The 142,532-nt window shown below is 41.0% G+C and overlaps 8 protein-coding genes across 13 annotated transcripts in view; 5 read left to right on the forward strand and 3 right to left on the reverse strand.

Moving 5' to 3' along the window:
* Positions 1–22,066: 22,066 nt before the first annotated feature.
* LOC146520633 (prostaglandin E2 receptor EP1 subtype-like) lies at positions 22,067–26,195 on the forward strand. Its single transcript, XM_085156901.1, has 3 exons — positions 22,067–22,415; positions 23,692–24,614; positions 25,342–26,195. The coding sequence occupies exons 2-3, from the start codon at positions 23,739–23,741 to the stop codon at positions 25,618–25,620; spliced, it is 1,155 nt and encodes a 384-aa protein (XP_085013027.1). The 5' UTR covers positions 22,067–22,415; positions 23,692–23,738; the 3' UTR covers positions 25,621–26,195.
* A 1,911-nt stretch (positions 26,196–28,106) lies between these two features.
* LOC146520634 (interleukin enhancer-binding factor 3 homolog) lies at positions 28,107–42,328 on the forward strand. 2 transcript variants are annotated; one of them, XM_085156892.1, is made up of 18 exons: positions 28,107–28,217; positions 29,476–29,572; positions 30,264–30,484; positions 30,591–30,765; positions 32,102–32,249; positions 33,682–33,773; positions 34,946–35,041; positions 35,307–35,418; positions 35,535–35,632; positions 36,216–36,327; positions 36,461–36,574; positions 36,834–37,039; positions 37,194–37,373; positions 37,456–37,737; positions 39,150–39,282; positions 39,386–39,433; positions 40,965–41,360; positions 41,469–42,328. In XM_085156892.1, the coding sequence occupies exons 2-18, from the start codon at positions 29,570–29,572 to the stop codon at positions 41,597–41,599; spliced, it is 2,547 nt and encodes an 848-aa protein (XP_085013018.1). In that variant the 5' UTR covers positions 28,107–28,217; positions 29,476–29,569; the 3' UTR covers positions 41,600–42,328. The 2 variants fall into 2 exon arrangements, with proteins under 2 accessions (XP_085013018.1, XP_085013019.1); XM_085156893.1 differs by lacking the exons at positions 40,965–41,360; positions 41,469–42,328 and adding an exon at positions 39,956–40,805.
* Positions 42,329–44,212: 1,884 nt separating this feature from the next.
* On the forward strand, positions 44,213–51,641 carry farsa (phenylalanyl-tRNA synthetase subunit alpha). The gene is made up of 13 exons (XM_085156899.1): positions 44,213–44,412; positions 44,518–44,655; positions 44,962–45,060; positions 45,135–45,253; positions 47,839–47,931; positions 48,424–48,552; positions 48,629–48,744; positions 48,832–48,916; positions 49,003–49,102; positions 49,533–49,701; positions 49,878–49,955; positions 50,379–50,493; positions 51,115–51,641. Exons 1-13 carry the CDS (start codon positions 44,266–44,268, stop codon positions 51,218–51,220), a joined length of 1,494 nt encoding a protein of 497 aa, XP_085013025.1. The 5' UTR covers positions 44,213–44,265; the 3' UTR covers positions 51,221–51,641.
* Positions 51,642–54,003: 2,362 nt separating this feature from the next.
* On the reverse strand, positions 54,004–56,637 carry LOC146520636 (uncharacterized). The gene is made up of 2 exons (XM_085156902.1): positions 55,966–56,637; positions 54,004–54,969 (listed from the first exon to the last, which is right to left on the reverse strand). Exons 1-2 carry the CDS (start codon positions 56,192–56,194, stop codon positions 54,674–54,676), a joined length of 525 nt encoding a protein of 174 aa, XP_085013028.1. The 5' UTR covers positions 56,195–56,637; the 3' UTR covers positions 54,004–54,673.
* A 6,922-nt stretch (positions 56,638–63,559) lies between these two features.
* LOC146520637 (glutaryl-CoA dehydrogenase, mitochondrial-like) lies at positions 63,560–68,965 on the reverse strand. The gene is made up of 12 exons (XM_085156900.1): positions 68,783–68,965; positions 68,443–68,558; positions 68,053–68,085; positions 67,799–67,939; positions 67,612–67,674; positions 67,063–67,233; positions 66,798–66,927; positions 65,640–65,856; positions 65,417–65,520; positions 65,162–65,287; positions 64,614–64,774; positions 63,560–64,398 (listed from the first exon to the last, which is right to left on the reverse strand). Exons 2-12 carry the CDS (start codon positions 68,543–68,545, stop codon positions 64,325–64,327), a joined length of 1,323 nt encoding a protein of 440 aa, XP_085013026.1. The 5' UTR covers positions 68,546–68,558; positions 68,783–68,965; the 3' UTR covers positions 63,560–64,324.
* A 3,918-nt stretch (positions 68,966–72,883) lies between these two features.
* On the forward strand, positions 72,884–91,493 carry LOC146520638 (choline transporter-like protein 2). 4 transcript variants are annotated; one of them, XM_085156896.1, is made up of 22 exons: positions 72,884–73,045; positions 79,788–79,836; positions 79,917–79,990; positions 80,081–80,165; positions 81,290–81,374; positions 82,193–82,306; positions 82,407–82,467; positions 83,314–83,434; positions 83,579–83,662; positions 83,751–83,863; positions 84,994–85,125; positions 85,231–85,330; positions 85,532–85,624; positions 86,064–86,148; positions 86,282–86,544; positions 86,650–86,744; positions 86,883–86,986; positions 87,097–87,170; positions 87,268–87,338; positions 87,694–87,782; positions 87,874–87,958; positions 88,423–91,493. In XM_085156896.1, exons 1-22 carry the CDS (start codon positions 73,018–73,020, stop codon positions 88,599–88,601), a joined length of 2,184 nt encoding a protein of 727 aa, XP_085013022.1. In that variant the 5' UTR covers positions 72,884–73,017; the 3' UTR covers positions 88,602–91,493. The 4 variants fall into 4 exon arrangements, with proteins under 4 accessions (XP_085013022.1, XP_085013024.1, XP_085013020.1 ...); XM_085156898.1 differs by having other exon boundaries at positions 72,885–73,045; positions 90,711–91,493; XM_085156894.1 differs by lacking the exon at positions 72,884–73,045 and adding an exon at positions 76,279–77,511.
* A 7,626-nt stretch (positions 91,494–99,119) lies between these two features.
* On the forward strand, positions 99,120–111,095 carry rgl3b (ral guanine nucleotide dissociation stimulator-like 3b). The gene is made up of 17 exons (XM_085157183.1): positions 99,120–99,548; positions 101,250–101,539; positions 101,805–101,849; positions 101,955–102,154; positions 102,265–102,422; positions 102,510–102,752; positions 102,890–102,993; positions 103,335–103,419; positions 104,727–104,795; positions 105,351–105,437; positions 105,946–105,978; positions 106,298–106,419; positions 107,331–107,420; positions 107,698–107,827; positions 108,390–108,692; positions 109,400–109,514; positions 109,625–111,095. Exons 1-17 carry the CDS (start codon positions 99,525–99,527, stop codon positions 109,762–109,764), a joined length of 2,238 nt encoding a protein of 745 aa, XP_085013309.1. The 5' UTR covers positions 99,120–99,524; the 3' UTR covers positions 109,765–111,095.
* Positions 111,096–139,461: 28,366 nt separating this feature from the next.
* The window catches only part of LOC146520640 (uncharacterized), an 11,273-nt gene continuing 8,202 nt past the window's right edge, over positions 139,462–142,532 (reverse strand). For both annotated transcript variants that reach the window (XM_085157184.1, XM_085157185.1), the window contains exon 2: positions 139,462–142,532. This exon is cut by the window's right edge and continues 1,514 nt beyond it. In XM_085157184.1, the coding sequence (XP_085013310.1) occupies positions 141,642–142,532 (891 nt within the window). In that variant the 3' untranslated portion in view covers positions 139,462–141,641.

A 142,532-nucleotide genomic window follows, 5' to 3' on the forward strand; every position in this document is an offset into this window, starting at 1 on the left:
TCATCAGATTTGAGGTGTTACCTCCTTTGCACAGTATCACCTTAAAGCACTTGTTGCAGGCTGCTGAGTTTGTATCTTTTGCTGTGAAGTACAGCCAGACTTTTGACCGCTTCGCCTTGGGCATTTTTAATCTGTCGCTCTGCTCTAAAAGAACGTACGTACCTGGGCCAGCCTACTGTCCTCGGAAACGTAAAGTGATTGGCTAGAATCCAAAGTGTATGACATTTCAGGAAAAAAAGCACCAAAATAAAGCACCGAAATGTTTACTGCTTTTTGGTCTGGCTACTACCGTTTAGGTCAGAACTGGTGCCATAATGGCACCGGATACCGGTACCCATCCCTAGGTACTAAGAGGCCAAAGTTCAATAACATTTAATTTCCTGATTTCTGTCTGTGTCTGGGTTGTGAGGACAGCAGACAGCAGAGATGCCCTGACCCCGCCTCTCTGGGCCACCTCCTCCAGCTCATCCTGGGGGGACGAAGAGATGTTCTCAAGCCAACTAAGAGAGAGATGTTTGCCAGCATATCCTGGGTCCACTAGGGGAGAAATTCCTGGGAACCTTTCCTTTTAACATCTGTGGCATCAATATTTAAGGGGGTGTTGGATTAGCGTAATGTATAGCCTGCACAAACTGAAATTATAATGTTCTATTTACCTTCAAATACTTATAGGTAGGTACACAGGAATACGGGGGTAACGTCAGGTTTATACAGGAAACAAAGAAATAATGATTCTGTCAGTAGATTTAAGTCATTTGAAAGTAATTGCAAGTAATGTCTAATTTTACATAGTGCATGAGTAATTTTAAGTAATGCATAACTTTGGTTATTTTATAGGAAAAGAGAAATAAATAATTCTGTAGGTAAATTTAAGTACTATAAGTTATTTTAAGTACTGCATACCTTCATGTATTTTACATGTGTAAATTCTTATTGCTCTGATTTTTTATTTAATATTCATTAAATTAATAAGCTTGATTGATGTTCTATTATTCAGTATTTGTTTTTTATCATGCAACATTTCTGTCTGCTTTGCTGTAAAATACATGAAAGTTATGCAATACTTAAGATTACTCATGTACTATGTAAAATTGCTTCCACATTATTTACGTTTACTTACAGCATAATTATCTAAGGAATATAATTAATCATTAACCATTATAATGAATGACAATAGCTATTTGTAGTAAATATAATCACATTGTAATTTCAAATAAAATACACTGAAATTCCATTTAATTACAGGGAGATTAGAACTTTTGCACAGTCCATATTATAAAGTATTATCAAAATTTCAAGTGACATGCAATAGGTCAGGATGCTGAAATTACAATAACTGAACTAAGCAGAGCAGAAATGGACTCTTTCTTTTCAAAGATCATCACTAAAGAAAAACAAATTAATATTTCAGGCAGGAGGAAAAAGCTTCAGTTGGATGTTGTTTATGTGCACCAAACACAATGGATGGAAATCGTCCCTTCCGCAATCCTTGAATGTGCAGGATTCCAGCACAGCGTCACTTTCAAGTCGAGTCTGTGTGTATGTGTATGCTTTTAGGTGGACGGTAATTTATTGATTTGCTAGATTTTTGTCGACTCTTTCAACGAGTGCCTCTTGATTCTGAAACAAAAATCTATCAACAGCAGAAAGCCGCTCTTCTAATTTGATTCTTATACAGCATTACTGCAGCAGCTGTTTCTAAATAGACTTTGATCAATAAAAGATCCTAGTGATGGTAGGGCAGATTAAATCACTGAGTATTACCTTATCTAAAAGGCATCTGGCAAACGAGCTGCTGCTACATGAGCTGATGTGCTTATTTGCCAGTAAAAGACAAAGCATCTGCAGGCGCTTGCCAGTTTCCCTTTCGAGGCCAGAGGAGACAAAACGATGACAAGCATTTCTTTGATTAGGTTTGTTTCTGAAAAAGAACCATTTAACATTTACTACAACTTTATTTTCACCACAAAATGGAAAATGAAACATCATCAGATACAATAAAAATACATATTTATTCCCAAAATGCTGACTGACATGTAAATTTTGTTATGTTGTGTTCAGTTCATACCAAGCACATTTTCCTTAATGATTAATTATATGAATAAATAAATCTTTGATTTTGCTTCATGTTTATTAAGGTTGACAAATAATTTGAGTGATGCCTATGAAGACTCAGAATATAAAATATAAAAAAACACTAGCTCTTAGAAATAATGTATTGTTACATCATTTCAGACTTAGTTGGTCCACACTACATCTCTTATGAAGGAGGATGAACAACAATTGATTTGACTGACTTGGCGTGTGTTTGACAGCTCCCAGCAGTTTATTATTGTAATTGGTCTTTAGTGAATGATCAGATTTGCTCTGACATAAAAGCTTTGGTCATTACTTCAATTGTCCCCTCGGTCCATTAGCAGATCAACATTTCTGTTGTCCTCAGCTATAGCTCATTAATCATTCTTAGCACTCTTAGATACACATATCATCTAAAGCTCAAAGTACAGATTTAGGCTTGGCATGGACTTTTCTTTAAGATCGAGCTCAGCGGTGCTGTTCAGGAGCACTAGATCCTAATCCCAGGGTCTCTGCTCAGGCATCTTATTCAGTGACTCTGAGGTCAGTCAGCATTCCTTATTTTGATTTGTGACCTCGCTGTTTAGACTAAAGGCAAAAAGGCTGTCTTCACCGTATTGGAAAAGCAGCATGGGCATGTCCAGAGGGATGCCATGAAGAGTCATATTACTGCTTTATTACGGGATACTCATTAAGTGGTATTCCTGCTTGAGCGTAAACCTGGTCTCAAAGGGATTTCCAAATCAAGATTGAGGACCATTAAGCGCCATTTCATATTTTATTTTTCTGTCTAACTCTTTAAGTCATGAGAAGCACAGACTGCACTTGCAGCCCATCAGCTGATGTGGACAGCAGTATGCACAGAGCGGATGCTGAATGGTTGAAAACTTGGTTTAGTCAGGAAAGTGCACCAAAGGATTTTATCCCCAAAAACAGTCATTACAGCGAGAGGTTTGAATTATTTTAAACATGACTGCAAAGAAGTTATTTAAATAGTGACATTCCCATCAGAATGTTTGGCTTTTCTGATAATGACTTCCATACAGTAAGTCAGACACAGATTTATTTATCTGTGCTTTATTGTTTTGTCATCCACTTCTGCGCCGCACAGTTAGAGGGCTTAATGCTGTAGATCACAGATGACACATAAACTTCCTGCAGCTGCATCCTAAACTGGAACTATCAGCGCTCAGTCAGTGAGCTTTGACCAGGGTGATATTCCTGTGGCTGCTTTATTAGCTCACCCAACAGCTAGTACCAGAAGCAGTGGGCTGGAGTAAAGAGGTTCAAGACAAAGATGAACTTAGGTGAAGATGTGCAGAACATATTCACTGAGTTAGCATGCAAATATAACACAAAACGCTGCCCTAAATAACTAACCAAAATATGAAATCATTATTATTATATTAATCTCTGATGTTCTTGTACTTTTTCAGCTAATGATTGCTAATTTCTAGAGTGGTCTGCCCTCCTTCATTATGAAGTGAAGAAGGGGATAGTCTGTAACATGTCCATAAAGGTGTCACGGCCTGGGGGATCGGCGAGACGCTGATCGGCCTTTTCTTCCTTTTCTCTCTCGCGCTCTCTCTCCTCCTCTCCCCCGCCCTCGGCCCACGCCCACGGAAAAGAACACACCTGATGCCCATCAAGGTGAACGGCATTTAAGCCAGGAGGTGACTGCTGGTCTTCACTGGATCGTTGTCTACCACGCGTCAGTGCGAGCCAAGCTACAGCTCAAGATAAGTCGAGTGTCTTTGTGAATATCGTACTCATTCCTGTTTCCTCTTCTACAGACCCCCTGGATTACCTTTCCCGTGTGAATCTGTGTGTCAAGTGTGATGAAAGGAACTGCAGTCGTGTATGTGGAGAGTTGGAGAGCGAGTGATTCCCCCCTTTGGATTTCTCCGGAGTCCCATCCCTCACATTGTTGTATATAGCACTGCCCTGCACTTCCTGTATATACACCTGGTGAACTCTGTAAATAAACCCTTGTGTTCAGCTAATTCAGGAGTCCTGCGTTTGAGTCCCCTGCATTGAACCTTAACAAAAGGACCTGTAGGTACTTTCAAATCCCTTCTCTTTAGTGCTTTCTGTTATACCTGCCTGTCCAAACTCTCAGCAAAATCTTACCTACAGATCAGGGTTTGGGTTTCCATGGCCAAGCAGCTGCATCCAAGCCTTGTATCGCTAAGTGCAATGCAAAGTGTCTGATGCAGTGGTGTAAAGCATGTTGCCATGGACTCTCAAGCAGTGGAGATGTATTCTCTGGAGTGATGAATCATGCGTCCCAGTCTGGCAATCTGTGTGTGGGTTTGGTGTTTGCCAGGACAGCAATACTTGTCTGACTGCATTGTGCCAAGTGTAAAGTTTGGTGGCGGGGGGATTATTGTGTAGAGCTGTTTTTTGGGAGTTGGGCCCAGCCTGTTAGTTCCAGTAAACTCTTAAATCTTCAGCATACCGAGACATGTTGGACAGTTTTATACCACAAACCTTATGGAAACAGTTTTGGGGATGGTCCCTTTCTGTTCCAACATGACTGCGCACCAGTGCACAAAGCAAGGTCCATAAAGATGGATGAGCGAGTTGGGTGTAGAAGAACTTGACTGGCCTGCACAGAGTCCTGACCTCAACCTGACAGAACCCCTTTGGGATGCATTAGAGCAGAGGGTGCTAAGAGCAGGCTGACACCATATTAAACCCTACAGGTTAAGTTCGGATGCCACTTAAGCTTATGTGCATGTGAAGGCAGATGAGCAAATACTTTTTGGCAAAATAGTGTATCAATTATACCGGTAAATAATTAGAAGCATCACTGAAACCTTCCTCTAACTCTAAAGACGCTATCTAACCTAAGCAAGCATCTGGGTGCTGTTATTGTTTGGCGGGCGCATTAGTCATTTTCCAGATAATATAGTTGAATGACATACTTGCAAATTAGCTGATTTTCTAACTAAGTAATTACACATTTTGGTAAATGGTACCTGCATATGCACTGTAGTGTAGACAAATAGGTTTTGCTCTCTGCCTTCTCCAGGAAGTTTCCCCAATTGTATTTGGATCACGGCACTATGGGAAACAAGCTCGAGGTCAAGAGGAAACTGCAGCAGGAGATTCGATGGCTGATACAGAAATGAAAAGGGACTGCAAGTCAAACAGTTTGACAGCTCAAGGAAGGCAAAAGGAAAAACGAGAGATAGAATCTTTCAATGGTGTTATTGTCTCAGTTTGTGTACAGACTCTCTGGCAATATGAGAAAGAATGTCCACTTCAAAGGGCGCCGCAGATGTTTGTCAGGGGTTTCTACATCCCTGACCCTAACCCTTCACATTTCACCCAAATATGCCATTTAACGATGTGATAAATGGCATTAGCTACAGTGTTTATAAGTATTTATTTATTTAATGTATTTAATGTTTTATGTATTGAGTCAGAATTTTTTTTTAAATATTCAAATTATAAAAATAAAACATTTCCTGGTAAATTTTCTGTAAAATTAGATTTTGCAAGAAGCAACACAAACACACACACACACACACACACACACACACACACACACACACACACACACACACACACACACACACACACACACAATGATACCAAAGAGTAAAATACTATTCACAAGATACACTAAATGAACTCTTGAAACTTCAGAATCGCAAACTTCAAAACTTAAAATAAATCAACAAATAAAAAGACAAAACTTTAAAATAATAAACTGTCACAGTCACTGCGGGTCAAGCAGTCAGATTTGTCTGCATTTAATTTACTTAGACGAAGCCGCCTCCCTAAAATTCCCGGGATTTTGCTGTATATTTAAACTGCTCTTTGAATGAGCTGGTGGTTTACATGTTTTCTTGGTAAGCAAAAGGTTTGCTGGTTCAATTCCGAGACACAAATCCCCTTTGGGTTTTCCTCAGGAAGAACATCTGCTCTGAAGCTCTGCCAGATCAAACATGCGGAGCGACCCTTTGTGACAAGCAAGCAGCTGAAAGTAACAGCTTCTTTAGTACGTGCTGGTCCTATGACATCTTTTTAATGTTACTCCAGGACCGTCACTGCAACTCAAAGAACATTATAGTTTAATTGAATATGTTGTGAAAGCCAAGAAAGCTACTTCCCATACGTTTCTGAACAATGTAGGCACCCAAGTTAGGGTGGAGTTGAGGAGGGGGGCCGGGTTAAAATGAAGGCTGACTCTAAAACAATCTGAGCTGAGCATGATCCGAGCAGCTGAGCGGTGATGGGTAAGACCTCAATGACAGACAGCATCCAGTTTGTGTAAACATTACAAAGAGAAAAAAAATGCATACAAAATAATAATAATGTCAACTTTAGTATATATTTCACCCACTCCTGTAACAAACACAATCTGCCTGCCTAATACTGTATTAGGCAGGCGGTTTTAGGGTTGTGAGTGTGTTAGGTCGTAACCCAGCATCAGTTCTAAAAATAAGTACATATACAGTGTGTGCCAAGGCCACATGGTGAAAGTCGCCTTCTTTGATGTCTCAAGTGCATTTAAAACAATTCAGCCACTGCTGTTGAGCGAGCTATAACAGATGTCAGTGAACACCGTCTCATGGACTACTGACTAACTGACTCCATTGCTGTGCACCTTGTTCACCTCTGACAACTCCAGGTCATGCCATCTGCAGAAATACTCTGATGATTCTGCAGTAGATAGATGTATTCAGTGCTTCTGAATGTGAATAGAGATGGGGATTGACTTCAGAAGGAAAAGGAGGGCTACACAACCCACGTCTTATCCCGAAACACAATGCTGATGAAAGGTAAAAGTACCCGGGCATCCACATTTTCATCTGGCTGAACTGGAAGACCAACACAGGCTGTAAGGCTGGATGCAACCTGCACACTTTTTTTTACACTTAAATAACTGTTATCCTGAATATAATAAGTCAGGTCAGGATAATCCTGACCACCCTCTGCAACACTTACCGGACTGGCAGCAGAACAACTCTAACAGACTGATGCAGTTGCACTGTCACGATGACAGATATAACAAATCTTTCATAGTTTATTATTATTTGATCATTATTTCATCAGCTTTAAAAATAATTTCCCAAATATCTTATATTTGTTCAAATGTTTCTCATCTCATCTCATTTTCTAACTCTTTTCTAATGCTATCAGATACTGTGAATTTTAGAGTCCTGTTAGCCTGAACCGTTAGACATTTATACACCAGTCAGCCCAGTAGACATATTTAAGATAATATTACTGTTTGCAATCATGTAACCATATCGTAACCTGCCTATAAGACTGCGTCAGGCTACAGACAGCAGAGCTAATCCAATGTAGCTCAAAGCAGCTTGAGGATCAGACTGTGGGCAGTTTGAGGTTTGACAGTGTCTGCTCTGTTCCTATAAAATTCTGGATAGCTCTCAGATAAAATTAGCTGTTATATTACTTAAGCCAATTTATTCTTTCATAGATATGAAATAATAATCACAATGTTCATTTTGCAGGCGACACTTGTGGTAACAATCACAGGAATACTATTAAGAACTCGAGCTGTAGCTGGAAACAGTGTTTTCAGCAAACCGGTGGAGCGCTCAGCTAAACGAATGAGACAGCAACATTTGTCATTTCCACCAACAAAATCAAACATCGCTGGCTTGAAATTTAATGGCACTGTTTTGAACTCACTGGAAAGTGTGCAAGGGTGGAACATTTGCATTTCCAGTAAGCAAAGCCATTAAAGAAGCCACAGATTGAGCCGTCAGAGTTAGCGCTGAATGACAGCTATTTAATGACTTCACATCTTTTGAGAGATTAAATGTAAATGCTTATCCAGGTGTTCAACTGACAGCACGGGGGCAGATGGAGGGCTGCGTATGGGTGATGTGCTGCAGAGGGAGGACTGCTTCATATGGTCTCAATCAAGAAGGGTGCAGGCAGGGGAGCCCATTACACTCAAGCTGGCACGCTGTGAATGAGGCCTTTATGAGGAGTTTGGATGTGAGTCTGTAAACCAGATTCAGCCAATTTAAACCACACTTTGACATTTAAATTAGTTTTTGTCAAAGACCTTATTATTCTACTATATATATATATATATATATATATATATATATATATATATATATATATATATACACACAAACATTTTGATAGGTGAGAGAGAGTGACTTAGTAAACAAAGTTAAAGAGCTTTGTCATTTTTGCCTCAGGAGCACCACTTGCATAAAAACAATATTTTTGCAGCATTTTTGCACCAATATGGCAAGGCCATGATGATCCACTTGGTAAAATAAATCTGCTTGGCATCTTTCTTGGCCTTAAGACAACAATTCTGATGGCTAAAGATCAAAGAAAAAGACAAAAAAACAAACAAAAAAACCCAAAACAATATTGAGCCAGCCATTGTCAGAGGTCATGTGGTCAGATTTTGATTTTACAGGGAAGCTTCCAGGTTTGAGCACGAGAGTTTTAAAGTCCCAACTGATTCAAAGCCACGAAACATAGCGGTTTTGTTGGGTTTTAAGAGTGGAACAGAACAAATTAAGAGACAGTTCAACACGAACCTCCATTTGTCATTCAGCGAGCATGCCTCGGGGCTGCTGAAAACAAGCTCGCACAGGCCTTTTAAAATATTCTTGTAGTCACACACAGCTTGATGGCAACTTTACAAGAGTGTTTATCACACCCATGGTGCTTCCTGGCAAATCCTTTGCCCTCCAGGAGTTTCCTTTTTTAACCAAAGAAAAACAGCTACCTGTCACAGTGCCAGTCAAATCAATCAGCTTAACAGAGCTGAATCGCCTGATGAGGTCAAACTTTAGACTCAAACTCAAAAAAGATTCAAAGATTTAAAGATTCATTTAAAATTCTGATATATTTGATAATTTTTTATTTTGAGTTCTGAGGTCAGCTTTTTAAAATCACACTCACTATCAACAAAGCAATAGATTTCATGTTATGTGTCATCGCTGCAGCTTTAAAGTGTCTAAACTTGTTATCTCAAATTAATTTAGCAAGAAAGTGATTTTTAACTTTTTAACTGACAGTAGGTTGATTCACTAGAAGTTCTCTCTTATAGTTTTCGATGAAACAATGCAAGTAAACCTATTTATGAAGTCATCCGTACCTCTGTGGAAGTTCTTGACTCATGTGCATGCATGTATAGCTGCATGTTTGAGTTTACTGGATTGACTCTAAGGAAGGGAGATTAGTAATTTGTTAATTTGAATGGGAGACACCAACGCTGCACAGTGCATTAGAAAAACACTTATTTTTTTTGCTTTCTATCTCTGGGGAGATATGTTGAACTCACATGGTAGTTTATGTGTAATAGGTGGGGGATGGGGAGCTATAAACATCATTTAATTAAATGGAATTTATAGATCCGCTGTTAATTACACAGAACTGACGTCATTAGCTTAACTTAGAGCAAATCATGGACAAGGAGAATTAGCAGAAAAAGACTTTTCCTGTATCTCCAAAGGAAAGCTGATACTGAATGAACAAAGAATGAACAACCTTAAATGATCAGTTTTCATTTCTGCAGATCTTTCTCTTTCTCCTCTTTGCATGCTTCCATTTATCCCATATGAGACGTGTTTAATCCAAATGGTGCTGGACATGAAATTTTGGAAAAATGTATTTCAGCAAAATCGTTTAGTTTGTTTACAGCTAATTGCATCATGCTGCGGCTGTCTTATCTTATCTGTCTTGAGCGTGCTGCGTGAGTCTGATGATGATCTTCACAAGTTGGTTTTTCTAACACGCTCAGCTGACTGGAAACCAAACACAACCTTGGAGGTGAGGCAGGAAAAGTTTCAAGGGTCCAAAACACTGAGGCTAAAAATGGTTAACTGGATCGTTCTGTTTGAGCTTCATGGACACTGGACTATAAACTGGGAGAAAACCACTGGCAATATCCTTGAAATAAGCAGAAGGTTTTGTCATTAGCAAACTGAGGCCTCTCTCAAGCAGATCATTTCAGCTGACACGTTTTGTTACCAGAATGAATTCATGCCTCTGTCCTCTCTGTGATATCTGATGTTTATTCAGGGCAAAGTGTTTAAGATAAAAAAAAAAGAATAAACAAAGTGATTCTTTGAGAAAAGCTCTGGCACTTACAACTCTGCAGTGACCCGCTCTGCTGGGTGAGGTCTACAGCCAAGCGCATTCCCATCAAATGTTAAAAGCTGGATTGATTTTAGGGCCAGATTATGAACAAATAAACCTTTATCTTAATGCTTACTGTCACTGGGAATCTGATATACACTTATATTTGTAAATAAGTTACTGAGAGATTTGATGACAGGTTTTTTTAAAGGTACAAGATCATAAACTGGCTTTTTTACCCCCTAGATCAGGGGTCGGCAACCCTAGGCACGCGTGCCACGGCTGGCACGCGAAGGGTTAACTGATGGGACGACCATAGCTGGACTGGTCATCGGGTATACCGGGCATTTGCTCAGTGGGCCGATGGTGATTTTCCGTTTTTATGGGTCGATGATTTTTTATTTTTATTTTTTGTAACGGTATAAATAATGAAAGGTGGTGGATTGGCCAGATGCTGGCCGGTGTGTAAAATTAACTCAGTTGTTTGGTGGTGGCTATGGCGGAGCTTCCACAGATTCAGTTACATTAGCAAGTGTTGAAGGCCAGTAGGTGGATGAGGGAGGCAGAAGGAGCAGAGACCCAAGGCGGTCCGAGTGTCAGGTGAACTGAACTTCAGGTAAGAAGTTATGACCTGCAGTCTATCTGGGTCAGATATAAACCAAGTTTAGCTGGAGTTTATTTTCGTTGTGCTGACTTTTTACAGTCAGTTACAATAACTCGTACTGCGTACTAGCTAGCATGACGGAGTTTATACAGCTGGGTGGGTGCTTTGATGTTACTGATAGTGAACTTTATTTTATTCATAAGGTTAGTTAGTAGAGTTGCCAACCGTCCTGTAAAAAGACGAATCGTCCCGCATTCAGAGAAAATATTATGCGTTTTGTATTGAGCTGAAAAGGAACACAGTTTGTCCCGAACTTCAGCTACAATGAAAAAAAAAAACCACACAAAGCTGGAGTTATTCTGTGTCTTTGCTGCACAGCTGCCTCTTCTTCTCTCATTCTCCCCCCTCCCTCTCCTGTTGCTACTTTAATCATGAAACTGATCAATGATCAGCTGATCGGCTTTTCTCTCTTGTTTGTTTATCGCCCACTTTGCACCAGAAAGAGGAAACCAGCGGAGGTCGCGTTAAACAACAGCAGCACGTTTAAGCTTGATCAGCTGTTGTTAGAATTTATTTAATATTAATTTCCAGTATCAGCTGATGTTTGCTGGAGCCACAGCTGTAAAAGCTGCTGGCCATGATTACCTTAGTTTACCTTTTAGGTGACATGAATGAGTTGAAGGGAAGTTATAAGGGAAGGAAGAAATACACGGATACATCCGTAGATTCAAGACAGGATTCAAAATGCGTTTTTGGGATTTTCAGGTGTATGGACCAATGTTTTATTTTTTGATCAAACCAGAAAGCTTTAATGAGCAGCTAGACTTGTCTCGCATTAACTGGCTGAGTTAATGCCAGTTAATGCAACATCAAAGCAGCTGGAATCCACAGCTGTGCGTGTTCATGGAGCTTGCATTTTCACCTGCTGGACATCACTGACAAGTTTAACTGTCTTCAGAACATTGCAGAGGCCTTATTGACAGTATTTAGCTCTACATATCTGTGTGAGCAGATTTTCTCTCACATGAAGAGTGTCCTCAGGTAGCCGTCTGAATGCTGGACGCTGGGAGACAGGTGTCTGAGTGGGAGACCAGAGATCAGAGTGTATTAACAAACATGCCATATTGGCTCAGTTTACTTTTCTTATCATTGGTGTGAGGAGACCATAAATAGCATTTGCATTTTCTGTTGTACAGTTCATTTGCTGTTATGGATAAAAAGTGTCTTTTTATTTTTTTCGTTTCAAAATAGCTGATAACTATTTGCTGATAGCTGCCAACATCTGCGAACAAATATAATTCTATAAAGTGGTTCTATATAGTATGTAACTGTTAATATAGAGCGTTATTAAATTTATTGCTAATACAATCATATGACACACTGACTTCTGAGGACATTTTAGATGGTACTCATCATTAGAAAGGTTGCCTACCCCTGTCCTAGATGAAGAAAAAAATGTACTAAAAGTTATCCTGTAGTATTGATGAGGATCTATGGAGTGGTTGGGAAATTTAATTCAAAGCTAGAAGTCTCATTATTAAACTAGAGGAGCAGGGGGTCACCGATCTGTCAGTTTTATGGAACCAACCATCAACCAAGTGTTGCTAACTTTAGCACCATTTTATGACCTTGGATAAAGATTTGTTGTACCCCAAGTTATTTTCTTACTTTATTATATTAAAGGCAAAGTTTATATAGATGACTGATAAATGAACATAAGAACCAGAGAGCACATTCAGAGCTTACATAACTATCACCTGATTCTTAAAGTTTCCACAGGTTCTTTGCAGTTAGCCGTCTTTGCTCTGCTAGCGCACTTTGATTCATGTTGACAGTACGGCTCACGCAAGTGACTTGACTTGTGCTGTGGAAAAACTGAGGACAGAGAAAAAAAACCACAAATAATTGCAGGGGACAGAGCTGGATATCCCTTGATTTTCTAAAGGTCATTTTTACATGGGGTCTAATGAGAAATGGCAGCATAGTCAAAGGACCTGAAGTAGAGATGTGTAACTGTCATTCTTTGGTCATTTTTTCCCCTTTTTTATGTAACTTATGGAAAAGTAATATTTTTACCAGGAAGACATTTCAAATTTGGATAAAACAGAACAAAAAAAGCGTTATTTTGAAAGCAGCTTAATAGCTAACAATTCTTCATTCAGCAGCCTTTTAAAACACAACAAACTGAGCTTTTTGGTGTCTTTCAGCTCAGTGTTTTTTTAAATGCAGGGTTTGATTTATTTAAAGTACTGTGGCTTCATAAAGGCGATAAAAACCTGCAATAAACCCAGTGTGTGATACTAAATAGCAAGCTAGAAACCAGCTAGTGCGGGTTGATAAATTTCTCAGCTGCTAAACAGGCATGTATTTTTCTGCAGAGTTGGCAGAGAGTAAAATTAGATGGTTAGAAAGCCCGAAAAAGAATGATGCTTAAAGGTGAAACAAATGACTAAGGTAAGGAGATGGAGACGAGCTACTGGACAGAGCCAAAGCTTTGGCTCCAGTGTTCCATCGGCATCAGTCCTGTTCATATCTCGCACTTGGCATTCAAAAAAAAAAAATTAGTCCTCTTAGCAACGACTGTCTCAGCTACATCAGGCTCATCACTAATGGTGCAAACAGCAGCAAACTGCTGGCCGCAGACCTCAGTGTGTCCCTTGCACGAGTCATTTAAGCAGTCCCCCTAAATTTAGCACTTTCAAAGCAAGAACTCGTGCAAATATACAGGCAATAAAACTGAGATTCAAAAATAATTCTTGACACAGTGGCTCTTTATAAGGAGAGCGGCTTATACTTTGCACAGGCTAGTGTTTTTACAGCTTGTTGCACTTGTCAAATTATCAGCTAATGCAGCCGTAATGATGTTAAAGGAATAGCAGGGAATCAGTTTGACATCACAGCAGTTTGTTAAATAGTCACACAATCTGATTTATCCATGTGTGGTTATAAGGGGAGTAGACAGCTCCGAATTAAAACTTCCTGCAGTGTCACCATGATTGAAGTGACAGGACTCAAAAGCAGACTCAGAGAGAGAGTGAGTGAGTTTACTGTGGCTTTTACAGAGCTGGACCTCCAAGGCAGGTAAGGTGAACAGCAGGTAAGTGAGATTGGAATGGTGAAGGAAATGTGCCGGAGAGGTGAACACAGGTCTGTGTATGGTGGGGATTTTGGAAGTAAATTTTTCCTATGCAGTATTTTTAGTTTTTACTCTTGCTCAGTCACTTCTTAGAAGGTTGCAAGAGAAAACAAGTAGATGCTCAGAGGATTTCAGATGAGCAGGTGAGAATGTGATGGAGAGTGTGCGGGCAGGTTAGTGGAATCTTTTTCTTTTCCAAATGCAAGGTCAGGTGAATAGTTGCAGGTAGAGGTGAAGGAAAGGCTTACTTCCTTGTGAAAGTGTTGTAGGTTTTCGGGAGAGATTCAATTCAATTTGGTTTCTATAGTACCAAATCACCACAACCCTTTATGTAGTAAGGTAAAGACCCTACAGTAACACAGGAAGAAACGTTCAGTGCATCATGGGAAGCCCTCCAGCAGCCCAGGCCTATTGCAGTGTAACTAAGGCAGGATTCAGGGTCAACTGATCCAACCCTAACTATAAGATTTATCAAAAACGATGGTTTGAAGTCTAATCTTAAAAGTAGAGAGTGCGTATGTTTACCAAATCCAAACTGGGAGCTGGTTGCACAGAAGAGGGGCCTGAAAGCTGAAGGCTCTGCCTCCCATTCTACTTTTAAATACTCTAGAAACCATAAGTAAGCAGTCTGAGAGCAAAGTGCTCTATTGGGGTGATATAGGACTATGAGGTCTTTAAGACACGATGGGGCCCAATTACTCAAACCCGGTATGTGAGGAGAAGGATCAAATGCCTCTTTCGCTGGAGGCTGATTACCATCACCAGGGCAACATCGATCTGCCAGAGAATAGCTGCTCAAGCCAGTCAGTGCACAAAGCAGCAACAGGTGTGATGGCTGGAGCTCGGAAACATGAGGAGAACACCTGCAGGTGCAGCTCAACTCTCCACCTGAGAGAGAGACAGAGACAAAGGAAACAAACCCCAGGCCTGCCTGGACCACGACATGCAGTCACCAAACTACATTCAAGCAAAACACCATTCATCACTGTGTATTCTCTGCAATGTGAGGACATTAAGGAGCAAAGGCAAGCTGAAACAAGCTTAATGTCACCGCCTGGAGCTGAGGCTGAGGATGACCAGCAGTCAAGGTTAAAATAGCTCAGACTTGTCACAGAGTTTTAACTTATCGCCCTACTCCAGTGACACTAATGGACATAGTCAATAATCATGAGGGAATTTGTATTTTGAAGGCCAGTAAGGATAAACTGCTAAAATGTCAAAACCACTTAAAGGGAATATTTTAAAAGCGTTGACCAGGGGGCTCAGTCAGTGAACTGCAACTGTCTATGGAGGACTTTGAGGAGTCACTGCAACAGCCACAGCGACCAGGCCCAGATGATGCAATGTATCCTGCAGGCCCTCCATTATATAATCACAAATCACGTGAGTCTCGTGAACCAACGTTTTGCCTCATAACTGCAGCAGGCCTGCTCTGAAACAAGACAGACGTATGCATTAAATAGAGTTATGCATTGAGGTCGTCTGCAGGGGTGACTCATCTCTTTCTGTGTCTGACCTTTTCAGGATGATTCAGCCTCTCGCTGGATAGAGCCTGATTTTTTCACATTCATTTTCACTAATGGAGTTTTCATTTGATTTATACAGAAAGCGAATGATAAGTGGTGTCCGCCCTTGTGCCGCCGCTATTTTGAAATTCTCTTAGTACGGGAAGTGGCCGTTCATTAAGTCCGCTTGATGAAAGACATGAATGATGATGTGAGCAGTTCAAGTGACTACAGTACACCTAGATTTTATAGGAAGGAGCCAAGCAGTCGCAGCGATCAGAAGGTGGACCAGAAGTGTTTGACGTGTTTGAATATGTGCAACGCTAATGCCGTTTTTGCACGTCGGGGGTTGACTGCAGAGATTTAATTGTGCAGTGGCTGTGGCAGGAGTGACATGTGGCGACCCCGGGGGAGGTCAGCTGGGAGAGGGAGAGGATCCTTGTCATGTTAGAAGCAAACAAATCCGCATTAGTTTCCCTTTTTGACCAGCTAGAGACTAAAAAAGACATTAGTGGACGACAGTGGATAAGTTATGTGAATTTGTGCGGCTGAAAGGAAACAGCACAAAAACATAAGTGGCTTTCAGGCAGTATTAACTGCTTTCATGGTCACTTGATAGGGGTCGAGCTCGCTTTACACATAACATTAATGTATCGCCTTACACACGATGCATAATTACACATCAGGCGTACACAGTATAGATCCACATTGCATCCATCTATTGCTTTATCTATTTATTTATAATACAAGGTAAATTCTTACAACAGGTAGCTTTGAGTCCTCTTGGCATTTGCAAACTTTGCACACCTCGGGTCTCATTTATAAAACTTAGTGTTGGATCAATACTGCACAAACGTCTCTAATGGCCCCATATCTTTAGTAACCCACGAACACCTGCAGGCAATGTTCCTTTTATAGATCGCATTCAAACTGGAAATGCGTGCCTCCTATCCCACCCTCTACGCACCCAAATCCAACCATAAACCACTCACCCATAAGCAGTCGATGGAAAGCATGTTGATGCATAGAAATGAGCCTGCAAAAGAAATGGATTTTCCAGTACCTAGCAGTGCTGCTGAATCCAGTGAGCGTCCAGTGTCACTGCAGCATTTATGTGTTTGCAGTAATGCAGCTGATTGATTGTCAGTGCGTCCCTGCTCTTACAGTGTCATTTGAAAGCTTTGATAATAAAGCGATATGTGCATGTAACCCATGTTTTGGTTCATGAGTTCATTGCTATCTTCTAGCCTTATTTTAATATTTCAGTCGTGGATGCCTGTTTATGATTTACTGCCGTAGCAGCACTTGAATTCTTGGTCTTAAATTCGCTTCAGCCGCTATTTTAAGTTTGTTATTCCTCATGTTCAGATGAGGAACATGAGGAATTGTTCTCATTGTTCTGTTTCCTTCTGTTTGGTTTCCACTGTTGCCTTGTCTGACTTTCTGTTAACGTGAGTCTCTTGTCTCTGTTTAGTATTTAGTTACTTCCTGAGGCCCGTACTACAAAGCAGGGTTTTATCTTACTCTGGATTAAATTCAGGATTAACCTTGAAGGTGGTTCACTTCTTACTGGTAACTGTGACCCTCAAGATTAGAGATCAGCAAGTCTTAAATCAACACCCATCAGTTTTCTGGAAGAAATACCATCACTGTTCCGGGAAAGTCTTGGACATCTGTACAGTAGGAGGGTCGAAAGTTTCTCAGCAGCGTCAGATATCTTTGTGTTTCCGTGGTGACCGTCAGCAACAAATGTTAGATCTTGGACACAGCTTTATTCCTTGATTTCTTTTTTTTCTGTTGGCTGCAAATTTGACAACAATGTCATTATTTTATAAGCAGCGTCAGATATCTTTGTGTTTCCGTGGTGACCGTCAGCAACAAATGTTAGATCTTGGACACAGCTTTATTCCTTGATTTCTTTTTTTTCTGTTGGCTGCAAATTTGACAACAATGTCATTATTTTATAAGCACCCATTTGTACGTGTGGACCTTACATCATCACTATATTTGCATGTACTCAAAGTCTATGTTTGAGTTGTATTCTAATTTCATAAAACTGATTATGATCCATTAGAGTCTCCCGTTTCTTAATGAAAGAGCCTTGATAAGTCTGTTCACTTACATTAAGGAACAGTGTGGTTTGCTGGTCGCTTGTTGAAGGTGTGTTTAACTCAACATGCGAGGATCTTTAGGGAGACCTTTGATATTTCGATGTTTTCTCTCGAGCTTGCGGCCTCCTGGATGAAACGCTGTGCTTCTGATCAGGTTGTCACGCCTTTCAGAGGGATTCTGTGATCATTGTTTGGCTCTGCTGCGTGCAGGGAAGAGGAGAAGCTGAACAGTTTTATGATCAAAGCGATCAATAAAGCAACAAACCTCAAAACAATTAAGGAAGTGTGTGGCAGTGTTCTTTGACTTGGCTGATCTGCTGCCCCTGCATTGTTTTGATTACGGTGGATTATCAGCATTACAGCTCATATGAATGTAAACTCCAATGTCATTATTAGTTTTTATGTCAAAATGGACGAAAACGTTTGGAATATTTAATATTTTGTTTATTGCTTTTTGTGGTGGCTGCAGTTATAGTCACACAGTAGAAATATCCACCAAATATCAGTGTAGAGGCTTACACATAACACTACACTCACATTTTTCTTTCTTTAAATATAAGATTTTATTTACAGGATAATAAATAACTGGTTTTGGTTTAGAATTAATTTACATACTCACATAATACTGTATTCTAAAATAAGTGTGCGCATTTTAGTTTACACTGTTATGTGTGTATGATTTAATTTCCTTGTTTTCTGAGTTATGTCCGTGGCAGCTACTCCAGTCCCTTGATTGATGAGCCAAGAGGTGGAAAAGGGGCGGAGCAAGCCTGCCAATTGGGTCATACCACAATTCTGGACCATGGGGGGGAATAGAATTTGTTATGTTAGTTTTAGTTAGGTTTTGTGGTTTTACTCCTTTTGAGTTTTTGTGGGCTGATCAGCCACTATTTAAGTTTCTCCTGTATCTTGGTTAGGTAGGTCAGTTTTTTTAGTTAGCAGTATCGTTTGTTGCCAGTTTTTGAGTAGAATTCTGTTATTTTGACCTCTTTTATGGGTCCAAGTTTAAAAATGTTCTGTATAGTTTAACCAATTTTGTTTTGGGGTTAAATAAAAAAACCTTTAATGGACTTTAACCTGTGTCCGACTTTCCTTCACTGCTTGGTCCATCACAGGTTTTTTCAGTTACATAGCATATGGGTGGCTAATTGGTGACTCCATTGGTGTCTTTTGGGTATGTAATTCTAAACTTGAATAAAAAGAAGTTGGATAAAACACCACGAAAGTAGAAAAAAAAAAACCAAAATCTCATGGAGTACTGTGGAAGTGTAGTGTGTAAGGGACAGAAACTAAAATCAAAATCATTTGAATCATGAGGAGAAAAACATGCAGGTAATGTGTGTTTTAGTTACACGAGTCATACAGTGCTGTAGATATATGTTTGCTATTGTCTGCTAGCTGTTAGCTTGTCACTTCTGCTGCTGGTTCATCGTGTTATTGTCTCCCCTGTAACTGTTTTTGTTCTGTGAGCTTTATGTGTGTGTGTGTGTGTGTGTGTGTGTGTGTGCCTGTCTATGGACATGGACAACAAATAAACAAAAAAAAACACAAAAAATGAAATCCTCTTCTCAGCCCAGTATTTTTTGTATACTTCCTTTTAACTTAATATTTTGCCATTAGTTGAGCTTCACCTCTTTAAACACTGACAGCATTTAAAGGCTTTTTACCAAAAAAGGAGCAGAAGAAGAGAAGAAGAAGAACCAAGAGACTTGTGAAGATTAATAGGGGCTAGTTCCACAGAAATGGCCACCCACACTATTGTTTTGCAGAGTTTTCTCTGTTTTTTCACTTTCAAGAAAAAAATGTTCCTCAGAAACATAAAAGCTCAAAGGCGTCGCAACCACACAGCTCAGAAGAAACGACAGCGAGCAACGATATCAGGATGCTGCTGTCTGTGTAATCGTACATACACTGCACACTGCATTCATTTATGTACTGAAACTGTTACAGTAAAGTTGGAGGAAGTCTTCAGAGCCTTAAAGCAAAGTGAAAGTCAAAATTTCTCCAAACTTTCTAGTCTCTGTTTTCAACAAACGCACTTTCACTGAGTTAGACCAAACCAAACAGCAAAACATGTGCAATTATGCAAAAATGTTGTTTCTAAAACATGGCAATTATGAGGTTTCCTACTAAATAAATTCCAGATATCAGTCTGCCAAACAAGCAGCATTTAAACCTCATCATACTTGAAACTGTCACAAAATGATCCTCATTGTAGACAGACCACGATGAAGGGGCACTGACTTTTTCAGTAGACGTCCAAACAAGGAGTAAATACAGGAAAACATGGGTCTTCCTGCAAAGGTCAGTGTTTCTGATGAACTCTTGTTATTTATATTCGGCCACGGGCAACGCCATTCAGCCTAGAAGATTCCTGTGCAATGAGGCGAGGCGTTCAAGGTCCAAAACATGACCGCTGGCATGGGTGGGCCTTCTGGTATTTAAGGTATCAGGTAGAGTTTGTTTTAAAAATAGTAAGAATTATTGCTTAGCTGACGTCTGTTGTTCACTGTGACACAAAATCACATGAAAGGCGTACTTACAGCTGTTTTTGTCGTGCAGTTTTCTGTACACAGCCCAGCACACATCCAGAGATGGAAAAGATGTTTTTAAAGCCACCTTTTTTGGGGTTTTTTTGTTAGCTTTTACTTTGATCTCGTGTTGCATCTTCAAGGAAACATTCTCCCTAAAGTATGTTTTGGCATGCGATCTGGAATTAAATGTTTACGGCTAAATAAAACACATTTTTGTGTAGCACTGTAATTGGACTCGGTTGCTCATAAAGCCTAAAAAGAAGAAAAATAAACATCTTTTTGGCATATTTGATCACAGCATGAGTGCACGTGTTGTTACAGACCTTTAACAGCCTGTTTTTTTGCTACTAAAGAAAAAAGGGGGAAAGAAAACGACGTCCTGTTAGGTCACAGTTATGGCTCATTGTGGCGTAGCTCTGTAGATGGAAAACGGTCCATAGTTGGCAACCTTTCCTTTTTTGTTCCCCACAGCAAACTTCCTGTCCAACCATCCTAACAGCCTCCCTCATCAGTGGATCACTCATCTGCACCTCCGTCTCTCCACCCAAGCTCTTTCCCATTCGTGAAAACTGAACTCATCCATTTAGTTATACATGTGCAAGGTTTTAAAACCGGACAGGACTGCATTAACCCAAGCTAATGGTGCTTTAGCTGCACCTATCTCTAATGGCATGCTGTGTCATTCAGTGGGACACTTACACATGCAGTTCACAAGCTTAGATGTGAAACAGCACTTGGGTTTTTTTGATTGAACTGATCTGGTATACGTGCACACTCCTCACTTCATTTCCTTGCCAGTCAAAGCGGATTTTCCACACACACAGCAGCAGCATTGTGTCTAGGAACATAGAGGTGTATTGTGTACATTAGCCTTATCATTTGACAGCAGATTCCTCATGCTGTTTTGATATAAGGTAACAGTATAATAACACGTCCTCTTGCTCGAAGAGGAATTTCATTAGTTTCTTAAGTGCAGAGATCGGCCGATTGGCGATGTTGGAAATCCGAGTAGCTCCGGATACCTTCTTTTCATCAACTGAGTGCAGTCTTAGCAGTTTATTATCAGCAGTCTGTCTGGTCCTCTGGCGAACTGGAAAATCACGGTGTTGCAGCTGTGGGCCCCAGAGGTTGAAGCAGACATGTTTGTATCGGTGGGAGCACAGCTGGTTTACATTGATGAGAGCTGACCACAGAGCTGCTGATGTTGTTCAGATGAATCTCTGGAGAACGGAGTGCATGTTTTAATTTCTAAAGGATCAACAGACACGGACACGTCTCTTTAGCAGCAAAAGCAAATATGGAATGCAGATTAAAGTAAATCAAAGGAGGCATTTTAATCGTTTCTAACTTAATGTTTTGCGTCTTGAACTTGAGTAATGCAAAATAAGCCTTTATGCTGCAAGCCCCTCAGTTCACCCGTAGTGTGAAACAAGCTGTTTTCACTCGCTTTCGCCCTGCCATTAAGCCAACTTTCATGTGATTGACTTGCCCCTCACAAAAATATAAGGTTTAAACAGCAAGTTAGTGGCACTTCTGTCCTCACAGTTGAGGTCTAGCCCTTCTCTGTGGCATCATAAAGAGTCAAGGGAAGAAAAAAGTGTCTGAAATGGGGAATTTAGGGGGTTCATATTGAATTTCTCATGCAAACTTTGGGTTTGTTCTTTGACACTTTGGTTTAATATGTTTAATATAAAGAGTCATCTTTCTAGCGGTGACAGAAAATATAATTTGAAACATCCTTAGAAGACTGCTGCCATACAAAGTCAGATTTATTTCAATCAGCAGCTTCATCACTGCACATTAAAAGAGACACTCTAAAGAAGCTTTTTGTATTCCTGCAGAATTGTGCAGGTCTGTCCATGTAGATTTCAGAATCTATACATAGTTGTAGGCTTAACATTTGAGCCCCTGTATTGTTTGGTGAGGTGGAGCCCGAGACAGCCGGATTTTAAAATATTCATATGTGGGACATGGGATTTCTAGCCCGTTCATTCCTTGCACTCATGAAAGTCTATCTGTCTGCAGGAAATAAGTGATTTTCAATGACTAAGACTCCCAGAGGCGGTGTGTGCACGGTGCAGCTCTTTAGTATAAAAGCAGCCAGTCGCACTCGCGCCTCACAGAGAACATGCTTGTGCAATGCAACAGAGAGGCTGCTTGTTCTGAGAGAGAAGCTCCTTACGTAGTTTTCTAATGAGGAAACACTCCAGGTGAAGGAGTCATCGTTCTCCTTTTGTGAACAAGACAAAATAAAAAAACCCAGCTTGGATTAACGTGCTTTCACATGCATCGAAGTTGACTGAGCGTCAAAATCAAAGCGATCCCGATCATTCCCATGGATTTTACATTGCACAGGTAAGCAGAGTAGCTTTTAAAATGTTAACTTTACATGAAAAAAATGTGTGTGTGTTTTGTTCTTCTTTTATATCAGAAGATAGAAAACCTATGACTGACAACTTCAAAGCAAACTCTTTAAAAATGTAAAAGAAACGACTAAACTAAACTTCTGTGTGTCCTTATGGGCTTTCAGCATTTTTTAATAGTTATTTTTTTACTCATGTTTCTGATGATATGTTAGCAGGCACAGAATAATATGGGGTTCATATAAAGAAACAAACCACAACTAAATCTTTAAATGTCTTTTGATGGACAGATGGACTCTCAAAGTGTTTAGATTAGAAGACATATTTTTTCTCCCCTGTGTATAGATTGCTGTCTCTGCAGCATGCGCGAGTCTGCATGTATGATTTCCTCTGTTTTGATTTAACCTAGTGATAGTTGTGTTGCTGCCTCTGCTGTACTGTAACTACACTTTAAAGGAATGTGTGTAGCAGTGTCTTGATGGCTGTCAGAACTTGTTCAGACTTCTCTTCTCGACTGGTATGAAAAGATAAGGGAGGCTATTTGCTCCGAGCCGTCTGAGGGTGCCCAGAACAAATTTGTGGCTCTCGAATTGTAAATCACGTTATTCTGAGCACCTTTCGCCTGCTCTAACTGAGAAGACGGTAAATAAAAAGTTGTTGTTATTTTAACGCTGTTCCCATGTACACACACCTGCTGGTCCTCCAGGGGTACGTGGTGATTAAACACGTGAAAGAGCTGTTTGAATGTTCTCAGAGAGCAAGTAGAGGGCGGACTGGGTGTGGATCTTGAGGATTAGGGTGTTTGTTTGGGTTTTTTTGATTTAAACTATTGGCCAGCTGTGATGCTTACCAGTGGTATAAATAGTTGCAACGAGTTTATGCTGCTCGGTCATAGTGGATTTATGTGGCGGTGGACAGTCATGCATAACGATTTGCATAATTTAGACAAGTTGGAGCATCGTTCAGGTCATATGTATTCTTCAGATGTTCAGTCTGGGTGGGATAGAAATGTTACAGCTGAAAAAAATCCTAAAATTATCAACTGGATTGAAAGTAAAAATCAGAACTTGTTTAAGGGGTTTCTTTTTTCTTCCCCTCATGAATTGGTCAGTTTTGAGACACTGGTTAGATATCTGGTGGTTTGTGCAGTTACAGTTGTTATTCCTCAAAAATGAATTAAATTAGGAAGCTTTTGAGTCTCACGTTGATGATTGTAAGTCAGAGGGAAGACCCTAAGAACATGCTAACAATCCTTTTTCCCCTCTCAGTGTGTCCACAGCTAAAAGACCCACATCAGTTCGAGAGTCCGGTGGTGATGCTGGCAATGCAGCACTCCAACTCCTCAGGCATTAGTGCCTTACTTCCCCTCTCTAACCACACCGCCGTGGCAAAAGAGCCTAAGATGGAGGCCGTAGTAACAAAAAACACCACCCAACCCCGAAGCAACCCCACAGCTGCTGGCCTAACTATGACACTGGGCATCATTTTCAATGTGGTAGCCCTCATCATTCTTGTCAAGGCTTACAACCGCTTCCGTCGGCGGACAAAGGCGTCGTTTCTGCTCTTTGCAAGCTCCCTGGTTGCCACAGATCTGGCTGGACATGTTATCCCCGGATCCCTGGTGTTGAGTAGATACTCTACAAGCACAGAAGCAGAAGCTGGCCTGGGCTCTAGTTTTCAAGATAATTCTACAGATCAAGACGCCTCCTGCTTGTTTCTGGGGGGCTGCATGGTGTTTTTTGGCCTGTGCCCACTCTTCCTAGGCTGTGCCATGGCCGCCGAGCGCTGCCTGGGCATCACCAGTCCTTTGCTGCACGCTCGTCTGGTGACCACAACTCGGACAAAGATGGCGCTAATACTGATCTGGCTCCTAGCTTTGTGTGTAGCACTTCTACCTTTCATCAGTCTTGGTGATTATACATCCCAGTTCCCAGGGACTTGGTGCTTTATCAGGGTGATGGAGGGCACTAAAGCCACAGATCTGGCCTTTATGATATTATTCTCTGGACTGGCTTTGAGCTCGCTGGGCCTGGCCTTTGTGTGCAACACCATCAGCGGGATCACACTGGTGAGAGCCCGGCTAAAGAGGTCCTGCTCCCAGCGGTACACGACCAGGTCTCATGACACGGAGATGGTGGTCCAGCTGGTCGGAATCATGGTCACTTCCAGCATCTGCTGGAGCCCTCTGCTGGTGAGTGTGCGGACCTTTGATTACGTTTGACAGAGCTAGAGTCAATACTGATGCAGTATATGATAAATGGTAAATGGCCTGTATTTGTATAGCGCTTTTACTAGTCCCCAAAGCGTTTTACACATCCACCCATTCACACACACATTCACACACTGGTGGAGGCAAGCTACAGTTGTAGCCACAGCTGCCCTGGGGCAGACTGACAGAAGCGAGGCTGCCATATCGCGCCATCGGCCCTTCTGGCCATCACCAGTAGGCGGTAGGTGAAGTGTCTTGTCCAAGGACACAACGCCCGAGACTGTCCGAGCCGGGGCTCGAACCGGCAACCTTCAGATTACAAGGCGAACTCCCAACTCTTGAGCTGTGAATGTGTGTGGTGTGAAAGGTGTGAATTTTCAAATCACAGAGTTTCAAGTTTAATGAGTTTTTAAAACTTGTATTTTTCTCTTATATTGTCATTTAAAGGCACCATTATGTTAAAGAACAAAGTATATATATATATATATATATATAGAGAGAGACAGAGAGAGAGAGAGGGGGGGGGGGGAGAGAGAGAGAACAAAGTCGATTTTTTTAATTGGACTCTACACTAGACTGTTTGATGAAAGTTGTGATGTTGGCTTAAATATTGCTTTATGCTTGTTCGAAGATAAATGAGCTCACATTACTTTGCATGTATTTGTTATGAGCCTAAAGGTTCTTCTTCTTTTTCTCTTCTTTTTTTTAGATCTTTGGATTCATATCAGCTGTACGGTCCTACACCAGCTCCACATTTAGTGACAAAGAGACTTACAAACATCTCATGATAACAGGTGTCCGAATGGCCACCTGCAATCAGATCCTGGACCCGTGGGTTTATATCCTGCTGAGACGTGCCATCCTCAGAAAAATCTACCGCATCACTAAAAAGCAGGCCAGCTTCAGGGGAAGCACTCTCCGGCGCTGGGATTTCGGCTCCTTTCAGAACTCAGAGAAAACAAAAGTTGATCCCAAAAGTTTTAAATAAAAAGAGCATAAGCTGCCCCGGTTTAAATAAAACTGTTATTGTGAGTGGGGATGTCAAATGTTCTGAGCTGGACGATCACCTACTGCCTAAGGAGAACCTCTTGTGGTTTTACAAGGGAAAAAACGCTGACTACGGTAAAGAGAAGAGTTTGTCCTGCTTGAAAGCAGATGTAAAAAAAAAAAAAAAGACACTATGAGCAGGACTCTTCCGTGTTCCCATTTCCTAAAGTAAAGACTATTTAGTCTTAAAGAAAACATCTCAACTAAAAAGTTTGGCATTTGATGTTGTCTTTTTCTTTTACTTCTCTGAGGTAATGTAAATGACTTGTGTAAATGCTTAGGCAACAGCAAAAAGATGTGAAAAACTCCACGTATGTGCACAGTGGAGGGTTGTGACATGAATGTGAATAAGCGTCTTTACTGTGTATTTGTTAATGTATCAGTAGTGTATCTACTTTTCCCCGAGTGTCCAGGGGCTGAAGTGAAGCTATGTGCTGCAAGAGCTAACTGAATGTGACATTGTGTTTTCTTTTTTTAAAGGGAATGTAATAAAAAGTTGTATTGTCTCATTTTAAATTTTCATTTTGATCATTTTTGTACAAGATGTGAAAAAGTTTCCTTTATTTATAAAATATTTCCCAAAATTTAGTTTATAATGGCAGTTATTGTGAATGTTTTAGGTTCAGTTTCAAATTTAGACTTGGCCTTTAAACCTTATTTTGGGCAGTAAACCACAATGTTTTTGCTAGGAGATAGGCAAGAAGATCAAATCACAGCAGGCAACAGGTTAGCTTAGCACATCAGATGGCTCACTCTGTCCAAATTTTTTGAAACCAGCACAGATTTCTTTGCTCTTACAAAAGCTTCAATTTGTGGAGGGGAGGGGGGTAGTGTCTTAAGCTTACAATATAGAGTGACTTGATGCTCTTGACCTGAACTTATAACGTGCGGTGGAGATGGATAGCGAATGAGTAACAGCTTCTAACTTCCCACAAGCACTCATTTATTTAAAATATCAAAAATAAAAGTGCTACCTCTACCACACATTACTTGAGAGCACTCTAGTCCGCGTACCCACGTAAGAATCCATTACAAAGATGGTAGAAGAAGAACAAAAACGGGGGTGACGCACCAGTCATGAGACAGGAGGCGCCGCCATGCGGCGATACACTGCATTACAACAGCAACTGTTACAAACTGAAAACCTTTAATGTTAATTAGTGAACATTAGCTTTTAAAATCTACAGTAAAGTTAAAGACAGTAGCAACAAAGAGGGAAAGTGAATCTTTAACATATTAATTTTATGTAGGTTAATCTGCTGTGAAGCGGTCAGGGCTGCATGGCAAAAGAACAAAAAAAAAAATGCTGTTCAAACAGTTTTGTGCATTCCAGAGCAAAAGGGAGGTGTCTGCTACCACTCTAAACTCCTCAAGGTCAAAAGTTAAAAGATCTCAGTTTAACCACTCGTTATCTTATGGGAACAGAGTCGTTCAGTCTGTGTTAGAATTTTCCATCACAGCCTTAATGGGACTGTTAGTCTGATTTTGCACTTTTGGACAAACACAAACAAGCTGTTTGTCATTGTTATCAATCTTTTTGTCAACCCACATATGGGTTCTTACATCATATAAATGAGAGAAGTGTAATTTTAAGAGTTGGAAAACCTTATGGCAGTGGTTCGTGTGGATATATATTTCCCTAAAAGGTAAACTATGTGTTGTTGCAACACAACTGGTGACCTACCCAGTGTGTACCCTGCCTCTCACCCTATGATAGATTTTTTTTATATGCGTCGCAATAATATTTGTTTTATAAAGCCAATCACGGAGTCTGACATTGTGCTTAAATGCGCTTTTCTCAAAGTTTGCATGAAGTCTTGGAACAGAACTGAATCACAAAAATAACAATAGTTTTCATAAATTATGTATAACGATAACTTGGTGATAGACCTTTGATAAAAAAGTATCTGATGGTGTGTCAAAGTCAACTGTATGATTTCCAGATAACCAGCGCAGTAACAATGTAATGCTGAAATGTTTCGAGTTTTCGTGAGCTGATTAGAACTGAGTTTGATAAGATGTGAGATAATTTTAATTTGAAAAGACTATTCCAGACTGTAATACTATATCTGGATCAAGAAAAGTATTCTGTGATATTTTCTTTATAATTTCTGCAACCCCTTTTTTCATACAAGATACCAAAGCTACTTTTTCTTTTGAAAAGTAGCTTTTTCCACTACTTTTCAGACCAAATCCTTAAATAACTGTCATTATTCTTGTGGGGGAAACTTTATGGAGATCTCTCACAGTAACACACAAGCTGTGGAAATGACTACGAATATTTGTTATGTAAGATAACTGTCGTGACATTAGTCCCAAACATTGCTGAATCAATCAGCCAAGTGTTTAGAATTCAATGCCTTGATTATTGGCCACGCCCCAAAGACGGTGTTCCTCTTTTCTATTTGTAAATATTCAAGTCACGTGGAAATTTAGTCCAATGAGCACCATTCTCTTCCCAGATCATGGGCGTTTCCATTTGTGCTCCTGCTGCCGAGACCGGGAGCTAGCGTGAAGCGCTGTGTTAACGACACAACGGTAAGTAATAAGAAAAGCTCCGAAATAATGACTTTAAGTATTTAGGAATGAACATACTAAGGAAGCTGAATACCAAAAGTAGTTCAGTAGCTCGACTGTATATTCCGTCCTGGGCTCGTAGACTTCAGATGTTGAGCTTTTCTTGCCATTGTTCGGCAAAGCTAGCATGCTAGTGCTAACTGTAGCTGAGGTTTCAATGGGGTCTCGTTTTGTCTCCTCTACCATTTTGGTGTCTGATAAGCAGCAGACAAGTACTTAAATTCAAAATTCTCAGTTAATGTGCATCATATTATCGAATTTTGCAATTGGCAGGAATAATGGTATCAGACATGCCTGTGTTTCCCGATTTGTGGAGCATGTCTGCGCAGCTTTAAACCGCAGGCGGTCGGTTTTTGTCGGGGATGCGAGCTAGCTGCCGTCAACAGCCAGACTGCGCCGAATTAAAATGGCGTCTGTTTTTAAATCCACGAGTTGGAGCTGCGAGGGTTCGGGGACTGGTTGTTTCTTGACGTAAAGGTTACGTTTCACTGTGAAGTTTTAGTGCTCTAGTGGCTCGTGGGGAGTTCGACGTGAGCTCATTTTGGCTTTGAGCCATGTTTCGGTAAGTCGTTGACAGGTTGGAGCGTAGAAAACGGGGCAGTACGAGCCGTGTTTAAGATTTCAGCTCTTTTACGTTATGTCAGCTTTGTATCCAGGTACAGAAAGGTAGACCCACGATGGGAATGCTACAGTATGTGAGACATGTGGGTGTGTCGTTACTATTGAATGAGAAGTCCTGCCCGCCCACTTCACGCCACTATTTGATCCAGATCTTAGCGTTTTGCTGTAGTAACACAGTAGCAGCTAAACTCATCACGTCAGACAACACTGATGAACACTCAGTCGTCCGTGAAGGTTCTGCTGTTCCCCTCCACTCACATTAATCTGTTTACACCAGCCTGTTTTTTTTTATTTTGGTTAGAAATTTAAAAAAAATCTAACATGATTGCCCTTTATTCTGAAATATTGTGGTTTGTAGACACGAGTGAGTCGCATTGTGGAGCAGGAGAGGCTGGGCCTGTTTAGTGCCTGAGGCTTGTAAATTTGTGCCAACTATGTTGCTGCAGCTGGAGGCCAAAGATGCCAGTGAAGTGTAAAAACATTTTCACCTCTGAGCCACTGAATGTCGAACAGCGGCAAACTTGAAATAAAAAAAATTGTTGGTTTTAATTTTGCCCTGGTTTTTGATTTTTTTTTTTTTTTTATTTCCGTCCTGCAGACTCGGACAGCAGCAAAGTCATCTGCTGCCAAGACGACCGTTTTAATACTGTGGGTCACTGGATAAAGCAGCCGTCACGGTCTCCACAACAGCAATGGTAAAATTTTCATTTTTCAAGTCTTACTGCGTGTGGTTTATAGGGCAGAGGATATCCCGGCATTTATATTCAATACCAGTGTTAACAGGACAAATGATTGTGACCCATCAGATGCAGCCAGCATGTTGTTGTTTCATGATGCCCGGGGCTTTGGGAACACATGCTGGCTGCTTTCACATCACTGCCATCACTCTCCCATAATTTGGCTTTGGTTGCCTGTGCATACCCTCTGCTCGTGTAATGACTAGTTTTAGAAGCTTGACCTCTGTGTTCAGTATTTCATTTCATCAAACAAGGTCAGAGGAAGGAGGTCTTAGTTTGGTGGCCCGTTTAATCTTGATAAATGTTTTTTCCAGGTTGAGCAGGAGCTATTTCATAAAGCTGGATTAGTAAAGTTAGTTGAATAACTGGTCTGAATAGAACCTCGACTGAAGTTTGAGGAGCTGCTGCATAAGTGTGTTAATCTGGTTAATTGTCCCAGGGTAATTCAAGATGAGGTATTAATGTATTTTCAAGAGTAAATGTTACTTTTATTTGCAGAACGCGAGGTAATAAATCTCGTGCACATTCTTGTCATGCATTGAAGTCTGGGTAGTGTTACGATGGGAATGCTTTGATTGAAACTAGTCTCGTCTAGCCATGTGACAGATGTTTCCCTTAAATTCACGCTGTTGTTTCTTTTCACCACTAGCCACCACCAATGCGCCACCGCGCCATGCGTGTCTTCATGAATGACGACCGCCATGTTATGGCAAAACACTCTGCCATCTACCCGACACAGGAAGAGCTGGAAAGTGTACAAAACATGGTGTCTCACACAGAGAGAGCACTCAAGGCTGTCTCTGACTGGCTGGATAAACAGGAAAAGGGGACGACAAAGTCTGACTCAGGCACAGAGACTGATAAAGAAAGGTGAGATGTTGGAGACTTTGGTGAGTAAACAAGTACCTTTTTAAAACCAAATCTGACTTTGTTTCATTTTATTCTTCTCCACTGTGCATCCGGTGTCTTTTCAAAGTGAGCATAGGGATCAGGCCACCCGCTCTCTGCGTGGCGTCATGAGGGTGGGACTGGTTGCTAAAGGCCTGTTACTGAAGGGGGACCTGGACCTAGAGCTGGTGCTCCTTTGTAAGGACAAGCCTACCATCAGTCTGCTGAAGAAGGTGTCTGAAAACCTTGTTACACAGCTCAAGGTGAGAAGTGTGACGATTCACTCTATATTCTGATAAGTTCTATTTAACTATAACATTGCTATTTCAGATAACTTCAAACTAAACTAAAACTAGATGCGATTTAACACAAAGATAAAAAGTAGATTTAGAAAAAGGCAAATTAAGTGAGCAAATGTTTATAAACTATATTAGTTTTAGTCTTTGTGGTGCATTATCAATCTGAAGCTTTGGGGCATGTCTTGATAGAGATTTGGGGTACCTATGTGGCTGTGATGCTACTTGTATTGTAATGCCTGTAAAGTCTTAGCCTTATTAAACATATTTCTCATTATAGTAATTGGAAAAACTAAAACGGCCCATTTTAGAACAATGAAGACTAAACTGAAACAAGCAGAAGCTGAAAGCTAACTGAAATTAAACTTGAGTTGGGAAAATTCTTTTCAATTTTGACATGACTGATGTTCTGGTTGTCCGTGTCATCCTGTCCAGTAAGGACAAAAAAAACTTCCCACTGGCAGCATGCACACAAGCAGTGACTCCAACCCAAAAAGCAGCTCCTCTTTCTGTGAGCTGGGAAGAGGAAATGTAAAGCTAAAATGAATTCAAGGGTGCACTAAACCAATGAAAATGTTATTTGGCTGAAATCGTCCACCTGCCAGTATTTGTATTTTAAACGTATTAATTAACATTGTGTTAGGCCCGGAAAGCTTGTATTTTCGGGTTAGCCCTTCACACTTGGGAATACTTTTTAATTAAAATTTCAGAAAAATGTAAGCATTAAATAAGCTAATCAGAAGCGTGAAAACTCCTCTGACCCAAAAGTGTCTGCAGACGGACACATTTGTGGGAACAATGATAGTAATGGGTATTATGGAAAAGCTAGTCGTTGCCTTTGTTCTTATGAAAGTGAAATCTGCGATTGCCTCACCAGTGAGAATTTGGTTGGATGAGAACATATCCATTGATATAAGCCTTGAGATTACGTCTGTACTGGTATGTAAACTGTTGGGGAAAAGTTACTGGTAGCAGTTTTAATAAAACAAAATGATCTAGGACCAAGAATCTATATTTGCTAGCTTCATAGATTTCTATAATAACTCAATATCTTTGAAATGAAACAAGACATTAGGGCTTTTTATAAACCCAAATTTAGAGGATAAAGAGATTTCCAAGTTTTCATTCTGGATCCCTGGGTAGTGTTATGTTGTTAAGGAAATTCTACAGTTGTATAGTCTTTGGTATCCCTACATGTGTCCTCCTTCATGACTGGATAAGTTAAAGAAACCAGTGTCAAGTCTTTTTTTTTTTTTTTTTTTTTTTTTAAACTGTACTGATTGTCTTGTTTTCTTTCTTTCAGTCGATCACAGAAGACAAGTATGTGGTGACCCAACAGATCCGTGAAGCTAGCATCGTCATAAAGAACACCAAGGAGCCCCCTCTCACCCTCACAATTCACCTGACGTCCCCTTTGGTCCGTGAAGAGATTGAGAGGGCTGCAGCTGGAGGTAAGCTCCTGACAGAAAGCCTCAGTGTTTTTCTTTCTTTTTTCTTCTCTTTCTTCTTTTTCCCCTCTTTTTAGTGGCACCCTGTTTCCAGCAGGGAGGCCAGGCAGGTAACCAGCCTAGACAGATATTGTTTATTGGGCCTTCAATGGAGCTAGAGGACAAGAAATGCAGTCACATAATGAAAGTGTGCTATGCTTATAGCTCTCTAGACACTCTCGTAGTTCCATGTAATGTAATTGGACATTTTTGATGGCCCAATATACAGTATAGGGCAGGTAGTTTACTGACTTCTGAAGACGTGGCTTTTTCTTCCCCCTTAATGATCAAGGTCACCAAAGAAATGAAGGCTTACTGAGAATTTAACCAAATACAAAAAGAGAGACCACTTTGTTTGCATGTGTTTTATCATTGATGATGAACAGTTTGCATTGCAGCAAAAATGAGTAGCAAAACGTGCAGTGACACCCAGCAGTGGGCTATTGACAGTCTCTGATGTTGTTGAGCAGGGAAGGCTCGGGGTTGCAGATAATGACAAGGGACACTTGAAATTGCCTGTCCAACCACACCCAAAAATCCAGGGGTTGGTCCCACACGTCAGCTAGTAATAATTAATGGCAATGTGAAACGTGTCGTTATTTGGATTATTGGTAGCTATACAACAAAACATTTGTTGTATTTTGCGTTTTTTGAGTTTTCAACAATAGACCTCTACCTTGACTTTATCTGTAGCTTCGTGCTCACAGTGAGGCCCAGTTTGGGACTTTATTTATTTTTTCTTTTTAAGCCATCAGTTTTGCTGCAGTGTGGACTTTTTTTATACCCACTTTTTGTGTATCTGATCATTTTTGCCTGTGGTTTCAATTCTGATTCTCTCTGTCAAGCCTTCTAGTTTGTCAATTTTTAGGGACGCTGGACCTTTGACCAACTGGCCGCTCTCTGTCTCGGAAGGGGCAAAGCGCAGTGTACCCAATCTAGGGGTGAAGGGGAGGGGCTCTACCTCCTGTTAGCACCAGAAAAAGAAAAGTAGACCGTTTTAGGCAATGAAACTAAAGCATCCATTTGAGTTGAAGCGGCTATGGAGAGACAACCTCCCATTTGATGCAACCTATAATCCCTTTATAAAGTCGCCTTTCTACGTCAGGGATTTATTTTTATTTCTTGTAATCTCTTATTTTTTACATATTCCAGTTACAACGCACTCTGCATTACAGTCACTCCGGTGGAATTTAAGTGTAATTGTTACGTGCCGGGTCATGTCAAACCATATTAACTGGGAGGTTGGGAGCGTTTGGTGGTTCTCCAGTGGAGGGGTCCCCCTCCCCTTTCCCCTCCTGGCTGTGGTTTGGGAAGGCTGCCTGTGTTCCCCCTGGCCGGCTGACAGAACTCCCCTTGGTCAAACTGTACCTTGTCTTCTTATTCCACCTGCCAATAGAAACGCTTTCAGTCAACGATCCCCCGGATGTTCTGGACAGGCAGAAATGCCTAACTGCCTTGGCGTCTCTCCGCCACGCTAAGTGGTTCCAGGTTTGGATCTTGTCTTTATTTGTCTCTAAAACAGAAGTAGTTTTGAGTTTGGTTTTATGCTGTTTGTCTTTTATTTGGGCGTTCCATGTGTTTTTTGTTTTTCTTTCTTTTTTTTTTTTAAATTTACTCTTTTGAAGTGTACTTCCTGTAGTAATTCTTGATGACCTGGATGTTTGTTTCTTAGGAAACCTTTGTCATCGCACTGTTGTAGAGTTGTTTTACTCACATAACAGATTTTTATTGCTTTATCATTTCATAAACTGAGAAATTGTTGCTTTTCAGTCCCTGATTTTCTTTGTTTTCACATTTAGCTTAATAGCGTCTAACTCAAATCAGTAAAAAAAAAAGGGGAGGGGGGGAACTAATCCATGGTTTGTCCAGGTGCAATATTTCTCTAATGTCAGTGTTGCTGTGAGTGCTTTGTCATTATTTTCACACTTCTGCAAGTCGCAAGCTCCACTTTTGGTAGTTTTCTGAGAAAGGGTTCCCTTTAGTTAACTGTGTTTTATTATATCTCATTGTAGTATTTTCGCCTGTTTCATTTCTGGCTTTGACACTATAACGATCAGTGCTCCATCTCTGCAGCTTGTTATTGTAGAGTATGTGGCCTCAGCTGTTTCTGCTCTCTGGCTGTTTCTGTTACTCTGTGTGCCACAAAAGCAGCAGAAATATTGCACCTCGAGTCATATTTTAAACTTCCTTTGCCACTAACTTAGTCATGGCCTCTTTTAATGACAGCACATGTATGCATATCCTCTGAAATAACACACATGTTAATCATTTTAAAGTTGACATAAAGTTTGAGGTGGCTTTAGTCGCACATTCATATGCATGCTTTTTTCCCCCCTACAAACAGAAACAAGCAGTAACTACACCATCGATCATGTTGGCTATTGATTCGCAGACATAATTAGGCTTCCACCAAAGTGATCAAACATCATTCTGTCACCTAATCTCTCTGGACATTTACCATAATGACAAAGCTAAGCTGCTGTAGTCTGTGTGGCTTCATTTTTATCTTTCCACATATTTGAATATTTATCTTGCTTTTTGTTGCGTACAGTCTGCTTTTCTGTTGTGTTGTTGTTGTTTTGTTTTTTTTCTTGTTGTTTTGTTTTTTGTTTAACTAAGGCTGTTTGTGCCCCTCCCCCCACCCCTTCTTGTTTCCTCAGGCTAGAGCCAATGGGCTTCGCTCCTGTGTCATTGTCATCCGGATCCTAAGGGACTTATGCGCCCGCGTCCCCACATGGGCCCCACTCCGGGGCTGGGTGAGTAAAAGAAAACAGCCTTCTAACAAAAATAAATAAATTTTAGATAGATATGCGCTGATTGTGCCTTTTTAGGACTATCACATATGTTGAATAAATATTGCCAAGGCTGATGAAAATGTCAAAAAACAAAAAAAGAAACTTTAAAATTCCTTTGTTATTGCTTTCAAGACACCACTATCTCACGTTCTAATACTATGACCTGAAATCTCTTTGTGTAAGTAACTGGGCTTAAAAATAGCATCCTGTCTCTCATGCTTTGCAGCCATTGGAGCTGATCTGTGAGAAAGCCATTGGCACAGGGAACCGGCCCATGGGTGCAGGAGAGGCTCTGCGGAGGGTTTTAGAATGTCTGGCTTCAGGAATCCTCATGGCAGGTATACACCTGAGATCTCTTCTCAAAACTTTAATTGTGCAAGTGTAATTGTACTTGTTTAGTTTGTGTGCTTATTTCTAAGCACACGCCAATGCTGTCGTTTGTTTATGTTGTAAGATGGGCCTGGAATTTCGGATCCATGTGAGAAGGAGCCAACAGATGCAATTGGTCATTTGGACCAGCAGCAAAGAGAAGACATCACAGCAAGTGCACAGGTTAGTGCATGTGCATGTGCGAGTGTGGCGGCAGCAGCAGCGCCTCAAAAAGGCCCCAAGAGGCTGGCTACAAAAGCAAGCTCATGTCCATCGACATCTGTGTTTAAATTCCCAAATATGCAGCAAAGAAAGAAAAATCATGTTTACAGCCTGGTACAAAAAAACAGCCTAACATGATCTGCATGGAGAGAGATTTGTTTATTTCATATTTTTAATTATATTTTCAAATTAGGTTTAAAATTGGGGTCATTGGGGGGAAAAAACCTCCAGTACTTTTAAACTCTATTGCTTAACTTGAATTAGCTGGTTTCTATGATGCAGTCAAGCAGTTTATGGTTGCAGCATGCTGATGAGTTTTGCTAGCCATAACTGGTGACTTAGCACTTTAACCCGTTGTCCAAATATAGTCACTTCTGACTTAAAGTAAACGAATAAACAAAAGAAATGGCTCTGACACTAACAACAGGGCTTCATAAACCAGTGAGTGATGTCACCGTGTCTGTGTCCTTCTTTCATATACAGTCTGTGTTCTGCATATTCATAAATGGGTATATAGTTAACATCATGTGCTTGTTGTCCTCAGCATGCCTTAAGACTGTCAGCTTTTGGACAGCTTCACAAAGTGCTTGGAATGGATCCACTTCCTTCTAAGATGCCCAAGAAACCTCGACCTGAGACTCCTATCGATTACACAGGTAAACCTGAGATTTAAGTCGTCTACAAAAGCACATTAGACATGGAAGTTTTGTCTGTGCATGGTGTATATTTAATATGTATTTAGTATAATTTGAATGATCTCATTGCACAACTTTGGTTGTTGTGTTTCAGTGCAAATCCCACCCAGTACAGCATATGCACCACCAATGAAGAGGCCTATCGAGGAAGAAGAGGGTACTGATGACAAGAGTCCCAATAAAAAGAAGAAAAAACTGCAGAAGAAATGTAAGTGCTCTTTTAGCTCCAGTTGCATGTGAACCTTTAGCACATGTACCAGTAGGTTTCCTTTCTATTTGAATTAAATTAACAATTTTGATGTTTGTTCACTTTCAATAGGTTAAAAAAGATGTTTAGTAATTATAATTTTTAAAACCACTTTCTGGTCAAAGAAATTTCACTAGTCTGATAATTAAAGTAAAACATTTTGATTTTACTGTATGTTGTTATTGTTATCATAATGCTGTTTTTCTGACTTTATCACCAGCTGCAGAGGAGAAGGCTGAGCCTCCCCAAGCCATGAATGCCCTAATGAGGCTCAATCAGTTAAAGCCAGGACTACAGTATAAGCTGATCTCCCAGACTGGCCCAGTTCATGTTCCTGTCTTTACAATGGCTGTAGAGGTAGATGGCAAGACATTTGAGGCTTCAGGCCCATCGAAACGCACTGCCAAGCTGCACGTAGCTGTAAAGGTAGGCAAAACATTTGCAAGACTGTCTGAAATGTATATTAGATTTCATTGTTGCCTTAAACCTCAGTGTCTTTTTCTTATTCTGTCTTTTTGTAGTTAGATTTTATTCTTGCATCTTTTTAACCTACACTGAATCTTCTGTGGGCACCTTTTAGGTTTTACAGGACATGGGCCTGCCCACTGGAGTAGAACTAAAGTCTCCTGAGCCGGCAGTAAAAGCAGACGAGGCAGTAGTAGCAAACACTGTGGAACAACAGAAGCCAGTAGTGCCACCTGTCGAAACTATCACTGCTGCCGCAGGAGCAGCTAATGCAGAAAGCACTGAAGCTGCAGAGGTATGTGTGTCAGCAACCAGTTTTTGGGTTGTTTCCTGTACTGCTCAATGTGTCATTTTACCCACCAACTCTTTCTTATCAGACTGCTCGCCAGCAGGGACCAATCCTCACTAAACACGGCAAGAACCCAGTGATGGAGCTGAATGAGAAGCGTCGAGGCCTCAAGTATGAGCTCATATCAGAGACCGGCGGCAGCCACGACAAACGTTTTGTCATGGAGGTGGAGATCGACGGGCAGAAGTTCCAGGGCACAGGATCCAATAAAAAGGTGGCTAAGGCTTATGCAGCTCTGGCTGCACTGGAACGGCTCTTCCCTGAAGGCTCTGCACCTGAGGCTGCTAAAAAGAAAAAGGGACCACCCATGGTAAGCATCCCATTTCAAAAGTCCAGGCCCAAGATTTTTGCTTAAAGCATTATTTGTAGTTAAAGTAACTGTGGTGCATGTTGTATTTTGTGTACATCAGTCCCTGCACAGCTCAGTGGTAATGTACCATGACAGTGATGAAAGAGTAACATCCAACAAGTTTACATCTTGCGTCTTGCAGTGAAGTAAAGTTGTAGGGTCTTGTGTTTGGGGGGGGCGGGCGTTCTGTATTGGAGCATCATATTAAAATGGCAGTAAAAGCCGTAACGATTGTACACACAACACGCCAACTTAAGAGCTGCATGACCAGCCGAAGTGCCAAAAGAAGATCCTGTCACGTGACCTCAAAATAAACTCATGACACAGGCAATGCAGCAAGTATAATGGCCCCATTACTGCTCAAATAAAAGAAATGAGGAGTTAAAATTAAACATGCTCTGTTCATCTGTTTGAGTTAATTACTGATGTTAGAAAGGATTGTGTCACATCTTAAAAACATGAGACAGTTGCCTCTTAACAGGCTGACAAGTGAATTCTATCTGAAAGATGCACAACAGAAGTATCTGCCAAAAAAAAACAAAGGGGGGAAAAACACTTTAATGAGCATCTTTCTTCAATGCTCTCTTCCACTCCCACTGCTATCTTGGATTTGGTTGTCAAGAGAAAATTATAGTCCATTGTAGGGCTTGCAATAAATGGAAATCTTCTGGTTAATGGTGGCAAACGCTGGCTCTCCTGATAAGATCATCTGCAGTTCATCCATGTTATGTAGCAAAATACTATCTTGAGTGGATGCTGTTAGCCAGTTTACCCAGACTGTTGAGCTGATCTGGTAACTAACTACTTAATCTGCTAATGGCATGAACTATGGCTAGGTTACTGCTAACTGGTTAACTGTTTTGTTTGCTAACGCTATTAATAGCAAAAGTATAATGGTATTGATTTGAACTCTTTACCCTTGAAAGTCTACCATGAGTATCCCTTGAAGCTCTTTTCTGCGCGGAGTGCTTCCTGTCATATTTTAGGCCTGCTTATAGAACAAAATGACTGGGTTTGCAACAGAAGTTAGCGAAGGTGGTCTCTGCCTTTGCAGCTACCCTTTGAAAACAAACTACTGTAATAGTCATCAAACAATGTCTTTATTGGTATTAACTGAGGTGTTGAAACTCACCATTAAAGGTACAGGGGAGGTCATCAAATGTTGTCTTTATGACGTAAAGAGTTAAGATATCAGCAAATAAGGTACGGCACAACGCTAAGATGAATAACTAACATTTGCTTGTGTTATTACTCATATGGGGGAAGTCGACTAGCTGTAAAATATAGTTATGTAACATGTACTTTTGTCATTGTTACTGAAACACAGGTATGCAGAAAGTTATGCTGAACTGTGATGTTCATTTCCTCTTTAGCACACGCCAGGGTTTGGCATGATGGGAGCCCCTGGACCTGGAGATGTCGGCGCCCCCAGGGGCAGAGGGAGAGGAGGGCGAGGTCGTGGAAGAGGCAGAGGTTTCAATAACGGAGGCGGCTATGGCCAAGGAGGTAAAAACAGATCCTGGGTTTACTGGTACTGCTGGTAGACTTGGTCAGTGTGCTTGACACAGTGTTAAATCTCTTGAAAATAAAATTTATGTGCTCCTCCCAGGTGGCTTTGGAACATATGGTTATGGGAACAGCGCCAACTCCGGATACAGTGAGTGTCCATTTCTTCCTTGCTAATCTTGTTGTGGGTGAGAATGTAATCTTTGAGAATTTAGTCTCCAATTTACCCTGTGAGCTTCAGAATTATATATTTTTGCCAGTTTGTTAGCATAGATGTTGTCCTCCTGCATCTGGCAAGAACTCTGGGAAATGTAGTCTATTATGTAAAAATGGTTTTTCCCCCAGCCAGCAAGACCATATGCTGGGTTGTTCCCAGTTCAGTGATTTTACATTTCTCTGCTTTAAGCCACAGGATTGAATCTGGTTTTGACAAGTCGCCTCTTATGAGTACCCCTTTCTTCGTTCTGGCAGCCTGTTCTGAGGACTGACCGACAAGAGCGTGACAGGAGCAGAGAAATCTAAAAAAGACCAAAACAAAAATTCAGTTTGAACAAAATCTGACCAATGAGTATTTCACCTGCCACCATTTTAAGGCAGGAAAAAAAATTCAAACTAAAATTTAAATCTAATTTTGATCATTTTTTCCCCTTCTCTGCCCTGTCTCACTCTTTAGGTGACTTTGTCTCAGACTGCTATGGCTACCACGAGTTTGCGACATAGATGTTCCCCCAGTCTTAGAAAATCCAAAACTGTGCTGTAGCGAGGATAAAAACGGACAAAATACTCAGTAGTTTTCCCGAAGCATCACGAACTCCCCTTCACCACCAAGTCCTCAACCCTGGGAACAAAGTGACAACTACCCTCTGCCCTGTCTTGCCAGTTCCTCTTGTCGTAACCATGGCACCTCGGGGAGATGACGTGCCACTTGCATGCATGTAGCCATAACACCTTGTGTTCTCTCAAGTTGCCGTGGATGTACCCAAACTCCTGGATCGCTGCAAGCTGCAGGGCCGATTTGTTGCAGAGTATCTTCACCCGTCATACTGGGGGACGGGGCTTGTTTTTGGAGTGTGATTAGCTGGCAGCTGGACTATGCTGCCTTTTGGATTGTTGTCAAGACCACGACGATGGCCTGGTCTCTCTCTTTGTCTTCATAACGTTTTCTTGGATGCAAATGCTGAGAACATTTCCACGTGGATTGCTTTTTAGTTCACTTAATGCTTTTTACTCACTCCCGTGTTTTTTCCAGTTTGCTTTTGAAAAGTGGTTATGTGGTCTATTCGAAAACAACAAAAGAATCTGCTGTTTCTGTATCACATCAGCAACACTTGTTAAGTCATTACTGCACTGAATGCATGATGTTCTTATTTTGGGGATGTCTGCAGGTTTCAGTTTTCCATCTGTATTAAGTATTAAGTTCTAAACTGTAGCTGTTGGAAGACAGAGTGGATGAATTGGAAGATCTGATGCGTGTTGGTGAAGAAAAGACTTGTTCTAGATGTTTTTATGTTTTTTGTTGTTTTTTTTATTTTTTAAATAAATGTTACTTCATTCATCACTGTGCTACTGCAGGCTTTGTTTTGATTGTGTGTGATAATGTATTGCCATTAAGAAACATGTAGTAGGTGCAGCCGCTGCCATGCTGTTTGTTTTTATGACCATGCAATGCCCTTGTTTCACAGATTACTACAATAACGGAGGTACAAACGGAGGACCTGGGGCATCAGGCAACTCATCGGTTGGCCCTCCAGCTAACACAGCACCGGGCCCAGCACAGGGATCCTATGGTTCATACTACCAGAACGATGGAGCCTACACTGCCGCTTCTGCCAGCAAGCCCCTCAAAAAGAAACCCCCTATGCACAAAGGAGGGAAAGCAGCTTTTCCAGGTCCCCCAGGGACAAATAGTGGGCCTGCAGGGGGCTACCAGTCTGGCAGCGGCTCAGGGCAAGGCTCCTATAACCAGTATGGCCAGGGCTACGGGCAGGGAAAGAAGAGTTTTAACCAGAACCAGGGGGGAGCAGGTGGATACTCGTACAGCACTGCATACCCGAGCCAAGTGACAGGAGGAGCTGGAGGTAATCAAGATTACAGTTACGCTGGTAAAGTGTTGGGATTTTAAGGATTCTAAGAAAAATGTTTATGCATGCACATTTTCATCACTAATTGTCATCGTTTTGGTGCAGGTTTCAACAACCAGTCCGGTTACAACTCACAGGGAGGTGGAGGAGGTAGCAACCAGGGCTTTGGTTCTCAGTACCACAACTCGGTGGGCTACGGCAGAGGCGACAGCAGCATGAACTACCAGTACAGATAGACTGCGTCCCGCCATCTGTGAATCTCCAGCACCCCGCATCAGTGTCTCAAGCCTTCTCCAAAGAAAGTGATTGACGGCTTGCCTGTGCTCTCTGCCTTTTCTATGTTTGCTTCGTATGTGCTTTTGGTTTGTATGTAGCACATGTGGGCACAAAACGAGATACCTGGACTTTGATGTGTCAGAGCCAAGTTGTGGCTGAATTTACTGGTCTGTTTAAGTGGTCTGGTCAGTGCTTAGTCTTTTTTAAAATTATATTATTATTTTTTTTCTTTTTTTTTTTTTAATCGATACTACCAGTCCCCATTCTCATCACTAAATATGAAAGCCGATGCTACAAATCACTTGCTTGCTCTGACTTGGTTTCCTTTAAAAGTTATGTGGCAACAGCATTTATTTCCACATGAAATTTAGTACAATCTTGTGGTGTTAAACTACAGGGTTGTGTGTTTTGTTTTCCTTTTGTTTTTGTAACAATTCAGTGGACCCAAAAACTACTTTTCTTCAGTGCTTGTAATTTTGGCTTATTTTGTAATTTACCTACTGTGATGTAGTTATTTTAATAAATGGTTTTGGAGATTACTGGAAAGTACACTTTATGTTCTGGTGTTTAAAGTCACATTTCTGCTCAATGTAGCTTTTGGATTGGGTGGGACTTGTTTCAGTTAATGTACAACAAACTATGTTTGTATCAATAAAAGACTTTTATTTTGAATAAAAGCCTTCATTACAGTTTTGACTAAACGTATCGGCTAGCAGTTATATTCATATAAAGTGGGGTATTTCACAGGTAATATTAAGCAGGCTCAAGAGAAATCGGGAAACGCTACCAAAATTATAGCTATAAGCATTTGGAAACTGGATAAAATAAATTATGATTTTATTTTATTCTTTTTAAATGTTCATAGATGCCCCTAGGGTTATAAATCTCCTGTAATGTAGTGGCATCACTGAAGCGGAAAAGCTTGTTAAAGGTTAGTAATCAATAAAATAAAATATAGTCCGACTGTAACTATGTTATAGAAATAACGCTTTCTCACTCATCCTTTGGTCGGCAGTGGACCAAACCACTTTGAGAAACATGTGGGGAAACATATTTATATACATAAACATCTGCCTATTATTAAACCAGTAGCTTTCACTAAATTTAATGTTATTGCTATTTACAATTACATAGTTATATAAAAGGATGTGCTGAGGAGGCCAAAGCGTTTTTCGCAGAAAAAGGGATGTTCGACCACCTTGTACACCATAATATCCGCCCATACTTGGATTGCCATGACAACGCAATTTTAGTCTGCTTTAGGACGGTGGCTACAAAGGAAAAGAGAAGCTTAAGTCGCTCTTTTTGAACTTGGTGCTACACAAAGACCCAGTGTAAGATAAATAAGGATTACTTTGAGGTGTACAACCAGCAAAGTTTTTCTAGTAGAGTCCTAAAATAAAACTAGCTTTTATGGAGCTTGTAGGTAGCATAATAGGTCCAATTTCATCTATTGATAATGCCTGATAAACAATGTTTAGCTATGCAGGGGCGGATCTAGAGAATTTTTCTTAGGTTTGTATGGAAATCAGATGGGGTGGCAAAATCACAGCCTTTTTTTTCTTTACACAAATGCTTGTGTTACATTGTATAATATGTATTATATATGGTTAAAATGCATCAAATGCAGTAAATGTACACTTTTCATATAATTAAAGTCTACAACTGTCTTATTTTTTAGCCCACACAATTAAACATTTCAGTTACATAAAACATGGGAAATTTGTGTACTGTATAGTCTGTATAATAAATAAGTATGTAGCCCAATAAGTATAAAATCAGCTACACAACATGAGGTGGTTCAGTTACAAACACAAGTCTAACTAAATTGTCTTATTGTCTAATTAAATTGTTACATGCTTAAATTTACACAAAATGCCAGAAATCTGCACTGTCATGAAAACATTTTTTCAACAAAAACTGAAACTTAATTTTTCATGATTTATTGTACGTGGCACATGCCGCCCGACACCACCCCAGTGGATAGTAGTAGCAGTATGTGACAAGAGTCCTTTGACAAGACACTTCACCTACCGCCTACTGGTGATGGCCAGAGGGGCCGATGGCGCGATATGGCAGCCTCGCTTCTGTCAGTCTGCCCCAGGGCAGCTGTGGCTACAACTGTAGCTTGCCTCCACCAGTGTGTGAATGTGAGAGTGAATGAATAGTGGGATTGTAAAGTGCTTTATAAATGCAATCCATTATTATTATCATTATTATTATTATTATTAGTCAAAAATCTTTCTATTTGGTGTCCATAAAAAAACTAAAGTAAGTATTTATTTTGTTTTATTAAAATATTAGAAATTTGATTCTGAAACAATTTCTCTGTTTGTTTCTAATTCAAAAACTAAATTGCACAGAAATACAATATTTACGGTAACCCATTTTATGTCGCCCTAGCTACTCTTTTTTTTTCTTCTTTTTTTCTGAACTTTATTTGAAATTATAAAGCGAACAGTCAGTCATTCCAGTTCAGTTTGTACAGTAGACATACAAGGCAAATAAGAGTAACAATATACAGGTCAATGAAATAAGAAGGATACGACCTAGCTACTCCTGCATGTTCGGCCTCCGAGAAAGCGACGTCACGTCCGGTCTCTTTCGTGCTTCGTAGGGCTACAGCATGGCGGACACCGGTGTGTTGGAGACGCTTTTACAGCGGGTTGAGAAGGTGGACGACGGAGTGGACAGCCTGGCCGTGGCGACCAGCCTCGGGGTGGATCATCAGGTTATCGTCGGGGCCGTGAAGAGTCTCCAGGCTCTCGGTGACGTAAGTTTCACGAAGAAGCAGCGGAAGTTAGGCTGTCACAGTCAAATGCACGGTGACTGATGCAATAGGTTGAGCTGACAGCCGTGTTTGTTACCTGCTGTACAGGTAATCTCAGCCGAGTTGCGCTCCTCCAAGCACTGGGAGCTGACCGAGGAGGGTACCGAGATCGCCGAGCAGGGCAGCCATGAATCCCGGGTCTTTAGCTGTATCCCCCTGGAGGGCCTGGCTCAGAGCGAGCTCATGGTTAGTGTTTGAAATAGTTAATTATTATCAGAATAACAAAGAATCTAATGCATTAGGTACCTGACGGAGGTAACTTGCTACACACTTAAGAGAAGCAAGGTTTTGATTCTTAAATATCCCTGAAAGTCCACAATATTACGAATACAACATCCACTCGGCTGTTTATGTTCAGGTTTTACGTGTATGTATTTTATGTTTGTCAAACATCTGTATTGAATTTCCCAATGTCTGCATCTCTCATGTATTTCCAGCCTTTTTTGATGTTTCAGTTAAACTTTCTTAAACTCTGCTATTATTTCTGTGTAGAAACTGCCATTTGGGAAGATCGGCTTCAGCAAGGCCATGTCCAGCAAGTGGATAAGAGTGGACAAGGCCCACGAGGGTGGCCCCAGGATATTCAGGACTGTAGGTGTTCCTTTTGTTGTCGCCTTTTCTGATTGAGGTCAGTTTTCTCATTAAGGTGTGTTTTTGATCCCCAGGTGGAGAGCATAGACGACCAAGTCAGGGAGAAACTGCTTCTGGTGCAGAAAGGCAACATCACTCAGCTGGAAGAAAAAGAAAAGAATGAGCTGAAGAAGAGAAAACTGCTCTCTGAAGTGTAAGTCCTCTTGTTTAGTTAGTGGTGAATGTGTACCTTTTTCTGCCAGTAGGTGGCAGGAGACGATTAATTGATACTCAGGGGTTTCCCTGCTCCTTCCAGCTTGCCTGGTATTACTGGATTCAAGTTTTCATCAAGCTCAGCAGTAATAAAAGATGAACATGCACAAAGTAGACAGACGTCTCTAGAGGTCTTCAAAAACATAGTTAAGTGTGTTGAATTTCATTCAGTATTGCAACAGGCAATATTTTCACTTCACATTTCTTTATGAAGTCTGCTGCTCATGGGGTTTCAGCCAAATGGCTGCAATGGTAGCTAGGAGTGTTAAACCATCAGATTTTATGTCACTTAGTGGTCTGAATCATGTTAGCTGATTTGTTTCATAGAGTTAGAAATTATTCTTACATACAGGCGGGAGGGACGGGCAAACACATGATATAAATCTTTTTAAATGGTCCCAAAAATATTTGCTGCTGCTGTTTCCAGTCATGGAAAGTGGAAAAAAGTCTTACAATTTCCAGAGTAAAAGCTTTAAAATGAGCTTTACTTAATCAGATTAAGGTTGTACTGACACTCCTCTGCCTCAGCATGTTTGACCCTGTAAGTCTGGTTCATTTGATTAAATGTGATGGAAGAGGTGATCCCCGGTGTGATTCAGCTGCATTCAGCCTGAGTGGGAAATTCATCACTGTGTTAAATAACCGATGAATCCGTAAAGGCATGGAAGTGGATGGCGTGTCACTGTGCGGTAAAAACAACCACACTTGTGTGTGTGTGTATTAGAGTGGGCGTGGTGGTGGGAGGGGTGATGTTTACATTTGAATGGAGAAGAGTGATGGAGTAAAATAAGTGGAACAAATAAAGATGTACTAAAGCGCACTCAGGTCCAGGATGCAAAGTAACCGTGTGTGTGTGTGTGTTTGGAATATGGCTTTAGTTCAGATGATATAATATTATATAATGATATTTTTAGGTAAAGCCTTTTATCCTTTTATTATTACAGCTGCATATGATCTGCTCCCCTAAAAGCTCTATAAATCTTTTATACAGGTCTGAAATGATTCTTGTGTCTTAACAGTTTACATTTGCATCCTCAACTGTGGCTCCGATGCTTTTAATAACCTTCCCCTCCATATTAGACAAGCGTCATCAGTGTAGGTCTTTAAATCCAGATTGAAAACCTATTTTTATTCCCTGGCTTTTAACTGTGTAGGAAACTGACACCTTTCTTATTAATTTTATTGTATTTTTAATTTGCTAGTTGTTTTGATCTGTGTTGTTCAGCACTTTGGTCTGCCTGGTGTGTTTTTTAAAGTGCTATACAAATAAACCGCCTGCCTGCATCAGCACCACTCCAATAAGCCCACAGGTGCCTAAAAGCAGCACAAATTAAGTTTAACAGCCAGCTTAACTTCATTTAAACTGATTATTGAAATGACACTCTTGTCCATAAATGTTGCATCCTCTCTGAGCAGCAGCAGAGCCCCTGCTTAAGAATAATGGATGTGAGGAAACAGCTATGAGGAGCGCTAGAAAAAGTAATAATGATTTGTTGGATCTACCTAGTTGGTTTTCCCATGTTTACCTAAGTGTAGAACTAGAGCTCCTGATTGGTTTGTGAAGTCACATGGGGAGTTTGAATAAGAAAGTTGTGTTGCTAAATTTTGCAAAGAAAGATATCTGTCTCCATCCTGCTGTTTTAATGGCTGATGTTCTGCCTGGTGTTAGATTACTTAAATGAACTCCAACGTGCATATTCTTCCAAAATCTTCTTATTCACAAAGAATATTGCTCACGAACTGTACGCCAGACAACAAAAGCACAACTAAGCATCCATCTCCTTAGAGACCCTGCTATCCTGTCAGCAAAATATTTTGCTTTTATTCATGTTTACGTTTGATGGTTAAATAATCCTCAAATGTGAGACAGATTTAACCATCACATTGTGATGTGGCAGGTTTGTCACAGAGGTTCTTGTATTAACCTCACAGGATCTCTGCTAATTAGCTTCACATCAGAGTTTCTGTAGTTTAGGGAAGTGATCATGTCGTGGGTACGACATGTTTCTGTGAGAACATATATGTGGCTATCTGACTGGTTATTCAAAGCAGACCCTGACGTCATCTCCTGGGCCAAAGCTGGTCCATAGATGGGCGAATGTTTGTGTTGTCTCCATGTAGAATGGAAGTCTGTTTAAAAAGTGAGAAATCTGGATCATTATTGCAAGAACGGAGCTAAACACATGTTTGTTTTTCTGAACACCATCACAACTAATCTGTGTGGTACATAATGGATTTGTTACTGTGCCACACTAGCTCAGTAGGAAAAGAAATGGGCTTGAAAGTGTGAGGTCACAAGTTCAAATCCATGCAGAGGTGTACTTTCTTTCTTGCTATTAAGAATGTTCTGCTTTATTTTATTATCAATAAATTCATGCAAGAAGTACCGAAAAGGCTTTATTTTGAAAAGATTTTATTGCTATGAAAGTATGAATCAAAATAAAAATAACTGCAAGTTTTTACGGTCTTTAGATTGTCAACAGCAGTACCTTTCTGCGTACTGAGGTCATTCTAATTTGTGTTCAGGACTGTGAAGTCTTACTGGATCACTAAGGGCAACTCCTTCAGCACCACCATCAGCAAACAGGAGACGGAGCTCACCCCTGAGATGATTGCCAGGTATGTAGAGATGCACTCTCCTCAGAGTTTCAGTAGCTCATCAGGTAAAGCGTGCGCACAGAGTCCTCACTGCAGAGGCCTGGGTTCAATTCCAACCCAGGCCCGCCCTCCTCTGGCAGTCAGTGTCAGCCTGCAGGGTCCTGAGTGAGGACAGAGAAAAAATCTGCCCATAAAAGGGGACAAGTCCAAAGATGTGGACTCAGTCCTAAAGGCAGGGCAGGACAGATGCTTTAGCTTTCATGCTGAAAGCGACAGAATGAAAAGAGCGCTTGCACACTTTTGTTTTTTTGCATGAAATCATATCATAGAGAGGATTTGGCTAAAAGCAGTATCCAGATGTTGCATTGCCCAAAATTCAAATTGATATTCTGCGTGCTGATTACGTGCACTGTAGATTCGCCCGCCTCAATCATCTCAGCCACAGATTAAAAATGGCGAAATGATTTGAGAGAAATGTTTTTGTGTTACCTCCCTGCATGTGGTGTGTTCTAGTGGCAACTGGAGAGAGAAGAAATTTAAGCCCTACAACTTTGAGGCCATGGGTGTTGCCCCAGACTGCGGTCACCTACACCCGCTGATGAAGGTGCGAACGCAGTTCCGGCAGATTTTCTTGGAGATGGGGTGAGCAGCTGTGAAACTGGGAGAAACGCACACATGTGCATAATAAAACACCCAGTTAACCGTCTGTTTCTTGTAGTTTCACCGAGATGCCGACCAACAACTTCATAGAAAGCTCTTTCTGGAACTTTGACTCCCTCTTCCAGCCCCAGCAGCACCCAGCCAGAGACCAGCACGACACCTTCTTCCTGTCCGGTGAGCCCGAGGTCACCGAGTGGTGGAAATGAGCTGAGAGTTCAATCGAGAATGATTTCTGATCACCTTTCACTCGCTGTTTTTCAGACCCAGCGCACGCCCACGAGTTCCCACAGGACTACCTGGAGAGGGTGAAGAAGGTCCACTCTGAGGGAGGCTACGGTTCACAGGGGTGAGGCGTGATCACAAGCTCACTTAACAAGTAACGGTGTCGTTGCTGTCACTGCATCTCATCGCATTTTATCATCTGTCTTGTAGGTACAAGTATGACTGGAAGATAGAGGAGGCTCAGAAGAACATCCTCCGCACTCACACTACAGCAGTCAGCGCACGCATGCTGTATAAACTGGCACAGCAGGTGAGACTGTAGGGACGCTGCACTTCCCATATAAATCAGAGCTGTCTGGTGATTTCTTGGTAACACTTTATAATACAGCTCACGACTAAGAGTGTAATTCCCCTGTCAGTAAATGTAATTTCAACATAATGTTTGTTTTCTGAAGTAAAACATAGAGTATGTTTTAGACAACAAGAGCACAGCGTTTGTCATTACCATGTCTTAAGACCTGCCCTTTAAGCACCCATTGACTTTTTGGACAGTGAACTGGAAACTTGACTGAGAGCCAGGCCTTACGCCTGACCTCACTAATGCTCCTGTGTCTGAATGTGAGTAATTCCCTCCATAGAAGAGCAGCAGCAGATGGTTTTAGGTGTGGGACGTCGTATGTGTCCAGTCAATAACTCTAAAACTCTTCTCCCCTTCCTTTTCTCCTCACACTGACAACCAGGAGAAGTTCACCCCCGTCAAGTATTTCTCCATCGACCGCGTGTTTAGGAACGAGACCCTCGATGCCACCCATCTAGCAGAGTTCCACCAGATAGAGGGCGTAGTAGCCGACTATGGACTGACTCTGGGAGACCTCATGGGTGTTCTGCATCAGTTCTTCACCAAACTAGGTGAGGACTGATAGAGGACACTGGACTTGAAAGACCAAAGTTTGGAAGGGACAAATGTGCTGATAGCTGTTTATAGAAAGCCTCTTAATACTCACTTTTTTAAAAAATGTAAACAGACAGTTACAATATCCTATTCTTTTACCAAACGCCTCTTTTTTTTTTTTTTTTTTTTTTAGGAATTACCAAACTACGCTTCAAGCCTGCCTACAACCCCTACACAGAGCCCAGCATGGAAGTGTTCAGCTACCATGAAGGTACAGTGCAACTCTGTTTTTATGTAGCGCTATTAGTCTAACTTACACACAACAGAAACTGAGCTTTAAGAAAGACAAAAGAACGTCCTAGTAGTCTCTTTTATAGACATTTCTGATGGTGTATATTAGGGGTGTCAAACATAAGACCCGGGAACCAGAATTGGCCTGTCAAAGACTCCAATCTGGCCCACTGGGAGGCTTTGGAAAATGTGAAGGAGGACATAAATTTTAGACTTTTAACTGTAAGTTTTTTAGCTTTCACCAATGATAGAGACCTCCCCCATGGTCATTCATGTGACACATCGCAATCAGTAATCGTCTAGACTGAGATGTAGTGTTGAAATTGTCCTTGTTGGTGGGCTGTACACAGTGAAAAATGAGTTTGACATCCCTGTTTTTTGTCATTTCTTTCCATGTGTACAGGATTACAAAAGTGGGTGGAAGTGGGAAACTCAGGAGTGTTCAGACCAGAGATGCTGCTTCCCATGGGCCTCCCTGAGGATGTGTCTGTAATTGCCTGGGGCCTGTCTCTGGAAAGGTGAGCGTGCATGAAAAGCAATACGAGGTAATTAGCTACAAGGAAAACTGAGAGGTCAGCCACGCTAAACACAGCATGAGTCTAAAAGGGAAGGACGTCAGTACGTATCTCCCAAACTATAGTAGATGTTCCATGTAGGGATTAAGGTGTGTGATTAAGTCTGTGTGTACTCATAATCACTTCTTGTGTACGCACTGAACTGACCCACATTGAAGAAATGTAGGTTTGTTTCCTGTGGAGGATTACTCCTGCTTGTACGTGAGTTTCATTTCTATTACCCTGTGAAATTATTTGAGGTCAGACTGTGAGTCTCTGCCTTTCTCTTTGCTCACTCCTGCTTTTGTAAAGTGAAGTCGTCCCAAATGAGTCGCTCGCTGGTCGCGCTGTCGCACACTGTGTTCAGCTTGCTGTTTGAATCGAGCGCTAATTGAGTCTTAACTACGACCAAATGTCACAGCTAATAACCGTGGAGTGAGTGAGCTGGGTAATGTTCCATAATCCCGGGCGAGTAATCCTTTACTACTCTGACCTCTGTTGTTTTCGCTCTCGTCTGTTAGACACAACATAGTCGCGTCTCCCAACAGAACAACCGCTCACGCAGGCTTCTCCTCTGTCTCGCAGGCCCACCATGATTAAATACGGCATCAACAACATCAGAGAGCTGGTGGGACACAAGGTGAACCTACAGATGGTCTACGACAGCCCTATATGCCGCCTGGACTCCTGAGTACCGCCCAGCTGTTGTTATTAATGTTATATTCATTTGGATGGACCCTTTCCTTTTTATCTTTACTGCGTAACACCTCATACCCACGTCTCTCCTCAAAGCCCGGCACCACCGCTGTCCCCTTTATCAAAGCTCGGCCAGTAAAAGCAGTTGGCCTGAAAGCGCCTGTAGCACTAAAAGGGACGGGGCTTTTTTTCACCACAGCCTTCAGACAGATCTGATTTCAAAGGGCTTTAACACAAAAGAGCAGCATTTTTTTTATGAACTCCACACTGCAGCTGGGTGAATGAGGATGAGCCTTGAATTTGTTACAAACTGCCTTTTTTACCACCTTGACCCTGATCTACTATATTCAATCGTCTTGTACAGGAAAAATAAAACTGCAACTTTTGGAAGTCAAAATAAAAGCTTTTTCCAGGTATCAGTTCAGTCTGGCTTGTAATTCTTCAAATGAGCTTGTTTTTACTTGTATGCATGTATGAGAAACATACACTGTAAAGGTAATCCTCCCACACATTTCTAAAAGCATGCAGCTTTTCAGTGAGATGCCGATCAGCAGCAGGACGACTGAGTGACGTCTGCGTCTTTACCAGAGAAACAACAAAGTTAAAAAGATATTAAAATAAAACAGATCAGGTCGTATCCCAAAAAGTTGATTCTGATCATCTGGACGAAGCGTTTTCAGTGGGAGAAACATTTCGTCACTCATCCAAGTGTCTTCTTCAGTCTCAGCTGACTGCAGGTTTCCCCAATCTTATAAACAGTACATTTCCACAAGCCCACTGAATGAACAATGGGCTGTGAGGTCAGTTCTTAAGTCATTAATTTTCATCATTTAAACCCCAAAACACGTTGCGCTAAAAATCGGTCGACCCCAAGGATCAGGTCCCCCGACACAAACAGAGTAACAAAGTGTACGCTGTTAAGTGCCAGGAGGATTGCCATGATTTATACATCAGGGAAACCAAACAACCTCTGGCAAAGCGGATGGCACAACACAGAAGAGCTACCTCGTCAGGCCAGGACTCAGCAGTCTATTTACACCTACAGGCCAGTGGACACTCTTTCAATGATGAGGATGTACACATCATGGACAGGAGTAGCTGGTTTGAGCGCGGAGTCAAGGAGGCCATTTACGTGAACAGGGAAAGTCCATGAACCGAGGAGGGGGCCTAAGGGTACATCTTTCACCATCTTACAATGCTGTGATTGCAGCCATTCCCCAACTCTCTGTGAACAGTGACCGTTGATCAGTGATCTTTGATCAGTGTTGAAGACTAAAGAAATCCATCATGGTTGAAAACACTACATCCAGATGATGGATGTATGGATGACTGAGCATGCATCAAGACAGATCAGGTTGTAAAACTCTAAATTTCAGTGTCACATAACAGTCCTGATAGCTCTTATGCTGAATAGCGAGCTTTCTGCTCATGCTAATGTTGGTGAGCAAAAGCTCACATTTGAAACTGAACTGTACCGCGACCATCAAAGAGATTAGAGTGATATGCGTCACCACTTCAACATGTAGTAATCGAGTTTCTAACAACTACCTATTAAACACTGAAGTCAGCTGACCCAAACCTTCACCATGCCTCTCAGATGGGCCGAGGGCTTGAATGGACCAAACCAAAATATAACTACTATATTAAAATGAGAGTATTTAGAGCCACTTTTGGCTGTACACATGCCTTTATTTTTAGGGGCTCGAATTGGACACAATCTAATAAAAACCAGCTCACTCAGATTAATGTCAGGTGATTTAACTCTGTCACTCCACAACTTACGACTCCTGGGTTGTTTTTCTAGAATATTTTAGGCTTATTTGTTCTGTGAAGCAACGTCCATGCCGTTTAGTACAGCATGCATTTCAGAATTCCTCCCCCTCCTTCTATCCCGGTCACATCAACAGTATAATACTAGAGATGCATTGTCAGTGACAGCCATGCATGCCCATGCATCACACTGTCTCAGCAGTGTTTTAGAAGGGGTGTAAAAGACTACAAAGATGGTGCAATGCCCTTTTCACCCCATCTTTCTTTCAGTTTGAAGAATCTGCCCAGGTTTAGATGTTTTATGGTGAAGACTAACACAACCTTTCTGTTCATGAAGCTGATGAAATGTTTAAACTCTCTGTATTTTCCTGCCTCATGGTAAAGTGCTCTTCATTTCTGTATTTTATAATTTACTGTATTTTATAAACACAGAAAGGATCCCGTGATCATCCACCACAGTTCCATGGATAATCCAGGCTTTTATAAGTCGCAGAGCTCACCACTCTTTCTTTCAAATTTGTATTCATTTACTTTTATTATTTATTAGTTGTTTTGGCCTCCTGTGGCATTTTACAATTTCTTTCTTTCTGAAGTCTGCTGGTGTCCTGTTTTGCTTGGACAAAGTTCAGAGAAAGTTCAGTTCTCAGATTAATTTGATGGGTCTTTTACAGTTTTTAGGACTTAATAATTTCCCGTCTGGTTTCTGTTCTGCTAAATTAAGACAAATTTGAATGTCTCTTTTTAAAATGTTCAGATCTTCGGTTACGTTTGAGCCATAAGCTGCATTGTCCCGTTCTGTGTACAAGACAGCTAAAGGGAATCCACGAGCGTGTGCGACACCTGCGCTAAAGCTGCAGGATTAAGCTGCTCTGCGTACGTAAATGTTGAATAGCTGGAACTCCCTTAAGTCTTCCTCTAATCCCCGAGTGTCTTCAAATAACATTTTACTGAAGTGTGTGAGAAGGCCAGGAGGTTGGAAGCAGCTTTGTCAAAGACTCCAGAAACGGATTTTGTGTTCCTTTTTCTTTTTTATGAGTCACACATGAAGCATAGCAAAATAACATTAAAATCACCAACAAAGAGACACGTTGCACTGCAAAAAATGCATATCTGTGAGCAGACTTTACAGCTAATCTGTTGTTGTGCAGGTGGATTATAATGCTGCAGCAGATGGACAGTCTTTCAATCTCACGCCCTGGATCATCATATGTCACTCACACTGGACACAATAGCCCCCCTGATACATTTCAGACAGATTTTACTTTAAAAAAAACAGGAAAAACAACAAAAATACTTTATATCAACATGCTATACCAACATGTCGTGCTTTTTGTACTTATCTAAAATGTATCTCACTGAAGATCAGGCACACAGAGACAATAAGTGCTGATCTTCTCCTCTAAATCACTTCCTCTTTGGATTCAATGCCTGAGGTTGTCAGCTTTTCTCATTTTGTGACAACAGTCTTAAGCCATGTGGTGTAATACTGACAAATCCTTTAACGTGTTAGAGACAGTTTCATTACTGCTGCTCACTTCACAGTCACTGAAGGTCTGCTGGTAATTACACGGGATATGAGATGTGCAGTTTGTACATGCTGCGTTCCTCGCAGCCATCTCCTTCTGTCAAAGTCATGTGTTATGCACACTCAGGCGTGTAGTCAAGGTCCATGTCACAATCAGAACTCCCCCGGGATTTCCTTGCTTGTTTCTGGGCAGTTGGGGAAACCCGGAGAGCCGTGACTCGGTGGGCTGTGAGAGTGTGGGAAGAATGACGGGATGTAGGGGATGGCGGCCAGCAGCAGCGGACTGGTCTGGGGGCTTTCGTCGCGAGATAGAGGAATGACCACATCGTCCTGGTCCCACACGTGGAAGGCATTGTGAGCGAACGGATGCGCCGAGGGGGGATGGCTGCCCATGCGTTGGGGATCATCCTCGTCTTTGTCTTCATCTCCAGTTGGACCGAGCACACACTCTAAAGAAGGAAGACAGGGCTTAGCAAAGGAGTATTCACAACAAACTGAAAGCTGTGAAAAAGCAGGCAAATTGACCAAAGGTGATGCATTAATGGTGAAAACTGACAGATAACTGAGGTTTGTGTTAAAAAGAAAGCTTGAATTCCTGAACAGTCTGGCTGAAAGTGATGCACAAGTGGTTCAGTTCAGGTCTTTGTAGTACTAAAGCTAAACTAAAGCTACCAAGCACTGACTGTCCCCATTTTATTGGCATGTTTATTAACATATAGAGCAAAAATAACAGCTGCTTTGAGTGCAGATGAACCCATTTGGATCACAGTGGTGTTAAAAGTACATGCATCAGTACTCAGTGTATCCTCACTGCTGCTGCATCCCTGTTATTGTACTCTCAGAGAAACAACAGCTGTAATCCAACCATTTCCCCAGAGGTCGGGAGTACCAAACAGAAGACGCAGGTGCCAGAACTGGCCACTAATTTTAGACTTATAACTGTATTTTCTCTGGTTGTACAGCTTTTACTACTGATGAAGTTCTCCCCTATTGCCATTCATTCTCCACCACAGTAATAAAGATGAATAATTAAAAACACAAAGTTCCTGTTGTTTCACAATCTACTGTTGAAATTTAGTATTTTACACTGGGCTCACAATTTAAAAAAAAAAAAAAAGACATTCTGTCAATTAACAAATAAAGTTCAGTTTTATAATTTCAGCACAGTCTGCACAATGAGCTAACAGAACCATTTCTGTAATTTTACATATTTGTCTCTTACAATTTAAGCCCAGAGCAGCATTTCTTTATCATGTGGATAAAAAGTGAGCTGTAAAATTGCACTTCTTTCATTAAAATATCTCAAGCATTAAATGTGTAGTTGAACTTCTTTACACTGACACAAATGGAAGTTTCACAGGTCCATTCAGATCAAAATGGGCTGCATACACGGCCCACGGTGTAAAAGGAGTTTGATTTGCCTGCTTTGGGTGACTGGCACGTACCTGTTATGTCAATGGCCAGATCCTTGATGAGGTGTCCAATGATGGCATAGGCAACTCCAACTACTACCAGAGCGGCCATGAGCAGATACAGCACCGCCTTTGGTAAAGGGATGAGCTCCTTCACCGGGGGTGTGTACTGCCGGTACAGAGGGTCGTCTACCGACGCTGAGTAAGGGTAAGCGTGTGCCTCGTGGGTGGAGTTGAAATCGGTGAAATTATAACCATTCATGGTTACAGGAACAGGTGATGACACGTGTGGGCTTTTTTCTCACTTCTTATAACCAGACCATACTCCACACACGAGGGTGATATTTCTTACACGAAGACATTACGCACAAATTATAATAATAAAATCAATTTGCCGTTAATATGAAGGTTAATTCTCCAGTTTCGCAAAGAAAATAAAAGAAATATGAAGGGCAAAATGAAAACGAAGTCCTGATAAGTTTGCATCTCACTTCTTTACTTCATCCCTTGTTCTCAGACACCAAATCCAGCCAGTCCTTCGGCGGTAAAGAGCGCTCCTGGCTTGGGGTTCTTATGTAAGGTGCGGTGGGTGCTGCTGCCTCCTGCTCTGTCCTTGGTGCTGAAATGAAGCATGCGTCCCGCCGGCAGCTGTAAACTGTCAGGTCCGCCCACTTTAGCCCACTCACCCTCACTCTGCTGGAAACTGTCGGCTCACGGCAGGCTTATGCAGCGCTACCGAGAAGTCCCCTGAAAGGAAACTAGTCCTTTCTACCGCGTAGAGATGCTATTTCTGCTCACGTACACAGCTCGGGACGTCCCCGACGGTGGCAATGTCAGTGTGTCTTTCAGTTAAACTGAATAAATTGCGGGTTTGTAGACGGGACACGGGGGTGAGCTGAACCTTATTAGCACCTTTGGGTGGACTTGAAGGTAACTGTGGGAAAAGACACTTCTTTGCAGCATATCCACTTTCACAGTCTCAAATGATCACACAAACACATTTTAAAAATGCGTTACAGCCCACTGCCATACTACTGCAGCAGTCACGGTTACTGGTTATGGTCATAATGTAAATATGCTATGTATTTTTTTTAAATATTAAAGAAAAAATGCTAATTATAAATATTAAAAAATATATTTTAAAGTGTAAAATCCTGCAGACGTTAATAGGAGAAATGAGACTTTTGCATTTCACAATAATGATGATCACTGTTTAAAGAAAACAACAACCCAGACCTTCTTTTAAAATAAAATAAATGCATAATTATAAAGTCAGAGAGGTATTCTCCGAGCATATGAGAGTTTTTCTTATGTCCAACATCTTGTCCAAACCCATCTGGCTATTATTTTTGTCAGAGCAGTCAAGGATATAACAAAGATTCATCTTACACTCAGGTTGTGTCATCATTATAGTGATATATTTTATTTTTCCATGTAAAAGTCTGGTTGAAAATGGACTTAAACTCCACAGTAGTCAGTTTTGACAATTTCAGCTCCTCGTTCCAGGAGTAAGATCATACAAGGGGGCAGCATTATTTAAAAGCCTTTTTTTCTTCTTAATTTGATCCTGACTCTGGGGACAAACACTTGTAAAAATACTGTGAGATCAAATGTTTCGTCACCTGCACAGAGAAGCACGATTACTTCCTTAAATACATTAATATTGATTTTTTTTTCTTGCAGCAGAGCACGGATCCATGGATTGATGCCTGTGTGCTACAGACCTGCGGCAAAAAACATGCACACCACATGCATGGACACACCTCCAAGATGCACACTTGAGCATTTATTATGCGTTAAAGTTACTTTGCATTAGACAACAATCTAAATCTCAATCTAAGTATGTCTAATTACTGCCAGCTATGCCGAAACAGGACATTTACGGGCACATTTAGTAGATCAGCACTACAAATTGTAAGCCAGGTGTTTCTGGTAACAGCCATTATTTTAGTCCTGGAAATTATTGATACATTCAAAGTACTGATCCCAGCCAATATTTCTGGAAACACATCACAACTTAATGGGGAAAAGCCACGTTTATCTACACGGATACAGACTGGGTAAAGTGTTAGGAAGGAAAGGATGCCAGGTCATTGGATGGAAATGAAAATGGTCATCTTACAGAGGGCTGCATTCAAACACACCCTGGAAATCAAAGTGAACAAATTATGTGGCAAGCTAGTGCATTTTGCAAAAATTTCATTGCAGCAACATTGAATGGTACTCTAGTTTGTATGTGCTGATATGCATGCCTGACAACATCTGGGAATGTTCCTGATGTCATGGGGACTCTCTACCCAGACATCAACATTTATAGCTCTTGCAGTGCTCTTCCTGTTTCTCCTTGCACAAAGGAGCAGATACCAATCCTACTGATGGGTTAAGGACCGCCTGGATGTCCTAGAGTAACTGTGTGTCTCCTGGAATCTCCTCCTTGCTCTTTAGACCAGCGTTTTCACGTGTGTTATGAATAAATCTTCTTTTTTTCGGTACCGGAACTAGTTTTATTTTGTTATATTTATCCGCGACACCTTAAAGGCCGGTCCGTGAAAATATTGTCGGGCATAAACCGGTCCGTGGCGCAAAAAAGGTTGGAGACCGCTGCTTTAGACTGTGTTGGGAGACTCAGGAAACCTTCTGGAAATGACACGTATTAATGTGCCATTAAAACATCCTCTGGCTATGGCCTAATCAGTAATCATAACTCTAACACCTCAGCTAACAGCATTTGGTTGGTATTTAAATTTCTATCTTCAAGCGAGAATAGAAATAGAAATGCTTTACATTGAGAAAATCATTCACCATAGATGTAGTGATGAGACAAGCAGGCATGTTATTAGTAAAAGGTGTGTTTGGAGATATTGGGTGTTAACACCCTGATTTACCAAAGTTCACACTGCAAGTGCTCGATATTTCTGTCAGGGCTGTTAGAGTTCAACCGTCTCACCTAATATACCTAACATACAATGCAAAGTATGGTAGAGCCTGCTGCTATCACATGTAGGATTAAGAAGTCCAAAAAATGTGTAGCTTTTAAGTCTTTGAGTTAAATTGAAGATGGGCTTTAACCTGCCGTCCAAAAATTGTACTGCTCATACCGACAAACTAATCCGGTATTTGGATGTGGTCAGAGAATTGTCGTGTTTTTCCCTACTAAATGTGTTAAAACTCTGCCATTTGAGTCCCATCATGGCTCATTTTGACAGAGCTGCTAACTCTCTGGGGTTATAATCCAGATGATTATTTGAGATGAAAAGCCTCCTAATTATCCAAGTATTAGACCGCCATGGCTGCTGCTAATGCCTGGATGAGGAAATATGAGCAGTCCTCTAATTTCCCATAAGAAGAGAACCATCATGTCAGCCTCCATCATTCCTGACAGAAAGAACCCTGAAGACAGAGTCCATGCTGGGTACAATTAGTCACATATCCATACCCAAAAGGATGAAAGGCAATTGGATGAGAAAAAAAAAAAAGCAATTTCCTTATGTAAGCACCATGTAAAACATGCCTGGGCATCATGTAAGGCTGGGGATTTGTCAGCTCTTTAATTCCCTCCACTTCAAAGTGGCAGCGACAGACATGCAATGGAACTGGAGAGGATGGAGGTCTTTATCTGTACAGTGGCTGGCACAACCCAACATCCCTCATGGCCTTATGGATTGAAAAGAAAAAAGATTATCTGAAGCACCGGCAACATTTTGTCCTGGATATGAAGTGAGGTAGACATGGAGAGACAAAACAATACAGACAAAAGAGCGGATGCCTGTGCACAAGCAGGACACTGTTGTGTGCTGTTGATATGTCACAGCTGAAGCAAACGTAGTGTTTGTACTACGTACTATTTATCATTTATCACTATCGTTAAAGTGGAGTTAAATTTGTCTGAATCTGTTGAAAATTATTATATTTCTGGACTGATGTGACCCCTTCAGCACATCACTGCTGTTTTTTTGTATCTGTTCCCATGAAGCTTTAACACATAATAATCTCCTAAACATTTCATATGATTGTTGGGTTGTTATCTGTATGTATTAGTGTCGGGCCTACCTTACAATATAAAGCGCCTTGAGGGGACTGTTGTTGTGCTTTGGAACTGTATAAATAAAACTGAATTGCATTGAATCTGCAGAAGAGATAACTTATAGACATTACAGTCCTGTTTTATCTTTTGTCAAACACATTAAGAGTATATTAACACAGGGAGAGTTACAGAGAATATACTTAGATTGGGGGATTTAAATAGAAAACTTTTATAGTATTGCCTTTATTGTATCACAGCTGATTCTATTCTTGACCAACAGAAAAAAGACTCTTTAATGTTAGAATTCACAAAACATAGCTGTGTGTAGTGATTTTAACAGAGTGGTAGACAAAGGAAAAGCACCAAGCTGCTCAGTGGAAACTTACTGAAAAAACACAAAACTGGGGATGGGAATAATAGAAGCTCAAGTTGGAGGCTCAGTATACAGTAGCAGATATTTCCCCGTCGCAGAGTTATGCAGGAGGGGAAAAAAAGAATGGCATTCTTAGATTTTTGTGAGCAGTTTGAAGCCACATGACAGATTGGCAGCCTCTCCAGGGTGTGCTCTGCCTCTTGCTAAAAGCCCCCCAGCAATCCTGGCTGGATAAGTGGTTAGAAAAAAGAAATGATAAAAGCATTACGGGACTACAAGTGCATTTGATTATGCAACCCTGTGATTAAAATGATGAATAAATAAACCTTGTACCTTGAAGGTCATTACATTTTAAAAGGGTTGCCAGTTTTACAGTGAATCCATAAAGTATTCACAGCACTTCACTTTTCCACATTTTCTCATGTTACAGCCTCGTTCCAAACTGGATTCAATTCATTTTTTACCTCAAAATTCAGCACACAGTACCTCAGGCCGGACTGAGGATTGGTGCAGAAATGGTTGTCTTTCTGGAAGGTTCTCATCTCTGCACAGAGCAACACTGGAGCTCAGTCAGCGCGACCATCAGGTTCTTGGTCACATTACGGACTAAAGTCCTTCTACCCCGATTGTTCAGATTGGCCGGGTATTCAGCTCTAGGAAGAGTCCTGAGCTCTTCCATTTACAGATGATAGAGGCCACTGTGCTTATACCCTTATACTCCAGATCTGTGCCTCAGTATATAAAAACAAAAACATGTGGCTGCTGTGAATACTTTCTGGATGCACTGTAAGGAAAAGTTCAGGGTCATCTGATCAAGCCCCAACTTTATGAAAAATGAAGGCTTTAAGTCTAATCCTAAAACCCTTAAGATAACCCTGTCTCCCGAATCCAAAGTGGGATTTGGTTCCACAGAAGAGGGGCCTGAAAGCTGAAGGCTCTGCCTCCCATTCTACTTTCATGAACCACATTAGGAAACAGTCTGAGAGCAAAGTGCTCTGTTATGGTAGAAATAGATCCAATTCATCAATACTTTATATTTAAAGAGAACAATTTTCAGTTCAATTCTGGATTAACAGGGAGCAAATGAAAAGAAACTAATATGGGAGAAAAATGGTCTCTCTTTCTAGTCCTTGTCTTGCTGCAGTGTTTTGGATTAACTCAGGCTTTTAAGGAACTTATAGAGTGACCTGAAAATGAAGTACACTAGTCCAGCCTTTAAGTGATAACTGCAATAATTAGTTTTTCAGCATCAGCAAACAGTCCTACATATTTTTTTAACATTTTTACGACTGATGCCATGAGGTGTTGTTTATCATGTAAATCTTGTTATCTGATTATAGTTTTCACCTGTTTATCTCAGTTAGGGAGGTAAATTATTGTAATTAGGTTTGCTTACTTTGATGAGGTAAGTTTGACGGATATTTCAGATAGTTTCCCTTTGTTTGTTGTTTTGGTATAAAGTCCATCTGGAAGTTACATCCAGCTCCATTTTTAGGGCTAATTACAATAGCCGGTTTTATCTGAATTTCGAAGCAGAAAAAGATTTTTATGTCTTTAAGACATTTCTGCAGTTTAACCATTTGCTGTGTATCACCTGGCTTCACTCATAGATAAACCTGCATAGCAACAAAAATGTATTCTATGCCTTCTAATAACACTGCCTAAGGCAGGGGTCTGCAACCTTTAACACCCAAAGAGCCACTTGGACCCGGTTTCCACGCAAAAGAAAACACTGGGAGCCGCAAATACTTTTTGAAATCTAAAACTGCTTTTTAAAAGAATCCACAGAGCAACTAGGTGTGTTGCTTATGAACTCCATGAAGTGAACATTTTATTTATGTAATTAACACATTTTGAACTCTTAAAGAAATATAACAAAAGGAAAGACACCCAGCTGAACTAAAATGATCCATGTAGCAAACAAAAACAGCTGTGAGCCGCCACCCTTATATCGCCTTTGGGCTTTTGGAGCCTTGACCTGACTTTTAAAAAGTAATTGGGAAAAAAAGCACTATGCTGCTAAAAAATAGATATTTGCAAAATTCTGCCTAAATATGTATTTTACCTGGTTAATGTGTGTGGCGGGGCGTGGTCTGCAGCGCCGCTGCAGGGGAGTCGGCCGCACCTGAGCGGCACCCGCAATCACGCCTCGCCACCTTAAAGTATGTGCTCTCTCTGCTGTTGTGTTGTCGGGCTGTGAGCTGAAAAGCTACAGCCGGCTGTATACGTACAGCAACCGTGTGTGAAAAGTGGTCAGTAAAGAGATGCTGAAAAGCATGTTCATGCAAACATCGTCGGGTTTGCCGTGATATGTTTACAATAAGACTTATCGTCCCGAACCTCTGCGCACAGCGTCTGCAATTCGGGGCTTTCATCTTTACGCAGGACTGTAAGCTGTCATCTGTGAGGCGTGAGCGGTGTTTGTTTTAACATAGTTCATGGTGGAGCTGCTAACATAATGTAGATCCGAAGATCCATAACTGGCCTACCTGGGGTCGAAAGTCTCGATAAATGCACGGTGTTTCGGCGGGTATACCGGCTTCCGCGAGTGTGACGCTTATTTTGAGCGGTGAAAAAATAATAAGATATAATTTTATTTTTATATTTCAAAATCACAATAATCTTCCAATTTAGAACTACAAGTTAAAAAAAAAAGAACTAAACACAAATAAAAATAAATAAATACTTCTCATTTATTTTCCCAAACCACCCGGAGCCGCAGTATAAGGACAAAGGAGCCGCAGGTTGCCGACCCCTGGCCTAAGGGAAGCGTCTATAATGTAAATGTAAACCCAGACACTGACAGCCATTAACCCTGAAAACTGCAGCAAGTCGCCATACAAAAACATGAAATCAAAAGCTGATTAAAACAACCTTTAAGCTTATAATAAACCCTTTCAGTTTTTTCAAGTAGAGTTGATCCACTGAGCTCGACTGTTATTTTACGTTGCATTTCTGCTCACTGAAAAACAGGATCAGGCCAGGAGTCCTGACATCTGAATCACAAAGGTGCAGAAATCTGCTCCACACATTTTTCTGATTCCACATGTGCTGTGTCATGTGAGAAAGATTAAACTACAACAAAGTGAGACGAGGATTATCAGTGAAATCCGCACCCAACCCGAATAGGGCAGCAACATTCATTTAGATGAGGAAAAGGCAAAGACAGCTTGGATTTGAGAGGTGGCATTAAGCTCCTCGAGGACAGAAGAAAGAATCCTAAAGTCAGCTTAAACTGAACAACTTTTATTTCCTGTCAGACACACAAATTATTTTCACACTTTATGAAGTCTTGTGTGTAACTTGTACGTTGTCTCTTAATCATGTACAAATATAACAATGCCTCACATTTTCTACTTTTATTTAGATAAAAAGTCTTGAAGTTGTCACCATACCGAAAATGAAAGCAGGGCAAAAAGATGTAGCCGGCCTTTTTTTGTTGTTTTTTTTTAACATTTATTTGAGCGCTGATCAACAACTCTGACATCTCGCAAATCATGCAAAGTTATGATCCATTAGTGTTAGATCCTGTAAAGTGCTACAAGTAATCACAGTATACTGTGTCTGACACACCAATTCAACATTTCAAATGCATGACACTTCACAAGCAAAACAGGCATTTATGTTTTGTAGCTTCATAACGACAGTTTTATCTTTTTAACGCAACTATAACGCCAGGAATTCTGGATCTTGACCTTATTTGGAATTATTCAAAATACGTGTTTTTTCAGCAAACAATCAATAAAGTTGCTTCCTGTTGTGAAAAAATGTTCTTTAGGGTGTAAAAGAATCTCTTCTGACGTAATTACGCTCTACAACAGTCCAAACCTTGATGTTCAAAACATGACACGTTTTTCCCTAAATAACGCACTCATGTATGCTTTTTACAATCAATTACGTCCATAAGGGATCTGAAGCCTGCTCGTGACTTCTAACGGTTTTGATGCGATTTGCATTTCTGACAGCTGTCTTGTTGTTTTGGGAAAACGGAAGAACTATTTGCCCACAGTGAAGGACTGCAATCCAGTGATGGCTCTGCCCAGGATCAGGGCATGGATGTCATGGGTACCTGGAGGAGGAGATAACACAGGGGTTACTCATGTGGAGGTGGGGGCACAGATGGCTGCTGCTGGGGATTAATGCGCTCCTACAAAACGACTCACTTAGTGATGAGGCAATTTAGTTAAAATGGACTTTTTTTTTTGGTGCATAATCTGCTCAGTCAAAACCAAACCTCGTAGCGCACTTAAACACACATATTCAGACTGTCAAACAAGCCCTCACCTTCATAGGTGTTGACAGCCTCCAGGTTCATGACATGGCGGATGATGTGGTACTCGTCGGCTATCCCGTTTCCTCCCAGCATGTCTCTGGCCTGCCTGGCGATGTCCAGGGCTTTACCGCAGCTGTTCCTTTTCAGCATGGATATCATCTCTGGAGACGCTCTGTTAAGGAAGCAACAGATTTGTTAAGCATTGTTTTTCAATGAAGTGTGAGTCTTTATCAGGTAGAGCTAAAGATCATTTTTGTGTTTGTATCTTTTTACTGTACCCAATACCTTCACATGACTACACTACAGACACCCAAAATGAGACTGAAACTTAGGTAATCAAATATTTATCATTTCGATGACATTCAGGCTCTACTCTTTTAGCTTTCAGCCCTTTATTGACTCACGACACTTCTGAGACGCACTGAGGGATGTTTTTCCCCTTGTCACCCTGACAGAAAGAGACCACAGTGACTATTTAGTTTGAAGGATGGCAAGAGGTGCTAAGAGTCTGCCGCATCCCATCTAATGCCCTTTAGTTAGAGGATAGAGGTGCTTTTACTTCTTCTCATCAATAAGTCTGCCCAGCTGCAGACAGGACTGCAGGCCAATGGCGATTTCTGTCAGCATGTCAGCCATTTTCTTCTGCATCAGCTGATTTCTTGCCAATGGTACTCCAAATTGGATTCTGTTGAGGAATAAAAAAAAACAAAAACAAACAATGTTATTATGAATAATTAATACACTACATTAAGATAAGTAAATTAAATAGAGTTTAAAAACGTGGATTAAAAAAAATGTCATTTGTTCGTCTGACCTGTCGAGCGTGTACTGACGAGCTGCATGGAAACAGAACTCTGCAGCACCCAGAGCACCCCATGCGATACCGTAACGGGCGTTATTCAAGCAGCCAAAGGGACCCTACAACAACAAACAGTAGTCATGAGTGACAGAAACTATTCAACTAATAAGTAATAAGTTAGTGATCGAATAAAACAAAGGGATGAAATAACATTTTCTAAACATGCTACTATACCCACCGCCAGGCCGGATACTTTAGGCAGCAGATTCTCCTCAGGAACCTCCACCTCGTCCATGAGGATCATCCCGGTGGCCGAGGCTCTCAAGGAGAACTTCCCTTCGATCTTTGGTGTTGAGAGGCCCTTCATGCCGCGCTCCAAAATAAAGCCGCGAACCTTCCCGTCGTCGCATTTGGCCCAGACTACGGCTATATCTGCCACTGGGGAGTTGGTGATCCTGAAAGAGAAAGCAAATGAAACAATATCAAGACACATGACAACTTGTGTTTGTTTTTTTATAAAGCACACAGAACACCTATATTTTATAGTATCATACTGTAGCTTTGTGGATGGTTCTTACCATAAGAAATCAACCAGTTTTGACCAATTACAAAAAAATGTCACAATTTTTTAATTAATTTTTTTTTTTTTTTTTTGGGGGGGGGGGGGGGGGGTTAAAGATGTAAATTGCACATAAAGCTTTACAGAATTAAATTTTATTTTAACTGCTAAACAAAGATAGGATAGGTATGGCCCTGAAAACAATAAAAACTACCCTAGTAAACTTTAGTATTATACACTACACTGTTACTGTTTTAGCTGTGAAGAGCTCCCCCGTGTGTACATCTAATGACACAACACACTAAGTAGGAAAATTCTTAGAGGTTACAAGAAGTGAAAGAAGATCAAAAACCAAACCCACACACACACACACACACACACACACACACGCACGCGGTTAAAACCCATTGTACCAAAAGAACAAACAAGTCAACTCTGTTTATACTTTGCAATTTACAAAGAAAACATTCAGAATATTATGAATACAATAAACATGTCATATATTTACACTTCTTAGAAAAACATGATAAGGCAAAGATGGACAAACAGGCATTAATGGAGTGCATCTCTCAAAATAACTTCCAAACACATTATTAATCCTTCAAGCCAAGTCCACTTCAAGCAGCAGGATAAAAATAAACACAACAATACTATAAAATTTCAGTAGTTTGTATACAATTCTACCAGTGATTTCTATGCGGGAACCACAAAACTGCACACTTCCAGTAATTTAAATATGTGGCGTGGGCTTGTTAACCCAAAATAACTGGCAAACGTATTTTTAATATGGCTGCTGTGTGGTTAGATGTGTCCTAGAAGGACTGTGACACTGCTTACCATGTCTTGGAGCCAGTCAGACTGTAGGTGCGACTGGACGGATTGTATTTGGCTCTGGTTTCCATGCCTCCGGGGTCACTCCCATGGTTAGGCTCCGTCAGCCCAAAGCAACCCAGGATCTCTCCACGAGCTGGGGCAGAGGGGATCACACAGTCAGTAAGACGTATACCTGAGAGCTCATGAGGTCTGCATTGGAGTTTCACAGTTAAACCGTCAATATCAGAATTATTGTTGATAAAGTATTTTTACTCTTTTCCCTTCTTACCCAACTTGGGGAGGTACTTTTGTTTCTGCTCTTCTGTTCCATAGGCATTAATGGGGTGCATCACCAGAGATGACTGCACGCTCATGGCTGAACGATAGCCGCTGTCCACTCTCTCCACTTCTCTGGCGATCAAACCATAGGCCACGTAGCTTGTCCCAGCACAGCCGTAACCTTAGCATTCAACACAGGGAGAAGAGCAGCAGAGACAGTGCATAAAATGAGAACATATCTGTGTAGATTCTCAGTCATCCAGGTCATGGAAGCTTAAAGAGCTTGGAAAGAAAGCAAAATCCAGTAACTCTCTTTCCAAACACTTTTTAGACATACAAAAAAATAATGTTAAGTATTATATAAAAAGAGGAAAAAAGGCTAAAATGTTTGTTATTGAGACTTCCCAAAAGCAAATATTGCACACAACGTCGGTGTGCACAGGTCCACAGTCCATGCTGTGTCATTAATGTACAAAAAAAGAAAAGAAAGAAAAGCCTGTTTTGCAACTGAAGTACGATGAGAGTTTACAGCTTTTCATTAAAATGTTACTGGACTGACCTTTAATAGTTGGACCCAGGACACCCATCTCTCCCATCTCTGACACGATTTCTCTGTGGAACACTTGAGATAAAAATGACAAAACCAGACATGATGTGCAGTTATGTAGCCAACACCTGTGTAATACAACACTAAATGAGCAATCTAGTTGCATATACATGTGGGCAAATAAAAAGCCCCCTCTCACCTTCGTTTCTGTTCGCCATCAGGATTCGAGGCATGAGTTTCTCTTGACAGTAGGTCCGGAAGGAATCTCTGATCATGATCTCCTCCTCAGTTAACTGACCCTCCAGGTCCAGGGCATCACGCCAGTCGAACTGGACCTTCGCTATCAGGCATTTAGAGAACCAATTTAATACTTAAAGTCTAAAAAAAAGGTTCTGGGTTAAAGGTACAATTTACAAATGTTATTCTGAATTTTTTCTTAAAGTGAACACGTACGTGCTTTAGGCTTCTGCTCTGTCTTCTCCACATCTGTGAAGGAACAGCAACAACAACAAAAACACGCAACAGAAAAACATTAATACTATGAACTAAGGATTTGTGACTATTTAATATATCCCAATATACGATAAAATATTGTTTTTTCCCTCTATAAAAAAAGCAAATGGAAATACAAGTGTCATTTCGAGAACACTATCTGAACTGAAGGTATATTTATTTCGGTATCAAACGCAGCTTCAAATCTAAAACCCCTGTATTTCTACCTCTGGCTGTCAACTTTAAATGATAAGTCTGAACATCATGCTAATCATAACGACACTGATGGCAGGATGTCACTGTGGGTGAGGAAACCACGTATACCTCAGTGGCGGATTTCACAGTACTAACCGTGTGTGATAGGTGCTGCAGTTCCCTGTGCTCTGGAAGCTGTGATGAGAGCACATCTGTGAGGGTTGACTAAGAGACGACACACAGCGCTTCTCAATGCCATGACGAAAACGGGTCTAGAAAATAAGAAGACCATTAAGATCCACGATTCTTTATCACTTAGGCTAGTCAGGCTAACTAGTGCTACATTAGGTAACTTCTGTAGCTAAAAGCTAACAGCGCTAGTTCACTACTAACTTGGGAATTAATGTGCTAATTTCCAAAGAGCTAAAATAAAAATGTATTCTGTGTTGAGAATAACTGTTAATACTTCAATGACAGCCGTAAGACCAAGTTTTACCTGCGTCAAGTGGAACAACTTATCCTCGACCTAGCTCTTCTTAGGTTCCCTGGATGACTTTTACATGACTGGACGTAAACACATTCAGTCTACGTCATCACGCAAAGGCCGTGACAAGTGTGGCATGCCTTAACCATACGCCTCTGACTGAACAGTACTCCACTATTCCCGCATAGAATCAATCATCTTTCTAATGAAGGTTACACATATAATATCCGAGACCAAAAAGGTAACACTACAACCGCTCGGCTTTTTTGTGGCCATTTATTATCACTGAAAATGACCGACTTTAAATGACTCTTCGGCAGCTGTAGCGCACTCTGATTGGCTCTTTAGCGGGGGAGTGGCAGTTTGTGCTCCCGTTTCCCAAAATAAAAGCGTGATCGCTACAAGGAAAGATCATGTCAACACCCTAATTCCAGAAAGTGGACGCCAGATCATAATTTCGTTTTTCGTTCATTTTTTTTTTTTTAAATTTTATTTAGATTTTTTTTTTTACAAAGTATTTTACTTTCAATTGAGGAATTTTAAAATAGCACAGTTTAGTAATTGTCTGCTCCCTAATAACATTTCCTTTCACTTCGAATCAGTTTTACTTGAATAATGCCAAATCACAACAACAGTCACCCTTTATAAGGTAAAGAAACAATATTAGCAAGCACTTGGTGACAGTGGGAAAGAAAAACTCTTAACAGAAAGAAACTTCCAACAGAAGCAGGCAGGGTGGGGCAGCCATCTGCCAAAATAGGTTGGAGGTAAGAGGACAACACAGTAGTTAGACTGCACAAGTATGAATAAGATACCTCTTTTGATTTCACGTCACAAGATCTGTTACACCACATATTTACACTTAAATATTGTTCGTTTTATTTGATAGCATCTTAGTTTCTATTAGATTTTTTAAATCAGTGCCAATGATGATGCATATTGTCAATGGATATGCATATTCTTTATTGTTTTTATTTCTTTATCTTTTTTTACTCTTGAAATAGCTGTTCAGCACTTAAAGCGTTTTATAAATAAAGTTATCGTAATTATAGGTTATACAGTAATACTTTAGATTTTTTTTTTTAAATCCATAGTGTCTGTTACATCCCTCTGCAGCCCCTAATCATCTCAATGTGTTCAGCTGGTGCTAATTGGCCACACCTAGGCAGGTGTGGATAAAAGCATACCTGAGGCAAGCTTCCAGGGAGCTCACTTGTCTTTGTGACACCAGCCATTTTAGCCAACCTGCTATGCCATTTCAAGATAAAACCTCTTCTCACTAACACTCTGGTATTTGTCTGTTTTTTTTTTATGTTGCGTCTTTTGAGCTGGGGTCGTAACATAAGTGGGGGCTCGTCTGGGAACGACGCTAAAAACAATAAAACCCTAACTTTACCTACCTAGTCTTCAGTGGTGTACCAGGCTCGAGGCAACTTTAAACGCAAACTTGAGAGCAGGCAGCAGACCAGAGATATAGTCTCCAACCAAACTCTGAAACGTACCCCCACCCAGGATAACCACCAAACACAAACTAAAACAACAAAGAAAAACAACAAACAAGTGCTTTGATGGAAGGGCAGCACAGCCACCCAGCTGAAACACACTTACTAAAGGGACGTTGCTCAATCACAGTGAACACCATCACTCACCCACTTTAAAAGTCAAACAAACGGATATTCAGTCTCCACAAAAATGTCCAAACAATCCCGGACGAGCCCCCACTTATGTCACGACCCGGCTCAGAAGCCGCAACATAAAAAAAGATGAATACCAGAGTGTTAGTGAGAAGAGGTTTTTTCTTAAAATTGAATACCAGGTTGGCTAAAATGGCTGGTGCCACCAAGGCAAAGACAAGTGAGCTCCCTGGAAGCTTGCCTCAGGTATGCTTTTATCCACACCTGACTAGGTGTGCCAATTAGCACCAGCTGAAAACATTGAGGAGATTAGGGGCTGCAGAGGGACGTAACAGTCTCAAATAATAAAGAAACCCGACTTATTAAAACGAAGCAACGTAGCCCAATTCAAAAATCTGTCTTAAAACAGCTCTTGTCATTTCTTGTCTCTTCCTATGCCACCAGTAGCGGTTTTAGATATGGGCGACACAGGCGGTTGCCCGGGGCGGCATCGTGGTGGGGGGCAGCATCACGGGCATCGGCAAAAAAAATAAAAAATGCTCATACTCATGCTGCCCCGACGTCAACCAGCGCATATTGGGAATGTCACAGCCACTGATCGGCTTTCTATCGCCCATTTGCTGGGAGTAAGGGCGCCATTCGTTTGCGAGTTGCGCCTGCTTTGCGGGGCAGAGAGGAGAGAGCGGGGCGGTGGGGGATTTTCTGACCGGCTGGAGCAGCATCTAATAACCAACTCGCAAAATAAAACAAAATAAAAACAAACCAATAAACACGAAAACACCAGACATTATAATACAGACTTATAATTTGCACCGATGTTTTTTCGAAAGTCTATACATGAAAAGTGAGCGCGAGAGCCCTCGGTGCGCCTGCTTGCTGCTGAAGTCAAAGTAAACTTTACTGTCATCTCCGCTACATACAGTCCAGTATATAGAGAGACGAGACGACGAGGCTCCAGTTACAGCAGTGCAAGTAAACAAACAATAAATATAAGAAGAGTAAGAAAATAAATATACACTTTAGGACCAGAGGTAAAGGGATCAATAATAATTTTAAATTTTAAATTTACAGTTTGATGATTAAAAGTCTCACACACAACCCGTCAGAAGGGGAGGGAGGGCTTGCTGCTTCCAAATAGAGCACATTTCATTCATAATGTTGTAAATCCGAGCCCATTATGTATTCATGATTTGAATCCTGGGTTGTTTGAAATCCCAGAAATACACCTTAGACATAGTGAATCTGTGAACTAAGGTGTAGGTGTGTTAGATCATGTTGTGGTGATCCTTGGGTTGAGATGGGTGTTCATACTGGAGTGCAAAATTAAAACCAATGGAAGATGGACAAGAAAAGTTCAAAGCCATCATGTCTTCAGTTTAGAAAAAAGAGAAAAGAAGAGGAGGAGAAACGAGCAAAAGATACAGGTAAGCAGATGTGTGATTGGATAATGGCAGGTCATGTGTCCTGAAACAATCAGAATCAGAGTACTTTATTAATCCCTAAGGAAATTATGTGGGTTACAGTTGCTCCAAGAAGAAATGGTAAAAATAGTAACAATAACAGACTAACTCCAAACAATACATTATGTTACAGATTTTTAATATTAATTAGTCGTTGTCGATTGTTGATTTGTCCTGTTCTCATTGTATGACGATTTATGATGGCTGTTTGGTAGCCGTTTGCATATAATGCATGCTCTCTCTCTCTTCATATATGTGTGTGTGTGTGTGTGTACAACAGTTTTATGTTAATGTACAATCCTTAATATGTTTTGTGTGTGTGTGTGTGTGGGGGGGGGGGGGGGGGGGGGCGCCAGAGGGAGTGTTCGCCCAGGGCGCCAAACATGCTAGGACCGCCACTGTATGCCACAGTACATTTGATAATGTTATTGTTATTGTTTCATGATATCATGTAAGGGCATTCCCCTTCCACAACGAATTTGCTTTCCATAGCTAAACTGTATTTCGCTCAAAATACTTGAGTGATTTCCTGAAGTAAATTTATTTGTGTCATGGATCTTCGTGCATTCTCTGGATCAAGGGGAGCTGTCGTGACTCATACACAGTGCAGAGTCTGAATAGGTAATGTTAAGACTGTAAGTTGAATTATGAATGAATAAATTGCTTTTTATAATTAATGTTATCTTGGATTTCATCGGCCAATGAACGTTATGCTATGTCATTGCTTTGCTGCATTCTGGTCCAATTAATATTATTTTTTCGCTGTGAATTGGTAATAATATCCGAACAAATCATCAAGCCCTCGTTAAATATTGAGATGAACCGCATTTGCTGCATTGTTATTGGCCGAACAAGCCCTGTATCACTAACGGTACCAGAAATTAACCCAGTCTCCGGGAACGTGAACTCCCGCCTTCGGCATCTGATTGGTTGAATATCCTGTCCATCATGGTATCCCTGATTTTCATTGGTCAGTGCTCTCCTCTGAGGAATCCCCCTTTAAACGTTGGCAGAACGGTCAAGATTTTGGAGCGGACTTATACAAAGCGAGCAAGTTGAGGGAAGCGCAGCACACGGACGTCTGTCAGGGCTGGAAATGCGCTTTAGTGGTCGTACGTGAGCATCTCTGGTCCAGAAGAAACATTTCATAATCATGGAACTGGAAGAGAAATCAAAATACGGTAAATATTTAAAGCCTGAAACGGAGACGCTCACTTCATTTGTCCAAAGTCCTTATTGGCAGTTAATGTAAAACCAAGTTTTATTGCTTTTTTGGAGCTGCGAAAGTAGGTCTCACAATGGTCCCAGCAGCTTTGTTTAGTAAAGTACCTTTCCTCATTCTCGACTTTTAATTTTTCAAGTTAGCACTTTCTCTGGCGAAGTGTCGAACCCGTGTATTGTCACAAACTAACGCAATGTAAGCTAGCTTTTACTTCTGAGTCAACGTTTTCAGTTACGGCACGGGAGCCCTGTTCTGCGTGTGTGTTGTGAAAACACAGGATGCCTGAAGTATGCTGCTATATATTGTCAGGGTGCACAATGCCCCAGTTTGTGTTGTGCTTGTCCAGTTGCTGCCACATTCCTCAGACTGCTATGGCAGGCAGCTCAGCTAACCCAGCGTGCATATAGAGCACAGCTTATTAGAAAATTCCTCAAACAAGTGAAGAGGGTCTCATTTTGTCCACCGAGTGCATTCAGTCTGCTTTGGGAAGGCTATCTTTAGTTTCATTTCAAACGCAGACTCCAACTACAGTATCAGTGCTTCTCTGTTTTGGCTGTTGTAGTTCGTAATCAGGTAATATGGGTGTAATTATGCCCCCACTTATCCCAAAATACTTGTTAAAAATGTGTTTTTATTCTTGCACACAATAGTAATTGTAGTACAGCTTTCTGCTCAGTGAAATCAGTACAGGGGAAATGGTTTTCTATGAAACGAAGAGCGATTTAAGCTAACAAAAAACATCAAACAAACAAAAAGTTTATACTCTTGCAGTTTATACTGTTAACATGATCATAGGAAGGAATGAAAAGCGAGGCCAGTTACTTCTGCTTGCAGTTCTTAGTATTTTCCTCCTGCTCTTCCCTGGACACACCCTTTCCCACTTTGCTTGCCACATGATGGCTAATTGATTCAATTTACCTTCCACAGATTGCAATGAATATTGTGTATGTGTGTGTGCCTTTTTGTACAATGTGAGTTTGCTCAGTGTAGTTAGTTGCGAAAGTGAGTAAGAATGCCTACAGCCTCTCAAATTCTTTAATATCTTTCAGTGAATCTTCATACCAGCTAAAAGAAACAACTAAAAAAAGAAGAAGAAAAGAACAATAACCTTAATGTTCCATGTGGCAGAAAATGTCAGAACACACTATAGGATCTCCACCAGTTTTATGCGTTGGAGTAATTTCAGGCTGTAATATATGAAGAAACCTCAATGACAGGACCTGAAACAACCATGCAGCCTCGCCCTGGTGCAAGTTAGGCGTAATTACAAGCCATATTTAGTAGTGTAGTTTGAAACCTGATCTCCATGCCCCCCTGATCTCTTTGTCATGTCATGTTAGACTATGCTGAAACTACATTCAGATTTTTTTTTGGAAACATTTCATCCATTCACTTTCTTTTCATTTCACTTCGTGTGCTGCATTGACAAAAAAACAAAATAAAAATACATCTATTATTGCAGCCTTCTGTTTGCACTGAACGGTGCCTGGTCATACCCTTGCAGACCAATCTGGGTTATGTGACTCTGCTAACAGCTTTGTGGTTTTGTCAGCTGCTTTGAACTGCGACAGTGTGAGGCACTAAGAGTGAGTTACTGGGTAAAAACTGAGCTATGGTCTTGTATTTATTCTCCCTGGCAGTGTCTGTGTTTGTAGATCACGTCTTAATCTCACTCACAGTTCCTGTTATTATCATCACAGGACATTGTGCCAATTTGTGCTTGAGTGTTCATGTCATATAAACAAAATTTTAAACAGCTTCATAGAGACTTACTGTCGTCAGCTGGTGGTATTTATAATGATGATTTTCTAGATAGGTGTTACAAGCCTAAGTTGAAATTAAATGTGTGGGTTTCACTTTGCATCATATCTGTAGCAGAAATCTCTTCCTTGCATCTGACAGCAGAGAATAGGAGTTGATATGCTCATCAGATGTAGTTAAAGTTGTTGTGCAAGTGCTCATTTTTGATGAGCTTAAAGATTAGCTGCTGTCTGAAAATACTTCAATTTTCAAAAGAAACCCTCCTCTTGCAAAAGTGGAGTCCAAATCTTTGCAACCATTTCCCAAAGGATCTAACAGCTTGCTTGCATTTTTGCGTGTGGTCATTGTGTTGCTTTTTCTGTAATACCGGAAATAGATCTGAACTTGGACTGAAGTTATCCACACCCTCTTTCTGTACTGACAGACATGTGGGACACAGACAGGAAGGGCTGTGACCTTTAGCTTCAGGATTTTAAGCTAGTGCAACCAGCGGCAGCCCTTGGTAACGTTTTATGCAGCTTGAGAGCAAGACAAGCTATTGTTAACATTTCATCTATTTTTACTTTATGCCAGCTGGAGCCTTTCCTTGCCACCATAGAGGAAGATCTAGGGTACACCCTGGACAGTCTGTCGCTGGGCTAACACAGAGAGAGACAGACAACCATATGCACTCACACCTAAAGGGAGTTTAGATTTACCAATGAATCTAACCAGAGAGAGTACCCAAAGAGAACCTACGTGGGGAGAAAGTGGCAACCCCAAACAACAACTCTAAAGATGGGCAGTGTTTCCAATATTGAGATCAGCATATGTCTGCTGTAGATTTTTACCCATTAAAAGGGAGTGCATTCTCATAGGGGGTTGCCTGGTTTTCTCTATATTATTGCAGGGTCATTACCTTACAATATAAAGCACCTTAAGGTAAAGTGTTGTTTTAATTTGGTGCTATAATAAATAAAATTGAAAGAACTGAATTGTTTCTAAAGAATAAAAGTGTAAAATCTTATTTTAGGAAATGTCCTAAATGAATAGTCAGTATATCAGTCAGCTGAAAAACAAAAATATAGCTCCACTTGTGTGTTTTGTGCTGCAATGGGTCAGAATGTCCTTAGAAAACACTCTGAGAAGCTTTTATGTAACTCCAGGATGTGTGGGAAGGTATCAAGAAAATAAAACAGGGAAGCTCAGGAATGTTGGGACACACTAAAGAGTAAATGCTGCACCTGAATAAAAAAATACTGCTGAGAAGAAACAATGGAGGACATGAGCTTTAGCTTCAGTCACAACAATAATGCAGATTGGACTGTAAACGTCTTTGTGAAGGTTCATTAAAAACCAACATGGCCGTAAGTTAGAGCGCTTCTACATGTGGGAAATGTTATACTTTTTTATGCTTCCTGTAAATGCTAGTGTGTCTTGCAGCACACTGGAGAGTATTTATCAGATTAAAACTTCAAATAAAAAATGTGCTCGCTTCATTTCCCTCACTGCATCGTCCCACGTGTTGTAGCAGCTGTCTGCAGATGGAGGTCATTTCTAGTGAGTTACACATGACTGTTCGACCAGTTCCATCACACTTGATTCTAATACCTCAAATCAGTTTCCAAGGAAAAGAGCTGGATCGGTGTCGCCGTGCCAGTTATTGCAACGCGTTTTTGCTGTTTAGAGAAGTACAGGAAACCAAAGGCTTGCAGTGGTAATTCTCTTGTGCAGTAACATTAGCCAAAAAAAAAGAAAAAACTGGATGGAAACTTTCATTACAGCTCCCCTTTTTTCTGGTTTCTCTGAGTGTCCGTGGAAAGCATTCGTGGCATTTAGTCTGTCTGTGGACTCTTTGTTAAAATGATGAGTTCGTTTAACACGCTCTGATTGCTTTCGGCTGTTGGAACAAACAGAAGTGGAGACCAAAATCATACAGGCAGGGAACAAAAAAATCACTAGCTTGTAAGATTTATTGGGTTTCACTCTGCCCCCAGTGCAGTAGATCCGTGGGAAGGAAACATATACCATTTTAGTTTTTACTCAATACTGATGTGTTTAAGCTTGTGAGCTGTCACGTCGCTGCAGGTGACCATTTTACAGCCATAAATATCCCAAACACCTGAATTCAATTAGCGAGAGCAGTTACGCCAACCACCCCCAGATGGAGAACTCCTCCTCTGCTTACTGCAAACACATGTTCCTGATCACATACACAAATGAACTTTAGTCTCCGCCTACTCTTTCCCACACCTTCTTTTACTTCCAGCCTCTCTGTAGATGAGTTAAAGTTGCCTGCAACTTTACGCGGAAACAAGAGGGGAAAAGCAGGCTGACAGAAATCATGTTTGGAAGTGCTGGGGAGGTACTGTAGGGGGAGATCAAGCGGGAGCACAGGTCGGAAAGAGGCTGCTTTTTTTTCGGGATAAACAAAGAGGTGTTTGGGGATGGGACTGTGAAATAGGTTGGGTGGAGCATTGGTTGTTGTGCGGCTATTCAGGAACAGGTTGAACTGGTTTCCTACCAAACTACTTGGTTCTCCCCTTACTCAGTCATTTGTGGCAGCACATAGGAAAGGTGGATGAAGTGAACCAGATAAAGGAGCTGTGAAAAGAAGGAGAAATTTTTTTTGCCCAGGAAGGAATTTCAACATGCCTGAGGGTGGAGAATATTATGGAAAGAACGGTATTGACTTGTTTATCTTTACTTTTGCCTCAACTAGGCACTCTTTCAAAAAAAAAAATGAATCTAAGACACACTGGTGATCACTGGGTAATCTTTAGATTGGCTGTTTACCTTTCTTGTATAGTGCATAAGTGCTCACACCTGAAAGTGCAGCGGCAGCCTTGAGACTAGGGGTGTGTTTGTGAATGTTTGTGTGCCACTGCCGGCAGTGGATGTGTGTGCACACCGATACAGGTGTGTGAGGTTACGCAAGTCTCTTATCAGTGTTTTCTCCTGCACTATTGTTATAAGGCTGAATATAGATAACCACCAGAGGTGCAGATCTCTTTCTTGGACTCAATCTGTGTATTTATACTGAAGAACAGAACAAAGTTAAAAACTAAACCTGTTTGAAATATGTTAGAAGTTAGATACCAGAACACATACAAAATACAACATCTACGCCCACTATAACAGGAAGTGGTGACTTCTTCAAAAGGCTGTAAATGCTTGTTGCAACATAACCCCACAGACCACATTCATAAGTCACATACTTCAGAGTCACCACAGCTGTTGTGTTTGTCTATACTTCAAGACTCCATATGCTACACATTATTAATAGTGTATGTCTGGGCACTGTTATGATGTAGGCCTGAAGGTGGTGGAGATGTCTTTTTGTGGCATAATTGTCACAGTAATGGCAACAGGAAACAGTCCCTCCCAACGCAAGCTAATAGCTTTTAAGTTTTCATTAAGCATGAGCCAAACCGCCCTCCTTCGGCAAGCATTGTTTTTATACCGCAGGCTGATTATTCACTGCACTGAAATGCTGACTTTTTTTTTAACTCTTTAGTCAAAGCAAAGCTATGGACCCACTGATCAGGTCAGCAACATACCAATGGGAGGTGAGAGTGTTGAAGTTGCCTCCTTCAGCACTGTTTTGCAGATAGTTCTTTGTAATCTCATAGAAAGGTGATATGCCTGGCTATGAAAGACCAACTGCCTTTTGTTTGTGAGTGTAAGACAAGGAAGAGAGCTGGCTGAAAGGATGTGTTAAAGCTCAAAAGCTGAGCCGCTACGCCAAAAACCATAGACCGTATAAATGATGGGTATGAAATGTGAAGCTAGATTGAAACTGTGGTTGCAAAAGACATTTCCAGTTCTATAGAAGTGTCTGGGAAAAGAGCCCAGACCGCTGCAAACACTTTCCAATTGAGCTTTTGTAAATCTTTCTTATTTTAAGTGTAAGATAGGAGGATTTGCCAGGATATCCCCACTAAAGCACCAACCCTCACTGTCAGGTCTGCTCCTTGCTTGTTTACATCAGGTGTCAGGTTTGGGGTGCTTCTTGTGACAATTTAGCATTAAAAGTATAATTTGGATTAAAGCGTTTGTGGATTAACCATTAACCAGAATTTGGACTGGAACTGGAAAGTGAAATTTGCTTAGATAGCAGACACACTACCGTCAGATAACCTGCAGCAAGCTCAAGTGTTTGCTTGAACCTGCAACTTCAGCTGAAAGAACAGAAAACATAGTCCTTATTATAAGAGACAGCATGTTGTAATCTAACCATATTTAGACAAAAGAAAAAAGTTTGCTCATTTTATGAACTGGGAAGATGTGTTTGATGAGCATGATAGCTTTGTTTTGACATAGAGCTGTATGAAAACAACAATACTAGCTCCGCTGGTGGCTTTACACATGGGATGTTTGCTCCTGCTGTATTATGAGTTTTACATGAGCTCCTGGTTAGTCAGCAGGGAGGAATTTGATGAGTTTCTGGGCGTGTCTGGCCTTCTGGGAGAAAAATGGGAGGAAGACTGGTGCACTCCTCCATGGCCTTGATCCAGCTCTGGTTTTAACATAAATTAATGAGCAGCTATTATAAAGATGTTTACTTAACCCTTTAAACCCCAGCATATCGTATTTGATACATGTGTTTTGTGAGGGTTTTTTTGTGTGACATCTATATCATCAGCATGACTTTTTTTTACCCTCAAAAATGATGTAAATTACATGACATTTTTAATGGCTAAATTGCAAAAATATGGCTTATGTAGCAAGTGTGTTACAAATTAAAACTTATGTATGCAGATTAAAATTTGATATATTCTTATATTTTGTCTAAAGGTAAAAAAAACCCACTCCATTATTCAAGTCAAAATTCAACATTTTTGGCAGTTATTTCATGGTTCAGGTTTTAAAGGGTTAAACCTCTCAGCGAGCCATGCTTTCAGTTGCCACAATGCTAAGAGCTCATTGATTGATCAATGCATTTCTTTCCTTTCATGCAGGTGAGCCCAGGAAGCATGACCCGAGCTTCAGGGGCCCAATCCAGAACAGGTGAGACAGAGATGTGGCTGTTACACTGTGCAGATGACTACAGAGGACTCCATTAACCATTTGAACTCTCTCCACTGTAGGGGCTGCACAGACATTGTTTGCTGCATTCTGTTCATTATTGCCATACTTGGTTACCTTGCAGTGGGAATACTCGGTAAGGAGACAACACAGAAGCACAAATATCCAAACTGAATGCAAGTTTCATAACCTTTATATCTGTCTTTTTCCTTCTTTTCTACCCCAGCCTGGTCCCAGGGTGACCCAAGAAAGGTGATCTACCCCACAGACAGCCGAGGCCAGTTCTGTGGGCAGGCTGGCACTCCACTCGAGTGAGTTGCTTTCCAAAGTATAGATAAAACGGTCTCTGCTGCACTATTTTTCTTAATTTGAGTGTGATCTTTAGGGTATTTTGAAAGTTTGAAAAGGGTGGAGTGCCCACTACGGGCCGGGGACGAGTTCCTGCCCCAAGTGGAGGAGTTTAAGTATCTCGGGGTCTTGTTCACGAGTGATGGGAGAAGGGAGCAGGAGATTGATAGTCGGATTGGTGCTGCAGCCGCAGCCGCAGCCGCAGCCAGAGCACCAATCAGTTTATTGAAATTGAAACAGTTGAAACAGTTTATTGAAATGTGTTAACATACATGGATGTATATTAGACAAAAGACAGAGTTTGTACAACTCAAAACAAGCTTGTTAGTGTTCGGTGTGTTGTCCCTAAAGATACATATATTCATTTATTTTTGTCTGTTTCTTTCATGTTCATTCCTTGAGTTAGGTGCATTTTTTTATGCCTTGATGGTTCATAGGCCAGTGTTAAGTGGCCAGAGAGTCTGGCTCCTTGGAAGCAGAAATGAAGGGTGGCTCAAAAGTTTTGCGTGGTGCTTTCGATTCCTCAGGCTTTTTTTGTGTACCACCATCTAAAAAGATATACAAAATCAATTATAAATATATACAACTGGTTTGAAAGCTTAGCTAGCTAACTTAATTAGGCAACATTAATACAATCAATTATGACTAACAAGTTAACTCAAAGGTTTTCCTGGCATGTTTACATTAAGTTAGTTCCCAAAAAGTAGATTCTGTTCATCTGGACGTAGCGTTTTCAGTGGGAGAAACGTTTCGTCCCTCATCCAGGTGACTTCTGCAGTCCCAGCTGAAAATAATCAATTTTTGGGAATTTCCTTACCTGGTACTATTATTCATTTGTATTATTAGTATTATTAGTATTATTTGTATACTTTTTTGGGTTGTTTCAATAGCCACACCATGTATTTTTGGAATGTGTGTAAAAGTAAACTGGAAAGTACCTAGCACATGTTAGCCAATTGAAAGGCAGGACCGCTGAATAAACCCTGCAAACACTGTTGTGACAGCATTGTGTTGTCCCTGGACAAAAATAGTTAATTAGAAATTTGTGTACATTTCTGTGCACTTTCTTTGGTCTTGTTCCCAACAGGAAGAAGCCCTTTTTGTTCTACTTCAACATCATGAAGTGTGCCAGTCCCATGGTGCTGCTGGAGTTCCAGTGCCCAACCACACAGGTGCCAACTCCTCTGTTGATGAATCTTTATAATATTTATTTAAACAAAAAGAAAAACACAATATACACTATGTGCTTTGTTGTGAAGGCTTAAAATTATGAGTGTAGAGTTGGGGCAGAGTTGGCTTTTTGCTTTTGTTTACAGATGAGGATAAAAGTTACTCCCCCAGCCCCCTATCAGCAAGTTTTCTTTAGAAAAAATACATTTATGGTTGGCCAAAATAACAGAATTATTTCAGAAAACAAAATGAACAGGGTCAGTGTTTTTAGGCCTGGAAAAACTGACCTTTTCATTGAGCCATAGTACAAACCACTGCTGTGCTTTGTAATCCTCAATGCTTACAAAATCAACTGAAAACTGAGGGTTATTTTCCAATTTACGCACAATTTAAAAACTTCAACATGGGTTTGAACTGTTCTTTTGGAACATTTTATTGTCAAAAGCTAAAGAAATCAGTTTAAGCTTAAAGAATTATTGATGCTAACAAAACAGGAGATGGATATACAAAGATCACAGCGGTTCTAGGTATCACGGGCTAGAGTGAGAAGTGTCATAAAGAAATTCAAAGAGCCACACAGTAGAAAACAAGCCTGCCAGTGGTACGAAATGAAAGCTTTCAAAGAAAGGACTCTCACCAGTGCACCCCCGAACAACGACAACTAGAACCCTGTACAGGAATGGATGTGAGGAAAAGCCTCACTTCTGTAGATGAGATGGCTAAGAACAAGCTGAAGAAGGATTATTATTACATTATTTCTTTGACTGCTTTTGTGATGGGAATGTAGCCTGACTGTCCTGCTGTCCATGTTCATCTTTAGATGTGTGTGGAGAAGTGCCCTGATAAGTTCATGACATTAATCAAAGCATACGCTGTCAATAGTGACTTTGCCTACTATAAAAACTTCTGCGAAGAAGGAGTGACCAACACAATGGTGAGTTGTACTTGAAGTCTTCTGTACTATCTCGGGTATCGATATATTCGAATGCTTTCTACAGACCTTCACTTATGTTTTGGATATACTGTGTTTTTAGGGTGTTGCAGAAATCCTTAAGCAACGTCTCTGTCCTGCAATGCTGCTTCCCAGCAAACCCTGTAAGTAGAATCTCTAAATATGTGTAAATGATTCTTTTTCAAAGGAATTTTAGGGGAGTGGAATATTCATGCAATGATACTAGAGCAGCGGTCTCCAACCTTTTTTGCGCCACGGACCGGTTTATGCCCGACAATATTTTCATGGACCGGCCTTTAAGGTGTCGCAGATAAATACAACAAAATAAAACTAGTACCAGTACCAAAATAAAGAAGATTTATTCATAACACACGTGAAAAGACTCAGGAAAACCGAGTTAATGATAAAAACGATAACAAAATAACGCTGAAAACCATACATTTCACACCTGAGCCTCAACTCTTGCGGCCCGGTACCAAACGATTCACGGACCGGTACCAGTCCGAGGCCTGGGGGTTGGGGACCGCTGTACTAGAGTATCATTGCATGATTCATGACCTTTGACCTTTACAAAAAGGCAAGCAGAGAGAGAGAGCATTTACACACACAAACAAACCCATCTTCCCCCATTTTTAACAACTGGACAACATAAATTGGATCTGATTCAATCACATCATTTGTGCTGCTTATCTGCACTGTACTTGAACTTCTTTATCTTTCTGCACTCCTTCCTGGCTGAAGAATTATAAAATATTTTAGTACTATAGTTTAACAAATAGCTAGTACAAATTATTTACTATTAGCTGAAAATGACACATCTTTTTTTTTTTAAATAATTAATTTACAAAAAGAAGCTAAAAAAGCCCCACTATGAAAACATCTCACTACACATAAAACTGTGTTATTCTTTACACATGTAGGGAAACACATTTCATTTGTTTGTTTTTTTGTATTTTTGACAATGACACGTTTCTCTACTTTTCTTTCAGTCACCCGCAGGTGCTTCCCAGCTTTGGGCATGAAAGGAGGGGTGATAACTGTGGGAAACAGCTCCACATTTAATGATGGAAATGAAATTAGAAATGCCCAAGACCTTGTTGCTGGTGTACAGTGAGTATACATCAGTAGAATTTTGTGACACAGCTAGTTTTCAACTACATTACTCTATCTCTTGGTCTGTGTCAGCCTGCCACTACAAATAAAGTGTGATGAGAAATTCCTGAAGCAGATAAACACACGGGGCTCTCTCCACAGGAATGCCACTGTGGTAATGGAAGCTCGTCAGGTGGTGATGAAAATCTTTGAGGATTTCACACGTTGCTGGTACTGGATCCTCTTGTAAGTAATAAACTCTTTTTCATCCTTGTCAGCTCTGTTTGTATTGCAAAGAGATTTTCCTTAAATTGACCGTACCTCCTCTTTGCAGGGGATTGGTTATTGCCATGATCATCAGCCTCCTCTTCCTCATCCTCCTCCGCTTCCTGGCAGGGATCATGGTCTGGGTCATGATTGCCATGTTGGTAGCGGTGATAGGCTATGGTAAGGGACAAGGTGGAAAATATCATTGTGGTTCATAATGGCTTAGTAATCTGGTCCTACCCAGAAAGCAGGTCCAGACTAGCTGGTCAGTAAGTAAATCATAAGTGTCAGTATAACCGTGAGCATGCTCAGTGAATACACTAGTATTCACCACAGCAGGAATATTAATGCAGGGTTGGTAACTTTTGACTGGGGATAAATTGTGAAAGTCCTTGTTGTCAGAAAACTGTAGTCAGTGTGGAAAAAATGCAAACTGAAGGAATTTGCATGAAAGGAAGATGCAAAGTTTGAGTGAAGTGACCCACAGCTGTGATGTTAGATTTTCTATTTGAATAAAAATGTGTCATTTGTTTAGTTGAGTGTGAAGAAAAACACAGCGTCACGTCCTGTCATATCCTAACCTGATCCTTTCACACTAAAAGGAATGAGAGTATGAGACACCTTTGGGGAAAAACATGTCTCATGCAAAAACAAACAGCTGGCAATGCTGAATTTTGCATATGCTTACAAAGCGTATATTAAAAAAACCACACATTCATTATTGTGGGAAAAGAATTTTCTCCATCATTACCAAGTCATTGATCATTTCACAGATTACTTCAAAGTATCTCTAAACAGTGCTGTTCACACTTGGCAAGCTTAGCGCAGAGTTCAGTTTCAGTGTCTCAAGTAATTAACTTTTATTTTAACTGCTTTAAGCTTTTCTTTTTTAATTCCTACCATCCACGTAACCCTCAATCTCTGCTACCTTGCTACTCTCCAGTGTACTACTGAAGAATCACTGACAGACTGATTTTACAGTCAAAGAAAAAGCAATGCAAGTTTGTATTTTTATGGCTTTAACAGACGACCATAAGACCGTCAACTGAAAACAAATCTGTTCTAAAGGAGTGGAATTTAAAAATGAATGTGGAGTGTTAGCAAAACAACTAGTTAAACTTTGCAGACTTGCTGAGGTAGATGTCAAAGTTATCATTGTAACCGATTCACAGTTGATCTGACTCTTGAAATGAAAGAGATCTCCTCGTCTGTTTGGAAGCAAACCCAAAAGGAAATAACAAGGCCCCTTTTTCCACCTGCTTTCCCCAAAAATTTATTTGCTTTTCTGTGTGCTTCCTGTTGCTGATTAGGTATCTTCCATTGCTACATGGAGTATGCGGCCCTGAAAGGAGAGGCCGGCGCTAATGTGACTATCAAGGATCTGGGCTTCCAGACAGATTTCACAGTCTACCTGCAAATTAGACAGACCTGGCTGGCCTTCAGTCAGTATACATCCTCAAAATCTCCATGGATTATCATCCACACTCAACATATGTTGATTAAAACTTGAGACACTCACGTGATTTTTCTCTTATCTCCTTATATAGTTATTATTCTAGCCATTGTGGAGGTCATCATCATTTTGCTGCTCATCTTCCTTTGGAAGAGGATCCTCATTGCCATTGCTCTTATTAAAGAAGCCAGCAGGTCAGACTTCATTTTAGAGCTGTAGCAAGTAGAAGAGAAACAGATCAATAAAACGTAGACGTTATATTGTTTATTTTAGAGTGACTGACAGTAATGGATTTAAGCGCTGCATTAAGGGTGCAGATAAAGAACCTGATACATAACTGTGAAGGTAGATGTTTGCATTTGCTTTTCCCACTTATGCTGTGATCCTGTTTTCAGAGCAATTGGACATATGTTGTGTTCCCTTTTCTACCCACTGTTTACATTCCTCCTCCTGGCTGTGGTCATTGCCTACTGGGGAGTAACTGCTGTGTATCCTTTCAAGTTATTGTTCGTGGTAGTGATGTTATTTAGGGTTGATGAGGAAATGAAAAATACAACTCTGAACTGTTTTTTAATTTTTTTTTATTTTTTTTTTTTATTTATTTTTTTTTAAATGTTCTTGAAGAATTTAAACTGACTTAAAAAATTAATGTGTCTATGAATGAACTGAATGAACGGTTGAGGTAAAGATACCTCAGAGTATGTGCAGGGATGATGAACAGGGCTTGTAAATTAAAAAGCTAAGGTTGAAGTTTGATCATGCATACTCTGCAGCTGCGTGATTGAAGTTCACTGCATTCATGAACAAATAAACCCAATCAAAACAGAGGAACATACATATTATTCTTTATCAGTAGTATTATTATACACTCATTTGTCTCAGTTTTGTTATCAGTTAATGATGGTAAGCCTTAACAGATCTGATCAGTTTCTTGTCCACGTCCAATCAGCCTATCTACAAAATCTTCAATGAGACAAATTGTGACTACTGGAGACAAACGTGTGACCCAGCTGTAAGTTTTTCTTCTCTTCATTTGTGTGTTAAATTTTCATCTCACTTACTTCCATGCATGCCGCTTGGATTTAATGTTTTGGATTTGAGAAATACATTTGCGGCATCACTAAATTAACCGTGTCTTTGTTCAGAACTACTCGACGAGTCCCATAAAAGCCCAGTGTCCTGACTCGAAGTGCCTTTTTGCTTTCTACGGTGGAGAGACCCCTTACCACAAATACCTAATTGCCCTGCAGTTCTACAACGTCTTCCTCTTCTTTTGGTGTGCCAATTTTGTCTTGGGACTGGGCCAGATGACCCTAGCTGGGGCGTTTGCTTCTTACTACTGGGCTGCCAAAAAGCCAGATGACATTCCTGCTTTCCCAGTGTTTTCTTCTCTTGGGAGATCTCTCAGGTTTGTATCTGTGTTGGGTGAAGACTTTTAGTAAAACTGTCTTCTGACATTTGCTTTGCCGGGTCCTGAAACATACTTCCTGTTTTCATTCTTTAATTGTTTTAGGTATCACACAGGGACTCTGGCATTTGGCTCCCTTATCCTCTCCATCATCCAGATCATCAGGGTTTTGCTGGAGTATCTGGACCACAAGCTGAAAGGTTTGCTACTTTTTATGGAGTTCAATATTATATAGATGTCATTTCAAGGCTGCAGTCCACCGTTTCTAAGAATATGAGCTATAAAAGTGATCTATTTATGTCTAACATCTGTTAAAGGTTAATTGCTCTCATTTACAGGAGCCCAAAATAAGTTTGCAAAGTTCCTGTTGTGCTGTCTGAAGTGCTGTTTCTGGTGTCTGGAGAAATTTGTCAAGTTCCTGAACAGAAATGCGTATATTATGGTACGTGTTTCAGTTATTACTTATTCAAGTCTCTGAGCTGGCGTGATTAAAAGCTTGGTATTTATAATGTTAAGTGTTATCTTGATGTAATGACTGCATTTGGCCTCTAGGCGGCGATCTATGGCAAAAACTTTTGCACCTCTGCCAGAGACGCCTTCTTCCTCCTCATGAGGAATGTGATCAGGTAAGTGTAAAATCATCACCTCATCAGAAAGCATTTTGTTAAATGTTTAATCGTATAAAGCTGACTGGAGTAAATGCCTGTTTTTAAATCCCTGCAGGGTGGCTGTGCTGGATAAAGTGACAGATTTCATTTTATTTTTGGGCAAACTGCTCATTGTTGGGCTTCTGGGTGAGTCTGCCTTTTGTTTATGTATTTTTTCCCCTTCATGTTGACCATATCAGACTAAACCAGCATTTCCTGGAAAGATTGTGTCGACCCATCGCTGGATGACTGATTCAACTCACAGTCCAGAAATGTCTTCATAGCAGATGAAATCCTACAAACTTACTGGCTGTGGTGTTTTAGGATTTGTTTATTTTTTGGAAGTAGGATTTAATTGGAGCTTTAAATAGGACTGGATTGCTTCCACTAATTTATAATGTACAACATTATTTATAGCTAATAGAAATTGTAATCATCAGCTCAGACTGTGTAGTGTACATGGGAATTGTATTTATATATTCTTTGGGGTTTCTCTCCACAGGGGTCTTTTCCTTCTTCTTCTTCTCGGGGAGAGTGAAAGCCTTTCAGAATACAGCTCCAACCCTGAACTACTACTGGGTACCCATCCTGGTAAGCAGGACTGAATTTCTATTTTTTTCTTTTCTTGTCTTTAATTGTTTTGTTGAAGGATAATGTTTGTGTTTGTTGTCATCTCTATCAGACTATGGTGGTTTGCTCATACCTCATCGCCCATGCATTCTTCAGCGTGTACTCCATGTGCGTGGACACTCTGTTCCTGTGTTTCTGTAAGTGACACATTCTCAGTCAGTTGTGACATTTGTATGTAATTCAAATTATCCACGCAAACGTCCAAACAGGTTCTTACGTGAAAGGAAAAAAAAAAACAGTGGAGGAAGGGCGTAATGTTAGGAATGAACGAAATGAAAACTTTTCTCACTTTGCTTCTGGTGTTGGGCTGTCACTAATTTTAAATTGCATGAAATACGGTGTGCTACATTTCAAAATAACAGCCTGCTCCTGTTAGCCTGACAAATGTTGCTTCTTGGTGATGAAGTGATACTTTGAGTGCTTTTGCTTGCTTGCCATTTGACTTTCTTTCTCTTTTTGTGTCTCCTTTCCTATTTCTCACTTCCTAATTCGCCCCCTCTTATTTCCCTTTCCCTTCCCACTTGCCCTCTAACACCCTGGTGTATACATAAATGTTTTTCACATTCACCCATTAACACAAAATAATCAAAAACACGATAAGGCGAAGACCTGGAGCGCAATGACGGCTCAGCTGCGAGGCCTTATTACATGTCGCCAAGTCTTCGTGAGATTCTGTGGAAGAACAAGGAGGAGGATCCATCTGAGCCCTCCGCTCAGCAGCAGCAACACGATGAAGACACCCAGCTGAAACAGGAGGCTCAGGAGGAGGACACGGCTTAGAGAGGAGGAGTTTGTGGGGGGAAAAACTCAGATTTTCCACTTAATTACAGGCAGAGCAAAATCCAGAAAGTCTTTTTATTTTGAACCCTTTCAAAGTATGAGCTGGGACTCTCTCATCTGCTCCCTTAACTTTTCTCAGATACTAGTACAGCTACAAAACACCACGCCTTAAAATGGCAGGGATTCAGCATTTTGCTTTAGTCCACTTTGTGCAGATGCAACCCCGCAAGTTTCAAAATGAATTAAGGACGTTTTTTCAGTTCAGAGTGATTTCAGCATCCTCCTGAGGTAATAGGACGTTGAACGTTCCCTAAATGGATTATTATAGGCTTAGTTTAGTTTGCCTCTGGTGGTCTTTAAAAACTGTTACATCCGACACAAAGTAGCGTTTTATACAGCAGCGGATACCACATTGTCTTCAGTAGAATTTCACAAACTCACAGCAAATACTGTCTAATACTATTTGTTATATTTAGAAAATACATTTAAGAGTAAAGCACATGGCTTCCTTTTTTCGGTGGTTCTTTTACTCGCAAGGGATCACCACAGCAATCCAATCTGCATATTGGATCTTGTGGATTTTGACACTGGATGCCCTTCCTGATGTAACCCTGCTAGGAATTTGTCTCCTCCTCAACTGGTGATCTTTTGCTTGTTAGGCAAATATTTTAACCAAAAGTAAAGTAGACTGCCTAAAAGTAAGCCTAAAGCATGGATTGTTGCTAGGAAATAATTGAAAGAACAAACAAACAAAATTGCACTACTGTAGTACAGTATAGGACAAGAAAACTCTGGTTACAGCTGGTAACCAAACCCTGTAGAAGCTATAACCAGAGTTTTTTAAACAAACTACTTTCTTATGTAATAGGGTAGTTTAATAGATTTGCATTTGTGTCTTAAACCTGCTTTTATCCTAGCGGCAAGTAGGGGGCGACTCCTCAAGTTATATGGAAGTCTGTGGGAAAACAAGCCTACTACTTACTATATTTATGACCTCAGTAAATGCAATCCTCAAACTGATGATGTCATCAGTGGCTAGTGTGATATCATGATGAGTACAGAAAAATGATTAAACTACTAATTATGGTCCAAGTTACTCTAACAGACTTGAAGAGATCCACCCTCACGCTTGATGTCTTGTTAAAAAAACAAATAAACATTATATGATGAGAAGGGCCAAAAGTCGGGGTTCCAAAAACCAAAAGGTGATGTCATAGTGGCCATGCTCGTGTTTTATATACAGTTTGTGATTGTTTCTAAAATAATTCAAATAAATCAGCACAACAGACATTATTCGTCAGTGAGGAGGTGGGGCTTAGCGAAGGGTCAACTTAAGCGAACAGAAGGGCTTTACAGCAGGCAGGAGTTTGGTATGTGTTTAATTGTTGTATGAATTTTGTGATATGAGTGATGTCACCTCACACTCAGAGATTTATTGACACTTGCTTCATCCTGTTTAGCGTGCTGAAAGCTGGCAGATGTTTTATGGCTATTGAAAATGTGAAACTTCAGTGAACATCTGGGTAAATGAATGGCTCCCTATGAGGTGACTTCATATTTCTAACTCGCCGTTGCCTCCATAAAACATGCTCGCACTGCCACTAGCTAATAGAAACTTGAAGCCAATCATGTGCCTAATTGACAGCATTATTAATGTTTTGCACATTAATATATTAGTGTTTACAGTTGATGCAACCAGAATCTTTTTTTTTTAATACACTCAGTGAAGCACTTTAATCTATGTTCACTCTAAGCCATAACACATTTGTCTCTGTTTAATGAATGCTGGGGAGTCTTTTAGTTGTGCAATTTTGTTTTTGTTTTTTTTTAAACTGTAAATTAGCGTAGCTTTGCCTTTTAAAATATTTTTTTAATGACTGTGTGTTTTGCAGTGCAGTTGGTTTAATAAACACAATTTAACCAGTAATATCTGTTTAATAAATAAAAAAAACGATGCTTTTTTTTGTTTTGTTTGTTTTTGCAGAACTGAAAGGTTTTCATTCAGATTTCCTACCTGTGAATATACATCGCAAAATCTGATGCTCATTTAAACTTATGCCAAGTCCTCAAAAGCATGGTTTAATGTCCTTTTCTTTGACCTCTTTCCAGTGGAGGATTTGGAGAGGAATGACGGCAGCCCGGAGAGGCCCTACATGATGTCCGAGAAGCTCCTCAAAATCCTGAAAAAGAAGAACAAGACTGACCCTGCTCAGTAGACCACTCCATGTAGTATGCCTTAGCGGGGGTGAGATCGTGGGCTAAAGACAGCTGGGGTTTTGTTGAGTTTGAAGTTGGATAACAAGTTCATGTCATCGGTTATAAGCTGTGTCTGCTGAATTTGGTTATTACTAAATGCTTCATAAGCTCTTCTGAACCTTAGTTTGGACACAGACCTAAAAATATCCACATCTTGTTTCTTGCTGAAAGCATCATGAAGTCTGGCAGGTTTTGTGGATTTTAAAAACGTAGAGACTGCACGTTTATCAACTGAAAAAGAAAAATCAACAAACATGTTAGTGGTATGTAGAATTCTTGTTTTTTGTCATGTTTTACTGTTAATATTTGAGTAGTACGGGAAGGTACATATAAAGGGTCATCTGCTACAGTTTTGTAATATGATCTGTTTTTATTCTTGTATTTTTTTTCTTTTAAAATATCTATAAATTTGTATAACTTGTGTCATATTTGAATTAACACTTAACCATGTAGGCACCAAAGCCATCACCCCAGTAGTCAGGTATACATAGTGCTTTTATACCACTTTGCCTAAAGCATCTGGTGCTGCGGCGTTCCTGTCATCAGCAGCCATATGGAAATATAACCAAAAGCAAAAAAACCTTGTATCTTGATAGATGTGCTGGTTCGGATGAGGGGATTTTTTTTTTATATCATTTTTGTGAAGCTGAACTGTTTTCAAATAAAGCATAGTTTTCTATAAAAATCCATGTGACTCTTTATGTATTCATATACCAAAGGCTTAAGGTGACCTGATGTGACTCGAGTCTTTCAGGTACTGGGGATAAGCTCAGGTTAGTCTCTTTTCTAAGCTTAAATGGTCACACTTTCTGTTCCCTGCTGGAACTGAAAGCGTGACCATTTCCCCCCCTCAAAACAATTCTATAAATTGATTTTGAATAAATCCTTACAAAACTAACATAAGTGTCACATCTTTCCTTTTAGCTTTAAACTTAGAAAACATAGTTAGGATTTTATGGATTTCAACAAACTGTAACTGCTGTTCTACGTTTGACCATGAGAGGGTGTGCATATCCTCACTACAGGTCATTCAGCGTGGCACAGTAAAATCACCTGTAGTGTGTAAATGCTGGTTTTACGTAAGTGTCTAATGACTAATGCGGGAAAGTCTGTCAGGGTTTGATAAAAATCAACTTTCTAGGAGTCATATCAACAACTCGGCAGTAATGGAATATAGCTGAATACTTTTAAAATACTCCGTTACGGTTCAGAGACAGGGCCTTCAGTCAGAGAGCTGCCAGTAGACACACTTCTGGAAATGTTTTAATGCAGAGCGTTTTAGAACAGGTAACAGGATGCCCTTGACTTTGAATGAATACACTGCTAAAAAAAAATTAAAGGAACACTTTGAAAACACATCTGATCGTTATGGGGAAAAATCATGTTGCGTATCTATATTAATAATTTTGGGGGGAAATTTGTAGGAAGGAATAGGATGCCACAATGTTTGATGAAAATGACAGTTATCAAATTATAGAGGGCTGAATTCAAAGATAAAGGAGGGAACAAAATGACGTGGCAGGCTCGTCCATTTTGCTGAAATTTCACTGAAGCTCAAGAATGGTTCTCAGCAGTGTGTATGGTTCCCACATGCCTGGGCTCCTCCCAGATCTGGACCAGGGCAACACTGAGCTTCCAAACAGTTTGACGTGCAACCGAAACATGATGTCGCAGAGTTCTGTTGGATTTAGGTCAGGTGATTGTGGGGTCCAGTCAATGGAGTCAGTTTCTTTATCTTCCCAGGAACTGCCTGCATACTTTTGTCACATGAGACTTGGTATTGTCACACACCACGAGGAATCCAGGACCCACTGGACCAGTTGATGGTCTGACACTGGTTCCAGATATTTCATCCAAATATTTAATAGCAGTCGGGGTGTCGTTACCTACCTTGTAGAGGTTTGTGTGTCCCTCCATGGATATGATTCACTGTCAGTGACCTATCACCAAACCGGCCATGCTGAACAATTTTACAAGCCACATAATGTTCTCCAAGGCTTCTCCAAACCCTTTCATGGCTGTCACATGTGCTCAGGGTGAACTTGGTCTCATCTATGAAAAACAATGGATGCTATTGGTGGACCTCAATAATTCTTGTATTCTATGGCAAATGCCAGTTGGACTCCATAATGCCGGGCAGTGAGCACAGGGCACACTACAGGACATCAAGCCCTCAGTCCACCCTCATTAAGTCTATTTCTGATTGTTCGGTCAGAGACATTCACACTAGTGTCCTACTGGAGGTCATTTTGACTTGATGTTGTACTTGAACTTGTATTTTTTTTAAGCATTGTACTTTCTTGTTTTAAAGAATTCAAAGACTTCTCAAGCTGTGTTTATGGTGCATGCACTTTGTCACGTTGACTCTGAGCCACCGCCTCAGTGTCGCTTCCCTCCATTTTCAGTACAGCTCCTCGGTGACACTAAGTAAATGTTTGAATAATGCCAATACTGAGTGAACTCCAAGTGTCATACCTTTCCTTCAAACCTGTCATCCACTGCAGCGCTACATGCTAGAGTTTCCACATGGACGATGAGTCATTCAAGGAAAGAGATATCATACATGGTCGGAGAGACCACATGCAAAGAGGATTGAGATGTAAAATTCAGTGATATGAAGCCATGACACTATAAACACCCGTGACACATGCTACGACACAGAACCGGAATACCATCTGCTACCTTCAAATCCGTGCATTATTCTGTTTCTGAGTCAGCATGCACAGAGGGCAGGTTTGTGGTATTTCTTAGCCAAGACCTCACTTATGTTACATTACCCATGACCGACTGATTTGATCTGCTCGTGGTTTGCGTAGATGCAGCGGGCTGATTCAGTAACCCACCTGACTTGTGGCATAATACATCATGCTCTATGAATACTTCCAGGGAACCTGGGTGAACAATGTTTAAGACCTCTGATCCCACAAGATGCTGTTTTCTTAGTGGTTTCACGTCAGAGGTCCTGAAGTGGTCAACAAAGCTTGTTTTTTTTCCTTCCAGAGAACACCTGAACAGCCCGAGAATCATTTACAAGAGTGGTGGAGTCCTTGAGACTGACTGGTGTGCACTCACCGTCTCTGTGTGATCCTTCTAACCCTGAACAATGTAACACAGCTTTTTGGTTATCCCTCAGTCATTTCTAGTTCAAGCGCTTTTTCCCCCTATTAAATAAAGGCTGAGTAAAGATAATGAGGGCCGTTAAGAACTGTGCCGTGACAGGACTTCCTTGTTTTGTGTGTGGGACGCAAGCTAATATATTGCAGGGTATGTAATTTACCATTGTAAATTTATAAATGCATAGAAACTGTGTAGAACCACTTTACTGAATCAGTTAGCTCTTATAGAGTAACATCTTTGTAAAGGTAAGCTCAGTATTTCATTGATAGCTGTGCTATAATACTTGTGAACTCCTAAATGCACCATCAAGTTCACCAGTTGTGGCTATAAAAGATTGAGACTAAATCCAAATTGGTGAACATGCTGTCGATAAACAACACATGTCCATTCCAGCTCCTGTCATGAGGTGATGCTTAGGGTGACATTCGAAAGGTATTCGTCTCAGGTGCTATGCAGATAAGAAACGGTCTGTCCGCATTCCGTACTGCTGCTGCACCTTTTGTGCGCAAGTCAACCTCTGAAGTCTTTGAATTCCTAAATCCAGAGTCTTCTATTGACTACCTGTAAATATGTTTCTTTATGATGGGATGAGGGACCCACTGGCCAGCTTTTCTTAATCCATTACTGCTTCGCAATATCATAAATCAATCAGGTATCTGGAGTCGAGAAGCAAATGCTGCTATCATTAATCAAGACCGTAACCCCAGACAGGCGCCTAGTTACAGACAGTCTGCCACTCAAGATCCTCACATATTTACACACATTCCTGACAGTATGTGAAGGTAGGACTGCATGTTGAACAGTGACATATTTGAAGGTGGCATGACTCTGAAAAGTAAGTTAGCACCACAGCTTATTCCAGATCAAAGCATTTCCAGGAGAAACCCAGCTGCCAATCTCAGCAACATTGGTTGTTCTCTTTCTCAAGCATCACCACAATTCACCAGTTCCTAGTAAGACATCCAAATTGTTACTAAATGCAGTTGTTAGGAACCCTAACCCTAAGCCAATGACACTGAATGAGTGTAAATACAAAGCTTCCATTTCAGAAGCTAATAGAGGAAATCTCAAGTTTAAATTGTGATACAGTCTGCCAGACATAGTTCAGCATACAAGAAGATATGCATAGGTCTGAAGAAGTCTACAGGGGGCTGTTTTGTGAAGCGATGAGCCTGAACTGGATATATTTGGACCTGTGCATCACCACTTAGTGAGGACAAGTCATGTATGACATCATCCCAACAGTCTACATGGAAGTGGGTAGACCCAGTTGAGAAAGGATTTTATTTTCCAAGAATGGGTTAGCTTGACTGCATCACATCATTTTTATTTATTCTAACAGCAGAAAGAGATAATTGCAACACAGAAAAAATGTATTCATACTAAATTGTTATATCTCAAATTAATTGCAGCACTGTAGTGGCTTCTAATAATGTAAGCTAACAAATGTTTAGCACTTATACTTTTAGATCTGTCTAAAAAGTTTAAAAAAGCAATTATTCTATTTTCTTCATTTTTTGACTACATTTTTTTTATGTTATTTATTTATTCATTTCATTTTTATCTTGCATTGATGTGAAATGCGGCTATATACCATTGAGAAATGGTCACTAGTTGTCTTTTGTAAAGTTTTTTTTATTAATGTGTGCTCCTTTTTCATATTTTAATTCGTCATCAGATATTTTTTCTGTCCCAAATTACAATTTAGTCCTTCCTTTCAATGGTAAGAAACACCAGTGGAAATTTTAGGTTATTGTCTAATATTTTTAAGAGGTATTCTGGCTGAAAGCTGCTTCACATTTCAATGGGCAAAAAACCCCAACCAACCAAACAAGCATCAAACTTCAATTTCAAAGCCAACATTATCTGTACAAACTTTGGAGCATAACATTTTTTCAGCAGCTCGGAGTTGGCTTGCAATGATTTGAGATGCAATGACCATTTTTCTCAAACACACTGATTGTTTGATGAGACAAGAACAGTTTCTAACCTAAATAGAATAATATGAGATGAAAGAGATGACAAAGAGAAACTGATGCTTCTTTCCTGTCTATATGTAATCGTTTTTGTAGGCTAATACTGTTTTAAACAGTCTAGACAAAAATGTGTAAATAAAAAATAGTGTATTTTCATTTTTAAATGTTGTTTTAAATCATTTTACACTAAATGTGTCCATTTAGTAAGGTGCCAGGGATAGACAAACAGCAGGGATCCAATTCTGTGACATTCTGCTCCTTTTATATGTCATCCAGGGTCCAGTCTTGTATTCTAGATAGCAAAGCCTATATTAGCATGAATATAATCCAGGGAAACAATTGACATAAATTTAAATTCACATCCCAAAAAGTAACTTTCTTATGTCAAAATCCCTTTTCTGTGAATGAATTCTGCACATTAGCATGCAGAGTTTCTCAAAACAAAGTTTCTGCTTTGAGGAACTGAGCGTGTTACATCTGGCCTGTGTTAGTAGTGCCTCTGGCCTCCCAACAGAACATGACGCCAGCACCATGAACAGTGACTAGAATTTGGTGGATGACGTCTAAGGGTGTCGTAAGCGTTAAAGCAGTGACGTAGCTTTAGGGAATCTCTGGCTGGAAAATGGAAACGTGATCTGCACCAAGACAAACTAGAATCAGGAAGTCTCTCCTATCAATTGTTTCACTGCTTTTGTTACCACAAAACACTTCAATACAACTTGTATGAGATAGCACCCATGAATAGTTGTAACCCAAAACATCTGGCAACACTTGATCACGCATTTGTGGCTGAGTGTTTCAGGGAGTCCCTGGAGGAGACTAAACAAAGACAACGTGATGCTTTTGTTGAACAATAAAAGAAGGACGTGACTTAGAAAAATGCCAAGTACAGAAAAGAAGCACCAGCTTTTCACAGAACAGTTGGCTCAACAAAACGCTGGAGCCAGTGGACTGACGGAACACGAGCACACATACGCACTTATTTCCTCATAGTTCATGGGTTAGAGAACAAAAATAACATGGGGATTAAGCATACATATATTTCCATACAGATCATCAACAATAAAGTTGAATATAGCTTAAAAATCAATAAAATACATACTTAATTACATATAACTTACTTTCTTTTTAGCAACAACATATCAGTGGAATCAGTGACAGACATAAATCTGCAGATGTCCTGATCTTATGACCATATCAGGTGATCCTGATAACATTCTCCTACTTTGAATTTCACACATTTTTCCATTATACTTATGTTTTCTGTGTAACCCTTTGGAACAGTCAGTAACCAACAAGCTCTTTGCTTATATGCTTTATGTTCACAGCGGAAAATGATGTGACATGTGCTGAGTTTGACATTAGAAGACTGTGTTTACATTCACCTGCTAAAGGAGAGGCTATGGCCTGTTGTGGAATGTCACAATTAGCTTGAACGCCCGTCATGGTCTAATGTTGAACTTACAGAGATGTGTAGTTACTGGAGATTACTGAGGAAGACTTTCGGGCAGATGATGTAGGGGACAGCTTCTGAATATGATCGTGCTTAGTAACACCCCACTATAAAAATAGCCATGCTTACATGATCAAGTTGGAGACTCTGGGCACAAATGTTTGATGGGACCTATCCAACTATTCTTCTTTCCTCAATAACAAGACCTATACAGACATAATAGCTCTGAATCATTACGGAGAGCACCTTTTCCCCCTTTCATAACTTGAGCTTTGGTATTCTACAAAATAATAATTCTATTATGAAGAAATAAAAATATATACCCCTGTTTTTGGTTATAAAAGCACCAAAACCTAAAATTTGCTGCTTGGGTGTACTGCCAAGTGGCATGAAACCCTGGTCCAGTGTGCACAATGCCTATATGATAATCCAGCCTAGGTATTAGCAACAAAAGCATCAGTTTAAACACTCATTACCCAGAATGCACATTTTCTTTTTGGGTGATTAATACTGTAGCATTTTAAACAGGCTTCTAGTACATATACACTATAATGTGTCATTTGAAACTATTACAATTGGGTCACTACAAGTCTTTAATCCTCTGAAAAGTTAATTCTTTTGTTAGTTTGGATGTAAGTTTGGGGTTTTGCTTTGCTCAAACATATTATTCCTCTGCAGTGTTCTAGCAGATACCTGAATGTTTTGTGACAGTTCCCCAACTTTGACTAATGCTCCAGTTTGAGCTGATGATAAATCTTCCATGTGGGTATTTTTGGTGATGCACAGTCCTGTTTTTGTGGCAAACATATCTTTTGGAATTATGGACAAAAAATTCAACACTGGTCTCATAAGAAAGATTTACCCACATGCTCTTTTGAGACTAGATGTTTGTTTTCCCAAAGGTTTTAAATGCATTTCTTTTGCTTTGTTTTTCCTCGTTACCACATTGCTCACACAAAGACTACATACATTGTTATTACATGTAGTACATGACCAGTCCACACCTGGAATTCCTGCAGCTCCTGACCAGTCTTTACATCAATTTTGGAGGGACATCCAGTTATATTTCCCCCCCTTGTTGATTACTGTGCTTACTGTATTCCACGGTATAGGTAATGCCTTGGATATTATTTTGAAACCCTTTAGCAATGAGATCCCTGAAATGTTTTTTAGGCTCTTGATCGGCCGTAGGAACCAGCAAGTCAAGGAAGGCCTTCAAGAGCAGTTGAACTTGACACATTTTCATTAACAGTCACTTGAACTGATGGCAGGTGTGCACTTATTTCCCTCCATAAAAGATTTTAGTTTGCTTTGCAGTTGAATTGTACATGTTACTGGTTGCAGTATGTGTGGGAAACGTCCTGAAACCATTTTGGCTATATTTATTTATTATTATTTATGTAAAAACCAGATAGAGTCACTTTAGCAGTCCATGCTCTCTAAAACTGATAACTGTGGCAAGCTGGCAGCATAGCTAGTTAGCTACAGCTTCTCGTCAACTTGCGTTTTGCAAAAAATAGTCCCACAGAATTAGTGTGTTTTTCTTAACCCCAAATAAACAAAAATGTGTTTATAGCCATAAACACTGTATCTATGTTTCATTTAACTCTTAACAAACACATGCAAGCAGGCACCTGTCCTTAAAGGGAAAAAGTAAGGCGGAGTCCGATGCGCCCCCTCCGCTCACAGACACACCTCTGCACTCACTCGGCTCCAGGAGTCGCCTCCTGTTTATAAAGCCGAGGAGGTTCGGTTAGGCAGGGAGACTGTCGACGAGGAGAGTCCGCAGAGGGTGTTAGAGGACTACTGCGGCTTAAGATGCCGTCCGCGTTGGTTTAAATATATGGAAACCACCCTACGCGTTTGTATATCGGCATAAAATGTAACAAAGACGGTCCGCTGAAAGTCTGGATTTACCGCTAATTGTAAAAGGCGTGCGAATGTAGTTCGAGACTAAATTATTGGAGGAAAATCACACACACACACACACACAAAAAGCATAGGAACAAGTTATCACATGAAGATGAAGCCCTGACCCTACTCTCCGGGAAGGCTGGAAGTTCATTTTAGGTTCAGGACCTGTTGAGATGAAACTCAGCGCTCCTTGAGCGACCAGGCGAAATGGGAAAATGGGAGATAACAATGGTAAGTCATCAGACATGTGCTGGAGGTGGCTGTGGGCTGTCACAGGCTCGTCTGTGAAGCTGCACGAACTCTGCTTCCTCCTCCCATGCGCTACATTTGAATAGCATTGCTTTTTAAAACGTTTAAAGACCTCCAGAATGTGTTTTAAATGTGTTCCCATCTATCATAATAATCCCACTCCTGTCAAGTAAAGGGGCTATGGTGGTAAAAGCTGATTTTTGTACTATTTTGAACGCTGTCACTGTGCTTGGGGAAAAAAGTGCAACTTGAATAGCAGTCGTCATTTTCATGCCTACACATGCTTCTGTGACTCAAACGTATTGTTAGGCCTACAGAATTTCAAGTGTGACAACATGTTTGCTTCCCTGGTTATGTCTCGTTGGGTCCTCTGGATGAGCTCCATCATTGAACCCGAAAGCAGCTTGTTAACCTCAGTGATCGGCTGCACTCAGAGTCAGATAATAAATATCTATGCTTTCTCACTCTGAGATGGATTTGGCAGTGCTTAGTACCGCCAGCACACTGGTGACACTGAGTGGAAAACAGTTTTCCATTTGTGCTGCTCTGATTCCAGTTAGTATGAAGGACAATGGGGCTGGAGTGTTACTGGTTAGCAGACATGGAGGCTGAACGTTTGCCACTGCAAAATGGCTTTTTAAAAATGATTGACTAAAAAGCATGCAAGCCCTCCCACCATTTTAAATGAGATGTCCGGAGCCTTTTAACAGTATGTTACTTTTATCAGCTTTGTGTCTGTGCAAAGCCCACCCCATATATCATATATGGACTGAGCTTATGGGACACTGTTTTCAGTACTGAGCTTTCAGTCTTGTTCAGCTGTGTACAGTAGTAACAAATTTCGTGTGACCCAGATTGCTTGGCACTGGCTATGAGCATCTAGAGGTACAGTACAGAGTTAATGTGTAAAGTTTTCTCAGAATGTGAAAGCAACATGTCTTTGGTTTCAACATCAAGAAACTTTTTATTTATTTGCGCTTATATGTCCTAAATTCAGGATATCTCAGCTGAAGCAATTTTGATTATTTACTTACGAGATGACAAGATTAAGTGTATATATATATATTTTTAAAAAAACCTCCATTTCCCTTTCTTAAGTGCACTGAGTTTCAGACTGGGTCAGCTGTCTTGTTTGAACTTTATGTAATGATAAACCAGTATGTTTCACTAAAAACATGACACCTGCTCTTGGCACTAACCAACTATAGTCCACCACCATTTTATTATTTTCTTGAATGCTCACTGTGATGGCAACTTTGTGCTTAGTGAGAATTTTGCTTTGATGTAATATTTGATGTGATAACTTATGATCTAAAAGGTCTATTTGTCCAAAAACATTTGTGTGTACCTGTAAAATTCTAGGAAATTCTAGCTTTCTGTGTTGTGAAAATGAGTACTAAGTATTTTCTCAAGCTAGCACAGCTTGTTTGCGCACTGATAGTAGACTTGGTTATGACTATAAACAAATATTATGTAGTTGCTGTGGCTCATGTGGGATCAGTGTGGCTTTTTGTGTTGCTCGTTTTTCTGCAGGATCATCTGTGTGTTTGGCTGTGAGGGCTTGCTATTTTTACCTTTTCCTGTGTCAACCTCTGACACTAATGTTGTGACCTGAAACATTCTTCGGTGTATATACAGTGTGTGCATGTTTTCAGCTCTGATGAGCGCTGCTTTTGTTCCCAGAACCCAGTGCAGGAGTGGGGCGAAGAGACGGAAGACGGTGCCGTTTACGGGGTCACCCTGCGTCGAGAGCCCGTCCTGTCCTCCGCAAACGCTACTGAGGTGAGCCCATGCTCTGGTTTTGTGCAGTACCGAACCTGCAAGGTACGACGACTGAAGGCCGCCACCCTGGACCTGCTTGTAAATCACCTCCTCGACTTTGGCTGCCAGGAACAGGACTACAGCAGGATCTTCTTCTCCACGTACAGAACCTTCACCAGCCCCACGAAGCTCATAGAGCTACTCTTTCAGAGGTACCGATGCTTGTTGTACATGCAAAGTTGGCTATTGTGTTGCTTGAGTATCTTTTCTTCTGTTGTTTCCACCTGATGAAGCAGTGGCCTTCAGCCAGCTTTGATGTAATAATCAGTAGCTTGCAGGTGCTCATTATCCAGAGGCTTACAACAACAGCTATTATGCACAGAAAGGTTTTAGACTGGTTAGCAGCAGGTTTAAGTATTTATAATATGCAAACAAAACAATAACGAATGAATTTTTGTTTGTGTTTTTTATATCCAGAGACAGTGTTTTGTCAGATCTGGATAATGGCAAATGTTACCGGAGGTAGGTAAAGTGTATATGAAGTGTGTCTCTATTATGTTTCTGCTTTGTCTCCTTGGCTTAATGTGTCATTTAAAAATGTAACGGCTTTTCTCCTGCCTTCTCCAGCCCTCTGTTGGCCTTTGTCCAGACGTGGTTGGATGAGTACAACGAGGACTTCAGGGACCCTCCCCTACACCCGGCGCTTCGGTTGCTCTTGGATCACCTGAGGATCAGCTCTGCGGTGCATGACAGCATGCGCAGCCAGCCCAACTTTTGCTCACTCGCCGGGCAAGCTGAGGAGCTGCTCAGGACATTCCAGAAAGAAGGTGATCCTTCGCTGCGTAGCAATTATGGCCACGCGCAACAAGTTTTTTCATAACTTTACTTCGAGGCCTGATTGCACTTTTATGATTATTGCTGATGCTGGCTCTTTCAGAAGTGGCATCAAGTGGCAGTTCTGCTTCTGCAGATCTTGAGCAAGATGATCTGGGGTCTGGTGATGAAGATTCAGGCAGTGAAAACTCTCAGGATCAAGGTGGCATCATGGATTTTTCTGCTGCAGCCATTGCTGAACAGCTCACTCGAGTGGACTCTGTATGTTAGAGGAGAACTTTACACCCCCCCCCCCCCCATGTTGTATTATAATGATCAGAGCCTGATTTGGTTTTCTTGATGTTCCAGGCTCTCTTTGCCAAAGTGGTCCCATACCAGTGTCTGGGCTGTGTATGGTCCCAGCGAGATAAGAAGGAAAACATGTCGCCCACCATCCGAGCCACCATTGCACAGTTCAATGCAGTCACCAACCAGGTCATCGGGTCGCTGCTCTGCCAGTCTACAGATGGCAGTCCCACTTCCTCCCCTCTAGCTCCCACCTCGCCAGCGCAAAGGGCTCGCATCATAGAGAAGTGGATCAAAGTATCGCAGGTCAGTTGAAATGCTGTGGTTGTTTTGCAGCTTTTAGGCGTCTGGATGCTAATATTGGTTCTAAGTCACAACACAAGAAGTACTAATGGGTTATTTTTAAATGATGTGCATCCACTGAGTACAAGTTTATTCTACAGGAGTGTCGTCGCTTGAAGAACTTCTCTTCTCTCAAGGCGATCCTGTCGGCACTGCAGTCCAATGCCGTTTACAGGCTGAGGAAGACCTGGGCGGCTGTCAGCAGGTATGGTTGGATAACTGCAGGTTCAAAGGCCGCTTCTGCTTTTGCTGTTTGTGTAGTTTGCTACATAATCATCATTTAACGAGCGGTTTGAACCCTCATTAAGGTCAATTTATGGAGCGAGTCAGCAAATGCTGGGCTGTGACCCATATTATAGGTTGGGTCATGAAACGCTGCAGTAAGCAAATTCTAAGTTCAAAGATGAGTGAGACACAATTTTTTGTGGTTTTCCTTTAATGGTGTAAACAGGCAGTAATATGTCAAGTTTTAACTCCTGTCATCCTGTATAATTGTTAATAATTAAAATATCTGATGGCTGTGGCTCTTTATCATTGTCTTTGCAGAGATAACGTGGCTGCGTTTGATAACCTCTGTGCGACCTTCCCTGATGAGAATTGTGTTCTGACCAACAGAGAGTTCCTCATGGAGGTGAGACTGAAACTTCTTACATATGCTTTAGTGTTTGCACTTGTACTCGTCCATTTAGACTTGTGCCATGTTGAAAGCTTACTTCAGGGTAAATGGCCTATAATACAATACATTGAGGGGAGAATACCAATGATCCCTTACAACCAACACCTGGCGTCAGCGGGCAGGAAGAACTCCCTTTTCACAGGAAAAGGCCTCTGGTAGAACCAGGCTTGGGGAGGAGCAGCCATCTGCTCTGAGCAGTTTGGAGAGAGGGGACAGGGAAGGAAGTAGAGCATAAATTTTACCCGCTGCTTGATGAGAAGTTTACATGTTTGAGTGGTGCATCATTTGACACCAGGTGTGTAAATTTCCTTAGAACAAGGTTTGATTCTGATACTATTCTGAAACATTGATACCCACAAGGCATTACTGGTAAACGTGCTAATGAACAGACAAAATAAACCCGCAGGTGCAGAGAAGTCAGCCCGAGCAGCTGTGCATAATTTTCTCTCAGCAGTCAATTGTGATAATTGGGATTTAAGGTTAATTGAAATCACTGAGATTAGTTTTCTCTTGAATTGTTTAGATTGTAAATTTACATTAATGCCAAAATTACAACAGAATCTGAAGTTTTAAAAGCTACAAAGATTGTTTCACATGCTTAAATTTTGGAGAATATTAGTTTGGAGGTGATTGTTTTCCTGTTTCATGTTCGTTTGTTTTTTGTTTTTTCACTCTTAAGAGAGTTTAATTTTTGAGTTCATATGTACAGAAATGTTTACCGGTGTTTTGATGGCAAACTAGAGCACAATGTTTTCCATTTTTCTTCTTTTAAGTTTTGTCTCCTTGCGGCAACTGTGTCAGCCGTATCTTGTGTCTGGCTACTGTAGAAGTGTTCAATAGAGAAATGGATTAGATCACCAAAACTTTCTGTACATAGCAACCGCAGCTTCACAATAACATGCTTTATTCAGTGAAAAATGACCTCCCCCTCCACCTTTCAGTCAGTGTTTTTTATTGATGTAAAAACAGTCACTCCCTCTTATAGGGAGCCTGAGTCTGTTTTGAGAGTCGTGAAGCTTGCAAGCCTCTCTTCCTTTGAAAGTTAACTGTTAAACAGGATATCTGAGTTAATGTGTAATAAAATCTAATATTGCACCAAAGAAACAAGTAAAGGCTGTACTGTTTCATAAGCTGGCACACGCGCCGGCATCTTTTACATGCTGCTTTACATACATATACTAAACACTAAGAGCACATAGACGGGAGGGGAAATGATCCAAATAACACTGAACTGAATATAGCTTTGTCTGACTCTGTGACAGGATGGAGGTCCCACGCCTGATAACGTTTCTCCAAGGATATTGAAACGGTGTCCACTCTCCAGACAGATGGTAAGCCATTCTTCAGGGTGGGGTGGGGGGGGGGTTACAGGGTTCTGACAACATGCGACGCAACCAGTGTCATTTATGGCTGAATTTGACGTAAGCAGATACTACAACATCATCCCAGGACTCTCTTTTCATGTGATGCAGGATTTGTTTTCAGCTTTTGAAAAGGGATTCATGCAAAAAAAACCCTGTCCTACATTTCAGCAAGGCACAAGAGAGCTGATTTCCCTGAGTGTGGGTGGAGTATCTATCTATCATGGCACAAGCCCCAAACTATGTTTAGCTCCACTCAGTGCTGAGCAAGTTTCAAATGGCCTCAGATCACCAGGATTATAGGACAGTAATAATAGACTTGGTCGGGGTCTTGTATGAGTCATATGCACATTCTCCTGGGTTGTAATAAGACCTCACAGTGCTGCTAACAGGTCCTGTCTTGTCTGAATGTTGTAAATTTTAACCCATTAGCCACAATAAAGCAATGAAAGACCAGCTATATTGGCAAAAGAAAATATAACTGTTTCCCTATTAGCTGTGTGCTTACGTGTCGTCTGCCTGCAGAGTACATCAAGTGGAGCGGTTCCATACCTCGGCACGTATCTGACCGTCCTCACCATGCTGGACACTGCTCTGCCAGACACTGTGGAGGTACTTTTGTCTAACACGTCCTCTGGATATTATTTCATAGACTTAAGGGTTCAAAGTGTTCACAATGTGTTGGATACACTCAGTATGTATGCAACACTATATACTTTGAAACCTGATTAAATGATGTATGTGCTGCCATCAGATGCTCTTCATAGGAGATTATAAACATATAAACTTCAGCCTCAGGAAAACTCTATTTTGCCCATTTATATACAGATAAATAAACTTGGTTCTAGTAGTAACTGAGAGACTTTTTGGCTCCTTCAACCATTTCGGTTTCCCAGTTACTGTGTTTTGGTGTTATCATCTTGGCCTGGGAAACTACTTTTATCATGGAGAACTCAGTTTTCAGTGCATAAATCACCCCTGATAACTAAACTCCGGTATGTTTTGGCTAATATTTCATGCTGATGGAAAAACACAAGGGTGTATTATTTAATTTAGTTATTGTGTCACTTAGCAATTACAATATAATAAATGAAATACTAACAGTGTACTGTTTTTACAGGGTGGACTTATAAACTTTGAGAAGAGGAGGAGAGTAAGTGTTTCTTATTGTCACTCCTTGTTTTTGTTTGGCTTTGTTTTTGACTGCTGAGAGGGGGGAGAGGGGGAAAGCAAAGTTGTGCATATAAGACCGTCAGCTCTTTGTTAACTGAGTTTGAACATTTACATTCCTACACCTTAGTAAGTGTCAGGCTGAAAGCTTTTTATTTTTTCTTTAAGATTTGCACAGACTGTGATTAAAACACAAAAGCTGTGTAACCATAAAGAATCTCGTTGTTATGTGACACTATGCGGAAGCAACTGTCAGCCTGGTTTATCTGTTTATTCATCAACACGCCTCTTCTTGCCTACAGGAATTTGATGTTCTGTCACAGATCCGTCTGCTGCAGGCTTCCTGTTCCCAATACAGTCTTGGACACCAGCCCCGCATTGCTGCCTGGCTGCAGAGACACAAGCTGCTCACTGATCAGAAGAGGTGAGCTGAAACACCCTGATTTTAACATGGACATGAAAGGAAGGCCATCAGAGAAGACATAATATACATAATACTGTCATGTGATTGTTAAATCTCCATTTGGATGAATAAAGCTGCTTTCCTTTGATATTACTCCACTCAAAGGATCATTTGATAATGTTTCCACTGACTTTTTGGTGGTAGAAGAACAAATAATTTTGTATTCATAAGCTAATTATTGGATTAGATTATTGGAATGAACCCAAGGTGTTATATGAGGATTTTTAAATAAACACGCTTATTCTTGTAGCTGATGGGAAATGGCAGGGGTGTTTCTAGCCACACTTTACGAGTACTCTCCTCTCTTTTATATATGTATATATATATATATATATATATATATATATATATATATATATATATATATATATATATATATATATATATATATATATATATATATATATTTGGCAACACTCATTATTTATATAATCAGTGTTGCCAAACCTGCTGTCCTTCATTGCTTGTGTGTCTGACATTTAAAATATGCATGATGGCTTTATCTCATTGTGTCATGTTGTAAATTGGTAACTCACCCTAGACATGATGCAGCTGTGTCAAATGTCCTATTTACCTGAGATTGCTTGAGTCAAAGATGTCTGACTTTGTAAAATGCCTCGGCTCCCCCTCTTGTATCTTCCTCACCTTCTGTGCACCAAACTCTGGCGCTGACTAACATGCTGAGGAGAGGATGTGCAAACTGAGAATTGAGAATGGGGGAATGTTCGCTAGCACCTTTCAGAAAGTCTGAAAGTCTGCCTGTGCTTTTTTTCGAGTTCTTTTTCTGAGTTTAATTTTTTGAGTTTGGAATGAAGTGATATGTCACTAAGATGTCAGGTACCCTGGTGCTCAGTAACATCTTCTTATTACAGCTACGAGCTGTCGAGAAACCTGGAGCCTCCTGTGGACTTGTGTTCGCCACCTCCATGGAGCCAGCGCACACTCTCGATGAAACTCTCCTTGTGAGTCTCATGCTATAGTCCAGTTTGCATATTCAAACATGCACATTATACTAAGCACAAAGAGCTGCACGCAAAACTTAGAGTAAAGCCACTGTTGGTTCACATCACATGTTTTACCTCACTATAAGAACAATGAGATGTTTAGATTACAACTTGTGGTATGCAGTAAAATGGAAGTGAATCGTCTGATGTGTATACTCTGGTATTAAACGACATTGTTCAAGTAACTGAATGGTGCGGGTGTGGTATTTCTAATGAAAGCTCATTCTGTCTTCAGTCTCAAGATGGCGAGTGACGGAACTAAGAAACCGCCTGCTGACCAGATCAGTCTTTCATCTTCTGGATCCAGTGGGTCTGAGATGGAAGATCTGTCCTCCCCAAACCCAAACTGTTCCATCAAGCTGCAGGTAAACGACCATGTTTAGCTGCGTGCATCATTGCAATCGTTTCCCCGAATGTTTTGTGTCCACCCTTTGTCATTGGCTGCATTAACAGTGGAGCCTTTGTTGAAAGCTTTGTCACGCTGTGCCTTCAGACTGGGTCTCTCGGTTTTAGAATAAGTCACTGTTTACACTGTACAAACAATTACCCTTTTTTAAAGCAGTCAAACAAACCTCTGAAACATGGGAAGTGTTTTTGTTATAAAGTGATTCTATGAATTGATTAGCTTTCAGAAGTAAAACGCACTGAATGTCTTTTTAAAAACTGAAAAAGTTACATAATCTCTACTTCACAAAAGGGCAATCGAAACTAGCGTGAGCTCTCCACAAGTGGAGTTTGTATCGAGGAGGTGCTTAGCTGAGCTGGAGTAGTGTTTAATGGGCTACAGTCCTCTGCTTCACCATGGTTCAATAGCCTAGCTTTCCCCTGCAGACCAGACACTTGTGAAAGGCTTCAAATACTCTGACACAATAATACTCAGCAGTCTTCTTTCTCTCATTTCTGTCCCCCATCTTCTGTCCTCTGCAGTCCTTTCACAGCTCTTACAACAACGTATCCGAGTCCTTCTCTTTGTCCTCGTCCTCCTCTTCCTCGTCCTCTCCCAGCATCTCAGCTGCTTCGCCTGCAGACTCCCCTGACTGCCAAGCAGACCTCAGCTCTGCAGCCTCACCCTGTGGGGGGGCACGGCCGAAGCCTCAAGCGGCCCACCACAAGCGCTCGGTGTCTATGACCTCACTGCCCGTGTACAACCGTCAGGTGGATGACTCTTGCATCATCAGGGTGAGCGTGGATCTGGGCCACAACAACGGCAACATGTACAAAAGTATCCTGGTGAGTTCATCCTCGCGTTGTGATGTATGATGTTCAGTAACTGGAGAATTTTCTTGCTTGTTTTTAAGATCTCTAATTACACTTAGTCATCTGTAAACAAAGTAAATGATATTTACTGTTCTACACATCGTACAGGACATACTGGTGGAACATTTTGTAATCACGCAGCTGTCCTCTGAATAAATCAGAACATATGATTGGCCTTTTGCGTTTACTTCACCTGTTACTGCTTTTCTATCTTGGGGTGTAGTTAGTGTGAATAACTACGATTCAAATAATTTGCCTTATATCGTTCATATCTGCAAAAGTAGAGGTAACCTTTAGAAGTGAAACCAGCTTCAGTTATCCTTAAAACAAGTGCTACAGCGAGTAGTTCATTCTCAGTGGATGTGATCAGGAGAACTGATCTTTCTCATCATTTGTCACAAAGTCAGACTTTTATGGTAACGGTAAATTCAGATTTGAGGGCAGAGAAACTTTGTTCCAACTGCTGAAAATAAGCTTTTCTGTGAAGGTCACAGTTGTGAGTGGGACAGGGCTACATCTTAAGGCTCAGAATGCTTCTATTGCTGTTGCAGTGCTCTTTGAATGTGTAATATGAGCCAAAGAGGTAATGCTCCTTAAACGCAGTGGTCCATGAACTTCCGTCTCCACTATTGTGTGTGTGTTTATGTGTAACAGCACTCGTTATTCTTTGTTTTTCATAGCTGACCAGCCAGGACAAAACTGCACAGGTGATCCAGAGGGCATTGGAGAAACATCACCTTGAGCACATGACCTGGCAGGACTTCACCCTGACACAGGTCATCTCTCAGAGCAAAGGTCAGAAGAGAACTCCTTTATAAAAAAGTTGCTTAACTGGTGACAGAAAGGAAAATGCTCTTCTGACAGTGTTTTTTTTTTTTTTTTTTTTTTTCTCTTCATCTTTCCAGAGTTTCTCATACCAGACAAGGCAAATGTCTTCTATGCTATGTCTACAACAGCCAACTTTGACTTTGTTCTGCGCCACAAGCACAACAGCCAGAAGAAACCACTGAGAGCAACTTCTAGCCTCGGACGATTCACAAAGTAGAAACTTTAACGTGCAAATTCTCTGACTGCAAAATGAACTGAGCTCTACTGTGCTTCTGCATAAAGGCCTTTATTTTTAGAGGCTTCTTGAGGAAGAAGCTGCTCTGTTTCAGTCCTCTTTGGCTGCTGAAAGGGCTTAAAATAGGACTAGAAGACTCCCCACATAGGACGTGTGAGAAGGGGAGAAAAAGACCCATTTCTTTGCCTCCAAAAATGTCACTTCCAATAAATCTCTCGACCCAAAGATGCACAGAATAATGCCTTCCTCTCTTGAGCAACACGTGCTGGCTTCAGTGGCCTATCTATATGTGAACACTGAGCATTGACTGGCTATTCCCCTGCACAGCTGGGTGCTGTTAATAACTGGCGCCTTTAAAAGGGAATCGAGGTCAGTTGCTGCGTACAGGCGGTGAAGTCCTGGGGCCCCGCAGCAGGCTGTCAGCTCTGAGATGGCTCAGTGCACTGAAGTGTTGGCACGCCAGTGCCGTGTGAGAAGTGGGCGGGGCCGTTATCATCAGGGATCAGTGCGTACCCTGGGAGTTTCAGAAATTGCTCCTCCGGTGTTGCTGTGATACTCGCTGTGTGCAACTGGCAGCTCCGACTGGAAGGATTACATTCTTAAGATTGGGTAACTGAGGCAGCAGATATTTTTGATGGACTGGAAGGGATGTACATGTGGAAACTGCTGCTGAGTGCTGGGGGGGTTAACTGTGATTCTATGAATTGATTAGCTTTCAGTGTTAGCGCTTTGGCTAAGTGAAGTTGGCTTGCTAAACTTCTTTTTTTTGATCTATTTATTTTTACAGTGTCTCCTTTGTGATTCACTCTGACTGCACTTTCATGTAACATATTTTTGACTGTTGGGTCGTCTCAGCCCAAAATACTTTGCATTTCGAAAGAAAATACTTGTACATAATTTAATTTCCTCATTTTTGATGAATATGGAGAATATTTTAACTGTAATTGTTTTTTTTTTTTAAATAATTGAACAAATTGTGTCTTTCGTTTGAAGACTGCTTTTGCCCGGTGCATAAATGGCCTGATTTTTTTTTTTTTTTTCCCCTCCTCCCTCAAGCCTAACGAGGAGTTCATGTACCGTAGATCTAATCATTTCAATTATGTCAGTTGCTGCAAATCTTGCGATAGTGCATGGCAACCATATAGTTAAAGATCCAGAGAGTATTTGCAAAGATTAGTTGCACTATGAGTTGACACGCATGGTATGTGTCAAGTTTAAGAACTTCTGTCATCTCACTGACCTATTCTCTTGATCCTCTACATTATATTCTGAAAACTACAGAGTTTTTCTTTTCAACTTTAACCCCCCCCCCCCCCCCCCCTTTATTTTTTTTAATGGCTAAGAACTACAGTTAAAAAAACAAGGGACTCTGCTTTTTAAAACCAGAATTCAATATGCAATACAGGGCTGTATCTCAAGCTTCATATTAAACATTTTTGTCAGTTATAGTTTTCTCAGTGTCTTCTTCTACCAAATGTGGTGTAGCCAGAGGATGCAAATCTCCTGTTCCACCACATTCAATTGTAGTTACATAGCACCAAATCACAACAAAAGCCGCCTCAGGGTGGTTAATATTGCAAGGTAAAACCTCCTAAAATAATCTAAAAGTGAGCACTTTAGCAACAATGGGAAGGAAAAACTCTCTTTCAACAGGAAGAAACCTCTGGGAGAGCCAGGGTCAGGGAGAGGGAGACGAGACAAAAGACATGCTGTGGAAGAGAGCAAGAGATTATTAACTCCCCAATATCCCAAAGGTGCTGTAATGGATTGAGATCTGGTGACCGTGGAGTCCATTTGAGTACGGTCAACTCACTGTCATGTTGAAGAAACCAGTTTGAGATGATCTGAGCTTTTGTGACACGGTGTGTTATCCTGCTGGAAGCAGCTGTCAGAAAATGGGTGCACTGCAGCCATAAAGGGATGGACATGGTCAGCAACTATGGTAAGCTGTGGTGTTGACAGGTTGGACTGAGTGTGCCAAGATTTCAGCCTGAACGGATGATATAAAATTTAATGTTCAGGCCAAATTTCACAGCAGAAATCCAGACTTCCTTTTTCTGTTGATCAATTTTTTCAAATTAATGTAACCTAAAGGTGTTCCAGTAAGGTTTATTTATTTTTTGCTAATGAAACAAGAACTAATTAAAACAAGACCTAGACTAATTGACGTCTTTCTAAAATCAAAAATGCATCTCTTTTCCACTATTTTCATTTTTTTTTATTAGATCGACTCATCAGTTCCTCCAAGACCTTTTAAATTATTTTCAGAATCTAAAAAGCAAGTATGACCTGTAACACTTCGAGCGAGGAGAAAACTGCAAATAGACCACGCATTAAAAGATAATTAATCATACTTATATACTTTATTTAGGTTGAAGTGGTTTCCGCAGTGTTTGACGTCACTGACCCCTGCAGGCGCTCGTGCGTGGTACATCAATGTCGTTACTGCTCGCGCCTGTTTCTTTCAAAGGTTCAAACACACAAGTTAAAATAAGTTACTGCGATTTTTTCCCCCACCCACACAAATATGGCTGCAACAAAGTGTATCTATCTCTTCCCAGCTTCAGTGGAGAAGAGTGAAGCTGCTCACCAATGGTAAGACAAAGTGTTAACTAACTAACAGTAACATCTTTTGTAAACGTACAAAACCAAAATAGTTACATAGTAACTATGGAATAGCTTTCACCACTAGATGGCGCCAGAGCACTATCTGCTCAGCAAAGGGCGAGTTAATTTACGAGCAAACTGCACTGACGTGGAGTAGCCACTCGGCTGTAGCACTGGCTCACTACACTGAATATCAGAACAGTTGGTTTATTATACACTTTACAATAAAAAAAAAAAAATACTATAGAGGTGTTTGGGGTATAGATATTTTGATAGATGATAGCATGAAGGCAACACTACGATCTGTTAAAGCATAAAAATAAGAGCCCCACATATTCTTGTGGAGGCCCTGTTTTTTTTTTTTTTTTATTTAAATCTAAATAAATAATACAAACATATCTAAGGGCTCAGCCCAGGAGCTGCTCGGTGGTTTACCTGATCACAGGATAAGCACCGCAGAGGCTGCTGGACCATCTACCCAAACAAAGAACTTTGCAGCAATAGATGCACACTCAGCAAAGGGATGTGGGTTCTGGAGTCATTAGATGAGACCTGCCTCACACTGTGTGTATGTGTGTAAGAGGTTGATGCACAGGTCAGCAGTTCTGGAGGAGAAACAGGACACTTTCTCATGTATTATGCATGCCTGTGATGTCCGGCAGTGAGCTCAGCTGGGTGCGTGAGCTGCATGTAGCCACGGAAATAGTGCATCATCCGTGGCCTTCGCTCTGACTGATCAAGAACAATTCTCATCTGACTTTGGAGTGGTGCTGTGCAGAGGCCACACAAGACGTTCTATGAGGATGGACTAGACACAGAGTCCAGTTATCAATAAAACCGATGATCTTCACCTCTCTTGACCATGGAGTGTTTGAGGAAGTTAGAGGGTTTCAGTTCATGTTCACGCACACTCTTAAACTGAGGTGTGTATCCTGTTTTTGGCCCGCTGTGGATATATGTTATGAACATCCGCATGGTCAGAAAACGGTGAGACTAATTTCTTTCGCCATTGCTTATAAATCTGCAGGCTTGTGGACTTATGTTTTAACTTTTGCACCCACATCTGTGATTCACTCCATATACATTCCATAGAAGCAACTTCTTTTTATCCAGTGAAATCCATTAGATAAAATCATGTCATGGTAAGACACACACACACACACAAAAAAAAAATCAACCAGCAAATAAAACTTAGCAGGTTCTGTTGCGGTCAGGTAACTGATCTTTCATCCAGTGACCCCTGTAACTTCTGCATTTTTTTGCACAAGGTGTAATGATATCACATCCTGTGTGGTGGGTAAGGGGGAAGTGCAGCAAAAACAAAAAGAGAGGAGGGCTTGCTTACGGTGGCCAAGCTTGTGATCCTAATTTTTCTTCTCTTGCATCAAGATGAAGTGCAGCATGTGAAAGACGACTTGTCCTTATCTTTATGAAACACACTGCTGTTCTGTTTGTACTCGTAGGGAACATGTGAGGCTGTGAAAAGCTGACTGCTACCATTGGGCAGGTTCCTCACCCACTTTAGAGGAGATGCATTTTCTTTTTTTGCTCAAAAGCTGAGATAAAGTGCGATGATGCTGCATGGGTTGTTGAGGTCAGCGTGCTACAATTGTGGTTTTTAGCACCTCTGCGGATGTCACACGTGTGCTGTAGAAGCTGTAACAAAGCCAGCTCGAAGCCTCGTTTGCATGTGTGGGCCCTGCACGCTGTTGATAAACACAACCTTGTTCCTCATTCTCAGAGGAAGTGGGAGGCGGGGTGGGGGGGTCGAGAATAGTCCACATACTGACCCTCGTGTGCAATTAACACGTGTGCATTAGAAAATAATCACACAGACACCGTGTATACAAACAGCGTATCAATGTGAGTGACAGTGAGTGTGATAATTTGCACCCGAGCACTGTTGGGCACGCTTGGCAGGGTGCAGATTGGTTACGGCATACGTGCACATGGCTCATGCATATGCATAAAGGGCTAAACACGACGCCCTACTTTGATGGCGACTCTGCACGTTTAAATTAATATACAGATGTTTTGACGCCCACGAGAGTTATTCACGCTTTTCCATTCTCACCTCTGGAATGAACGTAGGATGCTGATCAGAATTTTTAACCGCTTCCTCGCCACGGCTGATGATGCCACAGTGCAGCTTTTTTGTCACACGCTGGGAGCTTGTGAAGCGGGGTTAGTTATAAAGTTGTCTTTTGAGAAACTTTTAATGAAGCTGTGCTACTATGGAGCGATACTGTTGCATCTCTCTTCGCACTGCTCTGAAGGGTGTAAAAATGTCTTTGTCTTTAAACTAAGTAATAAGATCTGTGAGATTCAGGCTTGCCTGATGTTTGTGGGTTACCTCTACTTCTGCAAGTGATCAAGAATCACCATCTTCAGCGGTTTTCAACTGATTGGTGGATGTAAGCCAAATTTTAATGGATCCCTAACGTGACCTCACTCTACACCCCTACAGTGTTTTATCAGTATTCATTCAAAACTTTTCAAGCAGTTTTCAGAATGATGACACCCATGCATGCAAATGCTACAAAAACACAACCTCGTTGGCTGAGGTAGGAAAAATGTTTTAGGCGCTTTTTAATCAGCTAAATGTAGCTGGAGTCGGAGGCTGTTCCAAAGCCTTTCCAAAACTTGGTTGTTGAACACTTAAGGTGGATTTATGCTTTAGTGGGAGATTTATGCTTTAGCTATGGTCTACCCATATACATCTACACCTAATGTGTACTTCTCTAGAAATGTAGGTACATGTCAGGTCAATGCATGATTGTGATTGGCTGTACCGATGTCCTGTGCTGTTGGTTCCTCCTGTGTATTCCTGGATACTTTTTCGCTGCAGTTTTTGAATTTGTCAGTGAGAGAACAACAATCATCCTCTCAGTATAAGCAACAATCGCCAGTATAGGCAACAATAGTCAGTATAAGGACTTCCAAATGTTGGCAAATTTCTGGACGTAGTTTACTGAAACTATCCGAAATATCGGTCCTGGGTTCAAATCAAATCATTGGACCTGTTTTATGTGGAGTTTGCATGTTCTCCCTACATGTGCGTGGGTTTTCTCTGTGCACTCTGGCTTTCTCCCATGGTCCAAAGACATGCAGTTAGTTGGGTTAGGTCCACTGGTGATTGTAAACTGGTGGGAGGTACACTCCTGCCTCTAGTCCTATGGCAGCTGGGATCCTGATAAGGATAAGCGGAAGAGAATGGATGGATGGATGGATGGGTCAAGAAATTATGCCACCACTGCCCTGAACCCTTTTTTTTCTAGCTTTTTGTGTGATTTTGGTTTCCACTGACATTTACACAATATGTGTCAAGATCTTCAGCTTCCAATGTGTGAGTAACCTCATCTCAAGCACACAGCTCTGGCTGTGCGCACATAAACCCCACACGGCTTCGAAGCTGCATGTTTGTTTGTTCATTCAAGTTCAGAAGTGGCAGCAGTGGAACTGATTTTAAGTAAATGTCATCTGACCTTGTTTTCAGTCAGACTCAATAACAGCACTGAGGTACTCCAACACTCTTTTCTTTGTGACATGCTTTCAGATTCCAGGAAGCTTTGAGCATGAGCAAACATCCTGCTGAAGCACAGCTGACCTATCAAAGTCCAAAGGTTTGTAAAATGAATAAATTTATCATTGACGTGAACAGATGACACGTGTGCATTTAAGTAGGTTATATCTCCAAAGGAAAACAACCCTCTGAAAAACTTGTGTGATATCACACTGACTGTGATGCTTGGACTCGGGAAACACAAAAGAGGACAGAAGAGTAAATGATGCCTGTGTTGACTCAGCAGTGATGAAATTAAATGAGAAAAGAGGGAGTGTAATTATTTGAAAGTAATACAGAACGCTTTAGAGTCTCACTGCATTTATTCTGCTATGTTGAGCCATCACCTGCCGCTCCTAAGATGCATCTTCCTTATTCCTATCATTGCATCTTCATTAAGTCTGAGGCCTGGCGTGGCAGGGTGGGCCTATTGTGTTTACTGTAAGTTCCTGGTTTGAGTGCATTTCCAAGAGTTATTTATTTGTCTCGTCTATTTTTAGGCGGGCGCGCTTCTGATGGATTTATCCATGTCTACGTATGCATCTGTGTGTATGTGAATGGAGATGTGCGAAGAGCAGCCTTCTGTAGTGTGAGTCATGCAGTGACGCGAGCAGCTCCAGTCACTCACACGCCTGGCTCGAGCACATGGCTCTCAGACAACACACTCCCTGCCTTCACGTGCTGTCCTGTCCCCCCCACCCTTCTCCACTCCACTCCCACTCTCTCTTCGAGCCGGGTTTTTTTTCCTTCTTCTGAAGAACCCACCCTTTCCCTCAGCTCTGCCTGTTGCTTCACAGACAATGGCAGCCATTCTCCCATTCCCACTCCCTGATTTAAGCGCACGCTGATAACCTAGTTTCTCCTGAAACAACAACAAGCTTTACGTTAGTTTAACGGGAATAGGAAGTTTGTTTTGTGGCTGGAGCTTTTTTTATTCTCCACGTTTTGTTGCAACTCATGGCAGAGTCCTGCTTGGGCTGAATATTAACATGTCCCAACGGCTCAGGCACTTGCTGCTATTAATAAAGATTTTGTCAGTGCAGGAGTTGCCTCAGAGCCGAGAAAAGGCTTTGCCACGAATGTCAGTGGATTTTTCGGAAGCAGGAGGGGGCTTCTTAGAAGAGCAAGAGGAGTAAAAGAGGAGATCAAATACAATTTAGGTGGGGGCGGCTTCCACCCTGCTCACATACAATACTTTGGAAGCTATTTTGCTGGTGTAAAAAATACACACTCATGAAAAAAGAGTTCTGTGTATACACCCAAATGCTAAACAGTTCTCAGGCTCTATCACTGCTTTTCTAGGATTTACCCTATTTGCTCAGCGCTCAGGCAGAAGGTCACTCTGCAGCCAAGTGTTTGAGCTGAAATGTTAATTGTCATCACCGACATCACAAGTGGCGCCCAAATCCTCGACCCACACTCTCTGAGGGGGACTTCAGCTGAACTTTCCCACAAGTAGAAGCCTTATGGAGATGCTGCCTCTGTGTGAACGAGTGTGTGTTTAACCCTGTTAGCCCATCTCCCTGCGCTCCGCAGCGCCAGACATGTCAGCTATATCACGTAGACCTGGACTACAAAGAGGAGACTACTTTCGCACTTTGATTTTTCATCCAGTCTGGTCATTACACTTCCAGTAAAACCTGCCAGAATCTAAACTGCTGGCACATTGTGTTTTTTTTAGTGGCTGGCTTGTGTGCTTATTGCAACACGCTTTTGTACTGTAAACAGCAGGACAACAAATACAAACAACAGCTGATGGTTTTCAATCCCCTCTGTCCTATTTGCTGCCACGTCCACCTGCTAACCTAACTAGCTTTTCCCATGCCCTCGGTTTATATATATGTATGTGTGTGTGTGTGTGTGTGTGCTTTACATAACTGCCTGCCATGGCCCCAGTAAAGGTGTTACTGTAACACGTTGAGTCCTGGCTGCATGTGAGCAACCACTCACATGGGGCCCGCTGTTTGCCCTCCCCCCTCCCCCTCCAGGTGTTTGGATTAGAGGAGGAAGGACTGAGTGGCTGGGAGGAGCAGGGAGGCCCTTACTGTAAACTGACTCCTTTGCTGTCACTGTGTGCACTTACAGCTCACTTCTGCCTGCTTTACTTCCTCCTTTCCCCTTCAGCGTATCTGCCTCAGGGATCTCACTTTTTGTGTGTTTTTTTTCGCTACTGCGCTCGCTTTCTATTCCATCTGCTTCTGTAATCACAGCTGTTGCTTTTACTTTCAGCGAGGCCTCAAGCGTTCTCCTAACCTTTTCTTGGCAGTCGGCGAGAGGCAGTGCTACTAAATGCAATGCTGCATAAATGTCTTTAGAAGCAGGCCACAGTGGTTCAGCCGTTTATACCAAACATGGGGTAAACACAAGCTCATTTCAGCCCCAAATACTTAAAATTATGTAACAGCAATTGAAGTGATTTTATTGTCAAGACATCAAGGTGGCATGATCAGAGTTTATAATGTGAAAAAATGCAACTGTAAGGCATGCATATGTTTTTGTTACTGGCTTTATGGTGGTCATGGATTTATCATAGTGTATATATAAAAGCGTGCCATCGCTCACTATTTTAGCATTTTGCTTCTCCGTCTTAGTTTTCGGATTCAGAAGTGACCTTATTTGGACTGGAAAGTACAGATGCAGATGTAACAAGGTTGAATAGCACAGACAATATAATTTGTTGCATAACTTCATTAAAATTGCTCAGGAGTGCACCGACAGCACAAAGAGAGTGGAGGGATTTCACTGATTCATAATAGCAGAGGTGAAACACAGCTGGTGGCTACAGTCACCTATATCTTTATCCACCTGCCATTCAAAGCGAATACACCATTAAAGCAAAAGCTCCAAGAATGTTTCTTCACTCTCAATTAACATGAAACAATAATTTTTAGTAAAAAGGTTTCTTTATTCAGATAATTAATCACTGAGGAAAATGTGCTTGGTAAACTAAATGTGTAAATCAAATAAATGTCATATGACCAGACTGACCGCCGGCCGCTAGAGAAAAACGGGATTCGTGGTTGAAGTCACACATGCCTAGAAACCAGTCAGTAACCCCTTTCTTAACTACTTGTTGCTAGGGAAAAATGTGTATTCCCCAACCGAGTAGTAGTTGGAGATTGCTTGCTGTCTCAAAGAGGTATACAGTAAGACTGGGCGATATGTAGAATTTTTCCAACCAACATTCATCAGTCCAATAAATGACAATAGGCAATATAATTGCGCAGGTGACTTGTTGATGGTGGAGCAATGTAATATGATTTGTGATTTGTGATTTGCACATTTAGAACACAGAAGAAGTCCAAACATGAAGGAACTAGTTGCCAAAACAAATACAAAGTCGCCAAATTGGGATTTCTTTGGCTTTAAACCAGATGAAAGAGATAAACCTGATTATTTAACCAAAGGGGTGTGCCGCTTGTGCAGACGTATAGTGCCAGCAAAGGACTCAAACACAACTAACTTGCATGAGCATTTACGTGTCCACCACCTGTTATGAGTTTGAGTAAATGAATCACTGCTGCATTTGGGCAGCTGGAAGAGGGTACCATTAAAACAGCCCCATTGTTTTTTTCGTTGACTGCTTCTCTTAGCTTCAACGAACATTATTAGCAAACTTACTCATGGAAAAATAAATAAATCCCTCTTGTAAAAACGATCGGTGAACAGCTCAGCCTGTCGTCGATGGTCGATAAATTTGTCCAATCGTCCAACCGTAGTATACAGTGATGCACTGAAAACCTCGTTATGATTACTTTGGTCGTGAGCAGTTTTCTGGGGTCTCTTCTTGCATTGAAGATGCCAAATTGTCTGCAAACAGTTGCCAACCACTTGCTGAGCTGTAGTGAAACTATAAAAAGTGCATCTGGAGATTGTTTACTTTCAAAAGCAGAACTTGTTGTTTTAGTGGTAAGGCACACCTTTTACTTTGAAGGTGAAGTTCCTCTGCTGCTTGGTGGTTTGCTGGCGAGTCTTTGCAGATAAATTGGCAAATGCATGCCAACTAACTGCTCTAGGCCTCAGAGGTTGGAACGCATGGGAACATTTAAGCAAGAAGTCTTGATCTTACAATTCTAGGAAAAGTTGGTGAATAAAAATAATGCAACTGATGCACGTCAAACTCTAGCACTGACAGAAGCCACATGCTCACAGAAGAAACAAGGTTCTTTTGTTATGTGACTGCTTGTATTCTGGCACTAACACGCACCCTTCTGAGATTTATTCCTTCAAATTGAAACTGTAGATGCTTTTGGAACTTCATTGTTTTAAAGTTTTCGAACTCCAGGCAATGTACTGGAAACTGTGACCATCAAAACAAATTATGAATATAAAGTACGCAGGCTCAAAGTGTTCTCAACTGGAAAATCTTATTGACCCGAAAAATGAGAGTGACTAACAGGATGCCAGTCATAGTTTACTTTCAGTTGAAGAAGAGAAAGATCAAAAGAAAGACAAGGTAAACGGGTCTTTTATCAACAAAACAGTGAAATTCACCAAATTCTCACTGTTATCACAGTTTATTGTGATAACAGAATACGAGGTGTGCTTTTAAAGTGTATACAATCCATATATTCATTCATGTACTTATTTATTGTCTTACTAACAGTGGATGACAGCTTGTATGTTGCAGACTCTTTGCATTGCCACAAACCTTACAGTTGCATTTCCACTCTACACAGCAGACAGTGACCGTGTCTGCTAACACGCAGGGGCATGTTTAGAGGCTAAAGAGACAAATATTTTTAGAAGTGACGGAGATAAAAGTAATTGCTGTACTGTATCTGATGGATTTATAAATAGGCACACCAAGAAATTGAATGTCAGCTCTGTGTTTCTGTGAGAAGAAAAAAGACAACCCTTTCTGTGTTCATGAAGTTGTACTTTGTTTTGTTACGAAAGTAATAAAACACTTTAAACCAGAGAACTTCCTCATTACATACGGATTAAAAAATTTTTAGCCTCTTGCTGGCTTTACCAGAGACGCTGCAATTGGACACTTCCTGTATATGTTTCAGTCAGCAGTCAAAACACTCCTGGAGGGTTGTTTATGAGGTTATTGCACCAGGAAGCCACCCTCCCCCCCACCCCCACCTTCTCCACCTTCTTTTTGTTGTTTTCTCCCGGTTTGTACTTTGACACACTACACAGCAAACAGGATGTGTTGCTTTGTGTCAGCCGCCTGTTTGCTCTAACTCAGCATCGACTGCCACAGGTGTCTTCACCAGCCTGACTCGGTGCACTGCTGACCGCACATTCCCTCATGTGGATGTTTGCGTGCACAGCTTACAGGTTATCTGTGTGGCTTAAATTGGCCGAACCGGGGGACAGGTACACAAACCCCTGCTGCTCTTCTCATGGTCAATTGAGCCAAGATAGCTGTAGACAGATGGATGGGCCTGTTGACACTAATCCACTACGTGAGGTAATGGAGTTAGCTCGTGTTTGTGAACTCCTTCCCTGCCACTCCTGACTTACTGACTGACCTACTTAACCAGGAACTCACGTGGCACCAAAGCAAGCGCGCACACATTTGATCTTTCTTTTCCCAGAAGCTATAGAGGACCATAATATATGTCTGTGGGTGTTTGCACTGTTCACACTGGTGCTTCTGCTGTGAGCAGGGAGATAAGACTTTGATTTGATCATTAATAAAGTCTAGGTGTATGTACATACGTTTGTGTATGTTTGTGTGCTTTTACCTTGCAGTTGTGTGTACGTGTATATGTGGGTGGATGGGTGGGTGAGTTCGTGCAGTGATTCACTTCTTCAGAATTAACTAAACTCAGGGAGCAGGACTAAAATGTTGCTGCTAGAAATGTGACTATGCAGGTGTTAGTTGAAAGCCATGATATGGGGTTTTCATAAAACACTAAAATACTTAAATGCTATCAATGTGTTCCTGCACTAAAATGAGGATAATGGACTTATCATTATCCTAATGTAAGTTTAACCCTATTATTCCCTCAGTATCATATTTGAAACATGAGTTTCTGAGACCTCTATCACATCAACATGATCAATACTTGCCATAATTTCAAAATATTATTATAAAACTCATTTTTTTTGTCTAAAATGAACATCGTTGTTAACAAGTTGCCAAAAACACCCAATGTATCAAATGTGATAAAAGAAAAAATGATAAAAATATATCATACACAACATGATATAGGACATTTTTGTGGAGTTTGTTATAAGGGTTAATAAACATCTCAGTGCCAAAAGATCTGAATTTTCTGGCTATTTTTTGATGGGTTGGGTCTTACAGGGTTAACTTCAAACACCATGGCCCCCACAGCACTACACATCCACCAGTTCTGCTTCGCTACTGCAAGGTCAAGAGTTTCTTGCTTTAATCAAGTCATCAGACTGCAACTCATTAGCAGCAGCATTAAAGTGAAACAGAAAGTTGAAGTCTTTTGTTTGGAAACAAAGATTGCATCAGAGAGCACGGCGAGGCCAGTCTCACTTGTGCCAGTTAGACTCATGCGCCGGGTGTGAATGTGTACGTGCTGTTGTGCACTTGGCTGCATGCCGCTAACTGTATGAACTACTTAAAGAAACAGTTTGACTTGGAGGGAGGGGCATGTGCTCTGCATGTTTTGCTTTGGCTGGCATAGCACGGGCAGGTTACTGTGCTGTGAATGGTGGTTAGGGCAGATTTGACATATAATAAATAATTTTATACATAATTTTAAAGATAGTGTCTGAAAGGTATAAGAAAAGTAATCATTAAGAAGGTCATGTGACATTATATGTATGCGTGTAGGTCTCTTGAGCAGTCCTGTCTTCGAGAATATGAACGTAAGGACGAGACAGAAGAAAATGTTTAATGAATGTACACGTGAGTGCTAACCCCGCGGTGCTTTTGACAAGCAGTTTCACAATGTGGTGTGTCATGGTTGGCCCGGTCACATTCAGCAGATGTTCTGAGGACAGGTTCAGACTCTGCCGATCTCCAGTGTCAGCACAAGTTACCCTCCGGGGAACTACTCCAGATGTGGCCTGTCTTACCACATTGTTCTCTGACCACACTGTGTGGGTTTACTACTTGCATTTACACACACATTGGCCACGTTATTAGGTACACCTGTTGCTGCTTGTTAATGCAAATATTTAATGAGCCAGTCACAGGGCAGCAGCTCAAACATTTGAGTGCATATATTTGGTAAAGTTCAAACTGAGGATCAGAATTTGGGGAAGAAAGGGGATTTAAGTGACTTTCAGCCTGGCACGGTTGCTGGTGCCAGATGAGTATTTCAGAAGCGGCTGATGCACAAGGATTTTCTCACACAACCATCTCTAGAGTTTAAGGGAGTAGAGAAAGAGAAAATAGAAGGAAGGAAACAGTAACTTAAATAACCACTCGTTAAAACAAAGCAAACACCGGTGGTCTGATGAATCATAGTTTCTGCTGAAACATTTGGATGGTAAGGTCACAATTTGGCATAAACAGCATGAAAGAATTGATCAATCCTGACTTGTATCAACAGTTCAGGCTGCTGGTGGTGTAATGGTGTGGGGGATACTTTCCTGCCACACTTTCGGCCCCTTTGTACCAAATAAGCATCATTTAAACACCACAGGGTACTCGAGTATTGTTGCTGACCATGCCAACAGTGTACACATCTTCTGATGGCTGTTTCCAGTAGGATAACATGGATAACAAAGCTCAGATTATCACAAACTGGTTTCTTCAACATGACAATCAGGTATCTGTACTGTACTGTACTGGTCTCCACAGTCACCAGATCTCAATCCATTAGAGCACCTTTGGGATGTGGTGGAACAGGAGATTAGCATCCTATGGCTATGCCAAGTTTGGTAGAAGAAAACACTGAGAGAAATATAGGTGACAAAAGTGTTTAATATGATACAGCACTGTAAAGCACACTAAATCCTGGATTTAAAAAGAAGCTTCCTTTGTTTTGCACTTTTCTAGTTTTTAGTAATCAAAAGGAAAAAAAAGGAAAAAGGACAAAACTGCATAGTTTTTAGGATATAATGTAGAGGATCAGGAGCAGAGGGGAATCAGATATGCTCTCATTTCCTTCCCAAGTTCAAAAACAACACATACCAAGTGTGTCACCTCATAGTGCGGCTAATCTTTGCAAATACTTTCTGGGGCTTTAACTGTACAAATGATTATTATCAACTAGCTCAAGCTTTGCATCGACTAACATCACTGCAATGATTAGATCTGCGGTACACGAGCTCCTTTAAACTTCATAAAACAGTACATAAAAAACTTTTATGTACCAGGTACACCCAGGATTCACACAAGGCAAACAATTTGTTCAAGTATTAAAGCAAAATGCAATTAACCTTTAAAATACCACAGCCTACCTGAGTGTTGTTGCTGACCATGTCACAAAGCTCAGATCATCTTAAGCTTTGTTTCTTAAACATGAAAGCCAGTTCACTGCACTCAAATGACCTCCACAGTTACCACATCTCATCATTACAATAGAGCAGCTTTGGGATGCGGTGGAACTGGATACAGCTAACAAATCTGCAGGTACTGCGTGATGCTGTCATGTCAACACAGACCAAAATCTCTGAGGAATTTTTTCAGCACCTTGTTGAATCTATGCTGTAAAGAATTAAGGAAGTTGTGAAGGCAAACGCACTTCCAACCTAGTTCTGACAAGGGGTAATTAATAAAGTGGCCAGTGAGTGCACACCTGTACTTATCCAGACAGGATCTCTATATGAAATTGCTTTTTAATGTCGAGTGTAAATAGTGTTGTAATGATACAACACTGACCCACACAATGCTTCCATCAAACTGCCTTCTAGGGGTTTTATTGCATCACTTTATTATTTTGTATCCATGCACCGAGGTCATAGAGTTGTTACAAACATGATAAATATATGACATTTGCTCATTGCCCAGATATCAGCCATGCCTTGGAGCTAAAGTGCTATAAAACCCAATACAGAACAAACACCCTAATAAATGGCAGTAACATAGCTGTCATTTGTTGTCTATACTTATTATTAAAGTTTAATTTTATGTCACCCACAGCTCATAAGTAATGTCAGAAGTGGACAGAGCAATATGGGTTTAATGTGCACTCATTTTCATGGCTCCCCTGTTTGAAGTTAGCTGCAGTTTGTTTATCTCAGTTCGTTAATCAAACCAGCTAATCTCTTATTGCTATTATTTATATGCAAGTTGATAAGCTGACCATTCTGTAATGAGGCTACGAGGAGGAGGTTGTACCAGGCCTGTTTGAGCTAGTCCGTGTGAAGTTATATCAATGATTGTTTCCTTTTATCTAAAAACTGCCCTTCGCTGTGTTTCAAATGCCACACATGACATGAATTTCATCTAAACGGAACCTGAGTGGTGATATTTGGCTAAAATTCCTGCTGTGAAATCATACAGACCTACTGTCTGTATGTTAGAGATAATAGAAGATATCTCTCCAAGGTTTTTCAGATTACTGAGTGAACAATAACCACTTAAAAGAACAGATGCAAATACACACGGCATAAGGTTTCCATATGAGGCTACTTTATTGCTTTATTGGTTTGGTTACAAGGTGTTAAAGTGTTTTTATTTCACCCCAAATATGATCAGTTTCAGATCCTCCCACAGCACTTTAGTTGGATAAAATGTGCATTTTTTTTCTCAAAAATTTTAAGTTCTTCCCTTTGCCATTTCTTCCTGCGTTTGCTTCTATGTTTCAGATCGTTGCCCTCTGTCCGTTGCAGTTTTTAGCATTATCTTCAATCATTCTTTGATATAAAGAAGTCATAGTTTAGTCATTGTTTGCAAACCACACAGTCATTGAAACCATCATGTTTCAACCACCATGATTCACAGCTGTATGAGACTCTTTTCATTAAAAGCTGTCTTTGCTGTGCAAAACTCTGATTCAAAATCATTGATTTTTACATTTTCTTTCTTTTTTTTTTGGCAGACTTGAGGAGGCTTGTGTTTGGGTCTGCTCCTAGGGGAGTCCCGGGTTCGTGAGTTCATGTGTGGATGGTTTTTCTTGCAGTGGATTGATTTATTCTGTGTTGAAATAGCTGAGAAGTGGAACTCCACATAAGGATTAGACAATCAGGAAGCTTTGCAGTGTTTAAAACCAACCTCGCGCTTCTAATATGTCATTTATCTAAACATATAACCCCTATTAATGTTTTGATGCATGCTCAATCATCCAGGTAAGGAAATCCCCCGGAGAAGTCACCTGGATGAGCGATGAAACGTTTCTCCCACTGAAAACGTTACGTCCAGATGAACAGAATCAACTTTTTGAAAACCTTTATTAATAGACACTATTCCAATGAAGATCAAATGTTTCTGGTTGAAGTATCATTTCTTTGGCTTGTACTTATTTTTTTTAAAAATATATTTAACTTGAGAAACATAATATGTTTTATTTATATTAGGGATTGATATAGATCCCAGCTGGATACACAACTACCTGCTGAGGTGATGAAAGTAGCTTCTGTAACTGATACAGTGGATTGATGTGATTGGATAATATAGACTATTCTTTTAGGACAGGCCGTAACTTGTTCATTGGTCTTGGATGGGGTTAGCCTTGAAGTCGAAACGTGTTGAGGGAACACTAAACAGAAGATGATTTTCTTCGCCCTGCTCTGCCGTTGGCCCTGATGACTGCAGTTACAGCTCTAGTGGGTAAACTGACTGCACTTAGAAGTGTTATTAATGAACTCAAGTCATTATTCCAATTAAATCCCCTTTAATTTCCTTCTGTGAGTTTCCTCAGCGGGCACCTCATCCATCTTCACAGATTGCTGCTCCTCAAAGCCGTGGAGGCATGGGGCGGGGGTGCGATGTAATCGAAAATGATGGTGACCTACAGAGACATGGACTGAGATACAAGGCCTGCCCTTGTCTGAGCGTGAGTGACTGGCTGGCACAATAAACCAGATCCGCACGGAGGCCTAAGAGGAATCCACAGTCACGGTCAATTTCTTTGTTTATGAGGCCATCGCCACTGTGGGGAGGGATGAGATGTCAGTGAAAAGGACAGTCTCTCTGCACCTGCAGCTATTGCATGTTTATGTTCATATGGATGTCACTATAAAGGGAACAGATCTGGAAATCTCCATTACACTCCTGCTTCACTCTGTAGCAAAACATCTCTGATTGTGAGCTAAAAAAATTAGGTACAGTTCTGATACAGTCACACAGTTCTGCATCACAGCTGTAGCCAGATGCTGATAATCAGCTGCATCTGGTAAACTGATCATCAGCAATTGAGCACATCTAAAAAAGAGGGATTTTTCTATAATGTAATCATTTGTCAGCCTAATTTACATAAAAAGTTAATGGTATAAAGTTTGAACATATAGAATGGTTGCTGTGAAAATTTAGCTTCATATATCAAATAGTGTTCAAGACACATTTTGAAAAAAATCTGCAGCAATGTTTGATTATAAGTATCTCAAAAACTATTAAAGATAAAGGCCAGGAATTATTACTGGTCCTTAGTATCAAAATCAATCAGGGTCTGTAATTTGGGACACGTAATGATAATAATAATAATAATGGATTGCATTTATATAGCGTACATCAAAGTACATAAGTATTGACTAGTTACATTTTCAAAAAACCCCAAAACAAAACCAGCACTCATGCAAAGTCCTGTATTTAAGCAAATACTAAGAAAAGAGTTTATACTGGAAAAGACGTGATGATTTCTGAGTGATATATCATTCAATCACACAATACTGTAAAATAAAGCACGTGGAAAAAGCTCTAGCCCAAAAAATCTGATGTTCACAAGGCATAAACTTTCTTCTTACAGTTTTCCAATTGTTCTAATTCAATTATTAGATCTTTTTAGGGTGATGTTTGTTGAAAAATACCTGTCTGTGACTCTTAGAGCACCATGAGGGATTTTATAGCATTCACCTTTTTGATTTCTGCTTGGATTTAACTATATTTGGAAAGATGATGCCCTCAAGGGAGAAAGACCTGTTGCTTCCTCCCTAACCAACAAAAATTGGTTGAAATCTACGTAAGCACAAATTCTCCATAGAGCAGGTCTGATCCAGCCTTACAGAGCTGCTGGCTGTAGGCTGTAAATCTAGTTATTCTTGCCCCCAGTACCATGTAACTTGTGGAATAGTACTACAGTCTGTAGTGAATTTGGATTTCTGTCTTTTCTGATTTTAAACAAATATTTATTTTCTTTCTCTTGTGAAGTCATAAAAGAAGTTGCACCCACCCAGGTCTGTGTGTATACACAGTATTGAAACAGTATAAGAGCAAAAAGAAACTTTTCATTGAATTACAGATGGACACAACCCAACCTTTCCAGCAAGGCAGTCTGTATTTAACATTTTCTGCTTTAGACCAAAGATTTTTCCCATTTGGAACTGGATAAGGAAATAGATTTGGTGTTTTTGCACGTGTAAAGAAGCAGTTGCATCGCAACCCCCTCTGGAGCGATGAGAGTGGATGCGTGTCAACAATGCGAGAAGAAAGCGGACAATGTGAGCAAAACTCGGGTTGGAGTCTCTGGATGGATGTCAGCGTGTCTGTGCGTGGGAATTTAATTATACCCTGTAGAAAAAAACACGTAATGCTTCATCAGCTGACCTGTTTTGCTGTCCCACCAGTCACACGCCGCATAAACAACCCTTTGCTTTCTAGCGCCTGTTTGTATTTCTGATCTCGTTTTCCATTCAAAGGCCTCGGTGGAGCAGAGCTCGTTTCCGTGCCGTCAGTCTAAAACAAAAGTTGATTTTTTGCTCCGACTTGTGTAAGAGGCCCCAGAATGCTGTTTTGCCTTTCTGCTTTCAGATCAAATTTTAGTTATCTCACATGGAAACCCTTCTTTGAGGTTTATCTTCAGTACCATATCTGCAAACCGCAGTCATGCTGACCCCCCCGCTGCTGTTTGCCGCCCTTGTCTCACTGCTCTCTTTATATGATTCATTTTCTTTTTACTCACGTTTCATGTTGTGTGCAGTGTGCAGCCCCGTTATTATCGTGTCTCTGTGATGTATGGATATAAGAAAGAATATAGGAAGTCTTCAGATCTAATCAGTTTCACATAAGGTTTCAAAGCATGCCACCACCTTAAAGAAGGTGACTCATTAGCATTACCTCAGAAACATTTTCCTCCCACTTAATATTTTCATAACGGCTCAGTTGGTGATGCATAACCTGTGATTTAGCTTCCCTCGGTATGTAAAACCCACTTCTCAGTCATCCACCCTCTAATGACCACAGCACTGCATCTGTCAGTGGTGTGAAGGAGAGAAAGTGTGCTTTTCCCAGCATGTGACACACTGCCCCAACCAGCAGACTCATAACGGAAGGCTGTAGTCACCCATCCACAGCCATGCAGTCAGCTGCTACATGACCCCCAACTCCGTACTCACATTTCTGCCTCAGGAGACAATATAAATTACTCCTTCATCTCTTTTTCTGTCTGTTTTGTTTTTCGAGCTCAGAGATCAAATACCACCTTTGTTTCTTCCTTAAAAGGTGGCTTTGTTTACGGTCCAAACACGCACACTGACGGCCATGCAGTAACACTGTGGAAAATGAATTTAACCTGCTGATAGATAACGGTCACTTCTAACAGGGGTCACTGCACAGATATGACATTCCTGCAGTCAGCTCGTGGGGCTGAATCAAAGCCAGCTGAGACACGTGACTGCAGTTTAGTCTGTTGATTTTTGATCCCACAGGCTGCTGTATATGGTCAGAGTTCTTGGAGCTAGGCAGATATTTCCAGGAGGGGAAAAAAAAGGAGGAGGAGGAGGGGAAACCATTTTCGGAGTGCCAAATCTGAATTTTTAGCATGCCCTTGTTTGCTGGAGTCTCTCTTTGCTCTGGATTAACAGCCCCCACCCCACCCACCCACTATTTCACTTTTACCCCACATTTTCCGTTGCTTTGCCCGGGGTTCATTTGAGGCTCCACTGCTTGAAATCTTATTTCGTCGAAGGGTAAAAAACAAGGTGGGGCCGTGTTGAAGAAAGAGGGTGGAGCTGACCTACATTTTGTCCGTCTGCTTCCAGCGAGCTGGCTCGTGTGCTGTGTACCCACAAAGGACTCACTGACTAATATCTATTTTTGCTTCAGACTGTTTGCTATCAGGCATCAGAAGACATAACATTAGACCAGATAGAAGCTTGTAAAAGCCTTTTAGCTTGTAATGTGTTTCAATGAAGATTTACATTTGAAGATAATAATAATGGCCCGTTTCCTGGCCTGTTTTCAGACAGTAATGATAAAGAGGCTTTCAAATATAACACACCTGAAGCTTTTGACTAAAGTGGCATATTGTGACACTCCTATTCATCCTATATTAGTGCCAGAACTCAGTTTCCACCTCAGTACGACTCGGGGGTTGATTGCAGCTGTGCAGACTGTTGTATGTTAACTCTATTTTCGTTTCTTGAGTGTGACAAAAGGTAAAATAACTATTTTATCTAGTGAAAACGGACAGCTTGTTTCTGATTGGATAGTGGAGCGGAACAACAACAAGAAATTAGTTAACATGAACACACACATAAAGATGAATGAACACTAGAAGACTATAAGGGATTTCAATAGTTATCACACTGGCTCCATCGGTGAATTTGTTAATAGGTTTAGAGGCCAGTCAGGGAACTCTTGGGATTGTGTGATCACTCTGCATGTTACACCCTTTGGCTGGCATTAATAAATGGGACCTAAAAAAAATAGATTTTTAGAAGCCTGCAGGCTAGTTCAGGCAGGCAACTCGAGCTGCGTTGAACATTGCATAATACACATAACATGCCTCGCTCTCCTTATGTCATAAAGCAAACACACCCACCCAGTTTGGCGCTCCATTTAAGCTGCAAAATGTCCCACTGCTGCGTCTGCTTGCATTACCCCCTGTTGTTTCAACCTCTCCACCCGTAGGGTCAAAGGAGACCCTGTGTTGACGTATCACTCCACAGCTTTATATCTCATAGCATACCTGTGGGGAGCGATGAGCTCAAGGGCTAGAATCTAAAATCTAAGCTGTGTTCTGCAGCTATAATAAATCGTCCATTTCAAAAGTGACTTTTAACTTTTAACTGGTAGCTTCCAACTTCCTGACATGCAAGCGTTTCCTTTGGGGAGTGACAGTGTTAGAGATAAGATGCCAAATACAGATAGTGTATATGTGCACATTTATGCAGTTAACCGTTCAACAGGAGTCAACCCAGTTTTATTTATTTATTTAATTTTAGCGAGCTTGTGTTGCCTGATTTTAAATAGCTATTAAATCCTAAATAAAGCTTTAAATGATCACCGAGGTTTTCATTTGAACTGTACCAAACGTTGGCGTTCATAATGTTTTTGATAGGTTTAAAACACATGGCTGCGGTTTCAAATCAAAACACCTATGTTGTAAGCAAAGGTTTCACAATGTTCCTTTAGTAATGTGTTGTCTGAGGTGGCAGTACTAACAAATGTGACTCTGAATGTTTAAACAGATAATATTTTTGTACTCTGTGACGTTGAAGATGATCTAATCCCTCCACAAAACAGTCTCTAGTTTTGTTCCAGGAAAGCTTTCAGATCAGACACTGGCCATTAAATATAGTTATTTAATTATGTATAATTATGTTAATATTTATTTAATGATTAATCTCATTGTCTTCTGTCAGACTGACTAAAATTATATTACAGATGCCACCGAATGTTTGTCGTCTGTATGCGTACACGGGAAGTTGATACAGTGTTATATGTTTTCATTCCTGCATGCTCTTTTCAGGAAACTGCTCACACCCATCACAACTTAGCAGTCAAGTCAGCGCGCTCCAATTTGAACCACAACATGAGCAGAACATAAACACTGACTTTATTGTGAGATTGCCAAGCAGGATCCTTTATCTCTGTGACACTTAATGTTTGGCTCATTGTTTCCTCGTTCCTGCCACTCCTATCAGCAGACGCTCGTGTCAGGCATTTAGGCCGCGCGCATGCACTCCGGCACCTGTGACTGTGACTTTCCACAAGGTCACCGAGCCTGGATCCCCTCCAAAGTCAACAGTAAGTATAGCACACGGTCAACTGCCATTTCCGTGGAGCTCTAGGGAGAGAAAACCCGTCTTTGTTTTGGCCCGTGAAGCTTTGACCTCAAAAAATCTGAAGCTAGTGGATAAATTTAAAGCTGAGCTACAGACTGCCAAAGAGGTATCTGTTAAGAAGGTTAAGAATGTCTCTGCTTTCTTTTTCCTTTCTTTTTTCCATCTCTTGTTGCTTTTTTGGCTTGCACACACAACATGTGACTGCTGACCTAATTTTTAGCCCTGGATGGGGAATTGAAAACAAGAACAAAGGAAAGTTTAGGGTAATTTGCCACGAACGAACCCTCACTTACATCCACATGCGCACACATTGACATACACCCACCCACGCACATACACGGACACAGCTATACACACAGCACTGTCCTGGGTCCCCCCTGACTGAGCCTTATAAAATCAAAAAAACATTCCACACTCACCCTGCCCAGACCCACAGTAACACACATGCAGCTGTATGTTACTCAACTATAACTACAGGCATTCCTAGTATTGTGTAATACCTTCCCCAGTGCAATTCAACCTACACCACAATATTGATGTGAATGCAGATTTCATAGCTAAAATGAAAACAAAACAAAATACGGCATTCAGTGTGTGATAAAACACAAAAACACACACACAAAATACCACAACAGAACAACGCAAGATTTTATCGCCACCAGTGTGGTTTTGAAATGTGCAGTAAGCTCAAGGAAAGACTTTGGCAATTTTTTTTTCTCTCGTCTGTTTGTCTTGATAATACACAAACATGTTTTTGGCACTTAGCTCTGTGCACTTCCTTAGAGCTGTAATACTCATAGACGCATTACCAGTAAAAAAAGATTAATCGTGGTGTGCGTCATAAAAGCTTTCACAGCATCCAGTCAACATTTAGATGAGGTGAGTGCGGCTTCGTTTATCACTCCTGTTTCTGTATGTCTGCCCCCCTTTAGGAGCAGCACACTTATTTCAGTCATGTTTACAACCACTCGGTTTTCTGTAGTAGAGTTTTGTAATCATTTTATGACTTCTTACTGTCCCACTATGTAAACACATTCCTTTTCAGGCACTTAACTGCTCCAGTGTACCACAGAGTACCTAATGAAACCATATCTGAAACATCCCATCAGCCTCACATCATCATTATAAAATTATTGTGAAACTGATGATAGAAAAGAGGCTCAACTTTTGTTGTTTTGTTGTTAAAAACAATGTTTGTTTTTAAAAAAATACTTTTAAGATGAAAATCTTTTGAATCAGTGACACCTAAAGTCTAGTTGACTTTTGCCCTAGTTTATCCTGCTGCTTCGTTCAGCAGTCACGCCATCAATAAACACTAGCCCGCTTCACTCTGGTACTAGTTCATCTGGGTTTCATCCGTCCTATTATTTATTTATGCTACTATTATTTTTCAGAGACATGCAGGCTCCTTTAGATCTGCACTTCCTGTTCTTGAGTGTAACAAGTGGTTTTCACCTTGTTGCAAAGCTTCTGTATTTCCATTCAGACCTTACAGACTTTGTTGCAAAGTTTTTTTTTCTTAACCACAGAAATCATTGTGGGATGTTGTCACTCTTAAAATTAAGGAGGTTTATTACGTATTTTGTTTTCAGTCTGTTGATAACTTCCCTCACTTGCGTCAGTATCTCCTTGGATGTCATATTGAGAGTTTCAGTGAAACGATAATAGATGCAAGTTAAACACTTGAGATCAGCTCCAGATTATTTATTAACTTTAGGCCTCAACCTGGCCACAGCACTGCTTGTCAGTCAATTGTTCATTAACTTTTGAGGGTCATGTATGAAAATGGCTGTAATTCCTCAACAGTTGATGCAATACTTTTGTAAAAGAGTTAAAGTTGGAAGGCTTCACATCTTGACTGTTGATTTCAAATCCACTGGGGTGGTGCACAGAGGCTAAAACGTTTAGCCTCTGTGCACCAGACTTTGAAGGTTTTTAAAAATATACTTAAAGCTTTACTATTACACAGAGAAAGAACTGATACACCATGAACTCTCTGACACTTTATGCTCAAAGTCCCTTTGTGTTCCTGCTGTATGAAACCAGGCATCTCCCCCTGAGAAAGTGTCTCATTGGGCCACATTGGGCTGCAGTGAGTGTGTGGAGAGCTGCAGTGGGGGTGTGCCTAAAGCTGTGATGAATGCACAAACAGCACAATTTGTGGTATTTGTGTCACACCTACCGCTTATGACTTCTGTAAGTTAACCCACTGTTTTACCAAGGAAATGCAGGTGTGGGTGCTGCTTGTGTTGTTTAGGTGGGGTTGCAGCGGAGTGGGCATACTAAACTGAATTTTCTTTTTTCTCTCTTTTTTTTCTCCAGCTGCAGTTACTTGCTGTCCTTGCGGCCTTTCAGGAAGGAAGCCTGTGGGGCAAATGACACAGCAAGCTCTTTGTTTTACTCCCTGCAATGTTTTCCCACTCCCTGTCTGAGCCCTGCAGGCCTCCGTCATCATTCATTCTCTGAATCCCAGCCAAGCTCTTTTACTCTGACTCTGGCTGTTGTGAATTCATGCGTGCACACCTGCCGTTTCTTTCTCCCAGTTCCTCTCATGCTGTCTAATATGAGCTGGCAGAACCTGGTGTTGCAGATAACACTCTCAGCCAGGTTGGTTGCTGCGTACCAGCTAGGAGCACGCTCACTGCTGCATTTGCATTCTGCTTTGCTAAGGGGGAGGACTAGTAATGGGGAGCCCGCTGCACTGCAGGTGTAGGTGGTGACATTGGTGTGTCTTTTGTAGGATTTTATTCACACTGAAGGAAACTAGGACCGCAACTAGGGCTGGAATTTTTACTAAAAGGGCTTTTCTAGATGTAATTTTTTCATGTTAGATGGGTTATTTTCTGTTCTCATGAGCCGGTAAAATTATATTACATTTGTAAAGCTCTGAAACAAAAGTTATTAATTAGAATACATTTTTTAAAAGGTCTGTGGTATTTTTTATGAAATGCTTTTAATTCTCACGTTTAAGCCAGAGGCTGAGGCTACAGGTCAACAGAAATTTCTTTATGAGTGTGTGTGAGTAAAAGTGTGTGTGTGTGTGACCCAGTCGGCTCAGAGCTAAATCAAGGCCAGACCACTCCCTGTCCCGACTCTATTCACTCCACCAGCCGCTTCAAACCAGTCTGAATGTGGATGCACAACTGCACATGAAATGCTTCATCTTCGTCTCTCACTGTGAAAAACGTGTTTGCAAATGTAAAAAAGCTTTTTAAAAACTTGACCTAATTTCTAAACAGCTGAAGTAATGGTAATGCAAGAATGTAAAGCATTCATATACACATTAATAGTTTCTTTCTGATGTCTGAATGGATTGCAACACAACTTTAACATGAAACTGTCTCTCTTGTTTTCCTGTAACAGCTTGTTAGACACGAGAATGTGACATTTATGATCTCACCTGAGCAGGGGTGGGTGCCGAGGACTGTTGGGTAATACTGATAGCAGGAAAGTCAGGCTGGCCTAGAAACTTGTTATGTGTTTCCATTATGTGCTCCACATTCATTGCCAAGAAAAAAAAAGTACTCAAAAGTGTTGGGCTCATATAATAAAGTCTGATAATATGAGAGAAAAACCATCTAAATGCAACATGACCTATAATATAATATAAGAAGTTTGCTGCCCCAAACTAACAACTCTGCTGTGCTGCATTTTTAACTGCTTCAGCAGAGCGACTGCCACATTGGTGTCTCCTGTCCAGACTGCTGGCTCTGATTACCCTAACTCACAATTGGGATGTTACTACAGTCACACTAGTGAAAACAGTAGTCGGAGATCACAGCATTGTGTGCAATGAACTTCCAAGTCAATTGTCTTTGGAAATGACAGCCTCAAAGACAGGGACCAATTCTGCATCCATTGACAGTCAGTTGCCATCTGAGAGTTTATCATATCAAGGAAGCAATGAAACTGCGATAAAGACAGAATCAGTCAGCAATCAGTTTGCCAGTTACATGCAATCTGTTTGTAGTAATTCAATGATTAACTGAAGAGACAAACTAGGAAAAATTTGCAAATCTGCTGCCAGTGCATTTGCAGAGATTCACATTCATAACTTCTATTCAGAGTCCAGCCAGGACGTCATAGATTTGATATAAAAATTCAGAAATTCCTCCACAGATAGTGATATAGTTGCCTCCTCATGGCATTTAACTCCAAAAAAAGACAGGCACTCAGCAGCTTTGCATTAATATAGAAATATAGATCGAGATTGGTTTGGTGACAGGTTGCCCCCCACCAGGCAACCTGTCACCTGGTGGGGGGCAGGCTGGTGGGGGGCAGGCTTGGGATCATAGTAGCTACCTAGAAGCTGAGGGTGTTGCACACATAACTTATAGACTTTGCCACAACGATTGACATTCAATCTATGACAGTGCAGTTGTTGGTTGCCCTTTTCAGTCAGTAATGACTGAGATGTAATGTGAACTGTCCTGATTTAGTTAACTTATCTAACCTGTGCTTATTATTTCTAGATTACGTCAAGTCGCTGTTTTGACTGAATACGTTAATGAATCCATTAAAAGCCCGAAATTATCATGGCATTCATACTTGTGATGAATATATGTAAGCTTCTTGTCATACCTGTGTATGTTATTAAACCACCTTATTTCTTGCTGCTCCTTCTTTATACCCTACTCACTTGTGCTTTCTAGGGTTACTGAATCTGTATAACATGGATGAGATGTGAACTGTGCCACACGCTATGAGCTAGTTATGCAAGAAAAAAAGGGTTTTGGTCTTTAATTGCTCTTTTAACCGCCTCAAATAAATGTGGGGTCTTTTTCCCTTGAAGGAACACTTCAAAGCACTGTTTTGTTGTCTTTATGTAACAATCATGTGTCATAGAGTTAGTGTAACAGACTCTGTAATAAGAACCTAGACTTGAGAAATGTGCCTTTAGGGTTCTGACTGACTAATTAGGTCAACAGCACTGTGCTATTTTGCAAATTCTGAATATATATACTCTGTGTTTGCATGAGCACATGTAATGTATGCTTATATGGACGTGTGTGTTTATATAGAAACTGAAGAACATTTGCAAAGAGTCATAACTGCCCCCAATGACAAATGGAGGAAAATGGGCTTCTGTTGATTTACAGTGTGCAGACATCTTCAGTCGTCTTACCTGAAGATGTGTTACAAATTTCTTGTGTACCACTTCCCACCTTCCTCCCGTCACCACAAACCAGTCACAGTAGATGGCCGCCCCTCCCTGAGCTCAGTTCTGTCTGAGGTTTCTTCCTGTTAAAAGGGAGTTCTTCCTTACCGCTGTCACCGAGTGCTTGCTGGCTTATAGGGTGCCATCTGATCGTTGGGGTTTTCTCTTTATTATTGTGGGGTCTTTACCTTACAATTTTAAGAACCTTGAGGCGCCCCCCTCCCATTCCCTTCTGCTCTGTGCTCACATGCCTCTTTTACTCCTCCCACTGCCTTTCCTGCTCCACTAACCCTTTTACCCCAGACTGAGAAGGGGAACCAGGTAACACGAGAGCCCTGTTTCTGCTCTGTTTGCCAAGAGTATCTCTGCTGCCACAGACAAACAAGAATGACACGGATGGAGCCTTAACCTTGATCGATCCATCTATCAGCACCCCCCCTCCTCTCCCTCTCTCTCCTGCTCTCTGTGTCTCCCTCTCTCCCTGTGTTTCAGTCTCATTCTCCTCTCTTTTCCGTTGTTACGCACACTGACCTACTTTCCTGACCTGTTTATGCAGGCTCTGGTGGTGCAGCCATTCAAGTCAAATCAGGAAAATAAGAGACGCAGCAAAAAAATGCTGCCTGAGCTCTGTAATTCTCACAGGGAGTGTCACCTTGGAATGATCCCATGGGTGCTGGGTAGGCTGGCTATTATAAGGAATGTCCTGTAAGAGCCAAAATCCTATGAGATTATACTTTGTATACTTCTTTTTCTTTTCATACATGTGTGCTCTTGGGCACTGGTGTGTGTTTGTGTGTGTGTGTGTGTGTGTGTGTGTGTGTGTGTGTGTGTGTGTGTGTGTGTGTGTGTGTGTGTGTGTGTGTGTGTGTGTGTGACAGTGCACTGTGAAGGGCACTGATGTGTCAGCCTCAAAGAGGTGCTTTGTTTGGAGGCTTAGATCAAGTTAGCCTACTGGGTTAACTCCCCCCAGTGTTGCTCCTCCCTTTGCCCTTTATGTTATTACGAAAATGACCCATTTTGCTTTAAAGGAGGGTGGGAAAGAAATGATCCAGACAGTTTCTGCATGTGACACCTGAGCCAAAGGGCAGTCTAGTGATCGATCACTGAATATAGAATCCAAATACCTATTTAGTCGCATACTAGTGCTGAACTCCGGCTAACACTCGCTTTGTGTTTAAACGGGGCTCCGTATAGCCCATGAGTCCGAATGTGGACTTAGACAGGATTACACAGCAGCCTTTTCTGTTTTAATACAATAAACACACTGGGACTTGATCAGGAGGTTGGCAGGACAGTTGAGCTGGTGGCAGCAGTCAGAGGCTCAGACTGGCTCTGCCCTGGCTTTGTCCTCTGCATCACACAGCGCTGACTCTCACAGGTCAGATGCTGTTCAGTCCGGTCTGTGTTGCTCCTCTGCTATAAATATTCACCGACGTTATGTGGGGCACACCTGTTTAAGTTGTTGCAAATCTAAAGCGATCCCTTAACCTTTTGGCTAAACGTTTCACGTCAAGAGGGGGATAGAGATTTAGTTGATATTTTTGTTTCATTTTAAGAGCCCTCAATGTCACGTGGAGAGAAATCAGAGGTTGAAAGCACGAGTCATAAGCCGCCAGAGAGGCCGTAATCAGAAGAACGCACGCACAAGTGTAATGTTTAGTGGTTATTTCATGCAATGAGCTTGGGTCTCTGTGTAGAAGTAGGCCAGTGTTACATCAGACGAGCTTGCCGGGGAGTTTTCTGGCGCCACCAGGCAAAGTGTGTCAGTGTGTTAGTGCGACGCCCCTCTCTCTGCAGATTGGTTGCGGATGCCAAAAAAGAGCAAGTGGGGACATTTAGCTCAGTACAAGGCTATCTCTGCTTAGTGAAAACAGGGTGTTCCTGCTAAACTTTTTTGAGAACAGCAAGAAGGATCTTTATAGGAAGAACTTTTATAAACTTCAAGAAACACAAGAAAAATTGCTCTAATTTAACATGTTTGCATTCTCATTGTGACTCACTCTCTTATGCCAATCACTGAGTAATTATTACCTAACTGATGACTCTTGCAAAAGGTTCATGGATCATCATCTCAGCTGATAGCAGAAACTAGGCTGCCAGCTTGGATATGATGCCTACAGACTGTGTTTTTGTACACTGCCAGCCAAGAGTCGTACACAGATCCAAACGACTGCTCACTTCAGTGTCAGCCGTGTGCAGCGGGCTGTAAAAGTCAGTGGATACGATGGACATGAACGTGCACGTAATATCAACGTAGGTGCGATTGCATTAAACCACCAAAACACAAACAAGGACAAACAAGAACTTTTCTTGATATGTTGACGGGTCAACATTATTTCTTTTTTATTTGAGTTTTCTTGAAATGCTCCCATCTTCCACAATGAACATTAGTGTCTTTACATATGTCAAAAGGAAGCGATGGTAATGACCAACCAGACCAACCACCACCCATCTCTACACACCACACTATCTTTGCCTTTTTTCTTTTCTTTTTTTTTGTCCTTGTCTTTTTCATTAAAACCATCAGCAAAACCACAAACATTACTGATTAATACACACTGAAAAGGGTGGGGGGAGGGTAATGAGGCAAATACATGTCATCACAGTCAGTAGGAAAAAAGACACAGTATAGAGGAAAACAGAACATCACCTCTTGACTATAAAAAAATAAAAAACAAAATAGGATATAAAAACCAATGAAACAAACGTTACAGTGTTGTTTGAGGGCGGGGAGGGGAAACTTTACATTTATACACAAGCACCAAAAAGCCAAACATGGTACATAGACTTTTTTCTTTTAAAAACTAGAATCCAGTGAAGGCAATTCAGCACTGCCCAGTAGCAGAACTACCACAAATAACCCCTGATAATGAACAATGGAGAAAAATGGGAAACAAGGGAAGTGCCCTCTCTTCGTTCATTTCAGAATTTTTTACTCGATTGAAGAGTTAGAGAACTTCGCTGTAGCGTCAGCTTATGAGCTGTATTAACTCAGTTACGCATGTTGAATGCGAGCCATAGGGGCCATGCTTGGTCACACTACAAAACCACTTTTTCATGACAATAAAAGTAAACAGTAGTTGTGGAGGGCTCTTTTCTTAGGTGTTTCCACAAGAGGAACTTTGAGACTCAGTGCACTGTAGTGTGTTTCATAAGAATGTGACTTAATTCCTCCTGCTTTCGTTCACGCCTCCCAAGCGTCCCATGTCTGACATGAAAGTTCAAAATCAAGGCTGCAGTATGCATCTAAAAAGAGCTGTACACATTCTCCATCTATGTTCCTGTGGGCTTTTTCTACAGTGATGGGCGTGTGAAGGGAGGGGAAATAAATACACTGGGCCAGTGAATGGTAACAACAAGAAGAAGATATGGTCGATAAAGCTCAAATGAACTAAAGGCTCAAAGCCTGCAGCTGGTGAAGTCCACCGAATATTTAAAGGCTGGTTAAAGGTAAGAAAATTCAAAGATTCTTTTTTCTTTTTTTAACGAGGCCTTTGCCTCAGGGAACAACGCGTTCTCCATTCAGTGCTGTTGGCGCTCCAAATTGGACGGCCGTTTAAGTGTAAACTAGGCATTAACTAACCGATTAATGCTAAAGCTCAACAATCAAGTTAGAGGTGATTCAAATCGAATGGGTCCTGTAGCCACAGTAGACAATGAAGAGAGTCGATTCGAGACAGGAGGGTCGCTTTCAGAATCCTCCAAAGATTTGTTGCAGTTTTTTTTGTTTTGTTTTTTGTTTTTTTGGTTGAATTTGTATTCAAATTTGTTTTGTAAAATATATGTTTAAAATAGATACATATATTCATATATCACAGTACTATACAAACCAAGTGCTTAAAAAATAAAGGTGATGGTGATCTTTTGAGAAATAATGGAGATGACTGGGGAAAGCATGGGGTGGTAGAGGTAGGGTCTGGGAAGAGGTATGGAACTTCTTATTGATAGTATTGTTGGTGCTTCTTTGGTCGAGGGAATGTCCCCAGTGTATGTTTGCATTTGATTTTAATTAAGGCAGATAGCCATACACGTGTATGCTCCTCTACAGTCGGATATGTACCAAATTTTTAGCACTGATAAAGCCTGAAGCGTTTATTTTTCTACATTCTTTATTTGTGTTTTTGTTATCAAAATGTGCTTTCACTGATGTACTCAACTGTATATTGTTGGATGACAAAAGTAGAAAAAGTGGACAGTTCCATTCCTCTTCTCATCACATAAACAAAAGTGCATCTGTAAGTATGGAGAGGATGTAAGAAATGACAACTCTGTACAATATATACAAATATAATACAGCCCTACAAGATGATCAGCCTCGTTGGGTGGGAGTGGAGTAGAAAAGCTAAGTTTCCTGTCCCGAGGGCTGAAAAAGGGTGAGTCAATCATAGGGCAAAAGGCATGATGGCAGGGTAGTTCTTCGATGAGAAATTGTGTCTTTGAGTCATTGAAGTTGTCATAACGACTTCAACTAAAAGTCCATGTCACCTAATCGCGCCTTTTGTTCCTTCGTCCACCTGTCTCCTTTTTTCCACCCTCCTTCCTGGCCCCCTCCCCTGAGGCCACCTGTTTACAACCTCCGCCTGAGCTCTCTTGCTTAATGTTTCGTGGGGGCGTCAGGGACAAGTAGGGATGCTGGGGGAGAGGTGGCGGCGTGGCGGAGGGAGGGGTGGTTGGGGACTCTTGGCCGGAGCAGTTGCTGCCGCTACTGCTGCTGCCGGTGCTCATGGCCCGGTGTTTGAGTCTCAGTTTGTGGGGCAAAGCGGTTCCCCTCACCTCCCCCTGAGGGTCCCAGCACTGAGCCTGAGGGCCCTGGGAGGAGGGCAGAGGCGAGGCAGGTTGGTGGATGGTAAGATGCGGGTTGTGGAAGCTGCCCATTTCTGAGCACAACGAGGAGGGAAGCTCATCGTCATCTGTGGATGCCTCTTTTTCTGGACTGCAGGGATCTCCTTCACTGGATGTGGCCTCCTTACAAGAGGAGGTTGATTGGCCTTGGTAATAAGCCTCATGCCTGGGCCCGCCCTCATAAGTAAGAACAGGTGGCTCCTCGTCTTGTGTGCTGAGGTATGAGTGAGGCTGCTGGAGATGGTGGTACAAGTGTGAGTGGCTGACACCCTCCACTTGTTTGTGGTGGAGCTCCGCAGATGAATCGCTCTCCTGATGCTGCTCCTGCTGCAGTTGCTGCTGGGGGAGTTGGCAAACACGGTACACCTGTCTCTCTCTAGCCTCATCACGGCAGTCTGAGAGCTCATACGGAGGGGAATCTAATGTCTTCCTCTCAAGCTGCTTCGTCACCTCGGCCACTGTTTCTGTGGAGCTCTCTGTAATGGGCTGTTGGCTAGCACACACTTGGCTGCCGGTGCTGCCCTGCTTCTGCAC

Source organism: Neolamprologus multifasciatus, chromosome 4, assembly GCF_963576455.1.
Source record: "Neolamprologus multifasciatus chromosome 4, fNeoMul1.2, whole genome shotgun sequence".
NCBI classification, from domain to species: Eukaryota; Metazoa; Chordata; class Actinopteri; order Cichliformes; family Cichlidae; genus Neolamprologus; species Neolamprologus multifasciatus.

Bases quoted from the DNA above. Each gene is read 5' to 3' on its own strand.
- LOC146520633 (XM_085156901.1), top strand. From the start codon at position 23,739: ATGCTGGCAATGCAGCACTCCAACTCCTCAGGCATTAGTGCCTTACTT. The intron at 24,615-25,341 runs GTGAGTGTGCGG...TCTTTTTTTTAG, and splicing joins TCTGCTGGAGCCCTCTGCTG to ATCTTTGGATTCATATCAGC.
- LOC146520634 (XM_085156892.1), top strand. The intron at 36,575-36,833 runs GTAAGTGCTCTT...CTTTATCACCAG, and splicing joins GAAAAAACTGCAGAAGAAAT to CTGCAGAGGAGAAGGCTGAG. The intron at 39,283-39,385 runs GTAAAAACAGAT...TGCTCCTCCCAG, and splicing joins AGGCGGCTATGGCCAAGGAG to GTGGCTTTGGAACATATGGT.
- farsa (XM_085156899.1), top strand. From the start codon at position 44,266: ATGGCGGACACCGGTGTGTTGGAGACGCTTTTACAGCGGGTTGAGAAG. The intron at 45,254-47,838 runs GTAAGTCCTCTT...ATTTGTGTTCAG, and splicing joins AGAAAACTGCTCTCTGAAGT to GACTGTGAAGTCTTACTGGA. The intron at 50,494-51,114 runs GTGAGCGTGCAT...TCTGTCTCGCAG, and splicing joins TGGGGCCTGTCTCTGGAAAG to GCCCACCATGATTAAATACG.
- LOC146520636 (XM_085156902.1), bottom strand. From the start codon at position 56,194: ATGAATGGTTATAATTTCACCGATTTCAACTCCACCCACGAGGCACAC. The intron at 54,970-55,965 runs GTACGTGCCAGT...TTCCTTCTTTAG, and splicing joins TCTGGCCATTGACATAACAG to AGTGTGTGCTCGGTCCAACT.
- LOC146520637 (XM_085156900.1), bottom strand. From the start codon at position 68,545: ATGGCATTGAGAAGCGCTGTGTGTCGTCTCTTAGTCAACCCTCACAGA. The intron at 65,521-65,639 runs GTGGGTATAGTA...TTGTTGTTGTAG, and splicing joins CTAAAGTATCCGGCCTGGCG to GGTCCCTTTGGCTGCTTGAA. The intron at 64,399-64,613 runs GTGAGGGCTTGT...CTCCTCCTCCAG, and splicing joins GGCTGTCAACACCTATGAAG to GTACCCATGACATCCATGCC.
- LOC146520638 (XM_085156894.1), top strand. From the start codon at position 77,478: ATGCCTGAGGGTGGAGAATATTATGGAAAGAACG. The intron at 85,625-86,063 runs GTATCCTTTCAA...AGATCTGATCAG, and splicing joins TACTGGGGAGTAACTGCTGT to TTTCTTGTCCACGTCCAATC. The intron at 87,959-88,422 runs GTAAGTGACACA...AAACACGATAAG, and splicing joins CACTCTGTTCCTGTGTTTCT to GCGAAGACCTGGAGCGCAAT.
- rgl3b (XM_085157183.1), top strand. From the start codon at position 99,525: ATGGGAAAATGGGAGATAACAATG. The intron at 102,155-102,264 runs GTGATCCTTCGC...TGGCTCTTTCAG, and splicing joins CAGGACATTCCAGAAAGAAG to AAGTGGCATCAAGTGGCAGT. The intron at 104,796-105,350 runs GTAAGCCATTCT...GTCTGCCTGCAG, and splicing joins GTCCACTCTCCAGACAGATG to AGTACATCAAGTGGAGCGGT.